General features: G+C 43.6%; 1 protein-coding gene across 1 annotated transcript; it reads left to right on the forward strand.

The window, feature by feature from the left end:
• Positions 1–27,564: 27,564 nt before the first annotated feature.
• Positions 27,565–102,306, forward strand: SYT6 (synaptotagmin 6). The gene is made up of 7 exons (XM_049765845.1): positions 27,565–27,763; positions 38,634–38,982; positions 41,305–41,863; positions 90,266–90,386; positions 94,794–94,965; positions 96,502–96,652; positions 102,015–102,306. Exons 1-7 carry the CDS (start codon positions 27,601–27,603, stop codon positions 102,084–102,086), a joined length of 1,587 nt encoding a protein of 528 aa, XP_049621802.1. The 5' UTR covers positions 27,565–27,600; the 3' UTR covers positions 102,087–102,306.
• Positions 102,307–144,179: the final 41,873 nt, after the last annotated feature.

Below are 144,179 nucleotides of genomic sequence, written 5' to 3' on the forward strand. Positions count from 1 at the left end.
TCCTACTAAAAGATAGCTCTCAGTTTCACACAAGTGAATTTTGATGCCCTCCACTAGAGGAAGCTGTTCAGAGAAGCCTATTTCTATTGAGCTTGTTTAGAAAAAATATTGTCTGGGCATTGAAATGCATTTGGATATGATGATTTCTAATAGAGAAATTAAAATTTTTGGAACAGGTGATAAAACCAAACCATGAAGAAATGAATGACTAGGTCTTTCAGCAAGCCCTATTCAGTGCTAGATGTGGGGGGGGCACTCTTAGCATTATAGCAAAGAACAGACTAAAGAAACCTTTACACATCTTTCCCTTCCTGTCTGCAGTATGCACATAATCAACAGAATTGCTCATAATTCATTGAAGAGTGGATTAAATCAAACAAGAATAGCATGCCAAGAAAACACGAACAAATTTTCTTCCACTTAGATCGTGAGTCTGAAAAGAATCTAGAATTCCAGGGACTCCCATGTCCTTAGGTTATAATTACCTCCAATTTGGGCAAAGAACACCAAGTGATATAGTAATAAGCACCAAGGGAGTAATTGTTTCTCGGTGGTTCCAGGGAAAGGTGTCTTGCATGAAGCAAATTTCATTCAAATTCCACATGGGATTACTGAATGGGAAACACAAGGCAGTGTTTCATTAGCAGCCTACTGTTCAACCACAGTGGGCTTCCAGCTCCAGACCCTATTTTCATTAGAGTATCATCAACTCTTCATTATCAACTGGAGTTGGATCCCAGTTTTGCCCACCCAAGGCTAGGGATGTTTGTAGGCTCAGCAGTTCTGGGGAGTCTCCATTGTGTAGCAGTGTCTTCAAAATGGGCAGGAAGAAGTGGTTCTTGGAGAATTGATTAAGACCATGGGATGGCAACCTTAGTTGTGAGGAGTTGTGTTGTGCTGTGCTTGGCCACTTAAGTTAGTACCCAAATTAAAAATTGGATTAAAAGTTAAATGTTATACATCTTGGGGCTGGAGCAATGGCGCAGCGGTAGGGCATTTGCCTTGCATGTGGCTGACCCAGGACAGACAGCGGTTGGATCCTCCGGCATCACATATGGTTCCCCCAAGCCAGGAGCAATTTCTGACCACAAAGCCAGGAGTTAACCCTGAACGTCACTGGGTGTGGGCTCCCCAAAAAAAGAGTTATACATCTTTTTTAGTATCTTACATGTAAAAGGAAGGGAGAGAGAGAGGGGGGAGAGAGATAGAGAAAAAGAGAGAGAGAGAGAGAAGAACACTATCTACCAAAGAGGCAAGTGGGAGTGGACAGATCATCAGGAGGTAAACTGAGGACATTGGGGCCAGACATGTGTATTGGTGAAGAGATGGGTGTTGGACATTGTATGACTGAAACTTAAACACAAACAACTTTGCACTTTGTTATGGTGATTCACTTAAAAATTATTAATTAAAAAAGAAACAAAGCTCTGGAGTGATAGAGGGTAGGGCATTTGTCTTGCCTGCAACTGACCTGGGTTCTATTTCTATCATCTCATTATTGGGTCCCCCCAAGCCTTTCAGCTGTAATTTCTGAGTAGAGAGCAAAGAGTAATCCCCACTGCCGGTGTGGTTCAGAACCAAAAAAAGAAATAAATATAAGAATACAAAAGAAGCAAGAAGTAAAATAAAATGCCATGTACATACTACAAAAAAAAAAATAAGGTAAAAGTTTTAACTTTTAACAGAGAATCTTAACAAAGTTAAAAGTTGGATTTAATATTCCTTGCTCATGGATAGGGAGGATTAATGCCATGAAAATGGAAATACTTGCCAAAGCATTATACAGATTTAATACAATCCTTATAAGAATACCCATGACATTTTTCAAATAAATAGTTCAAACTTCTGAAATTTATATGGAACAAAAAACCTTCATGAATAGCTAAAGCAGTCCTTGGGAAAAAATGTAGATGGAGGCATCACTTTTTCCAACTTTCAAACTGGTGTCATGAAAATAGCATGGTATTGGAACAAAGATAAACCTTCAAATCAATGGAAGAACCTAGAATAGTCTGAAATTATAAGGTACATACATAGAGGAAATATTAGGCAGAACTCTCCATTATAACTAAGAGCATCTTCAAGTATGAAACAACACTGGCCAAGCTTCTGCACCTAAAAGGAAATGGTAACTAGGATTCGAAGACTGCCCACAAAATGGGAGAAACTATTTACTCACTACCCATATGATAAGGGAATAATAACATATATATATATATATATATATATATATATATATATATATATATATATATATATATATGGCACTGGTAGAGCTTAGCAAGAAAGAAGCATCTAACACTATTCAAAAATGGGAAGAGGGGGCCAGCTCGGTGGAGTTAGAGGTATGGTACCTGCCTTGCCAGCTCTAGCCTAGGATGGACCGCGGTTCAATCCCCTGGCATCCCATATGGTCCCCCAAGCCAGGAGCGACTTCTGAGTGCATAGCCAGGAGTAACCCCTGAGCGTTACCGGGTGTGGTTCAAAAACTAAAAAAAAAAAAAATGGGAAGAATAAATAAACAGAAACGTTCTCACTGATAGTCAAAAGGCATATAAAAATGTTCCATATCATTAATGGAGATGCAAACCAATACAACAATGAGATATAATCTCATACCACAGAGACTGACACATATCAAAAAGAACAAGAACAACCAGTGCTGGTGAGGTTGCAGTGGGGAAAGGGACTCTCATTCACTGTTGGTGGGAATGTCGACTGGTTCAGCCTATTTGGAAATCAATATTAACTTTCCTCAAAAAACTGGAAAGTGAGCTTCTATATGATCCAGCAATACTACTCCTAGGAATATAACCTAGGAGGCCAAAAACAAAAACTCAAAACCTAGGAGCAAAAAACTCTGTGCATTCCTAGGTGTTTATAGTACCATTCACAATAGCCAGAATCTGAAAACAAACCAATTGGCAGAGAACTGATGAATGGATTTAAAAAAAAAACTGTGATACATCTACATAATAAAATACTCTGCAACTATTTACATAGTTGGATATGGACAGCATTATGCTGAATAAAATGAATTAGAGGGATAGGGTTTGACATAGAATGATTACACTAACTTGTGAAATATTAAAAAAAGAGTATGACATTAGTATCCAAAGACAATATTTTTTTAATTTTTTTTATTTTTAATTATGAGAACAAGGATGCAAAGAAAGAGGACAAGGTAAAGTTACAGTGGAAGGACAATCATCCATAACATAATTCTCAGAAGTCCCCTTGCTGATATCTTAACTTTGAAATTTCAGCCAAAGAACATTAAGATAAATAAGACAGAATCCATGTACAATTACTTTGTCCCTCAAGTCCCCAGATTGTAACACATTATAATATTTCTTAACAGTACACAAGGCAATCGAAAGCCATAAAACTTACGTAACTCCTTAAACATTACAGGCATGGTATTTTTTTACATTTCCATATACATGCTATTTAAGAGGACTAGTCCATGGTAGAAAGCTTGTCACATATAGGAGGTGTACATTTAGGGCAAATAAGGAGCCACTATGACAATGAGAGTTGAAAATAATCACTCGGGACAGAAACTGGGTGTTAAGGGCATAAAAGTGATTTGCATGATAACCCTTCAGTAATAATATTGCGAGCCACAGTGTCAAAAAGAAAAGAAAAGGAAGAAAGAAAGAGAAAGAGAGAGGAGAAACATGTCTGCCACAGATGCATGCAGGAAAGTGGGCAGGGGGTAGAGCAAGAGGGATACCGGGGACATTGGTGGCAGGAAATATGCACTGGTAAAGAGTTTTGTACATTGTCTGACTGTAACTCAATCATGACTAAGTTTGTAACGATATCTCATGGTGATTCAATTTAAGAACTTATTTATAAAAATAAAACATCAGGGCCCGGAGAGATAGCACAGCGGCATTTGCCTTGCAAGCAGCCAATCCAGGACCTAAGGTGGTTGGTTCGAATCCCGGTGTCCCATATGGTCCCCCGTGCCTGCCAGGAGTTATTTCTGAGCAGACAGCCAGGAGTAAACCCTGAGCACCGCCGGGTGTGACCCAAAAAAAAATAAATAAATAAAACATCAAAGGGAAAAAGTTAGATTTAAAAACATGTTTAGTCTGACTATGAAAGTTTTCCGGAATTTTTCAATCTCTTGAAAAACTTTTGTTGTTTTATTTGTTGTTGAGTTTTTTTTTTTTTTTTTTGAGGAGCCATACACAGCAATGCTTAGGGGTTACTCCTGGCTCTGCACTGAGGAGTCACTCCTGGTGGTACTCAGGAGACTACATGGATGCTAGAAATTGAATCTAGGTCAACCTTGTCCAAGGCAGGTATCCTACCTGTTATACTGTCTGGCCCTTCTTGAACATTATTATTATTGTAGTTTTGTTTTGTTTTTTGGTCCACACCCAGTGACACTCAGGGATTACTCCTGGCTCTGAGCTCAGAAATCTCCCCTGGCTTTGGGGGACCATATGGGACATCAGGATCGAACCGAGGTCCATCATAAGTCAGCCACATGCAAGGCAAACACCCTACTACTGCACTACCACTCTGACTCTCCTTGAAAATTCTTACTGCAAAGCCTTAGACTGGGGTGCAATGCATCGTTCTATGTAAGTCAGGCTCTTATTTCTATTTTGGTGCTCCCTTATCCAGATATTATTACTCAGTGGGTCATTAACACTCACTTTCTGCCCACTGGACCCACCCTCCTAACCTCCCAAAACAAACCCTTCCTTTTGTTGTGGGACACAGAATACATACATGCGATGTTTGATGGAAGTGATGGGGAAAAAGCAGTGACTTATGCCTCTAACTAAAAACTCTTGATGTGCCATGAAGCACTTAGTACTGGCCTATATGGGCTTTATTTCTAGTCAAAATCTTTGAGGTTTCATACATCCCATGGAAGGGAGTAGTATATGCATGGGATCCACTAGGGTGTGACTATTTAACAAAACAGAATACAGTATATGGTGTGCTTATTCTTCTTACTTTTCCCATGGAGAATGAGTGCCCGTGGTTTTATTTTTTTTCCAAAGAGAATGAGTGTTCATGACTTTATTGTTTTTATTTGAGTAACTTTTTAATCCCCAATAAAAGCTTTAGAAATTCATGTGTTTGAAGAAACTGAGGCAGACAGACAGAGCAACAGCAAGGTTGTCTTTGTTACACAGAAGAGCCATTTTAATACCCAGGTCAGTGTGCCCTGAGAAGACCTCATTTCTTCCAGTTAGTGAGCTACATTGCAATACATAAAAACACCAACAGACTGCAACAGTCAAGATAGGAAAGGACTTAAACACCAAATCCAAAGCCAACTACAACAGAATCGATTCCCAATATACAACAAGCTAGACATAGAAGGGACCACTTATACTAGCAGCTCAGAAGGTAAAAGTGGGGATATGGGATGCATGCTGGGAACAGGGGTGGAAGGAGGGCAACATTGATGGTGGGAATGCCCCTGATTCAATGCCACTATGTGCCTAAAGTATTACTGTGAAAGATTTGTTATCCACTTTGGTCAAAATAAAAATTATTATTTAAAAAGAAAAGATAGGAAAAGAACACAGAATCCCACCTTGCTTAGTGTTGGGGATGCTCAAGAAACTCAATGAAACTATGGAAGGGACAGTCAAAAAAAATTGTACTTGAGTCATGTTTGACCTTGGTGGTGAAAAGAAGAGAGGACAGTTAGGCCCACATGGACACATGCTGGAGAGAGAGCAGGAAGCAATCTTTCCCATGGTTTCAGCCTCTGCACATCATGTGCCCCTCTGCCCAGTGTTTCAATGACCGTGATGGAATAAACGTGCTTAGATTTGATTTGCAAGCTTGTAATATTGGTAAATTGGAATTTTTATGGCTGTAGACAGCAGAAGAAGCGTTGAAAAGTGGCAATACCCCCAAAGAAGCCATGGAATACTGGAATGAAGGTTGTGTGTAATATGAAAAACTGTTGTGAGCAAAGGAATCTGGAAGGAATGATATCAATAGGTTAAGTGTTACAAAGGGTTTCTTGCTTGCTTGCCTTACATACTGTTGACCAGGATTCGATATTACGTATAGTTCTCTGATCATCCCTGATCACTCAACAGGAGTGATCCCATAGCATAGAACACAGCTGGGTGTGGTCCAAACAACCCCTAAGAAAAGAAAAGAACAAAGAGCAAAGGGTACTTTTCTGCTTTAACAGAGAAAGAACCTTCTAGTTAAAATTGCTTTGTTGTGCAATATTGGCCTATTTTCATGCTTATCGATTTGTGTCACTGAAGAAACCTAAGAAAAAGACTGTAAGGTGGTGAGGATTTTTCTATGGTTCTGAATTTTCTTTTTAGTTTCTCCTTAAGACATCCTGGCCTGTTGGAAAATCACCTCTCTGTTCTTAATTTGCTTCCTGTTTCTTTCAACAGACGTCACCCTCAATTTCTAGGCTTTTGTCTTCAAATTGAAGTCAAGGTCCTCTACAGGTTAGCTGACTCGAAATAAATTGATATGATTTCGAGGAAAATCTCTTGGCTAATTTACTGAAATCATTTTCTTTAAAATATGAAATACATCCGCAAAAATGCTTTTATTCCAATGTGCTTTGTTTTCTTGAACATATGAGAAGTCACTGCTCTCGAAGATTGAACTCTCAGAGCCAAAGGCTCTGAAATTAATGGAATGCAATTTTCTCCTATTTGTGATAAATTTCTGGCCTTTTATACTTATCAACGTCTTAGTGATGAGCAGAAACAGTTACTGACCAGAAGGTTATTTCTACAAGTTTCTTCCAGTCATTTTTTTATTATCTTTTCCTGATCTCAGCTTTTTGTTTTGTACTGAATAACTATAAAATAAAAGATGAGGACAAAAGAGAGAGGAAAAAATGGTATAGTATTCAGCCAACAATGCAAACAATAAAAATACTCTGCAATTTTTAACAAAAGGGAGAAAATATTGGTTATGGGACAAATAAAAAGCATAAAAATTGTATATATATTTTAAAGTGAGTATTGGAAATACTGTGATTTTTTTCTGGCATACACAGAGATTCTTCCAGAATGCTACTTTCACTTTTAATACTTCCTTAGGTATTAGATATTGGGTATGAAGTATAGAGAAAAAATTTCAGTGCAGATACTTGTTTCTTGAGTGGTTTGTTTAACCAAGTTTTGCTTTCAGCCTGGAGCTTGGAGAAACCATGGTCTTTCCTGAGCTGGTCTCAAATTTTCCATGTTTTTTTTTTTTTAATATGTCTATGCATGTCTTTTTTTTTTTTTTTTTTTGGAGGGGGGCACACCCATTTGATGCTCAGGGCTTACTCCTGGCTAAGCGCTCAGAAATTGCCTCTGGCTTGGGGGAACCATATGGGGCACAGGGGGATTGAACCACGGTCCTTCCTTGGCTAGCGCTCGCAAGGCAGACACCTTACCTCTAGCGCCACCTCAATGGCCTCAATCTATGCATGTCTTTCTCTCCATGCCTGGGATCTCCAATATGCTTACCCCACTCATTGATAGCCCTTGAGCTAACTCATCCCTAGCTAACATCAGGCACTGTCTAGATTAGAAAGTCATTTTTTCACTGACCCACTAACACAGGTTGTTCTCAATATCAATCCTGTGTGTTTATTTATTTGCTTGAGGTGATCTGTCCTTCTCAATATAAATATTCTCAATAAAACCAGTGTTTTATTGGCTCTCAAATTTCTTCTCAGCCCTAGGACTTCCTACCACATCCTCCTGGACCCATAATCCATGCTCTAGCTCCCAGCCATTTCCAATGATTTTCTCTTTCTCCTTAGAGTTCTTGGCAGCTTTGAGGCAAGGCTCTCAGATGGGTACCATCTGATCTTCCCTCTTTTTTTTTTATCTCCCCTCTTTTTGTACTCATTGACTGTCCTCCCCAGAGCCATTGTCCATCATTGACCCCTGCTTCCCCTGACTCCCCGTTTCTCTCTCTACCCACAATGATTCTCAGCACAGAAACACCGCCTTGGCTTGTTTATTAATTTCCTCCTTTTTCTTAGCTGCTGCATTTCATTTCTCTTCCCCCTCAAATGGCATTTGGACCCTCACTTGTTTGTGCCTTCCCTCTTATCCAATTTAGATGCTACTATCTACCCATCCTCTTCTGTTTTTTGCTCCCATTTTATGCCTGAAGAAATTTCAATCCTGACAGAAAGCCAGCTCTCTGTTGGCTTCTCACCTGAAATTGGGGCTGGAAAAATATGAACCTGTATTGATTGGTCTAATTTATTTTAAAATTTATGACCATAAACCTCAAGTGGGCTCTCAGCATTGCCAATCCTTCAAGATACTCTGTCATACTTTTTTTTAATCACACTCCCCCATCCCAGGATCTCTTATTCACTCTAGTGATTGACCTAGTCAGATTATTTCACTGAGAAAACAGAAATTTCCCCTGCCAGATTCATCCATCTACCTGCACACAGAATGCACAGAGCCCATCATCTCCTGCTACAAAGTCATCAGGCCACCTCCATCTTGTGCTACTCTTTCCCTAAGCACTTCTCCCCTTCCGCCCCCCTCCACCACTCACCCCTTAACTCCCAGTTCTTGCAACTCATTACCTTTTCTTTCCTCATGGATTGTCCTTATAAATGAGCAAACATACCAAGAATACATACCCTCTCAAAAATAAAGACATTCTTAGACACCACAATCTTCCACCAGCAATAGCTTCATTTCTCTGTGCTCCTTTAGATAAAATCTCCCTGAAAAACAGCCATATCCAATGGATCCACAACCTGACCTATTACTTTTTCATGCCTGCTCCCCACCCATGATTTTCTTCTAGCACCCTTTATTGATTTTTAAGGTCCCCAGTTAATCTTTGTCGCCTCAGACTAGTGGCATGAAATAGCCTATGAGTGGTACATGATCATCATGTATTGCCCGTCATTCTCAAGGGCTACAGGTCCAAATCCTCTCTAGTGAGACCTCTCCTCCTAGATACCTTATTGTGTATCCTCACAGGAAGAAGCACTTGAGTTGCTTCTCTCTTCTTTTTGGGGGGATGGGGACCTCCAAACAGTGCTCAAGGGGTCATTGGGCCATTCATAGAGACAATGCCAAGGACTACTAAGCCTGTGGTGTTTTGGGGAAGGCATGTGGTGAGAGTTGTTTAGGGGTTAAGAACTTCATAAGAAACATGTCTGGAAAACACACATATTCATCCCACACCATCCATAATTTCCATTTTGCTAATTCATGTCTGGAAGTTGCATTTGGTACTACTGAATCTTCCAGCAACCATTCTCACTTGGTTTCCAGGGCTCTCCTCTCTTCTGTGCATTCATACCAGCAACTGCTCCTTCCCAAGTATATTTTTGTGGATTCTCCTCTTGCTGTCTAAAACACTTAGGTTCCAGGACCTTTAAAACACAGTTATTTGACTTTTTTTTTTTTATCTCCATGGCTTTTGCTCTTCTATCTGGGATTTATTTCCACTGGTGTCAAATGTCTTACTACTTTACAATTCTAGCAAATCTCATGTCAGAAAAGTTTTCTGAGTTCCCTACCAATAATGTGTCCTCCCTCTTATCCTACCCCCATTGCTTTCCATCTTCTTTACCACCTGCTTAACTTTTTTTCTTGGTGCTTTTTGCTTCATGACACAACATGCTTCTTTGTTTCCTCAGCATTTATTGCCCCCACTGGGTTATAAGGTTCCTGGTGTGGGAAGTTGGTTTTGCTTACTGCTGTATTTCTATGCTTGCTTGGGAGTTTGAGCAGTAGTTGAGCAAATAAATCCATGAAATGGAATTGTTTTATTTTGTTTTGTTTTGTTTTTTTGGGCCACACCCAGTGATGCTCAGGATTACTCCTGGTTATACGCTCAGAAATTGCTCGGGGGACCATGTGAGATGCCTGGGATAGAACCAAGGTCCGTCCTGGGTCAGCAGCATGCAAGACAAATGCCCTACCCCTTCACTATCACTCAGGCCCCGTTGAAATGGAATCTTGTTGAAAGGAAGCACCTCTGTGGGGTACACCTATTGTGGGGATACAAATGGACAGTAGAGTCCAGGAGATGGCCCAGCTGTGGAAGCTGCCTTTATGTCCTGGGCAAGGGCCTGTATAAAATGTTCTGACTGTGTTGTGGTCCTGGTAAGTAGTTGTGAATGGCAGGTTAGTGACCATGATTGTGAAAAACAAGAAGTGATGGAGTGAGGATTGTCCAAAGCAGAGCCTGTGAGGGTCACTGCTGGGCTGAAACAATGCCATTGTGAGGAAGATATTCGGTTATAGATGGCACAATCTTCTACTCTTCTACTGAGTAAAGCCATGCAATGGCCAAAGCAGCCTCAAAAAACATTTCCAGCAGTGGATCTATTCTAATGTTCCTGCTCACAGGAACATCTTAAATGCTGCCTTCTGTAGTCTGCATCCTCTCTGTTTCCCCATTAAACTTAATTTAAAATAATTTAGAGAGGGGTTGGAGTGATAGCATAGGGAAGGGCTTTTGCCTTGCACATAGCCAATCCAGGTTCAATCCCTGGCATCCCACATAGCCCCTGGAGCTTGACAGTGTGATTCTTGAATTCAGAGCCAGGAGTAACCCCTGAGCACCACCAGATGTGGCCTCAAAACAACAACAACAACAACAACAACAACAACAAAACCCTTAGAGAATGCTTGTACAGTGGGTAGGGTGCTTGCCTAGCACACGGCCAAAGCAATCTCAATCCTGAGCATTCTATATAGTCCTCCAAGCCTGCCAGGAGTGATTTTTGAGAGAAGAGTCAGGAATAACTTTCTGAGCACTACATGGTATGGCCCCAAGCCCCAAAATAATTATTAAAAAAATAAAATAAAATCACTCAGGATGAAGAGCTGAGTGCCCCTTGAGGATTTGTCCTAAGTTGTTTCTTCCAATTCAATTACACCTTTAACAGAGCACATATTTGATTTCTCTTTGATGTCTGTGTTCGTTTCAGGTTTAAAAGCTAGAAATTTGACTCTTTAGCCCCCACAAATGCCCCTACAGCACTATCAAATCCCTTCCAGAGCCCTACCTGATGCCCCACAAACTTCCTTGACTACTATAGCTCTTAGCACCATAAAAATCATCCATGTTAAAATAATTTAGAGATTTTATATAATAATTTCTATAATATTTATATAATAATCTCATCCATGTTGAGATGGAAGTTGAAACAAAGGGAAGTAGTGAGATCTTGCAGGCCCTGTCAGTGTCTGTTCCCCTAATTCTCAGTTCAAAGGGGCACCCCACAACCATGATGTCTATGGGTGACAGAGATGGCCACAAATTCTAAGACATTGACCTCAATCCCAGATTTTTAGTGATTTTATGTGACTTCTTTCACTAGTATGTGATGACAGAAGGACAACTGTTCCCACAGAACCCAGAGATATTCTCAAAAGCCCAGATTTAAAAAAAAAAATTATAGGCCAAGAATGTAGTTCAGTAGTAAAGCACACACTTCTCATGTGTGAGGTCCTAGGTTCAATTCTAAGCACACACACAAATATATAAGATGGAGCGCATGGGCAGCATACGATAGGCTCTGAGTTTGATCTACAAGACTGTGAGGTCCTTCCAATACCACCTGCCATGGCCCTGGTGGTATCTGGCACCACTCAACAGGGCAGAACCAACTGCCACTCAGGCCAAACACTAAGAGTTAAGAGTTAAGAGTTAACAGTTAAGAGTCCACCTCTGTTCTCCAAACACCACTGGGTCCCACATTCAGAGAAAATAACCCAAAGGTTAGATTTACCTTTGGAAAAGAAGGTTTCCCTTTAGGTCTACAAGCATACCCTATACTAATGTGTGGCCACCAGATCTGACTGCTGATAAATCGCCCATTGATTTACTCTGTTTGGGATTAAGAAAGTCAGAATCTGATATTCAAAACCAACTGCTTCGAATCCTATTTGAGATAAGCCAATGATATTTTTCAGCTGCTGAGTAATTTGAATATATATCAGGTAATTTTGGAGAATTGTTATTCTGCTATATATATATATATATTTTGGTTTGTTTGTTGTTCATGCTGCTAACTCAGAAGGTCACAGGCGTCAGGGGTTACCCTTCATGCAGAGTCCTAGGTGCCTTTCAAGAATCAACAGATCTATTTGGATGTCACAGTCATGAATAACTCTCTAGTTTTTTTTTTTAATGAACTAAAGGTGATCTCAAGCTGAAAAGAAGGATAAGGTAATTTTGCAAAGGTTAAAGGGATTAGAAGAGCCCAAAGGGGGGCAGCCCTTGGTCTAGGGCACAACCTTCATCACAGCAAGTGAAAATCTCCTGCCACAGAAATAGCTGTGCATGCTAGGGTGGATGAAAGCAGACGTGCCAGGCCCCCAGGCTCGGCTGACTGCAAGCAGAAGTTGCCCCCTGGAGCCTCGTGCCAGAGTCCAGACCCCCCAGGAATGGGAGTAATTAAACTAGGAAAGGTCGTGGATTCATAATTGATGTCTCAGGCCACAGGCCTTCTCTGCACATGCCCACCTCAGAGCTGTGGTAAGGAGCCCACTTTAATTCACAGATCATCAGTGATATTTGCCTTCTCCTGAGTCCCCCCAAAGCAAAGGACAGTTTGCACTATGGGTTTGTGATTGCTTTTAAGCATGTAAGGTGTGTCATGGGAGCACTGAAATGGAGACCATGTCCTTTTATTTATTCTCCCAGAATACATAATTTATGGCAACTGCATACATTTCCTAGACACCAAGTCTTTTTTGGGTAATCTTTCCAACAACTCTACCATAGGATCAAAACATTCTATGTTTACCAATGAAGTTGTGGAGGTTGGGGGCTATGCACAGTAAATTCATCAAACCCCAGGACTATTTCTGATCTACCTCCAATGCTTAGATAATCCATTTTCATGGGATGTCGCCTGCTGACAACACCCCATGCTTTGGGTTAAAAATAAAGGTCATCTTGCTCTCTAGGTGACAGTCTACCATGGTCCTATTTCATGTCATTATCAGAGCTGAAGCCAAGCATCTGAGGACTGGCAGCCTTTAGAAGTGGGCTTTCTGTTCGACTGAAGATTCTTTCATCTCTCTCAGGCCACCTGGATACACAGTACATGGCCATGCCATGAAGGTAAATTATGAAGAGTCTAGAGCATTAGTGCATTTGCTCTGAGATCTGGCCTGCTTGCCCAGCTCCCCTCACCCCAATTGGCTTTGTTCATTGGGGTCTGCAGTGGGGTTTCATCTCCTACCTCTCGCCTTGGCGTTCTATAGTTTTAGTCTCTACTGATACATATATGACTTATATGGTATTTATATGTATTATTATTATTATTATTATTTATATGCTGTTCAGTACTGCTTGCAAAGCTCATGAAGAGCATATTTCTTTTTGTAAAAAAATAATATCTTTATTTAAGCAACATGATTACAAACATGTTTTTAGTTGGGTTTCAGTCATAAAAAGTACACCCCCCTTCCTCTCAGTTGGTGGCCCTTAAGAAGCCAGCTCACCCTATTTGTTCACCCATACGGACCAGGTCCCAGATGCTATACCCATCACCCACTTATTTCTTAAGGTTCTTTTTGTTTTTGTTTTTGGGCCATACCCAGTGATGCTCTGGGGTTACTCCTGGCTAATGGCTCAGAAATCGCTCCTGGCTTGATATAGGATGCTGGGGATCAAACAGAGGTCCATCCTGGGTCAGCCACATGCAAGGCAAATGCCCTACCACTGCACTATAGCTCCACCCTCCCAGGTTCTTTTTTCTTTCTTTTCTCTATTTTTTATTTTTATTTATTTATTTATTTATTTTATTTAACCAACTTTATTACATACATGATTGTGTTTGGGTTTCAGTCGTGTAGAGAGCACCACCCATCACCAGTGCAACATTCCCATCACCAATGTCCCAAATCTCCCTCCTCCCCACCCGAACCCCGCCTGTACTCTAGACAGGCTTTCTATTTCCCTCGTACATTCTCATTATTAGGATAGTTCGAAACGTAGTTATTTCTCTAACTAAACTCATCCCTGTTTGTGGTGAGCTTCATGAGGTGAGCTGTAACTTTCAACTCTTCTCTTGTGTCTGAAAATTATTATTGCAAGAATGTCTTTCACTTTTCTTAAAACCCATAGATGAGTGAGACCATTCTGCATCTGTCTCTCTCTCTCTGACTTGTTTCACTCAGCATAATAGATTCCATGTACATCCATGTATAGGAAAATTTCATGACTTCATCTCTCCTGACAGCTGCAGAAACTGTGGTACATATACACAATGGAATATTATGCAGCTTTTCCCTATTTTTTCTTGTTTGTGAGTCATATTAGCTGTGTTCTGGGTTTACTCTTTGCTCTGTGTTCAGGAATCACTCCTGGGGATGCTCAGGGGACCATATATGGTGCCAAAGATCAAACCCAGTTCAGTTAATCCAAGACAAACACCTTAACCTTTGTCCTCTCTCTCTGATTGGATATTCATTTTCCACTTGTCAACTCATCATTGCAAGCTGAGGTAAACCTGGGAAGAAAACCACTCTCTGGAATGGAAACAGTAAGTATTGGAAAAGTTTTCTGTCAAGAACCTGGAGTGAGCAGCAGGAATCAGGAATAGCATCCAGGCAAGACAGGGAAAGAAATGAGATTTGTGGCTTAAGGAAGACAGGGTGTAAAGCTGATGTGGCAGCATCAGCCCTGTGGAAGATAGGAGAAGACCTATTTCCTCTAAAACCTCCCTGAGAGTTGTTCCAGAATCTTAGGTCACTTGTCAATTGTTCCACTGAGCTCTCTGGAAAGATATTAAAATTGTCACCAACACATCTTCATAGCCCTTGCTCTCTCACTGTGTGTCTCAGTGTTTAGAAATTCTAGATTACAGGCAGACTCATTCCAAATTTTCTGGTCTGCCAGACCCCTCTCCTACTTCAAGGCCTTTAGACATTTTAATTATTCATCTTCTCTATGACAAGTAATTAAAAATAACGCCCTAGGACTTAAAAACATTCATCCATGGACCAGAGCAAAAGCACAATGCATAGGGTATTTGTCTGACATGCAGCTTCCTGGGTTCCATTTTGGCATCCCATATGCACCACCCTCCAAGCCTACCAGGAGTAATTTTTGAGCACAGAGCTAGGAGTAAACCCTGAGCACCACCCGGTGTGGCCAAAAATCCATTCATAAAACATTCATTTAAAAGGATGTATGCACACCATTATTCATTGCTACACTTAGTACATAAGCCAAATTATGGAATCAACCTAGGTGTCCAATAACAGATGAATGGATTATGAAGATGTGGTATATATACATAGTGGAATACTAAGTAGCTCCAAGAAATGATGAAATCATGCAGTTTGCTACAACTTTATTGGAACCGGAAGATACCATTATTTTATTCAGTGAAGTAAGCCAGAAGAAGAAAAACAAACACAGAATGATCTCACTTATATGTGGTATATAGAATGGTTGGGTGAGGAACTATAATATAGTAAAGGGGGATGCCTTGGTCACCCTTAACCCCACAGTTTAGGGAGGAGAAGGCCTGAGAAAGAAAGAAATCAAAGCAAGAAGGAAGATGAGAAAGGAAAGTAATGAGTGGAAAAGGGTTGGGTCTAAGGTTGCACTGGTGATATGAGAGAGTGGTATAAACATACATATGTATGTACACACACACACACACACACACTAAGCAAACTGAAAGCATAAGATCTAAGCTGCAGCCATCAAATTTTGTAAAGTACCTCTCAGGGGGGCAGGCATGGGATGGTTGAGGGGATTGATGGGAGTATGGGAGTACTGGTGATGAAAGTTGACATTGGTGGTAACTTTTATACATTTAAAAAACAATTATCAATAATTTTGCAAATAATAGATCTTTAATAAAATTTAAATTCTTAAAAAAATACACTGGGATTAGAGAGACAGTACAGGAGATAGAGTGCTTGCCTTGCAGTCTGTCAATCTTGCCTCAAATCTCTGGCACCTAGTATGCTTCCCCAATGCATTATTCTTGAGCACATAGGCAGGAATAGGTCCTATTATGAGCACCCATGGATGTGGCTCTCCTTCTCTCCCAAATTATTTAATTGAAAAACTTACTGCCTCCTCAATTTTGTTGGTGGTAGTTGGTTTGGAACAGAGGACTTAACCCATACAATTGATCATGGACCATATCCCAGTAGGTAACCCCTTCCCCTCATTACTAAACATTGGGTGTCATTGTGCTTCACTTATACCCTGAAGGGCATGTTGCCCCCTGTAGGTTCCCAGATGCTCCTCCCTCTTGAATTCAGCAATTTTGACTTCAACTTTGACCTCTCCCTCCCTTCCTTCAGCCTCACCCCTTGTGACTGCCCCATCTCCATGTGCACTTAACCAATTTAGGAAGCCTAAGGGTCAAAATCTAGCCCTCCACAGCTCTATTCCCACCCCCACGGCCCCCAGATAGCTCAGAGGTTGGGAGGGCAAAACAGAGAAAAAAGTAGGATGTGCATAGGAGTGAGGAGGAGTAAGAGAGGTTAGAAAAGGGAGGGAAGGAGCGGGAAGGCTGTACTGCACTCCCCATTAGCGATGCTAATTGCACAATAATGACTTGGTCTTATTATCAGAAATTTATCCTGCAAAACAGTCAGCTGCCCCAGAAGACACATGCTTGCTTTCCAGCGAAGGCTTGACAATCGAGAAAAAAAAATGAACAAGTTCTTCCCATAAAGAAACTCTTTATGACCTAAAATGTGCTGTATTCACAGGGGAGATGGGAGCTGTTACAGCGGTGTCATAATCCGGCAGCCTTTGGATTGCCTGGATCAACCTGCACTCACTATAAAAATCCAGTTAGGGGGGCAGAAATAATACAAGGTCAACATTCAGGCCTTGTATATGAGTTTGATCTCTGACACCCCATGGAGTGGTGAGCAATGTCAGGGATAGTCCTGAAGACTCCTCAAGTACTGGTGGGTATGGCTGATGATCTCAAACACTACAGAGCCTAACTAACTTTACAATTACAGGAGTGACACCCACCCACCCACTGGCACCATGAGCAAGTATTGGCAACCCTCCCTTCCCACTCCAAAACAAACCAACTGAATGAGAGTGCATGTTGGAATAAAAAAATATATGGGGTCACCTGAGCACTGAAATCTTTTCTCATTTTGTACCTCTCCTCATCCCTCATTGCACGGTCTTTATTTTCAATCTTTCAGTTGAAAGGTTTTTATCACAGATTATTCCACTCCCTGCAATAAACCTATTCTTTCATTCTCTCCAGTTCAAGTCTCAGATGACTAAAAGAAAATAAAAATTAGAACCCCCCCAAAAGAAAAACCCTACTGTCCCAGGAAGTCCTCCCTGACTTGATTCATTTGTCTCTATTCAGATTTGGCTACTGCTTGCACTCACTTTAGACCTCATTACATTCACATTTCTACCTCAGAACAAGGAGCTCACAGGATAGTAAGAGGCAGTAGTGTGCTCTTGCTAAGCTCCCAGGCGAAGCTCAACCTTGGGTAGAATAGGCTGCCAAGAAAGAAACATCTGGGGGCCAGAGAGATTGCACAGCAGTAGGGCATTTGTCTCGCATGTGGCCAACCCAGGAGGGACCCAGTTCAATTCCCGGGCATCTCATATGGTCCCCCAGCCTGCCAGGGACAATTTCTGAGTGCAGAGCCAGGCGTGGCCCCTGAGCACCACTCTGTGTAGCCCCCAAACCAACGAATCAATAAATAAATAAAGTTTTAAAAAAAAGAAAGAAAACATCTGAATTAGACTGAGAAATCAGGAGAGGATTCAGGGCCTTGTGAGTATTTTAAATACATTTCAATATCTTGGTAAGTGAATGTGACAGGTGCTGCTATTGTCATCTCCATTTTATGGACAAGAACACTGAGGCTCAGTGGTTTAATTATCTGCTCAGGGTTGCATATCTGCTACATGGAGGCATGAAGCCAGGTAGCTGGGCTCTCTTAATCTCTACACCTCATTTCATCCTGTTGGAACCCAACTGGCTGGTAAGGAAAAGAAGAAATGTGTTCAGGGCAGAAATAAGCCATTGAAAAGTTCCAGACTCTAGAGAGGAAGAAGAGAAACAGCAGGAACACCATAGAAGCATGACAGGCTGGGTTGGGTATGGACAATTGAGGTGGTAATTACTGAGAAGGAAGCCAGGGCTGTTTAACAAGGAGAGCAAAAGTCTTTGGAGAGGAGCTGGATGGGAGGAAGGGAGCTTGATCTGGCTCCCACTGCAGATCCCCAAATTTTACAAAGGATTCTTAGCAGGAGGGTGACATAGTGATGTTATCATACAAGACAGGACTCTCCTGACCCAGGAGAGGAATGGTTCCTGAGCTAATAATGCACAGATGGTGTGGCGAGGGTAGGAATTCCTACATTTTAGAAATGAAATCAAGAATTCTTGGTGGCCGACTCATGTGAAAGAGGCAGGAAATCTAGGAGGTTGCTGAAATTTTGGGTTTCAATTTAGTCACATCCTTCTGGAAGTAAGCAGTCTCAGTAAGTAGAATTAGAATTCTGTCTTGGACATATTGGATTCAGGAGGTCTGGGGCAAGCATGTTCAGAACAGGAATGTAGAAGTAAGTAAGGCACAGAGGAGAAGCAGAACAAAACAGTGGAGTCAGACTGGCTTCTGTAAAGAGACTTTGACTCATATTCTGGCAGCATCACTTCATATCTGTGAATACTCATAACCTGCAAATAACAGAACTGCTGTGAGATTGAAATACTAGCTTTTATATTAGGTATGGCAAATACACTTTAAGCAAACACCATAGAGCCTAGAACCCAGTAAGTACTCAGTTTACCAGAATGACAGCTAACATTTATGTTACACTTGAACGACCCTTGAACAATGTGGAGATAGGAATGTCTAGAAATTTGCATTTAATGTTGATTCTCCCAAAGTTCACTTTTTCCCTGGAGGGGGTCTTCCAAGTAGTATGTAAGATACCTAGGACCCCCTTCCAGCTATTCTTGGTCAGCTGTTCTAACAGTTCAAAGCAAGGGCACAAGTGACACCTCAAAATTTTATAATAGTCTTAGTCTAGTAGTATCAAAGGAAGTCTAATGGGAAAGTTAGGTAGAAATCTACCAATCACAGTGAGTCTAAATAGTAACACAGAAAGTTCAGCTAGCACCAACCATCAGCCCAGCAAGTGTATAAACACTGACTTTAGTAACACCATGGAGAGATATAACAGTTATCTCAAGTTGACCCTTGTTGATTTGAGTTTTGATCATTCCATTTGCCTTTATGTTGTAACAAACAATATGAAATAAATTTGTTTGTGCCTGCAAGGGGGAAGACTGGGGTGGTGGGTGGGAGACATTGGTGGGATTGGTGTTTGAATTTAGTGCCTGAAGCAATTATATTATTAACAACTTGGTAAATCATGGTGTTACAAAATTGTTTTAAAGCAAGGGGGCACAAGAGTATAGTGCTTCTTAGGTCCTATTGTATTGGGCATTTCCCTGGCTATCTTGTCAGTGTTCAGGGGTTTCCAGGGCCACCCCCAAATAATGGCTTCATGCACATTAATCTCTGTGTTATCTCCTTTGCCTCACAAATATAATTATTAATAGCTTTTGACCTTAAGCCTTACCAATAACAGATGGCTGATTAATGAATAATTTTGTATGTCATGTATATGATATATTGCTGAGTAAGCTGGCAAATAAATGTTCTGAAAATCATTAAGAATGAAAAAATATATAGTTACAGTGCAGTTCTGTATTTGTCATAGGTTTATATCATGTTTGCAAAAACAATAACACAAACAAAAGCATCTATCTGTGAACCTTCCTAAACCCTGATTGTTCAAAGTTCAAATGTATGTCGTATTTGGGGTTTAGGGGTTTAGAGGATGAGACCCCTTTGTAGAGCTATGAAAAAGAAAAGATGGAAGTTGAATCCTGGAGAAAATGGCAGGGTCAGGAAGAGGCAGAGGAGTGAGTGAGAGTCAGGAAGAGAGGCAACTCAGAGAAAATTGTGTCTCAGAAGTGGATTGCACAGTTGATGTGGATATACACCTTTGGTGCCAACAGGGCAAAGAACTCATTTGAAACCAATATCATGTGTGGCCTCTCTCCACGACCAATTATGCACTCTCTCCTGGGACAACGTGTGTGCTGGGGGCTCAGCACACTGTGTGAGGCAGAAGGGATGAAATACAGCACTGTGTCTCCTCCGCCTGGTCCATACCAGGTCTTACTTAGCAGGACCGTAAATACATGTTCAGCAAATGAATGAACACGCCATGCATAAAGACAGACTCAAGTTCTGTTTCTGACATTTGCAAGCTTGGAATTCCAAGTCAGTTATTTTTAGTCTCCCTTAGACCTCACTAGTGAAAGCAAGGATAATAATATCTACTTCTCCAGGTTATTATGAGCATGAAATCAAGCCACATATGTGAGAGTATTGTGTAAACTCTACCACGCTTCACAAATGTAAGGGAGTATTCATAGAAGTGGAGGGCTGACTCACTCAAACCATTTACTGTAACTCTGAAAAATAGCAGAAATGCAGGAAGACTTGGGGGCTGGAATAGAGAAGATTTTTATTTTATTGAATGGCAGAAGCATAAATTCTTAATTTTTTTTTCTCTCCAAGGCCTCCGGTTCTTCCTTTCCACAGGGGTCTAAAGGCTATACCACAAAAGCTAAGGAACTTCCTGTTTGGGTTTCATTCAAAATAAGAACTAAGATATCTTAGTTTTGACAGGACCTTTCACATTTGTCATTTTAATGAGGTTGGGCATTTTATCTGGTTTCTTTTCATTAGTGGAGCAGTTCAAGTTGAGTTTGTACACTCCTTGGGTTCCTTGGGGAGAACTTTCATCTCAGAGGTCTTGGACTTAGAAAAATCTTGTCTTGGCCTTTTCCTGGAAGCTGGCTTCTGACCACAGAACACAAGCCAGATGCAGCTCATTCCTCAGACTGCCCACGAAGGGGCTCCTAGGCTAGGAAGATGAAGCAATCAAGCCTGCCCAGAGTCTTAGATCTGCCTGTCCTAGGGCTGGGTTTTATCAAAGACCCAATCTTTCTTCTAGAGTAGCCAATAGCCATTGGAATAGCTAAGTCAGTGAAGTCAAGAGGTTTGCAGAGACACAGAAGTAAGTCTTTCCCTACCCTCTAATTTGTTTCCAAATATATTAATATTTGTTTTAAGGTCAATTTAAAAATATATAATAAGCTTGTTCTTTGCGGGGGACCACACCCAATAGTGCTCAGGGCTTACTGTTGGTTCTGTGCTCAAGAATTATTCCTGGTGGACTTGTGGGGGGGGGGCAGAAGGGGTAAAGATCAAATCTAAATCAGCTGATTGCAAGGCAAGAACCATCATGGCTGTACTGTGGCTCTAGCCCTCCCCTCTTTTAAGAAAAGTTATTCCTAGCCTCCCCATTCCATGTTAGCAGTAAGGAGCACAAACCAGGATCCAACGCTAGGTTTCAGATCTCTGCTTCGGTGGGACTGAGGACAAGTCACTTAACTTCTCTGTTTACCAAGTAGATGACTAGCATCTATGTATTCTGCCTTCTGGGACAGTTACAGGGTTAGATGACATAAATTTACTCTTAACAGTCTTCTGGGTCTTTTTTGGAAGACTATAGATTACTTTGGGCCCTATGCTTGTTAAGAACTCTCTATAATCTGAGAAAAGGAAAAAAAATGGAATTGTCGTTTGTTCAATCTGCCTATGAATCATTCAGTCGATTAGGAATTTAATCTAAACTATCTCATCCATTTTTGGGGGGGCACACTCGTGACATTCAGGGATTACTCCTGTCTCTGTGCTCAGACATTGCTCCTGGCTTGGGGGACCATATGGGATGCTGGGGGATCATCCAAGGTCAGTGCGTGCAAGGCAAGTGCCCTACTACTGTGCCATCGCACCGACCCTCATCTTTTGACACTATTAGGAATTTAACCTAAAGTGTCTCATCCTTTGACACTAAAATATTAGTAGATCTATCTGTCCCTATTTTACAGGTAGGAAAGCTGAGGTTTAAAGCACTTTATAAAGTCTAATTCACAAAGCCGTGTTCTTGCTTCTACTTTTATATAAAGTCAGTGTAATTAAAAAAAGAAAAAAACAAGTACACTGGTTTCCTCTTAGCCTGTTTCCTCCCATAGCATTTTCACTTCTTAAATAAGGCAGAACCCTGGCCACTCCTTTCCTTTCCCGCCCCTGTAGGCCTGGTTCTAAAACTGTTTCAGGAGTTGGTGCATCCTTATGACTTTAAACCTGTCCCCAAACACTCAGGCTGCTTGAGCCCGCAAAGCCAGGTTGCAAGTCTCAAACCCTGTCTAGCTTTCTCCCGAGTCTCTAGCTGGAACATTTTGTACTTGAACAAATTGCACAGAACTGATAGGAGACCTTTGAGATGCTGAAGGAGTTAGAGAGCTGTAGACATACCCCTGGCTCTGGAAGCTGGAATTGCCACAGATCTTTCATCGTATAAAAACTAGTTTGGAATCTTTCCAGTGGGTGCCTGTGTCTGTCTAGTCTCAACACTTGGTCCTATCTTTTGCATCTTTTCAGGCAAAAATCTTACCATGACATAAAATATCCTGGCATGCGGAAGCATCTAGAATTAGAGAGTTCCTAGAGTGGGATGGGAAGTACAGAAGGTTATTTGCCTTCAAATATTGATAAACCAGTACTGGCTAATAGCCCAATTTCTATAGCAGTTTGTTTCAAATTATACAAAGTTATGTCCACTTCCCAATATAGGACATCAACTTAATTCCTTTGTTGGTTTGTTTTTGGGCCACACCTGATGATGCTCAGAAGTTACTCCTGGCTATGTGCTCAGAAATCGCTCCTGGCTTGGGGGACCACATGGGATGCTAGGGGATCAAACTGCAGTCCATCCTGGGTCAGCTGCATGCAAGGCAAATGCCCTACTGCTGCGCCATCGCTCCGGCCCCAATTCTTTATGAGCAGTAAAAGAGCTTCTAGGGATGTCTGTTTTCTTAAACAAAATTTAAATCTTAGCCGAAATCGGCCCTGCTCCATAGCAGAAGATTGGGAGAATGGGGAGAGAGTAGAGATCCGTCAGTAGTGGGAGAAGTGGAGAGAGAATAAGGGTCAGTTAGGTTGTGGGAAGCCTTTCTGACTTCTGTGCATTGGCAAAATCCTGGTCCTATTTGTCACTATTCTGCTGTGTCAAAAAATCCAGCTACCCACTTCAAACTGCTCTGTTTCCATCTCTGCAGGGGGGATGGCAATAAAAGGGGGAGGGCCCCATTTAGAAATGGCAATGAGATGAAAAGGCAACATGACACATCGCCTCATGTCAAAGGAGCTCATTTCTCCCGCCTCCAGCATTAGCAGTTCCCCACAGAGGCTTAATTTTCTATTAGAAGCTATTGCTTTGTTTTCATTTATTTGTAGAGTAATGCAGCAGGATGGGATGTGTTGGTACTCGGAGCAGTGTGGGAAGCTGACTGAGGGCAGGCAGGTCACTGCCGAGGAGGAATTGGCTTGGGGAACCAGGCTTCTTTCCAAGAGGAGAAGGGCAAAGGCGTGGGAGGTCTTTGGTTTCTGCCATGCATCTCCTTTCATGCTGCCTCCCACCTGCCTTCAATTCCCATCTCTGCTGCTGTACAACATGGCTGAAGTATGTGCTGAGGGGTTCCAGACCCAGGAGTCTCCAGCCAAGACTGAGAAGGAAAACAGAAGAGTAGAGAAGGAGAGGTTTAAAGTTTGGTCTGTTAGAGGCTGCCCTCCTGTTTTTTAGAACCAAGGCAAGATCCCTACTAGCCTCCCTCCTTCCATTCACTCACCCCCACCCCAATGCACTATCCTTCTTGCCCCCAGGAAAAGAAACTTCTAGAATGAAGTTGCCGGAAGAAGCCTCAGAGAGCTCTTCATCTTGATCTTTATCTTCATCTTGAGTTGATCCTGATGATGGCCTCCCACATGGGACCACACTGCCCCCTGAGGTTTTCTTTCCCAACCTTGGAGGACCTCCTAGACCAGCCAGACTGCCCAATACATACATGTTGTCATATGTTCTCTGCTCCTCATTTGAATAGTCTTCTGAGAAAGCATGGAAGAGGGGTTCATTCCTCTACTTTCTCTCCACCTTCGAGGGGCCTGGCTGGATCCTCTGCAATGCAAACTTGGTCTCCTCCTATGGGAAGATTTTTGGAGATTGGGGTTTTGAGGGGAAGGAATTCTAGAGAAGCAAAGTTCTTACCTTTCGGGAGGCTTTAAAAAAAATTCTGCTTTCTGGCTGGTTCAGTGACCACAGGTATCAGTAATTGATTGGAGATAGAGGTGGGTGGGCAAAGAATGACAGTAGAATGGAGTAGTTGATGGTTTTTTGTTTTTTTTTTACTTTTTAAAAAAACTTTATTGATTGATTGATTGGTTGGTTTTTGGGTCACACCCAGCAGTGCTCAAGGTTTACTCCTAGCTCTGCACTCAGAAATCGCCCCTGGCAGGCTGGAGGATCATATGGGATGCTGGGAATCAAACCAGGTCCCTCCTGGGTGGCCCACATGCAAGGCAAATGCCCTACCACTGTGCAATCTTTCCAGCCCCAGTAGTTGATATTTTTCAGTAGGAAAAATACATATGTTTCTTTTTCATTTAGCTTTCTAAACAAGTGTCCCTTGTGATATTCCTTTGGATAGATGTCAGCCCTTTGCCTCTGTGTCTGAGCGTCTCGCTGGATCCGATCTGTGTCTTGGTGGATCCGTGCCACACTCTGCTTCTCGGTCTGTCTCTCTCCTCCAACCCAGTTTCTTGATCTCTCCCTCTCAGCTCTCTCTTTCACGCACTCCCTCACACTCCAAATTCCATATTTATTGACTGACTGAGCTCCTTCCTGCACTCCAGTCTGAACAGAAGCTCCTTCTCCTTCTCCCGATTCAGTTGAAAAATGCCAGGTCTGGAGTTGCTGCCTGGGCACCGAGACACCGAGACACTGCAGAGCCGCCGAATTGTGGAGGCAGAATCTGGGAACAATGAGAAATGATTTGTTAATTCCTGGTTCTTGCCACCTGCTCTGTTGCAAACAAGCTCCTTTGCTTCGTCTAGATGCAAATTCTCCCACTCGTTTGTAAGCAAAATATTGATTTCTATGCATCACAGGTCTGGGCCCTTGGAATGGTCCTTTTTTTTTTTTTTCATTCTCTGCAAAGAAAAAAAAAACAAAAACAAAAAACAAAACCAACAAGGCGTTTTGTTCTGTGCATTTTCCTGGGTGCTTGAGAGGGCGAGGGAGAAATAGCCACTGAGTGCCAGGGTTGCCATAAACATGAACAGAAGGCATGTCCATCTCGATTTTATACAAACACATGCCCCCCCCCAAATAAAAACTGCCCCTGAGCTAAAAGCAAGAAGCCTCCAAGCTCAGTTTCTCCCAGGTGCTGAGCCAGCATTAGATGCTGATGGGGTTGATAAGATTAAGTGATATGACAAGTGACGGACCTCTGGGTTCCTCAGCGGTGTCTAGACAAGCTAGAAAGTATTTGGGACTGCTAATCCCCAGCTGTTCTTTGGAACAGGAAAGGAACACCTCCTGCAAGAAGTCAACCCGGATTGTTTCTAGTCTCTGGATGCCCCCTGCTGGGTCCGGAGCCCTCATTTATGGCAGGCTCCAGGGTGCTGGATTAACCATTTCCATCCTGTTCAGGTATTTCTTCTTTGCTGGTGTGTGTTACCATTGAATGCAAGCACTTTTGGATTGCAACACTTTTTGTTGTTGTTGTTGTTGTTGTTTTTGTTGTTTTGGGACCACACCCGGCAATGCTCAGGGCTTACTCCTGGCTCTGCTCTCAGAAATTGCTCCTGGCAGGCTCTGGGGACCATATAGGATGCCAGGGATCGAACCCGGGTCTATTCTGGGTGGGCAGTATGCAAGGCAAACACCTACCGCTGTTCTATCGCTCAGCCTCCAAGCAGCACATTTTGCTTTGGTGCCTTAGACCATCTGTTCTCCTCCCCTGGGTATGGACTTTGGGTTCTCAATAAAGCACACACACACACACACACACACACACACACACACACACACACACACACACACACATCAGGTGCTTCAATCCAAAGGTGCTTTCATCCAATGAGTAACACGCATTAGCAAAGAAGAAACATCCTAAATAGGATGGAAATCGGTTACTCCAATACCAGGGTACAGGTAGAAAGATGCGACCCATCCACAATTGCCACCCATTACCTTTCACTAATTTTTCGCCCACGTCTTGGTGGCAGCGCCAGGTCTTCAGCACAGTGGACAGAGGCAGGAAGCTAGACCCTCGGAGGAGTTCATCCAAGATTTTTTTTTCAGGTCTGGTATGGGTCCTCTGTGCCCAGGGCCCCTTCTCAAGATCTGGGTTATGCCCACAAAGCGTGTATAGCAGGAGCATGCTACGGAGACCACCAGGAGTTGGAGCTCCAAATCTCCAAAGTGACTGAGTAGCTTCTGATTAGAGTGTTAATTGGGGGGGGGGGGAGACCCTCCTCCCCTCTAGCCCCAAAGCTTTTCCAAGCTCCAGCTAAAGTTTCCTTCTAGCTCAAGGGAGGCAAAGCAAGGAACGCAAACTCCCAGTCTTGCAAGGCCAACCCCGCTTAAGAAGAGTCACAGCACCCTAAAAGGGCTTCCAGCAGGGCCTGTCCAGCGCCTCTGGACTGTTCAGAGATGCTCAGGGCTGCAGAAGGCCCTGGAAACCTCTCAGGACCCCCTCTTTCTGCGCCTTGCACCCACAGTCACTGCAGGAGGTTGCTTAACAGCAAATTGCATTCTTTCTGCTAGTGTTGCACTCACCTAAGGGTGGGGGGGCTCTCTGGATGTGCCCCCCCCCCATTCCTATATACCCATCAGAAACTTTCCCCTCCCGTTGCCATGGAGAGAGACAGCCGCTGCCTCCCGTCGCCATGGTAACGCATGGTGCTAGGACCAGGTCCGCAGGACTGCGGGGCTCACTAAGTCCTTTTCTGCAGTTGGCCTCGCTCCCCTGTCTTGAAGGTCTGTGTCCCCTCGGCAGGTGGCACTCCGGGGCACGAGCGACAAACTTCTCCCTTTGGGGGAAATCTTTGCTGGGTCGCCCTAGAGCCCCTTATCCCGGTAAGACCCAACCTCCTTTCTTGCAAAAGGTGGTTCTTGTATTCCGTCTCCACTTGTCTGGCATGTAGCAAGTCGCTATGTGTTGTGAGAATCATCCTCTTCATGCCCCAGGGACACCCCCAGACTATTGCATTTCTTTAATATAGGTGGGGAAAAAAGGGGGGACCACAGAGCCCAAGGTCACAGCAGTCTAGGAGCGCCTAGTCGCAGGCCCCTTATCGTCCAGCATCCTCCAGCTTTGCATCCTCTCTGGTCCAGCTTGGGGGACCCCTCCCAGCCCCTCTCCTGTAACCTCCAAGCACCCGGGCGCAGGAGGGTGAGGAGGGGGCGGACAAGAGGTGCCAGCTGCCTGGATGCCGCGGGGTGCCACGTGAGGGGCGGGCACCCCACGGGAGGGCGTGGAAGTGGTTAAAAGCCCCATTGGGGAATCTTGGGGGGCTGCTGCGAGAGGGTAGGGACTGCTGGGGGCCTCATAGCCCCGCTCCAGCTTGGTGTCTGCGCGCGCGTCCCGGCTGCTCTGCGGGTGGGCATGAGTGGGGTGTCCCGGGCATGAGTGGGGACCTGGGATCCGGGGGGCCTCGGTGCCAGGCGGCGCTCGCGGTCCTGGCATCGCTCTGCCAAGCCAGGCCACCCCCTCTTGGGCTGGACTTGGAGACTTGTCGGAGCTTTGAGCGGCGGATCCCGGAGAGGAGTCCCAGCGCAGCTGGCACAGGTACCGGGGACCCCCTTAATTTTCCTTTTTGGGGCGCCCCTGGAGTCCCAACTCCGGGGAGGGAGCTCACTCCGGAGCTGAGCTTCAAAACCAGCCTGGGGGAGCAAAAAACGGTGCAGAGGGACCAAGGCTTGGCGCCCCAGGGTGAGTCCCAGTTTCCCCCCCTCTTAGCCCTGCGCGCCTTGGTGCAGGATCCAGGGGTTGGTTTGGGGTGGAGTTGGGTGTGTAGTGCAAACCCCCCGGTTGGAGAAGTAACTTGTGGGGGAAAGGATAGTCCTGTCTGGAGGGTCCTGGGTCCGACTGTCTGTCTGTGCGTCCTTGTGTCCGTCTGCTCACCCCCTGCGCCGCGCGTCCTGGGGAGAAACTTGGGGATGCGCCTGGGGCGCGCGCGCTCTGGGGCTTTGTGTCCAAGCCGGGAAGCGTCTGGTGCGTCTCTGCTGGGCGGGTTTGCGGGTGCGGGGAAAGGGGGTGTCGTGTGGCGTCGCGTCCTCCGCCCCCCACTCCGCCCCGGCCCTATAAGTCGCTTCCTCTGGCCTCCCCATGACTCACTCTGGACTCGGCGGTCAGTGCGCAACGGAGCCGGAGGCCACTTGGGCACGCGGGTGGCTGGCTGGCTGGGGAGCCCGGGAGGAAAACAGAACCGGGGCCAAGCCGAACCGAGTCCAGTCGAGCCAGAGCCGGTGAGTCCGGGGTCCCCCACGCCCCCTCACACCCGGGGGAGTCTTGAGAGCTGCGTCCCAATCCCTTGGGTCTGTCCTTGCTGCACCCCAGATCCAGGGCTCGCTCTCTCCAGCCGGATCTTGGGTTCTGGTGGAGCTGTCCTGAAGAATCCGACACTGTGTGTGTGTGTGGGGGGGGGGGGGTGTCCCAGGAATCAAGGGGTGAGGGTAGCAAGAGGCCCCAAGGGAATGCGGATAGGTGTGGGGACACCCCTCTGCAGACTCTTCTCCCCTCTTCTTTCCCGGTTCTGACCCTCCTGGCGTTGAGCCTGGGAGAGGGGTAGGTAGAAGGGGGTTTGTCTTGGAAAGGGCACCAGAGTCTGTCTCCCCAAGCTCCTACCCGAACTCGAAAAGCCTAAGCTGAGTGCCTAAGCTGCTCCCTGAAGCAGGTACAGGTGGTGGGTTTCAGGGTTCAGGGTCCCCCTTTGCACTTGAAGTTAAAGTTAATTGATGGATTGATTGATTGATTGGTTTTGGGGCCACACCCTGCTGTGCTCATAGGTTAGTGCTCCTGGCTCTGCACTCAGAAATAGCCTCTGGCAGGCTAGGGGACCATATGGGATGCGGGGAATCGAACCTGGGTCCGTCCTGCTTGCGTTGGAGCCCTACCACTGTGCTATCTCTCTGGCCCTTCACTTGAAGTTAAAGGTTGAAGGTTTAGCTAAGTCCTGGGGAGGGGGGTGAGGATCAGGGTCTTTTAGGGGTGGCAAAGCAGGCGAGCTAAAGGGGGCTGATGTGTGAAGGGCTGCCCCCCACCCTGGGGTGGTTGCAGCTTCCTTCATCTCTGGTTGTCTGAGAGCTCTGCTCTCTGTTCATCATCTCTCTGTCTTTCTCTCTCGGGGCCTCTCTTCGTCTCTGCCTGTGTCTGTCTATCTCTATGTCTGTTTCTCTGTCCCTGTTTCTCTCAAACTCTGTCTCCGTGTCTCTCTGTCTCTGTTTCCCTGTGTCTGTCTCTTGTCTCTCTGAGAATGTTGGTGAAACATCGAGTTCGTTTCTGCCGCCAAAAAAAAAAAACTGACATGAGACACAAAAAAAGTACTCTTTGAGGGTGCTGGGGAACAAGTAGGAATTTGGATAGACCTCTTTTGTCTTGTGGAAGAATGTTGTCCTCTGGACTGCTGAACTCCAGCAAGCTCTAGGTTCTGGCTCCCCGGTGCCTTCACCCAGTACCCCATCCATGCCCCACTCATACAGATGCACAATTTTCAACAAGTCAGGAGTCATCCTGCCTGGCCCCTCTCCTGGGGGATCCCTTCCACCCTCTTCTTTAGTTACCTACTCTACACTGGTCCTGACTCTGCAGACCATAAACTCTCTCTCAAAGTGAGAATATACCTGTCAGATCTACCTGGGACAAAGGCTGGCCTTTCCAGGGGCCATGCTAGAGGCACATTCTGGTATAAAGAAAGAGATCCCAAGTTCTGCCTTTCACAGTCATGTCACTCCTGCATGGGAGACTGAGGAAAGCCAGCAGTCAGTGAGTGAGTCAGTGTTACTATCCTTGCAGGTAGCTTCAAAAAAGCCAGTTTGAGTTGTCAGCCCTGGGGAAATTTCTCTTTGACTGCTGAGTCACTGGCCTCAGGAAGCCCTAGGGACCTAGCTGGACCAAGATGGGAAAACGATGAGAGAGGTGAAGGGACTCTGAATTGAAAAGAGACTGAAAGGGGCCTGAGCAGTGGCGCAGTGGTAGGGAATATGCCTTGTACACAGCTGACCCAGGACAGACTGCAGTTCGATCCCCCAGCATCCCATATGGTCCCCCAAGCCAGGAGCGATTTCTGAGCACATAGCCAGGAGTAACCCCTGAGCATCACTGGGTGTGGCCCCCCCAAAAAAATAAAATAAAAATAAAAAGAGGCTGAAAGAAAAGAGGCTAACAGTGACTTTGGGGGGGGGGTCTCAGAATTCAGTGAGTAGGAGAATATAGGGCAGAGGCAGTAGAGTTTAAATTTAACCCACACACTACCCATGAAAACCTACTTGCTGACATCTCCCTGTAGACTAGAGCCATTTCCTAGGACCTACGTCTATGCCACGAGAATGCTAAATGTTCCTTCTATTTCATGGCAAATGCATGTGGCGAGAGCATGTCTAGTTCCCTTTACTGTTTTATACTTTCCCAGGTCTTTCTCTTACTCTGTGTCTCCAGATCATGTAATTTCTAGTAATACCCTGAGATTCAACCATTGGGATTCAGAGTCCACTTGCATTTTCTAAGACCTTCCCAGTGTACCAAGCAGTAGGAATTGCACCAAAATTCCTACACGGCTCCTACCATGTATGCGCTTCTCCACAGCAAGCAATCGCCCCCTTTTCTTTCAAAATTCTAAAGCAAAACCTCTGCTCTCTCCTCAGTGTGCACTTGCCTTCAAATGGACACCACCAAGAAAGGCAGTTCTCTACTTGTCTTTGCATCCTTGGCCTTGTGGTGGTGAAGAGATTTTAGCTTAAGTCAAGTTGCATTGTGCTGTGGTGAGGAGCTTGGATTATTAGAATTTGGGGTTATGAGTATAACTAGAGGCCTGCATAAAACTGCCCAGTTCTTCCTCTTCATCTGACAGTCTCTCCAGCTCACTGTGGCTCTGAGGTGGGTGTGAACGCTCATTTCTCTAATGGGCTGGAGACTGTAATTCTGTTGCCTAGCTTGGAAGTTGGCCTTTTGCAACATGCATTGCGTTCCTGCTTGGCAGTGGTGAATTAATGGCACATTATTTCACCACAACACTCACACACCTAGCTCTTCCCCTTGCTGGGGTGGCTTTAGAACCCATGACCACATTCTGACTATGATGTATTTGGAGCTTTCAAGAAGCAGCTCCCAGGAGGTATTGATTCCTTGCATTGACTGTCCTTGAGTTCACTTTTTGTCTGATTGTGGAAATGTGGTGGTGGGTGGGATTGTTGGTAAATCTAGAACATTCCATCCTACCAACCCTGTGCAAAAGGTGTGTGTGTTTCAGACAGTTCTCTGTCCTCCATGTCTACATGTTGGGAGGAAGACATATGGCTGCAAATAACTGGTACAGAGATTGAGACTTCTGAGCTAGAGCAGATTTCTTCAGGGACTGTGCAGAGATGTCTGGAGCAAAGGAAAGAGTGGGTGAAAGATAATCCCAAATGCTGCCCAGCACACCTACTGGGCCTGCTCAAGAAAAGTGGCCTCAAAAGTCTGCTGGCCCAGGTCAGTCCTCCCTTCTTCATTTTGGCGGTGCTGAACTTATTTTTCTTACTTCCTGAGCATACAACAGAGGGCTGGGAACAGGAGGGCAGGGAACAGAAAGAAAGGAGTCTTTATGGGACTCTGTTGATATGCCCCACTCACCCTCTAACCTTGATGCCCCACTCAAGGGGGCCATATATCCTGAGCAGTCAGGCAGAAGGAAAAGTACAGGGGGGACAGTTAGCACCCACAAAAACCATACTGATAAGAGTTGTATTAATAATTACTTAGTTTTATCAGCTCCCCAATGCTCTGCAGAAATCTCCTATTTATCTCCGAAGCCCTTAAATGATGGTGAAATTGGGGCCCAGTCAGAAATCTCAGTGTGGCCATAATTAGCCTTACATCCTTTCTCCTCGTGGCTTTTTTTTTTTTCCTGTCAGGAGCATTAATTCACTCTCTATTTGGACTCTGCTAATTATTTCCATCAGTGATGTGGCCTGAATTGCTGAAAGAAAGAAGGAAAAGGAAAGTGTTCTGCTTTTCTTCCCCCCCGACACCGAATTTAAAATGATACCAGATTATCCTAATAAATTCACCATACTGGGGTTAGAGTTTCTTATTAATGGGCATGCCCTGGAACTGAATAATACTCTCCCTGCCCCAATCAAAACATATGCACACTCAGGTATTTCTCAGGAAACTCTCCCAGCAGTATTTGCCCCAGTGGTTGGGGGGTAAACTGGCTGTGTCTGCCCTTTGGGGAGAAAGAGGTGAAATGAGTAGTTGGCTAACTTAGATTTGTAGGTCTTAACACCCTGGGAAGTCCTGTCTCTTCCCATTCTAGCTAGACAATGCCTTCCATCTTCCATACCTACCTTCATAGCACTCAGCTCAGTCACCCATTTTCGTAGAGGTACCAGAGCCTAGACCTGGCATTAGAAAGGCCCAGATTCAAATCCCAGCTCTTCTAGCTAGTGAAATATGTTCTTGAACAAGTTTACTAGTTAACTGTGTCACTGTGTCTTTGAGAGATGGCTATACATCTTAGGGAGGCTATAAAGAGGAAATGAGACCATGTCAAGGGTTTGCAGAGCTTACCATGCAGCAATAAAGTACAAATCATGTCCCTTACATCCCTGTTAATGGTTCTGCTCATATTCTTTCTGTACCTTATTTGGCCTTGGACCTTCCAGATTTTATGGCAGAATTTGTGTGTCTGTGTGTCTTGGTGGGCATCAAAAGGAGAGCACCTCTCTGTACATCCAGGCTCTTACCGTCTACAGTATCCAGAACTCTGGGCTTTGAATTCAGCATGTTTAAGAAGCAGGAAACTGATCATTTCTCAACACTGCTTCTCCTCAGTTTATGGTTTCAATGGCCCTTTATTAAGGAGCCTGTCTGTGTCTGTCAGGATGGATTTTCTTCACCTAGAAATCCATTAGGAAAATGAGAACATGAGCAGGAGAATGTACGCAAATCCTAAAGCAGTAGTAAGAGATGCAGGGCTCTGTCTCTGGGTGTCTGTTGAGGGATAAGAAAGCCTTGGCCATTAATAACCCAGTGCTTCTAGGCATCAAGGAAATCTATGGTCTGGTGGCTCTTCCCGAAAAAGAATAAGGGTCTGAAATTTCCCAGATTGTTCTCTAGTCTTTTATTTTTCCTTCCCTGCCCCTTGGGGTCACTTTCCAACTTGGGGTCTATCCCATAAGTTTTTGTTCTTTGTTTCCCACAAGTCTGAACATCCCTCTGGCCACCCTGGCCCTTGCCACAGGTGGTTTTCTGTGTTCAGCTCCTTAGCTCTCTGCTCTGCCACAGTCTGGGGGGTAATTGGCCAAGGGGTGGTGGGTCTCCCAGATTTCTAAGGAATGCTGAATGACACTCAGAACTAAAGGCCGGTGCCCTGTACCCAATTTCAGTGATGGTTTTCTTTCCCCCTGTTTTCAAGAAAACTTGGCAAAAGCACATCTTCATCTCAGCTTTAAGTTTTTCCTTCCCAGGTTTTCCTTTTACTCCTCTGATGCTCACTCAGCTGGCAGGGGATGATAATAGCAAAAACAACTGGATAAATAATGAGTAGGAAAAGGTTAAGATGTAAAATCTTTAATAAAGTGTGAGAAATCAAGTTATATGTGAAATACCAATACTATTTCTGGTTTATTCTTATTATAAAATTAAGCTATGTTTACCTCTTAGCATTTTTGACTTGCATGGATTTTGTATGACAAATGTCAGGTGTAGATGGGGCTAGAGAGATAGTACAGGAGGCAATACTGTCTTGTCTTGCATGAGACCAACCTTAGTTCTACACCACTGCATAATGTCACCTGAGAATCATCAGAACCATTCTTGAGCATAGAGCCAGGAATAGCCACTGAATGACACTTGGTATAGTCCACAGCCCTAGCTCCTAGAAGAAAAGAACTCAAAAAGGTTCAAAATTAGAGTGTTGAGCAAAGTAATTTCAATAAAGATAGTTACTATTTACTACTGTGCTTACTATTCTTGGTGGATTTTTGTTGTTTGTTTGTTTTTAGGGGGCACATCCGGCAGCACTCAGGGGTTACTCCTGGCTCTGCACTCAGAACTTACTCCTGGCAGGCATGGGGGACCATATGGGACGCCAGGATTCAAACCACCGTCAGTACTGAATGGGCTGTGTACAAGGCAAACTCCCTACCAATGTTCTATCTTTCCAGCCCCTGTTGTTGGTGTATATTTTTTTATCTTCTTGAAACTGCACAATTCTTTAGGAGAAAGATACAATGATTGTACACTTTTTCTTGGTGCTAAAACTGAAGTAGCTTTTCAAAGTTGCCCAGTTTAAAGCCAGTGGAGATTGAGAAAAGCCAGGACTAGAGAGATAATACGGAAGTTAAGGGGCTTGTCTTACCTGTGGCTGATCCTAGCTTGATCCCCAGTACCGTTGAGAACAACAACCAAGCACAGAGCTAGGAGTAGTTCCCAAACCCTATGAAGTATAAACTAATCTTCCCTCTTCCAAGGAATAATAATGCCAAGAATAATGGGCAAGGAATAGCTCAGCGTGACTCTAAGGCAATGCTGTTTTTGCACCAGGCTGAAGGACGAAGAATACAAATTCTTAGAAAGTACTTTTGCTTTCTCAGTGCTCTGCTAAGGACAGTTACCTCTTTTTTTTTCTAAAGCTAACATAGAGTATCAGCAAGAGTGAATACAAACACAAAAGATGGCTGGGTTGTTCCTGGAAATGTTATGTGCCTCTAAAGATGGGGTTCAAATGGTGTAAGTGGGGGTGAGATTTTGAAGGTTTCTGGTGGCCTGAGATCCCCTAGGTGACATGTCTGAAGGGCTGGCCCCTGTAGACTCAAATTAGGAAGATATTTATCATAAGTGATCTGGGCCCCTGCACGGTTCTTTGGATCAAATGGGGCCTCAATGTGCCTTTATTCAGGCTGTGGGTTGGCTGAGTTCAAGGCCATGGAGAGGAATTTTAAAGGTGCTAGTTCTCACAGCCCCAGTCTAATTCTGCTCTACTCAGCTTTGTTACTGAAAGAAAGAGTGAACCTCTCAACCTTCAGAACTCAACATTTGCTTTGCCTGCCTATGTGATGGTACTATGAAAAAATATTCTCCAGGTACGAGTGCTTCTGGTCTTACATAACCAGTATTGAGTGCTAGGTGCCTATTCCCAATAATGCATACTCGGCCTTTGCTAATCACTGCTCTGGGGGAACAACAGAGGGATCAAGTGGAAAAGCATTCAAAATAGTAAGCAACCACACAGAGGAAAAATGTTATTCCCCTGACCCCCCTTCCCCCTCCACACACATACACACACACACCCTGCCTTTCATCTATGAATTCAGTTTTTGTCAGGCTGAACATTTAAATGCACTGTATGCTTGCTGGATTCCCCCTTTAATTCTTTCCCTTTCTCATTAAAATTCTAATTATTACCAGAAGAAGTAAGATGTATGATCAAAGGCAAGCACAGCTCTAGAAATACCTTTTGTTTTAAGGTGACTCATATTTGCAGAAAATATAACCAGAACAACTATAATAGGGAATACGGGTGAAAGTCTGTAGATGGTCAGAAACCTGGAAGGAGGCAGGGGGGGGGGGGGAGGTGATAAGTTTTCTGATGAGCCCAAGAGGGATCAGGGCCCTACATTAGTCTCTAAACCATTTAGATCATAAGCTGATAGCAGAAAGATGATTTTGATTTAGTGCCTGCAATACCTGTTTACTTACTCCTCTGTTACATATGTGTCTGGAGGTGGAAGGCACAGAGTTGAGTTGACTGGCTTGTCTCTCTTACCCATCAACTCTATGACCCTGAATAGTCTACATAACCCACCTTGCCTCAGTTTTCTCAACTGCAAAATGCAGAGAATAATCATATCCATTTTTCTAAGGAGAATTTAATCAGCAAGTACATAAAAAAAAACACTCTACTTTAGGGCTGGAACAATAGCACAGTGGTAGGGCATTTGCCTTGCACAAGTTTGATCCAGGACTGACCTTGGTTCAGCATCCCAAGTGGTCCCCCAAGCCAGGAGCAATTTCTGAGCTCATAACCAGGGGTAAACTCTGAGAGTCACCGGGTGGCCCAATTCCCCCAAACCACTCTACTTTAGACATAATGTTTGATCTGCCAGTAAATGAATAATACAGTGCTCTCATTTATTTTGCTATCTATTTGTATATTCAAGTTTTGTTTTCTTTTTTTTTTAAGAGAATACACCTCAAATAACCAGGAAGTGGCAGGACAGGGCTGGGTATATTCACAACCCAGTTGAGATCTTTTGTTCATTGCAAATCCACTTTCCAGGTTCCTGGCCATCTCTGGGCAAAAGACTCACCTGATTTTAGGCTACAGGTTCTTTGTGGGGGGTCATGGGGTTGGGCTTGGTGGCTAAAGTCTGAAGAATTAGAACCAGGTAGCTGGTGTCCTTACTCGTGGAGATGAGGACTGCATAAGACCAATGCCTAATAGTAATGGGGTCGGGAAGCAGCTAGAGCTCCCAAGAGAGGCGACTCTCACCACTTTTTACCTCCTCAGGTGCTTTTCTTTGACATCTTCTCTGAGAGTACATTGAAGTCCCTTAGAAAGAACCTAGGTATCTCTGCATGCCCAGTCTAGCTCAGAATTAGGCAAGTGACGATGCTGAGTAAATGGTGCTGTGATTACACCCCTTTATAAGCCCCTTTTTCATTCACTCATTCTATGCCTGTTTCTGTAAGAGGCCTGAAAAACAGAAAAATAATGGTGACAGTAGCCCATGTTTATCATGCTTTGATCTAGTGGTACTGGAGAAGAGACCTCACGCCTTACACACACCAGGTATATGCTTTCCACTGAACCCCATCCCAGACCTAAGTAGAATTCAAGACAGACATATGGAGAGGTAGATAGATCCTCTCACTGGAGGGTAAATAACTGCACTCTGGTCCAGGCATTCCCTCTGACCTGCTCCTAACTTTGTGCAAGCTCCTTTTTTCTTTCTTATTTTTGGGGGGTATTTTTGGATTTGGGGCCACACCTGGTGACACTCAGGGGTGACTCCTGGCTAAGAACTCAGAAATCGCTCCTGACTCAGGAACCATATGGGATACCGGGGATCAAACTGAGGTATGTTCTGGATCAGCTGCATGCAAGGCAAATGCCGTACCACTGCCTTATTACTCTGACTCAAGTTCCTTCTTGATCACTGTTCCTGTGACTCAACACACAGCCTGAACTCAGTACTTGGAGAGTCATTTCTCATTATCCATCTGGAGATTTTTGGTTAGTTTTAGGCAACAGCCAGTGTGCTCTAAGGTTCTTTCCTGCAATGTTTGGAGGACCAATAGGAGCCAGCTTCTAATTTGGGACCTACTGCATGCAAAGCATTCACTCTAGCCCTATAAACTACCTCCCTGGCCTCTAATTCTCAAGACACCAGGATTGGCTCTGACAGAGGCTGTAAGGCCCTGGAATGGGAAAGGGAGAAGGGCTCTAATGTCTGACCCATACAGGAAGAGCTGCCAGTCCCTCCAGGCAGAAGCACAAGATCCAGGCTTGACCACAAAAAGTCAGAGAAAAGTGGCGTGAGGGAAATGAGGAGGCTGGAATTTCTCAACTCTTCAATCTACATGCAGTGCCAGTGCCACCATATGTGCTGGTGGGTCAGAGGATGAGATTATGAACATGAAGGGCCATATATAAAGAGTTGGCATCTATTTAATCATTGCTCCCAAAGAAAGGCACCCCTCAATCTTTCCTGGGATCCTTGGTATCTTACCACAGAGCATCAGGAAGGTTGGAAGTGAGGTCCCCTCCCACCACCACATTCCAAGCTGCCAGCATGCAGGAATCATCTTCTTTGAATGAGCAGTGGGGTTCAGCTAACCACCTCAAGCAAGTTCTTCCTGAGCATGGGCAGAGTTTGGGGGACACATACAAGCTTGTGGTACTGTTTGCTGCCTATGCTTAGTGCTGTAATAGTCCATTGAACTCTGGTTTAGGGGCTGGGAAGGAGTGAGTCCAGCTCCTCTCTGCCCCCATGGTCCAGCAACCATTTGAGAGGGGGGCCACATCTCTATGTCTCCCATTTAGCCTGGCATTCTCAATAGAGTTGGCCACCATGCAGATGGCATTGAGATAGGAAGGTTTCACAAATTCGCTCATTTCTGAAGCTACCACTTACAGAACTGGCTCTTGCCTGGGCACAGGCCAGTAGGCAGCTGGGCTGACTACCCCCAATGCTTCCAGGGCTGGCATGGCTAGAGAAGGAGAGTCTCTGGGGATGCTGCATGAGGCCAACATGAGATTGTAGATATTCCCCTGCAGTGGACTCTTGCGTACTACCCCTAAATTGGCATCTCCTATGACTGGGAACCCTTCTCATGACCCTTCTTTTCTCTTCTTCTGTCTCTGTCCCTTCTGTGTGCGCTCCTCCCACCTCTCTGGCCCCCTTCTCTGCCTCTATCTCTCTCTGTCCCTCTGTGCCTGGCTTTTGCGGGGCAGGTGCCTCCGGCAGCCTCCTTGCTGTGGTGGTGATTGTATGTGGCGTGGCCCTGGTGGCAGTTTTTCTCTTTCTCTTTTGGAAGCTGTGCTGGCTGCCCTGGAGGAGCAAGGAGAACCCCAGTCAGTCCTGTGCAAACCTCTCCCCTGAGGCCTTCCCAAGCCCCATCTCCCAAGGCAACATGGCTGACAAGATGAAGGACCCCAGTGCCCTGGGCTTCCTGGAGACGGCGGTAAAGATCAGCCACACGTCTCCTGACATACCAGCTGAAGTACAGATGTCAGTCAAGGAGCACATCATGCGTCACACGCGACTGCAGCGCCAGACCACAGAACCAGCCTCGTCCACCAGGTGAGGGTCTTTCACCTTGACCTTCTTGCCTCCTATCTTCCATGCAGGCATGAAATGCCAGGTTGGAGGTTCTGAGTGAGTGAGACAATGTCTTACAGCTACTTTGGGGTAAAGCAGTGCTCCTTTGCTTCAGTGTAGAAATGCATTTGGAGACATACATGGGATGATAGTTTTGGGGTGCAAAACTCAGAGAATGTGCTTAGTAGCCACATAACCCCAAAGCATTCCAATAGCCCCTTGGGAGTACAGATCTGAGTGTTCCATCACTGACCTCGGCATTTTTTGGAGGTATGTGGCTGAGATGGCATGTTCTGTGGTGGGCTACCAAGCACGAGATGGACACCGGGGAAAACTTCAAGAGGGTCTTTGAGGTAGAAGGCTGTGCCTGTGGTGAGTAGGGAAATGTGGGGTGCAAGAAGCAGGGTGTGGTGTTGTTATTTGAAGGGAAGAAAAGACTTCAGAAGAAGGAAGAGGTCAAGCACAGTCCAGGAGTATAGGTGTGTGCTCATGAGAGGCCAGGACTATGGCAAGAAAAATTACCTGAGACCAGAGAGACATAGGGCAATATAGATGTTAATGTGTTTGCTTTGCATGTGACTTAACTGGGTTCAATCACCAGCATCCTGCATGATCCCCTGAATCCTAACAGGAATGATCCCTGAGAACAGAGCTAAGAATAAACCTTGAGCCCTGTTTGATGTGATTCAAGAATCAAAACAAAAGAATGAAATAAAAATTATTGAGTCTGCAGTGCAGAGGAGAAATAGGCCCAATTTGATACTTCACATTTGGAGGATGAGAATTCACTCAACTCCCCACACACCCGGCATATACAAGCATTCTTTATCAGAACAGAAAACCCCCAGAAACAATCACAATGATGAAAACCTACTCTAAATTCAGGAATACTTTTAAAACATGGCGTGAAGAGCAGAGGAGTTGAGTAACAGGCTAAGTCTATGTTTTACATTCAGAAGGTTCGGGTTCTATCTCTAGCCCTGTGGTTCCCCCATAACACTGCCAGGGACAACTCACTCAACACCAAGGTAGTAGTAGCCTCTACTCATTTCTGGTGGGACCCCCAAATAGTATAAAACAAAAATAAAAAAGAAGAGGTGCATGCAGGCATTGGGCATTATACTAACTTAAAACTCAGGACTCTGGCACAACCCTGGGTCCCTACAATGTTCAGATTGGATGCCAGAAATAAAATTCTGGGTCCTATTCCCAGGCTTCAGAAAATGACTTTGCAGAAATCGCTCATCTTTCCTGAGCCTCTCCTTTTCCAACTCGTAAGCTGGTCTAAGTCTCTAATAGGGTTATTCAGAGGAACCAGAGAAAAAATCCTAGGTATTTTCACTGTCACTCAGGCTCCTGAAAGCATGATGAGCTTCTCCTCTGTATGAATTCCTCCCTTCCTCCCAGTACTCCAATGCAGCTGCAACTTCTAGTCATCTCATTTGATAGGTTGTAGCAGTTAGAAAGCTTACTCAGGTCACAGCTCGAAAATGGCAGAGCCTCTGCTGTTGAACTCTAAATGGTGGGTCAAAGTTGATTCTGGGATGGTGTGTGTAGTGGGAGTGAAGTGGGAGTTCAGTAGAGAGTAGGAAAGGATGCACCTTCTCCTATGAGATCTTGTGATTTAATGAGGTTTAGGGTTAAACATATTAGGAAGGAAACTTTGGAAGGAGGAAGGCAGGGGGAAAGAAGATAATGGCTGCTATGCAATGACTCACCATCCACCCACACTTTATTCTTCACTAACATGGATCTGAACACACTATTTTCTCTCCAGATTTTCTCTTTTATCCCCCGGCACCCATAATTTCAAACAAAACCCGGGATGTTTGAGTGCAGGGCTGTGAGACCTTGAAAAGCCTGGAAAGGAAGGCTCCCGATTCTAATAGATGTGGGGGGACTCTCTTGAGTGATGCTCTTGAGACCCAACGATTCCATTGGTGATTCTGAGCCAACTGGGCCATTGGTTCTGCATTAGAGCCTGAGGATATGCTACTTATCTATCCCTGTGATGCTGAGGAAACTGGGGACACCCCAGTGGTGCTGGGGTCCTCTGGGTGTACTCAGGGGACCAGGTTGTGCTGAGGATATAATCCAAATTCAGGTAGTTTTAGGCATGCGTTCTAACTGGGACCCTGTACCAGATGTCTTGACTGAGTGTGAGGACAATGATGTCCCTAACCCCTGCTAGCAGTTCTACATTCATGAAGGCATGCAATATGTCCAGTCACAGGTGCATGAAGTGTTGGTAGAGGGAAACAAGGATGAGCTCTGACACCCCTCTCTTCTTTCCTGGCCCCCCAGGCACACATCCTTCAAGCGCCACCTGCCTCGACAGATGCACGTCTCCAGTGTAGACTATGGCAATGAGTTGCCACTGGCTGCAGAACAACCCACCAGCATTGGCCGCATCAAACCTGAACTCTACAAGCAGAAGTCTGTAGATGGAGAAGATGCAAAATCCGAGGCAGCCAAGAACTGTGGGAAGATCAACTTCAGCCTCCGTTATGACTATGAGAGTGAGACCTTGATCGTCCGCATCCTAAAGGCCTTCGACCTCCCTGCCAAGGATTTCTGTGGCAGCTCTGACCCTTACGTCAAGATCTACCTCCTGCCCGATCGCAAGTGCAAGCTTCAGACCCGGGTGCATCGGAAGACCCTGAACCCCACCTTTGATGAGGACTTCCACTTCCCGGTCCCCTACGAAGAGCTGGCAGACCGCAAGTTGCATCTGAGTGTTTTTGATTTTGATCGTTTCTCCCGCCATGACATGATTGGGGAGGTCATCTTGGACAATCTCTTTGAGGCCTCTGACCTGTCTCGGGAAACTTCCATCTGGAAGGACATCCAGTATGCCACCAGTGTGAGTACATCCTTGACCCTTGACTCTCCTGTTATCTGTGTTCCTGGCTTGATGGAATATGTTCCCAGCTATCTTTTCTCCCTAGACACTGGTCCTGGCTCCTTCAACATGTAAGGAGACTTTGGAGACTGGTCATCTGTCCAGTACACCCTGGGAAGTCTTTGCCCTCTGACCCGGTTGAAATGACAGAGTCCCCCCAGTGGGTGGGAGGGGAAGGAAATTTGTGTCTGATGTTTCTGATGGCATGCTCTGGGGGTGTACCTCTGTAGGCTGGGCCTCTGGTTTACCATAACTGATAAAATAGTATTCTACATCTCTCAAGGGTAAAGCTTGGATCAGGCTCAGAGACTGAAACAGTAGCATTTGTCATGAGTTTCGATGAGAAACTTGGAAGAGGCCATAACAATAGGCTATGTTAGCAAGAATGAACCAGGTCCAGCTGCCCTAGAATTTGATTGGTTATTTTTGCGGGGAATCAGAGAAGATTTAGGCCACACTGGGCAGTGCATAGAGCTGCCTCCTAGCTCTCTTGTCAGGTCAGGGTTTAGGGGGTCATATGAGTGCTGGGATTAAAAATAGGTTGGCAGTGTTCAAGGTAAAGGCACACTGTACTATCTCTCTGTTCCCTTGGTTGTTTAGTTTGTGTTTTGGGGCCACACCTGGTGACACTCAGGGGTTATTCCTGGCTATGAGCTCAGAAATCACTCCTGGCTTGGGAGTCCATATGAGATGCTGGGGATCGAACCGAGGTCCTGGATCATGAAACCCAATGGCCATGTGCAAGGCAAATGGCCTACCATTGTGTTATTGCCCCCCCCTTGGTCATTTAAAGCTCTCATTTATATTACATGTTACTTTGTCACCTACTAGAGGTTCCACTCTATCTTGTCACCCAGGTATCCAGGCTGAGAGAGCCACCATCTTCCCAAGGGCTCTGAGTTAGCACATCCAGAGAGACAATATGGCAAAACAAGCATTATTTCATCCAGCTTTCAAGTAAAAGTGTTACTTCTGCTTATAAATTTTATTAACCAAAGCATGACCCTTGGCATCTCTTGATATGAAGAGGACAGCCATGTGCTTGGAAGAACTAGGATACCGATTGCATGGCAGAAGGCCAGTCATAGGAACAGTCTGGGGATGGGGGAGATGTGAAGCAGTTATGGTAAAGCCTCATCTGGCATGTGTACAGTGCCCACTGGAATTTATCACGGAAAGTTTGAGGGGCTCAGGCCACTTAAGAGGAGAAAAGGGAAGTTTTGACACAGAAGTTGGAGGATTGGAGAGGGTATATCCTGAGGTCCAGTATATGTGTTCTGCAGAGTTTGCTTGGCTGTTGTACATGAAGAGGGATCTCAGCTTCCATAGGTGCAAATAGTGTGGCCTGCCTATGATTCCTTAAGTAACAGAGACCCCATAAGGACCTTTCTACCAAACCCTAGTGGCCAATCTCCAGCATGCTGAGGACAAGCTGGGTGAATGTCTCTCTGGGTATTTTTGGCACCACTTTTCTGGGTCAGGGGTCTCCCCACTCTTTTAGTGCAGCCTTCCTCTGCATGATATCACCTCAATATCTCTGCTGAGTGTGAACAGAGTAGCTGGGAAAATCAGTCCTGCTTGGTTAGGAAGGATGATACCTGATATCTGATGATACATGATATGTTCAGACAAGGCAACCTCATAGCAGGGACTGATTTTGACTAGTTCAGTTTGATGCCTCTCTGCTTTCCTCTACAAGATAGAACAAGCAGTGGGTCAGCAGCCTGGGTGGTTGGAGCACCAGCTGTGTGCCAGCCCTGAACATAGGAGCTCAGCTCCATAAATCACTTAGAAGTTTACATCTGTGGCAGCTTTTCCTGTGATCTCAAAAGGTGGTGTTATTTTTGTTTGTTTGTTTTCCCCCCTTTGATATGTATTTATTTATTTATTTTAATTAATATCTTTATTTACACAACTTGATTACAAATATGATTGTTTTTGGGTTTCAGTCATGTAAAGAACACCCCCCTTCACCGGTACAACATTCCCACCACCAATGTCCCAAATCTCCCTCCTCCCCACTCACCCTCACCTGTACTCTAGACAGGCTTTCTACTTCCCTCGTTCATTCTCGTTGTTAGGATAGTTCTCAATGTAGTCATTTCTCTAACTACACTTATCAGTCTTTGTGGTAAGCTTCATGAAGTAAACTGGAACTTCCAGTCCTCCTCTCTTTTGTCTCTGAAAAGTATTGCAATTTTTTAAATTTTATTTCTTAAAACCCATATATGAGTGAGACTATTCTGCATCTTTTTCTCTCCCACTGACTTATTTCACTCAGCACAATAGATTCCATGTACATCCATGTATAGGAAAATGTCATGACGTCATCTCTCCTGACGGCTGCATAATATTCCATTGTGTATATGTACCACAGTTTCTTTAGGCATTCATCTGTTGAATGGCACCAGTATGGTGGTTATACAGGTAAAACACAGCATCTCAGCAGCTTAGCTTCCTTCTCCACCTAGGCTAAGGTCTAAGGCTTGGGAATCCAGGAGCTCAGAATGGAAGATATGAAGTCTGGGGAGGTAGGGTCCTCCCTACTCTTTACCCATTCTCTCCTCCCTCTTCTGTGATGTTTGTTCAAAGTAGAGTAGAAGCCCAGCCCTGGAGCAGGCAGTCATTCTAGAACACTCCAGACATACCTCTTTAATATGCTAACACCCTAACCTTAGAACACATTTCTAGGGCTTAGAGATAGCACAGAAGTCAAGGTTCTTACCTTGCATGCATCTGACCTGGTTTCTATCCCTGCCACCACTTATGCTTCTATAAGTGCTGCAGGAGTGATTCTGAGCAGAGCCTGGAGTAAGGCCCTCAAGCTCTGTCCTCATCCTCAAATCTCCTCCCAACTCTACATCTGTTCCTGCTCTTATCCCTTTCCTCTCTACTAATAATAGCTCATAGATGAGAGCATAATCTTTGAATGCAGGAACCCTGGGTTCAGTCTGAGGCACTGCATGTTATTTGAGCACCATGTCAGGAAGAGCCCCAAACACTGATAGGTGTGACCCTGGACCACCACCCCCAAAACACACCGCTAGCTCAATTTTATTTTTCTTTATTTTTTTGGTTTTTTGTTTTGTTTTGTTTTTGGACCACACCCATGCTCAGGGATTACTCCTGGCTATGTGCTCAGAAATCGCTCCTGACTTGAGGGGACCATATGGGACACTGGGGGATTGAACCACGGTCCTTTCTAGGCTAGCGTTTGCAAGGCAGATGTCTTACCTCTACCACCACCGCTCCAGCCCCCCTAGCTCAATTTTAGGGAAAAAATCTAGATTGTTTTTCTAATAATGAATAACTCATCATTATCTTCCTTATCCTTAATCAGTACTGTCTAGTCTGCTTGTATCTCCTCCTCAGAGGAATGTGGTTGTAACCACAGGGATTGTGTTGGATAGGAGAAGAGGGGAAATATGCTAGAAGACAATCTCCTCAGCCCACAGAAATTTATGATCTAATCACAGAAACCAAAAGGAAATGTCCATGCAGGTCTAAAGAGTGCCAAGTAGCCAATACAATATATGGTGTGAGGATGTAAGATCCAGGGTTGGGTCCGCCAGTGCAGATCTAATGGATGAGGGAGAAGAAAGGGTAGGGTTGAGCAGAAGCAGAGGGAATCCAGGCCCACCAACTTCTGAGGTTGAGGAGTAGTAAACGCATTTCCACGCTGCTGACTCATATCTGTCCCCAACCTACTGATTCTACCCTGGGCTCTGCCAACGCAGCCTCTAGGACAGACAGACAGCCATGCTTTCAGGAATAGATGAGGATGACCTAGACATGGGTGGGAATGGCTGTTATTGATCTTTGGTGAAGTTTCTAAAATGCAGTTGTTTGGGGGGCAGAGGGACCCAAGTTATGGTCACTGGAAATGACTGCCCTCATGCATTCAAAATTCTGCAGTGAGCTGTCCTCTCCATTGTCTACATCTGGTGAAAAGCTGTATTTTAACTCCTGAACTTGGAACTCCAGAAATAATTCTGCCAACCAGCCTGTCATTCTTGCTTTTTGCTTCACTTCTCTGGCTTTCTTTACAGCAGATAAAGTGCCCCCCCCCCCAACTTCTACACTTCCCCAGCCTGGCAGAGGTGAAGCCTTTTCTGAGCTCCGAAGTCCTGCTCTCATAACTGCTGTTTCTCTGGATTTATTCTCAGGATTTCCCTAATACAGCCCTAATCATATTCTGTCTTGTAAAGTCTTTCCTGTTGCTCTGAAACAGCCTGTGTTCTGCATTTGACTTGGTCTTGTATGTTCCCTCTGGAGTAAGCCTGCCATTTTGGGCAAATGTCAGACGTCAGTACATTCTTGTTGAATGGCGGGCGGCTTAGTTAATTCAGTTGAAATATATTTGGTGTGCAAGGAAAGGACTATAATAGAAGTGATGGGAATTCAGTCACTAGTAACTCAGGAAGGCTTCCTAGAGGAAGAAAATCAGCCGTCTTTGGAAAATTAGAAAGGCCTAGACCATGCATTCCTGTAAAGATATGGTTCATGGAGATATGGTTCATGGAGATGGTCAAAAGAGGAATCAGTTGAAATGGGGAAGTTTAGAATATAGTAACCCCCCCCCCCAGCTAAATAAAAGAACAGAGGTTCAAGAGGCTGTGCTGAAGTCTCACAGCCCCTGAGAGCTGCCCTCGTGTTGTCTTTTTGTTTGTTTGGTGTTTGTTTTTTGGGGGCCACACCTAGTGATGCTCAGGAGTTACTCCTGGCTATGCAATCAGAAATTGCTCCTGGCTTGGGGGACCATATGGGATGCCAGGAGGTCAAACTACGGTCCGTCCTAGGCTATCGTGCTCAAGGCAGTCTCCTGATGCTCTGCACCACCATTCCGGCCCCGCTCATGTTGCCTTTGAACATCCACTAGAGAATCAAATCAACCCTAGTCAGTGAAATTAGGCAATCTTTGTGTGTTTATGCACACCTCGATGCTTTGCTAGTTTGAAGCAGCAGGGCCTGGAGCACTTCATCTTCTTTCTTGCAGCCCTTGAACTTGAAGACTCAAGGCCTCTAAAGGAAAGTTGCACTTTCTGTCAGGGTGTCTAAGGCTGTTTTCTCTAATTGCAAAGCCCCCTTACCTATCCAAAGCTGTTGTGTTGGGAAACAGAGGCAGCAGGACCTGACATCTGGTTAGATGGGGGAGAAGCAGGCAGACATTAAGAGGGAGAGCAGTTGGAGGCCTCTGCAGATTGGATAAAATCCAGAAGCTCAGGCCTGAAAAGAAAATAAGTGATTCGCCAAAAATACTGCAACCCAGAGCAAGGCTGACCTCAAACTTCTGTGGTCACACACACATACACACACACACACACACACACACACACACACACACACACACACACACACCCCTGAAATCATATCTGGCATCTCCCTTTGATTTCCTGGGCATCCCTACAGGTTTCTCGTTTTCCCTTCACCCCGAAAGAACTTGGCTTAGCTAAAACCACCCTGCTCTTCCCTTCCCCTGCCTTCTGCCCCCCAGTCTCATTATTTCTATATAAAGCTGTAGATTTATCATTATAATAGAGCTGCTGTCACTTGGGTTTGCTAACATCTCTGTAATCGTGTAGTTATTGGTACAGAGGCCTCAGACCCCAGCACACACTGTACCTCTTGCTATACCCGCTCTTTAGTGCAGTCGCAGAGAAGGCTATAATTGGGCCCATAAATATGTGTTGTGTGTGGTGGCAGTAACGGACTTGCCTTTTTCCTGCCTGGCCAGGCAGCTGCCGGGTCTGAGTGAGCATGAGCCTATGTGTGTACGAATGAGTACACATATGCATATATATGCATCCTCTTTGGAAGATGATGCAGTGCTCTGGGGGCTTCCTGAGAGCCAGGACCTCAAGAGTCTGCAGGGCAGAGGGAGGTTGTAACAGCTAGAGTTGTCTCCAGCTCAGGAAAGAATTGAGTAGTGCAAAGGGTTCAAACTCTGTGTTCTGGCCTTTGAATTTTCTTTTGCTTGTTTGTTTTTTTGCGTCACACCCGGAGGTGTTCAGGAGTTACTTCTGGCTCTGCACTTGGAAATCACTCCTGACAGGCTCAGGGAACCATATGGAATGCTGGGGATTGAACCCGGGTCTGTCCGGGTCTGCTTCATGCAAGGCAAACGCTCTACTGCTATGCTATTGCTCAAGCCCCACATTGCATTTTCTAATTCTGACTTTGGTTACATTATCTGAATTGAGTCTCAGTTTTCATATCAGCAAAATGGGGGTAAAAGTGATACTAGAGTGAATAAAAGAAGACACATGTGGTGCCTAGGGTAGCCCCAGAACAGCCTCCTGAGCCCCAATCCTCTTGGTGTGGTGCCTTTCCTCAGCTCAAGAGCTAGGGTCTGACCAGATTACTTTGGCCCAGACCACATGTACTGATTGGTTGGTGCTTATTTTTATTTTGATCTTATTTCTCTCTCTCTCTCTCTCTCTCTCTCTCTCTCTCTCTCTCTTTCTCTCTCTCCCCTTCTCTGTCTCTCTCTGTCTCTCTCTCCTCTCTGTCTTTCTCTGTCTCTCCTCTCTCTCTCTCTCTCTCTCTCTCTCTCTCTCTCTCTCTCAATTTTATTTTTGGAGTCATACCCTTCAACACTCAGGAGTTACTCCTGGCTCTGTACTCAGAAGTCACTTCTGGCAGGCTTGGGGGACCATATGGGATGCCGGGATTTGAACCGGGTCTATTCTGTATCGGCTGCCTGCAAGACAAATGCCTTACCACTGTGCTATCACTCCGGTCCCCCCCCCGCCTTTTTTTATTTTGTTTTTTGGGTCACTCCTGGTGATGCTCAGGGGTTCCTCCTGGCTATGTTCTCAGAAATCACTCCTGGCTTGGGGAACCATATAGGACTCTGGGGGATTGAACCTTGGTCTGTCCCAGGTTAGCCCGTGCAAGGCAAATGCCCTACCACCTGCGCCACAGCTCCAGCCCCAATCTTATTTCTTGTCCTAGTGATGCATGTGTTTTCTGTATGCCCTTGGGGGAAGTGACTTGCCTTCTCTAGGCTATGATTTCCTCAGTTTAAAACTGCTTCAAAATCCTGATTCTAGGGCGGGAGAGATAACACAGTGGTAGGGCGTTTGCCTTGCACACAGCCGATCCAGGACAAACTGTGGCTCGAAATCCCAGCATCCCATGTGGTCCACTGAGCCTGCCAGGAGCAATTTCTGAGCACAGAGCCAGGAGTAACCCCTGAGCACCACAGGGTGTGACTCAAAACTAAAACAAATCTTGATTCTAAGATTTCCAGTTTCCCTTATAGTAAGAGCTAAATTCTCAGATTTTCTCAGAGAAAATACCTAGCCTTGAAAGTGTGGTTTCCATAGTAGATACACGACACCCTGCATAAGTCCTGGGGCAGAATTTCCAGATTTTCATTAAGAATCACCCTGCTTCAGTCCCTGGAATATGTCCCACGGCAGCTTCTTGTCAGGTGAGAGGGCACATCAATAAGAATCTCCAGTAGACAGAGTGCTGTGATGAGTCTTATTTCCTCCCTAACTTTCTCCTTTCAGTTCCAGGTTATCATGTTTCAGATGTAAATTATTGCCTGAGCTCTAACCAAGTGCCCTGAGCATCATCACCCACTTCATCATATTTTAATCTCATTGTAAACCTTATCATAGACTCTTTTTTTTTTTTTTTTGGATTTTGGGCCACACCCGGCGGTGCTCAGGGGTTACTCCTGGCTGTCTGCTCAGAAATAGCTCCTAGCAGGCACGGGGGACCATATGGGACACCGGGATTCGAACCAACCACCTTTGGTCCTGGATCTGCTGCTTGCAAGGCAAACGCCGCTGTGCTATCTCTCTGGGCCCATCATGGACTCTTAAGTGTAAATAAAGAAGCAAAGAGTCTGCATAAGTAGGCCCCCAGCCGTCCTTGTCTTTTTCCCCTGACTCCAGGCCTTCCCTGGGTGCCAGCTCAGATGGCCAGAAGTGGGTTCAGGTGGACTCTTAGTGGTCCTCAGGTTCCCCCCTCCCTCCGTACTTCAGGAGGGAGGTGCATAGGGAGGAGGGCGGGCAGACATCTGGCTTCTGATTTCGTCCTTGATTCTGGAGACAAGAACTTGCCAGGTATAGAGTTTTTCTCCCCTGGACTTCAGTCTTTCCCTGGGCACTGGTCTAGGTGGACTCTATAGGGGTCAACAGGCTTTCCCCCTATCTCTCCCTACACTAATGGGAATGTGCTCTGGGAGGAGGGCTGGCTGTTCTAGCACTGGTTTATATTGGGACAGTCTGTGGAAATTTTTTCTCTTTGTTTTCATATTGATAGTATTGTGTGCATATATTCTATCTATCCATAATATCCATCTTGTATTGGGACCTTGATACTGCCCTACAAAGCTCATTTCTAATATTTTACTGCCTCAGTCCCAACCCTTACTTCCCCCCATTCTCCCATGTAGGTGCAGCTAATGACATGAAGCTCACCACATAGAATGATAAGTGCAGTTAGAGAAATAACTATACTGAAAACTATCATAACAATGTGAATGAATGAGTGAGGGAAAAAGAAAGCCTGTCTCGAGTACAGGTGTGAGTGGGGTGGGGAGTAGGTAGATCTGGGAAATTGGTGGTGGGAATCCTGCACTGGTGAAGGGGGGTGTTCTTTACATGGCTGTAATCATACAACTACAATTATATTTGTAATCATGGTGTTTAAACAAAGATAATTAAAAAAAAGAGTCTGCGTAAGTGACTTGCTAAGGGTGAAAGAAGTAGAGAACAAAGATTAAAACATAGGACTTCAACAGGTCTCAGATCATTTAGTTGAGGTCTCTCTTTCCTCTAAAATCTGATCATTCCAAACTTTTGAATTGGTCCTTGGATTCCTTCACCATTTTCTCAGTATCTCTGTAGGCCTGAAGTTTCACATATCCTCCTTGTTCATTCTACATTTTCTTGAGTGTCTATTCTGTTTTGACAATTTGTATTACTGACTGAGCACTGATTGATTCCAGAACTGGGCTATAGAAAGGAAAACAAAGAGATGGTTTTCCACCATGGAGCATTCAAACTGAAGAGATCCATGTTTATCCCCTTTCATACAGAAGGTAAAGACACAATGGGACAGAACAGCTTAGGATGCTCAGAGCCAGTTTATGCCAATTGCTCAATTCACAGCAGATACAAAAGTGTTGAGGGGGTCTAGAAAAAGTAAATCACAGCCAGAGGAGATAGTTCTGGGAGAAGCTTTTAAAAGGACAACTTAATGTCAGATTTTGATTGTTGTAAACATAGAAAATGCTAAAGGACAATGATCAGAAATAGGGGCATATGTTTGTGCGATTTCTTCTTTGGATTGGAAAAAGAAATCTAGAAATGATTCTTTTTGCATAAGATTGGGATTGTTTTCTCTCTTTCCTTTTTATTTATTACATGTTTAACTGAATCATTGTGAGATAATTACAAAGTTGTTCAATGATTGAATTTCAGTCATACAAAGTCCAACACCCATTCCTTTACCAGTGCACATTTCATATCCCCAGTTTGCTTTCTGTCCTCCCCACTACCTGCATCTATGGAAGTTATTTGTTTTTTATTGAAAACATTGTGATTTGCAAATTTCTTCATAGTTGGGTTTAATACATACAATGTTTCAGGACCATTTCCCACCACCAATGTTCCCTGAGTCCATTCCATGCCACTAACCCCTATCCCCCAGCTTCCCATCATCATAGGCCCATTTTAAGTTTTGATTGTTAAAATTTGGGCCCCATGATCTCATTTTTATTGACTCTGACTTGTATATTTAGCTCTGTCCTTCTTAGCACCACCAATACACCTGAGACCTCTTGGCCGCTGTCCCCCATTTGTGTTTCTCCTCCTCCACTCAATTTCTTTTCTTCTCACTATACTCTTAGACTATTCTGGACAACTCCCATTTAAACCATGTATTTCTTCATGCCGTTATTCTAACTACCACATATAAGTGATATTCTGTATTTATCCTTCTTCTGGCTTCTTTCATTTAGCATATCTTCCAGTTCCATCCATGTTGCAGCAAATTGCATAACTGCATCATTCCTTACAACTATGTAGTATTCCATTGTGTATATGTACCACATCTTCATGATCCCCTCATCTGTTGTTGGACATATAGGTGATTTTAAATTTCTAACTCTTAGCGGTTGTACTAAGTGCTGCAATAAATAGCTATGTGCATACGTTCTTTTAGATCAGTGTTCTTCCATCCTTTTGGGATGGGTACCCAAAAATGGGATTTCTGGGTCATATATAGAAGATCGATTCTTAATTTACTAAGAAATTCTGGAAGTCATTTTTCTTCTCTCTCTTCTCTCTCACTCTTTCCCACCCTTCCTCCAACTCCCTCTTCCTTTTTTTCCCTTTTAAATGCTGTGGTTTACAATATGGTTACTAAAGGCATATCATGCCTATCACTTTACCTCCTTTAAGCACCCAGTTCTTATCCAGAATGATCATTTCCAACTACCATATAGTAGTTATAGTGACCCCTTCTCTGGCCTAACTGTATTCCCCTGCTATTTGTGGCAAGCTTCTTACCATGGACCAGTCCCCTTGGCTCTCATTTCTATTGTCTTTGGGTATTATTACCATACTATCTTTTTTTATATTCTACACACGAGTATGATCATTCCATGCCAGTTCCTATCCCTCTGACTCATTTCACTCAGCATAATACTCTCCATATCTATTCATGTGTAAGCAAATTTCATGACTTCCTTTTTCTTAACTGCTGCATACTATTTCATTTTGTAAATGCACCACTGTTTCTTTATTCACTCTTCTGTTCTTGGGCTCTTGGGTTGTTTCCAGTATCTGGAAATTATGAACAGTGCTGCAATAAACCTAGAAATACAAATGCCTATTGTGTATTGTGTTTTGGAGCCCCTAAGGTATATTCCTAGGAGTGGTATTACTAGGAAATAAGAACCTAGGGATTTGAGAAATATTCATATTGTTTTCCACAAAGACTGGATCAGTCAACATTGCCATTAGCAGTGAATGAGAGTTCTTTTCTCCCTGCATTTATACCTGCACTGGGTGTTTTTCCCAATGTGTGCCAGTATGAGGTGGCATCACATTGTAATTTCGATTTGCATCTCCCTGATGATTAATGATGTGGAGCATTTTTTTTCACATACCTTTTGACCATCTGCATTTCTTCTTTGAGGAAATTTCTGTTCTTCTCTTCTTCCCATGTTGGATGGGGTTCAATTTTTTCCTTCAATTTTTTCCTCTACCAGTACTTTATATATCTTAGATATTAGCCTCTTATTAGATGAGCATTGGATGAATAGTTTCTCCCCTTCTATGAACGATCTTTGTATCCTGGTCCTTGTTTTCTTTGAGTTGCAGAAACCTCTTAAATTAATGTAGCCTCATTTATTTATTTTTGCTCTACTTGCTTGGTCAGTTGTGTTTCATCCTTGAAGACATCTTTATCTTCATTGTCATAGAGAGTTCGTTCTGCCTATTTTTTTTCCTCTCTATACCAAATGATTTCAGGTCTGATATCTGTTTTGATTTTACCTTTTGCATGAAATCAGGAAGAGGCCTGAGTTCAGTTTCTTTCATGTAGCTGACCAGATTTACCAGCCCTTGTTGAAGAGAATTTCCTTGTTCCACTTCACATTTTTTTGCTCCTTTATCAAAAATTGACTTATCATATATATATACCTGAGGATCTGTCTCAGTACATTCAATTCTGTTACACTGATAAAAGAGTTTTTCTTTATTTCAATATCATTCCATTTTAATTACACTCACTTCATAGTACAGTTTGAAATTGGGAAAGGTGAACTCCCATCTTCTTTTCCCCAAGGATTGCATTAGCTATTAGTGAAGTTGTATTATTCCATATGGGTTTCAGAAGTGTTTGATCTATTTCTTTGAAAAATGTCATGGGGATATCCGTATAGGAATTGCATTGAATCTGTACAATGCTTTAGTAAATATTACTATTTTAATTATGTTAATCCTCCCAATCCATGCGCAGAAGATGTGTTTCCATTTTTTTATGTCCTCTCTTATTTCTAGATGTAGTGTTTTGTAGGTTTTTGTATAGGTCTTTCTTGACTTTAGTTAAGTTAATTCCAAGGTACTTGATTTTCTGAGGCACAATTGTGAATGGTATTGTTTTAGTAATATCTAATTTTTTCTATTAGTTGCCTATCAAAAAGCCAAGAATTTTGCATATTAATTTTGTAGCCTGCCACTTTACTAAACAAATCTATTGTTTCTAGAAACATTTTAGATATTCATTAGGGTTTTTCTAAGTATAGTTTCATATCATCTGCAAATAGTGAGAGCTTGAGTTCTACCCTTTTGATCTGGATTCCCTTGATATCTTTTTCTTGCTATGGTAAGTTTTATATTAAATAGACTTGGTGAGAATGGCCAACCTTCCTTTGTACCAAATTTTAGGTGAAAGATCTTTAGCTTTTCCCCATTGAGTATAATACTTGCTGTGAACTTGTGGTAAAAGACTTTGACTGTATCGAGAAAAATTACTTCAATTCCCATCTTCTTGATTTCTTTCATCATGGACAGGTGCTGGATCCTGTCATATATTTTTGCTGCATCAATTCTATGATTACATAATTTTTATTTAATTGATGTGGTGTAGTATATTGATTGGCTTGCATAAAAATCATTCTTGCATCTCTCAGGTGACTCCTACTTGGTCATAGTGTATGAACTTTTGGATGAATTGTTGGTAATACTTTGTTTAGAATCTTTGCATCTGTATTCATCAAAGATAACCCATAATTCTATTAATTAATTAATTTTTGTGGTGTCTACAGTTGGTATGAAGTGATGTTAGCTTCATAGAAACCGTTTGGGAGTGTTTCTGTTTCTTCAATTTCTTGGAAGAGCCTGGGAGGGATTGGCAATAGGTCTCCTTTAAAGGTCTAAAAGTATGACTAGTGAATTCATCTTGGCCTGGGCTTTCTTTTGGGGAAATGTTTTATGATTACCATTTCAATTACCTTAACAGTAGTAACTGATCTGTTCAGGTATTCCAAACCATCTTTGCTCAACGTTGGGAGGTTATAAGAGTCAAAAATTTATCCATTTCTTCTAAGCTCTCCGGTTTTGTGGCATGAAGATTCTCAAAGTAATCTCTGATTACTCTTTGAAATTTTGTTAATATCTGTTATGACTTACCCCCTTTCATTTCTGATTTTATTTGTTAGGGTTCTCTCTCTATGTGAGTATAGTTAATAGTTTATTGATCTTTTTTTTTTTTAAAGAAAAAATGTTTGCTTTTATTGATCTTTGGGTTTCTTTTTTAGGTTCTGAAAACTAATTTATGCTCTAAGTTTTATTATTCCCTTCCTCTTGCCTGCTTCCAGGCCATATTTTTGGCCATTTTCCAATTTCTTAGCTGTGCCATTAAGTTATTTTTGTATGTCCTTTCTTCATTCCTGAAGACTGATTGCAAAGCTATAAATTTTTCTCTTAATGCTGCTTTTGCTGTGTCCCACAAATTTAGATAATTTGTGTCCTCATTCTCATTTGTTTCCAGGAATCTTTTGATTTTTCTCTCTGAAAATTGTACAGTGGTGAGCTATTTAATTTCCAGGTTTTAAAGTTATTTCTTCATTTGTTTGTAATTCACTTCTATTTTCAGTGCATCATGGTCTGAGAAGAAAATTGATGCCTTTTTTTTCCACACCCAGCAGTTCCTTTTTTCCCCCCACACCCAGCAGTTCTTAGGGGTTACTCTGCACTCAGGGATCACTCTTGGCAGGTTTGAGGGACAACATGCAAGGCAAACACCTTAGCTACTATACTATTGCTTTGTCCACAAGTTGATACCATTTTTATCCCATTGATTTTATGGGAATATTTTATGGCTCAGCCTGTGGTCTGCCTTGGAGAATATTCCATACATACTGGAGAAGATTGTGTATTCTGCTATTTGAAAATAAAAAGCTCTTGATATATCTACTAACCCCCTATCTTTCATTTTATCCTTCAAAGCCAGGATATCATTCTTGAATTTTAGCCTTGTCGATTGATCAAGAAATGACAGAGAGGTATTGAAGTCTCTAACTACTATACTGTTTGTATTGATGTCTTTCTTCAAATCTATTAGTTGTTTTAAGTATTTCACTGGCCCCTCAATGGGTAAATATGTTTAGGAGTATGATTTCTTCCTGATATACATTCCTTGATTATTAAAAAATGACCCTCTCTGTCTTTTAGAACCTTTTGAGCCTGAAATTTAAGTCTTTTCAGTTTAGTTGGGCACTCCAGCATTTTTTTTAGGGGAGGGAGCATATGGAGCAGTACTCAGGATTTACTCCTGGCTTTATGCTCAGAAGTTACTCCTGGCAGACTCAGGGGACCATATAAAATTCCAGGGATCGAATCTGGATTGGCCTGCTTGTAAGACAAACACCCTACCCACTGTACTATTGTTCTGGCTCCTACTCCAGCCTTATTAAAGAGTTTGCTTGAAGGATTGTCTTTCAACCTTTAACTTTTTTTTTCTTTTTTTTGTGGTTCTTTCGGCCACACCCATTTGATGCTCAGGGGTTATTCCTGGCTAAGCACTCAGAAATTGCCCCTGGCTTGTGGGACCATATGGGACGCCGGGGGATCGAACCGTGGTCCTGATCCTTGGCTAGCGCTTGCATGGCAGACACCTTACCTCTAGCGCCACCTCACCGGCCCCTCAACCTTTAACTTTTAGTCTGTGTTTGCTCTGACTTCTCAAAGGTGTTCCTTGCAGGAAGCAGAACATTTGATTTAATGACCTGATCCATTTTGCCATTCTGTGTCTCTTAGTGTATTTAACCTATTGACATTGAGAAAGATTGTTGTCATGGAATTTTGTGCCATTATTTTGTAGAAGTTTGGTGTGTGTGTGTGTGTGTGTGTGTGTGTGTGTGTGTGTGTGTGTGTGTGTGTGTGTGTAGGAGGGGTCTGTCTTACCTTAAAGTAGACCCTTCAGTTCCTCTTTTTGTTGAGTTTTTTTTTTTTTTCACGATATCCTACCACTACCTTTGGCTTAAAGGATTGATTGTGATAAATCTGTTATAACTCTTAAGGATGCTCCTCTGTATGTAATTTCCCTTTTTGAACTTGCTGCTTTCAGTATTTTTCTCTATCAGTGGTTTTCATTCTTGTGACTAAGATGTACCTTGGGGTATTTGTTTTGGGTCTCTTTTAGCTGGGATTCTTCTGGCATCCATCCAGGCTGTGGGTTCATGAACTCTTCTACTCTGGGAACTTCTCAGCAATGATGTCATTGGCTGTTGCTTCTTCATAGGAGTTTTCTTTCTGACTCTCTGCGACCCCCATGATTCTTATGTTGTTTCTTTTGAGTTTATCTCAAAGGTCTTTTGTCACCTTCTGTTGTTGTCTGGAGGTTTTCTGCACTTTATCTTCGAGTTCATTGATTCAGTCCTCAGCAGCTGTTACTCGGCTGGTTAGGCCTTCCAATTAATTTTTTATTTCACTTGCCAAGTTGTTCAGTTCTGACATTTCTGTTTGTATTTTTTTCATTTCTGCTCATGTATCCTCCTGGGTTTTACAGACAGTCCATTCCATTGTTTCTTTGAACTTGTTGAACATCCGAAGCATTTCCTCTCTGACCTCCATTTCTGAGAGGTTATATAGGGGATTAGTATTGACTGGGTCTGCAGAATTGCATGGTGGGGTTTGTATTGGTTTACCATGGTTCCTTTTGCAGCCTCAAGGTGTATTTTTCCTAAATCACGATCACTTTTTCCCACTGCCCAGGCGATCTCAGAGGAGTGTATGTTGGTGAGAGATTATTTTGTGGCCAGATAAATTTTTGCCTGCTTGAGAGGCTACTACCTGGTGAGCAGTCCAAAGCTCATTCTTTTGTGTCTTTCTGGAGACTTCACTGATGCCACTGCTGTACTGCTGCTGCCACCACCATGAAGTGGCATCCTTCCTTCCATCCTTCCTTCCTTCTTTCCTTCCTTCCTCCATCCTTTTTCCTTCCTTTCTTCCTTCCTTCCATCCTTCCTTCTTTTTTTCCATCCTTCCTTCCTCCATTCTTCTCCCTTCCTTACCTCCTTCCTTCCCTCATTTCTTCCTTCCTTCCTTTCCTCCTTCTTTCCTTTCCTTATTTCTTCCTTTCTTCCTTCCCTCCCTCCTTCCTTCCCTCATTTCTTCCTTCCTTCCTTTCCTCCTTCTTTCCTTTCCTTCTTTCTTCCTTTCTTCCTTCCCTCCCTCCTTTCTTCCCTCTCCCTTCCTTCCTTTCTTCCTTCCATTCCTCCTTCCTTCCTTCCTTCTTTCCCTCCTTCACTCCTAACTTCCTTCCCTACTTCCTTCCTTTTTCCTTTTTTCTTCCTCCCTACCTCCCTCTCTTCCTTCCTTTATTTTCTTCCTTACTTCCCCCTTCTTTCCTCTTTATATCTTTTTAAATTTTATTACTTTATTTAATCATCATGGTTTACAAAGTTATTGACAATACAATTATTTTCTGACCTTCAACGTTCCAACATCAGTCCCATCACCAGCATATCATTCCCTTCACCATTATTCTGAGTTTCCCACTACACCCCAAGTCTGCTCCCTTGACAGCACAAAATAATTTACTTTATATTGCTTGTTACAACTAAATGATAATGGAATTACTTAAAAAAAACTTCAGCAAAGAAATCTATGAAAATTATATCTCATTAGGTCAGTGTCTGAATGTTTACTATGCTCTTTGGTGCTAGATAAATACTATATGTTGGTGCTCTTGTTTGTTGAGTTTAGTTGGCTTCTATGCTACTTTCACATCTGATTTGGTGTGTTCCTACTGGGGTGTAATTGAAGAATTACAAAATTCCTCATAATTTGTATTTGAGGAATTACAAAATTGAGGAATTACAAATTACAATTACAAATTGAGGAATTTGATGGTATCACACAGCTGCATATGTGGTCACATGCTCCAGGAATTTCAGAATCTCTGGAACTGGGTCAATGAGTTGGCATGATGGTGGCTGTGGGATATAGTGTGGTTGTTGGCACTTCTGGAAGAACAGAGGTGTGATGATAGGCTAATGCCCCCTCTGCAACAAGACCCCATTGTTTTCAACCTCAAAACTGGCATACCTACCTACAGTTGCTGTTGGCTTGGTGTTACTTGGAGATTAAGAAATTATTCAATTGGGCCATTGTCATAATGGCAACTGTGAGATGTTATGCAGCTGCCAGGGCTTTGGCAGAATGGGTGGTCAATGTGGCCCCTCACAAGGCTATCCTAGAATTTTCAGCAATGGAACAGATATACCTATAAATTTTAGTAGTGTGGCTTATATTATATTACAATATAATATATTTTCTTATATATATCCTTATAATATAATTATACATAATTATATATAATATATTGTATGTGATATGTAACATATACAATATATAATTATAAATAATCATAATGTCCTTATAATTTTCTTATATATTATATAGTATGTATTAAATAATATAATATATTCCTTATGATATATTTCCTTATATTTTAATATAATATATTTCCTTCGATAATAGAATGAGTTTACGGATCTGGTCTATGAGGTGAAATGGTGTTGTGGGACTCGACTTTCCTACTCTTCCTTCCCTTCTTACTTTCTTCTCTCCTTCCTTCCTCCTTCCCTCTTTCCCTCCCTGCTTGTTTGCTTGCCTGCTTTTAGGCCACATGCAGCAATGCTCTGGATTTACTCCTGGCTCTGTGCAGCATGCAAGACAAGTCCTTTAAGTCTGTACTCTCAGGTCCCACAGGTTTCTTTTCTTGTTATAATCTACTTGTGATCTAAGTACAATGCACCATGTTCAGGATAGCTTTGGGAATACTAATTCAACCCCAGGCATCCCTGTCCTTGAGCTTCCCAGACTAATAGGGGAGACAGGGAATAAATTCTGGTATACAAAAGGACACATAGATCTCCATGGGCCTACATGCCAAGAGGTATCTATAGTTAGATTCCAAGATTGATACCACTGTTCTTGCCAGAAAAGGGTACCTGTAGTCTCTGTATTATCTTCTCACAAATTTATTTGGAATGAGATTCAAGGGTGGACATAAAGGGCCTTTCAAGTCAAGCTGAAAACTTGTCTAAATTGGTCCACTTAGATGGAGACTTCGACATAATTGCCAACCAGTAGGTTTTGCAGTGTACTCAGAGAACATGTCCTGTTCTCTGGTCCCCCCTTTTTGTCTTAACCATATATGAACTAAAGCAAGGGAGAGAGACATAACAAATCTTTGTCTATTCAGCATGTTCTCATTGGCACCTCAAAGAACTGACTTGAGTGCTAGAACATCTGGAAGATGCAGATAGCAGAGGGAGAATTTGGGAACAAAAACTGAGCTTTGAGAAAGAACCTCTACAGTCTAAAAGAAGGAAAAAAGAGTGGTAGCAGCATATACTAAGTGGGAGAAAGGAAAGAACCAAATTTTTCAGTCAGTCAGAAAAACTCAGAAACAATCACAAGTCACTGAGCTGGGAAAAACCCAGGAGGAAGGGCCATTTGGGGGAAAAGGTCCGGCTCTCATAGGTGGGTATGATCTATCTGAGATATTATTAACATATCCAAGAGGAAAAGTTGACCTAAAGCTTAGAGAAAAAGTGCAGAACTCAGAAAGAGACTTAGCTAAAGAAAGAATGTATGTCAGCTTAGAATAATCTCACTCATTGTGGGACATAAAAAAACAAAAGAGGGCTGGAGAGGTGGCACAGGCAGTAGGGCATTTGCCTTGCACATGCTAATCTAGGATGAACCATGGTTCGATCCCCCAGCATCCCATATGGTCCCCCAAGCCAGGAACGATTTCTGAGCCCAGAACCAGGAGTAAGTAACCACTGAGCATCACTGGGTGTGGACCAAAAACCAAAAAAAAAAAATTGTGTGGTAATAATATCCAGAGAAATAGAGGTGAGGGCCGGGAGGACCAGTCCATGGTAGGAAGCTTGCTACAAATAGTGGAGTTATGCAGTTAGGGTAGAGAAATTACCACTATGTCAATGGTAGTTGGAACTAATCACTCTGGACAAGAACTGGGTGCTGAAAGGGGATAAAGTGATATGCATCTTACCCCTTCCTTAACAATAGTGCAAACCACAGTGTTTCAAGAGAAGAGAGAGAGAGAGAGAGAGAGAGAGAGAGAGAGAGAGAGAGAGAGAGAGAGAGAAATGCCTTCCCCAGAGGCAGGTGGGAGGAGTATGAAGGAAAGTAGGACATTGGTGGTGGGAAATATGCACAGGTGGTGTATATTGTAAGACTGAAAATCAACCATGAAGAACTTTGTAATTATGTTGTTTAAATAAAAGGAAAATAAAAATATTTATGCCGGGATATGAATGATGTGAAAATATATGGTTTAGACCCCAGGTTTGGAGAAAAGGCCCCAAGACTAACACTGGGCTTCTGTTATATCTAGCTAGGAAAGCAAGAACAAACTCATCACAGGAGACTGGGAGTTAGCAACCAGTAAAATGAGAGGGAGACAAAATGGAGCATCCTAGGAAAGTAAAAATAAAGTGTTCCTAGTAGGAGAGAGGGAAAGGTCTTCTATGAGGTGCTATGAAATATCTGGAAGACATATCTAACTGTTTTGTTCAATAATAATTTTGACCAAAAGCCTTATAGGTGAAGCCAGTTGGGGAAAACATTTGGGAAGATGGGAACTTGGATATATCCCTTTGAAAAAACCAGCAGGCTGGTTTCTTGGGCCATTATTTTGGGGGAAAAGGTGGGCTGAGGCTGGAAGAAATGGGGTTAATGGCCCCTGTGCACTCAGAGTTGAAAGTCAGACCAGGATCTCTCCTCCTATCTATAGTAAGGCTCCAAAATACATCCTAGAATTCTACTGTGCATGCCTGACCGCTGGAAACAGGATTCAGCCAGGCTAGAAAGAGGAGGAAGAGACTGGCAAAGAAGGCTGCAGGCAATCAGGACTCTACAGAAACCTTAGGAGGTGCAAAGGGACCAGGCTGGACCCTGTGCTTGATGCCCAAATCCACTAAGATAGTTCCCCAAGTTCTTCAGCCAGCGCCCTGAATAATGCATAAAGGTGGCCAGCCCTTTCCTCTCGAAAGCAACCCTATCAACCCTGCCTCTGGCCTCCCAGCTGCCTGATCCGACACCCAACCCAGAAGCCACCTAGGTTACCTCCATGCTCCCATCTTTGCTTGTTGCTCAGTGGGAGCTCTCTATGGCCTACTTGTCCTTGCTGATCTTCACAGATCTGCCTCCCCAGGACCTGGCCTCATTATCCTCGTTCCTTTCCAGATAGCTGAGCTCTCTTGTGCTCACTGCTTCAAGCCCAGGGAATCATCCATGAAGGCTGTGCCCCTGCCCACATATCTTTGTAGCACCCTTCCTTGGAGAGGGCAGCCAGTGGTGGGAGGTCTGAGCATGATTCTCCTTACTGGTGAAAGGCATAGTCATGGCTGCCTTCCTGTCAAGGGTCTTGGTTCCAGGGAACTTGGAAGCCAGGAGTCACCTTTTCTACACCAGGGTAATAAGAATTACAATCTGTCCCCCAACTCATAATCTATTCTACAAGGACAGAAGGAAACTGCGGGGGATGTGCACACCTGGGATCTCTCTCTACTCAAGGCCCCCCCTCCTGGTACTGGCTCACCTGATTCCACTCCGGTTGTAACCTTTCCTGGAATTGTCAAAGGGGCCACGGTTCCTCCAGAGATTGCTGAAAGGGGAAAAATGGGGGCTGGAGAGGTGGCATAAGCGGTAGGGTGTTTGTCTTGCATGCACTACTAACCTATGACGGTTTGACCCCTCAGCATCCCATATGTTCCTCCAAGCCAGGAGTAATTTCTGAGCACATAGCCAGGAGTAACCCCTGAGTGTCACCGGGTGTGCCCCCCCCCAAAAAAAAAGAAGAAAAAAAGCAACAGTGGGTTCTGAGATTTACCTTCCAGGAGGCTGTGTTAAGCACCCACTCATTTCAATCATTCATGCTTTGTTGGGTTTCCCAGCCCATAGGGTTCAAGGTTTCCTGTGTGGTGTGGAAAGCAAAGCTCAATGGTCCAGATAATGATCTGATTTGATCAGCAGAATTTGCATCATAGATGCTCTGGTTTAAGAGTTTCAGTCTCAGGGCCAGAGAGATAGCACAGCGGTAGGGCATTTGTCTTGCATGAAGCCGATCCAGGAGGGATCTAGTTCTATTTCTGGCATCCCATATGGTCTCCGAGCCTGCCAGGAGCGATTTCTGAGCACAGAACTAGGAGTAACCCCTGAGCACCGCTGGGTATGGCCCAACAACCAATAAATAAATAAATAAATAAATAAATAAATAAATAAATAAATAAATAAATAAATAAATAAAGTTAAAAAAAAGTGTTTTAGTCTCTGGGCCAGTAGGGTGTTTACCTTGCATGTAGCTGACCTGGGAACAGACCCGGATTCAAATCCCATCATCTCATATGGTCCCCAAGCCTGCCAGAAGTGATTTTCTCAGATTTTCTCAAGCCTGAAGTAACACCACCAGGTATGCCACCTCCTCAAAAAAAAAAAGTGTTTCAGTCTCTTTTGTTTTGTTTTAGGAATGCACCTTAGAGCATCACTCTTGGGTTCAGGGGACCACATGGGAAGACGGGGATCAAACCTGGGTTGGCCCTCTGCATACCACGGTACTATTACTCTAGCCCAGAGGTCTTAAGTCCCTTTATATTCCTCTTTAACAGTAGCTCTTTCTGTGTAGGAAGGAAGGAAACAGACTTAAAGGGCTGTTGGAGGCTCAGAACAATAAAGTTTCACTATTCCCCTGGAGAGTTTTCTAGCCCCAGACAGCTCTGCTGCAGCTCAGTGTCCCTTCCTGCTGAGCCCAGGCAGGACCCATGGCCACCAGTAGACAGCCCTAGCCTGCCACCCTCATCTGCAGAGCTTGCCATAGCCCTGAGCTGAAAGTAAGTGCCAGCTGACCTGCCTCTGGCCCCATGGATTCCTTATTGGTATGCAGTGTGTCTCAGCAGTATAAATATCTAATCTTCCCTTTACATGAGATTTGAATGGAAAATCATTAAGCAACAAGCTCAGGCATCAACTAGAGCTTGTTCCTCTAATGATGCTGCCTTCTATGCTTCCTTTCTTTACTGGGAGGAGCAGACCACATGCCATGAGCAATCACCTGATGCTTCTTGGTGACATCTTCTCCCTAAGAGAAAGAGGGTTCAGACCCAACACTAGTACTCATTGGGAAGGAATGGTTTTCCCAGGCTCCCCAGAAAATCAACAGCAATATGGAGAGATGAAATATAACTTGGGACTGTCTTGAGAAAATCAGGACCATCCCCAAGGGTTTTCCAATTTTCTGCAGAGCACAGTGTTCAGACCTCAGATAGTCATGAACTTGGGGAACATTATCACTGAAAGGGGATTGATCTGAACCTCCCTCCTCCTGCCCTGAGAGGAGCATTGAAGGCCAGAGAAGGCATATGGTTAGGGTGATTTAATGGGTCTATGAACATCCAGATCCTAAACTCTGATCTCAAGAAATGAAAATCCCAGGAGGCTGGAGCAATAGCACAGTGGTGGGGCATTATTTTTTGCCTTGTATGTGGCCAACCCTAGAGGGATTCCAGTTCGATTCCTGGCATCCCATATGGTTTCCTGAGCCTACCAGAAACAATTTATAAGCTCAAAGCCAAGAGTAGCCCCTGATTAATGCCGGTGTGACCCCCCCCAAAACAATAAATAAATACATTTAAAAAGAAAGAAATGAAATCCCAGGAAATTTCTACTGCTCTCCTTTTCATAGGAATTTATATGGCAGCCTCTGGTTCTAGCTTTGCTTTTACTCACTTTCTTTTGCTTCTTGTGCTGCTGCCTATGCACCCTCTTCCCTGTGTGTCACTGAGAATTTCCCTCTTGCATGCTTGAAGCAGCAAAGAGCAAAGAGCAGGGGCTACTTTCTCTCCCTTCACAATTAGCCCCCATTTACATGAGACTGGAAATAAGCAATCCAACTAGGCATTAGCAAGAAAATCAAAGAAGAAAGAGATGTCAGGGAATCAACTCCCCTAGGGCCTTAAACTGACCATCCCTCCATCTTAAACCTCTTTTTGTACATACTTATTGATATTCTAGAGGAGGAGAAAAATGACAAGGCTGGCAGCAGAGGTCTGGATGAGCCACAACCAGTTGCTGGTGAGATAATGGTGGCTCAGTGTCTGCTAACAATGAAGTGTAACTTCTCCATAGCAGTCTCTCATTCTGTATTCCCTTCCACCCTTGGCCCCACTCATTTTCCTCCTGCCTCCCTGAATCCATGTTTTCCAACTGGTCCAGAGTGAAACATGGGAGTCCACTTGGCCTCGACACGACACCATGAGTTGAGAGTGAGGCCCTGTGTAAGGAAGGCTTAGGGTAGGGTGTGTTATTTATTACTTCCTGAGCAGAGCAGGTTAGGGGTACCCCAGTCTTGATGGTCTGAAAAAAGTGAATGAGCCACACCCAGTGGTGCTCAGGGTATATTCCCAAGTCTGTGCTCAGTATCATTTCTGGAGAGGCTCAACATGCAATGCTGGGGATCAAGCTGGGTTGGCTGAGGGTAAGACAAGTGCCATAACCTTGGTATTATCTTTCTTTTTTATTGTTCTTTTGGTTTGTTTTGGGGGGGGTTATATAGGGCAGTGATCAGGGGCTGTGCCTAGTCATTGCTAGGGTTTATCCTGATGGTGTTTACACTGGGGGGGGGGGCAGGTGATGGGGTGTCCATACATACCTCTTGCACACAAAGCATATGCTTAGCCCTTCGGTCTATCTCTGGGCTGGAGGGAACCTCCAGAAACTCTGAATCTTTATTTGTGTGTTGAGTGATGTAGAAAAAGAGAGCTGAAAATCGAACCCAGATCCCAACCTCGGAGCTGAATCTCTACTGCAAGTGAATAGGGGGTGCTGGTTGGGACATCTCTGCCACTTAGGGGGCTAGGCTCTGAGTAATGCTCATGTTTCATCCTCCCCACTCTTATTCTGTGACTCACCAAGTATCTACTTGACTATCTACTGAAGGACACTATGCAGTGAGTGACAGGTCTGGGTGTCAGCCCAGACAGGTTGTCCCACAGTCTGTGCTTCCCACACTCCTCTTTGGAGCCTCTAAAGAGTTGGTACCCACTTGACTGCCTTTTACTGTTATGGTGTCTTCCCATTCTCCTTGGGCCACAATATTCTGTTTTCTTGTTGAGTTCCTCTACTTAGTACAGCTCCTTTAACCACAAACTACATTAACTACAAGATGACTGTTCCAGACTAGATCTTTCTTCTCTATCAACCCAGGGAATAGCCTCTCCTCACCCAAGACATGCTGCTGGGCCTGGCTGGGGGCTTCTACCATTAGGCTTTTTTAGAGAACCCATTATTATGACCTTAGGAGCACAGACTGGCAAAGCTGGTGCAAGTTGGCACATTAGTACCACTTGCAAATGGGACCCTTATTGAATCAACCCAATGCATACCACCTACAACTGTCGTATATCACCATCAAGTTGATGCCCTTCTATTGCACTTACCTATTCTCTGAGACCAGACCCAAGTCTTACCACAAACCCATAAACCAGTCTTTAATTTAAAGTCTAACTTTGTCCTCTAGGACCCCTTACCCAGGCCTTAGTTTCAGCTCATCTTTGGACATTTAAACTCATGACAGTTCCATTGAACAAGGGAACAGGGACTGACTGGCCTCTGTGGGACTCCCACATCCATTAGAGATAGTCAGGGTTTGAGCTGGGCTGAATTTTGGCTCACCTAAGGCCCTGGAAGTCCTGTGATCTCTGAAGGAAAAGGACCCTTCAGGCTCCCTATATATGTTGAGAGGTTATGTCCCAAGAAGAGTAATGGGGCTATCCCTGAAAGAGAAAGGGGTTGCTTTCCAGTTATATTAGTAATAGGCTAAGAATGAACAGTTCTACCCACAAATGAAGACTGATGTGGAACAGGAGGTCCCCAAAAGTGGGAAGGTTGAGGGGGGGTCTCACCAAGGAGGCAAGAAGTCACCAAGTTATCACAGATAAGTGTTGAGGAAAGAGAGGATACTGGTCCCAGAAAAGAGCAAGTCTGGAGAAAATTGTCCACTCACGGACTGGAGCCAGGACATGGGTTCTGAAAATGAAAATGGGCCTGAGTAAAGGGGAACCTTTTGCATTGCCTTATTTGTTTGTTTGTTTGCTTCATTTTGGCTTAGAGCCACACTCATCAGTGCTCGGGGTTTACTCCCTGCCTCTGCACTCAGGAATTAGTCCTGGCAGTTCTCAGCGACCTTATGGAATTTCAGGAATCAAATACAGGTTGGCTGCATGCCAGGCAAACACCCTACCCACTATACTATCTTTCTGGCCCCAGTATTGCCTGATTCTTTCCTTCTCATTGCCCTTAGTGTTTGGGGCAGGTTTATTTTTTGGACACTGCTGTTTTCAGGAACACTGTAGGAACTGGGAGAAGAGAAAAGGAGCAAAGTCTGGCTTGAGGTGAAGCTTTAAAGTGAACCCAAGGCCAGGTGGAAGAGAGGAGCAGCTGGGATCAGAGATGATCCAGATTTTGGGAAGGAGAAATTTATCATCAAGTTGATGGCTTCTGCCACTGATTCCTCCAGACCTTTGCTGCCCACTTTATTTGAATAAAGGAGCCTCTTTCCTTCCCTGTGAGGAAAGATGGGACAAGGATATTCTCTGGGTACTTGGCTAGCAGTAACCCCTTCCCCATTATCCCTACTGTCCTCAGCTTCACTTCACTTAATCATCTGTGGTGACACATTGGACTGTGTGGGAACAGTCCAACTCACTGAGAGAAAAACAGATCTGCCTGTGTCTCCCGAAAACACAAGAAGCATTCCCCCTCTGGAGAAATTGGGGACAGACTGGCTTTATGTTTTAAGCTACCTGTTTTAGAGATGCCTCCCCCACATTCCAGCTGAGTCACACACACACACCCCAAGGGCACTGCTGGAGTGACACTTGCAGTCTCCAACTTCTCTCTGTCAGCTGTGGGGGTATGGAAGGAAGCAGAAGGGACGGCTCCAAGCAAGTCCTTGAAGACAATGGGGATGGGAAGTGCCATTTTGGAGAATTTTGGAGTTGGCTACCTCTGAAGAGGCAGAGTCTGGCCAGGTTGTTTCAGGGTCTCCACTCTGAGGTGGCTTTTATGGCGGGGGGGGGGGGGGGAGGGTGGACACTAGGGAAGGGGCATTGGAGGCCAAATTTTCTTCTTGCTTCTGGATCTTTTTTGGTAGGTTTGCGGAGATATGAGACCAGAGGGAAAGGAAGACAGCGAGAACCTTTGTAATCCTGTTTCCTGCTGACAGGGCTGTGTGTGTGTATGTGTGTGAGAGAGAGAGAAAATCCTATCTAAGCTGAGCAGATAGTCAGGTCCCATTAGGGAGGGAGTGTTTGTTCCCTGAGGAAAATTACTCCCAACCCTCTTTGGAATATTTGTACCAGAGAAAGTCTGAGTAACTGTTTGTTCTTGCATGAGATAAGAAAAAATAAGCCAGCTGGAGAGATAGTTCAGAAAGTAGGGTGCTTGCTTTACATAGGCTGACCCAGCTTAGATCTCTGGACCCCCATCTGTTCCCCTAAAATCATGCTTAAAAAAAGAATTTGGGGGGCCGGGCGGTGGCGCTAGAGGTAAGGTGCCTGCCTTGCCTGCGCTAGCCTAGGATGGACCGCGGTTCGATCCCCCGGCGTCCCATATGGTCCCCCAAGCCAGGAGTGACTTCTCAGCGCATAGCCAGGAGTAACCCCTGAGCGTCACTGGGTGTGGCCCAAAATCCCAAAAAAAAAAAAAAAAAAAAAAAAAAAGAATTTGGGATCAGAGCAGTGCTAACTCAGGATGGACCACAGTTCGATACCCTGGTGTTCATATGGTCCCTCGAGCCAGCAGCAATTTCTGAGCACAGAGCCAAGAGTAACCCTTGAGCGTCACTGGGTGTGGGCCACCCCTAAAAAAAACAACAACAACAACAAAAAAGAATCTTAGCAGTGTTGCTGCCCACATCAACTGTGCTGGCCAGAGCGCTGGCAGGGCTGGCATCTGTTTACACACACACTTATGCGTATTCATACCTAGCATTATTTACATGCATTGACATGTGCACAGTCACTTGGGCACCCATGCACATACAAGCATGCATATGGATATGCATACATAGGCATACATAGAGACACATGTATACTCACACCCCATAGTACATCTACACTAGACAGAGTGAGTCATTTGTTTCCATCCCAGTTTGTGGCTTCCTGTTCCTTCCCTCCCCAAAGGTCTTGAGCCTCCTGAACTCTTTTTTGGCTCTCTGAGAATCGGAATTTTGATGGGGCTGGAGGGATAGCACAGCGGGTAGAGCATTTGCCTGGCACATGGTGGACACAGGTTCCATCCTCAGATCCCGTATGGTCCCTCAAGCCTGCCAGGAGTAACTTCTGAGCACAGAACTAGGAGTAGCCCCTGAGCACCTTCAGGTGTGGCAGAGAGAAAGGAAAGAGAGAAAGAAAGAAAGAGAGAAAGAAAGAAAGAAGGAAGGAAGGAAGGAAGGAAGGAAGGAAGGAAGGAAGGAAGGAAGGAAGGAAGGAAGGAAGGAAGGAAGGAAGGAAGGAAGGAAGGAAGGAAGGAAGGAAGGAAGGAAGGAAGGAAGAAAGGAAGAAAGAAAGAAAGAAAGGAAGAAAGAAAGAAAGAAAGAAAGAAAGAAAGAAAGAAAGAAAGAAAGAAAGAAAGAAAGAAAGAAAGAAAGAAAGAAAGAAAGAAAGAAAGAAAGAAAGAAAGAAAGAAAGAAAGAAAGAAAGAAAGAAAGAAAGAAAGAAAGAAAGAAAGAAAGAAAGAAAGAAAGAAAGAAAGAAGAAAGAAAGAAGAAAGAAAGAAAGAAAGAAAGAAAGAAAGAAAGAAAGAAAGAAAGAAAGAAAGAAAGAAAGAAAGAAAGAAAGAAAGAAAGAAAGAAAGAAAGAAAGAAAGAAAGAAAGAAAGAAAGAAAGAAAGAAAGAAAGAAAGAAAGAAAGAAAGAAAGAAAGAAAGAAAGAAAGAAAGAAAGAAAGAAAGAAAGAAAGAAAGAAAGAAAGAAAGAAAGAAAGAAAGAAAGAAAGAAAGAAAGAAAGAAAGAAAGAAAGAAAGAAAGAAAGAAAGAAAGAAAGAAAGAAAGAAAGAAAGAAAGAAAGAAAAAGAAATGGAATTTGGAAAGAATCTGAGGCCTTGTCTCAGAAACTCCTATAGTGCTGTCTGTAGTCTGTAGTCTGTAGTGCTGTGTGCTCTTGTCAACACATCATGGCTTCCATGTGTTGAAAAAGGAGGACAGAGATGGAGGCTGGAGACAGCTCTGGGCACTTGCTTTCTATGAGTGCCATCTCGAGTCTCCTCCCCCCAGCACTGCGGGGTATGGCCATAATGCCTCTAGTACCAGACCACGTCTCTATGCCTTAGCATCTCATTGGTAAGCCAGTCCCATTCAAGAGAGACCCTCAGCATGCTGAGGACAAAATTCTGTATCTCGCTCATGGGGAAATTGAGTCGTTGGTAAGGGAGTTGAAGAGTTCCACGAGGCAGTCCTCCAGAAGTCAGGACGTGGAGTGAGAGATCAGAACTTGAAGTCCTGCAGTGTGACCGCAGGCAAAACCCCTGGCCTTTCTGTTTCTTCCTGGATAAGGTGGAAAATAATTTGTTTCACAAGTTTACAGAAAGGCGCCATAATATCTCAATTAGAAGGGACCTTCTGTGGTTTTTGCTATAGTGTATTGCTTTCAAATCTAACCTCTAATACCCAGCACTTTCCAAATACATTACTCTTATTTAACCCCCTCACCACAATAAGAAATCCGAATTTTGATTTTGAAGAGGGAGCAAACTGAGGAAATTCCCCAGAGTCACACCAGGTTAAAGTGATAGAGCAGAGAACTAAAAGAAAATAATTTTCTTTAAAAGCAGCATGACTGTACTATATTTTACCTTGCTTTACCTTAAGGCAAAGTCTTCTATTCTTGTTTGTTATATGTTGGAAAATGCAGAAACTCACAATAGAAAATATAATGTACTATAAACTCATTATCCTGTGATAAGCACTAGTTGCATCTATAAAATCCAGAGTCCTTCCAGGGCTGAGAAAGTATTTTTTTTAGTAATATCTTTATTAGTTTGATAATATAGAACCATGATTACAAGCATGATATTGTAGTTGGGTTCCAGTCATAAACAGAACACCCCCCCTTCACCAGTGCAACATTCTCACCCCTATGCCCTCATCTTCTTCCTCCCCACTTCTGCCTATATTCAAGGCAGGCATTTTACTTCTCTCACTCATTAACATTGTCATAGTAGTTGTTCATGTAGTTATTTCTCTAACTGCACTCACAGCTCTTTGTGGTGAGCTGCATATCATGAGCCAGTTCTTCTGGCCCTCATCTCTATTGCCTCTGGGTATTATTACAATAATGTCTTTTCTTTTTCTTAAAACCCATAAATAAGTGAGATTACTCTGTATCTATCTCTCCCTCTGACTCATTTCACTCAGCATAATAGATTCCATGTGCATCCATATATAGAAAAATTTCATGACTTCATCTCTTCTGACTCCTGCATAATATTCCATTGTGTATATGTACCACAGTTTCTATAGCCATTCATCTGTTGAAGGGTATCTTGTATGTTTCCAGAGTCTGGCTATTGTAAACAGTGCTGAGATGAATATCGGTGTGAGGAAGAGATTTTTTGTATTGCATTTTTGTGTTCCTAGGATATATTCCTAGGAGTGGTATAGTTGGATCATATGGGAGCTCAATGTCCAGTTTTTTTAGGAGTCTCCATATTGTTTTTCATAAGGGCTGGACTAGATGACATTCCCCCAGCACTGATGAAAGTTCCTTTCTCCCTACATCCCCACCAGCACTGATTGTTTTTGTTCTTTGTGATGTGTGCCAGTCTCTGTGGTGTGAGATGGTAAAAGTTACACAAGGGTAACTTTTACTCAAGGATCTGCAATAGAGAGTAAGGACAGATCCATTGGCAAGGTTAAGCCTGGAGGTTTCTGGAATGCAGTAACTCTGGAAAAAAGCTAAAAAATGGGGAAAAATGAAATGTGGTGAATAAGAGAAAAGATTAGAGGAAGAACTGTGAAGTCCCAGTTCCTAAAGACTCCACTTTCCACCCTCCACCCATAGCAGCCTCCAGTGGCCTCTGGGACATCACTGTCCCTCTTCAGCCTATCTCTTCAGGGAACAGACAAAGAATCAGGGGAATCTTAGAGTGAGGTCTACCTGAGATAAGGGAGGTTGGCTAAGCTCTGCAAATCCTGACCCTCAGAAACCCATCACCCCTGGGCCACATGGGTTTTTGGTTTGTTTGATTTTGCCCACATTCAACAATGCTCAGGCTTACTCCAGATTGTGCTTAGGGGCCATATGGAATGCCAGGGATCAAACCCATATCAGCCATGTACAATGCAAGTGTCTTACTGACTACTATCACTCCACACCTACCTGTGAGTATTTTTTTAGTTAGCACAGGGTCCTAGCCATCTCCCACATCCTGTGTCTCCAGACCCCAATGATGCTGGACCCCAGGACTCCTGGTTGTCTTCTTCCTAACACTATTCTTAACAAATCTGCTATCGTTGAGTGCAATAGATGCCACAGAGCATTTTTGCACCCACTGCCTCATTTAGTCCTCCTCCAGTCTCATTCCCAAGAGACTAAGTGACTCAACTAAGATTATACAGAAAATGTTAAAAAAAATATTTTAAAATAGGGGCCGAAGTGGTGGCGCAAGTGGTAAGGCAACTGCCTTGTCCACACTAGCCTAGGATGAACTGTGGTTCGATCCCCCAGCTACCCATATGATCCCCCAAGCCAGGAGTGATTTCTGAGGACATAGCCAGGAGTAACCCCTGAGCATTACTGGATGTGGTCCAAAAACAAAAAAATTAAATTAAATTAAATTAAAAATATTTTTAAATATTTTTTGCATTGCCAGGGATAGAACTCTTAACCATGCATATCTAAGGTTTACCAGCTACATCCCTTGGAGAGATAAAGCTCAATGGTCTAGTACTCATACTTTGTACATAGGATACCTCAGTTGAAGTTGCAGGGTCCCTCAAGACAACCAGCAATGGCCCTTGAACACAGAACCAAGCCCCTGAGTACTGCTAGGTGTGGCCCCCAAATTAAACAGCAATGACAAAAACTCTTCCATTTATTTTTGACTGTCATTTTGAACTGTTTCTAAAAAGATGTAGCTACGTCACAAGACCTATTAGATGGCTAAAAATAAGCCCAACGCATCATAAAATGTCACAAGAAGGATGAATGAGAGAACGTAAGTGGAGGTTCAAAGCAGGCAAACAGGACTTGGGAGGCATACACTCCCTCACTACCCCCTTCCTGTCACCCCCATACTTGACTTTAACATTCCCACATACAAAGGAGAAGTAGTGGTAAAAGACCATGAGCAAGAAATGAAGATCAACCAATGCTTAGGGAAGAGCAACGCTTTTCTGCCATTAGGGAAAGGAATTTTCTCCATGGACTGCACAGAAAAGAATCACCAAACACATAGCATTATGAACTAAGTCTTTTACTTTAAAATCATTTGACCTCCCCAGGCCTCAGTCTTTTCATATGTATAGTGGGAGCAATCCCAAGACCCAGTTCACAATCTTTGATCACAAATGAATGAGAGTCTTTTCTAAAACAATTTTTAAAAAACAGTAACTGATATTATATATGTAACACACTCTTTACTACCTAATCTGGACCCCAGAAACCTGAAGCAGAAGTATAATCGATGCAAAATGAGTCCAATTGTCTATGACAACTGTTCAGAAAACCAAGTTAATTTGGCATAATGGGGATGAAGGTGGGTATGGGGGATGCTGTGTTAGTTCAAACTCCATCCTTTGCCCAAATGGGCTGATTCCTATCTCTGTGTTTGATTTTAACTCTGTGATGTATGGGTAAGAATAAGTTATTCAAGTACTCCCTGAGCTGGCTCCGAACAGTACATGAAGGAAATGTCTTCCTTGGGGTCAGTTTTGATTGTGTCAGAAGCAGATGACTCCAATTTACCAACCACCAGCCATGCTTCTTTGTATGTTTTTTGGAGGCCTACGCCCTGGCCTTGATCTAGTAGATCCTCAAGGAATACTCAGAGGTGACATTCAAAAGCAATAGAAAGACTCCATGATGGTGGTAGTCTAGCTTTGGGAAACCCTGGGTCTACAAACTGGGAAACCAGTTGGTCTACAGAGATTCTTACAGCTGTTATTTCTGACTGGTGAGATAAAAAGTGATCAAACTATTCATTTTGAGTGATTCATTTAGCTCTGAAATGAGGGGCTGAAGAAGGCTCTAGGTTTGGGAGTTTTTAGGGATTCTCACCTAGTCCCTAGCAAGGGGACGAGTGAGGTCAGAGTTGCTGAGAGCTTGACTGAGTTATAGGGTGTGTGGATGGAAGTGGTCACAGACTTGCAGGGTTCCTGAATTCCAGGAATCTGCTCTTCTGAAGCCCATGAAAAAAAGAGGCTCTTTCTACTTCTGTTTGGGGTCTCCCTTCCATCTCCCCATAAGAACTGTGACTTCAGTTGATATAGAGAAGAGGTGAGAGAGGAGGCAATGGAGGAAGTGAGGGAGGAAGAGATGAGATGAAGTGGAGGCTATGAGTGGAAGAGCAGGAAGCAGAAATGGGGAAGACCAGCTCCTGCTTGTTCCCCAGAAGACCTGAATGTGTCCAGCCTAAAGTGCTGAGGTGGGGCTGAGAGAAATTTGGCATTGGGGTTCCCTCCTTGCCATGATGCCAGACTGAACTCTTCCAAAACCTGGGATGGGGGCTCTTTCAGGCTCCTTCAGTGCCCAGAGAGACAGTCCATTGAGAGAGGAAAGAAAAGATCTGAAAGAATTTGTGTGAGGGCTTTCAAGCCCCCACTTTTATATTCTGGTAATGGGGTACGAACCTTCCCAGCTCCCTGCCCTGGTTCTCTCCTCACGCTCTGTTTCTGCCACTCAGCACTTGGTGCCTGGAAGGGAGGAAATAACCATTAGTGTCACCTGCTCACCAGTGGGAGCCATTAGCTGGCTCTGGCAGAACACACTGCCTATAATTTTTGGAGGAGTTACAATAATGGGGCTAATTTGGTGGTTCATCATCATGATGCTCCAGGCGAGCGGAGGGGGAGGGAGGCCCAAGGCCTGGCTCAGAAGCACATCCCAGCATTGAGCCCTGCAGTTCTACATGCATTGGGGCTCCTAGATCCTAGATCCCCTATCTCCCTACCTGCTGCTCCTTCCTAGGAGGCACTGCTTGAATGCCACTTGCAGATGGCCAAGGTGCCCCAGGACAAGGCCAAAGAGGCCTGGAAGTCCCAGAAACTATATGAACCATCTTACCACTCATCAAAGTGCCTCCATCCACTCAGCATTTCAGTGAACTCCAACTTTTGATGACTAGATGTGTTAATCATGTACGATGCTTTTGCACTGGAAATGCAAAATTACAGTGGAAATGCACCATGCAGGGAGGGTAAGAATTGCTCTGGATCAGTCCAGTGGTCAGCAGCAGGGCTGGACATTCAATCTAGGGCTCCCAGCTTTCTCTCAGTTTAGTTCTATTGAATGAAGTTGAATTTAGTTCTGTTGAATAGCCTACACTCTGAATAGACTTCTCACCTTAGTTATTTCAGGCCAGACACACAGCACAAAGGCAAAGGAGTTTGTTTAGCATGTTTCTGTGACCGAAGCACTCATTCAAATCCTAGTGCCACATATGGTCCTCAAACACTGCCAGGCCTGACCCTGAGCCCAGTCCTAGGTGTGGATTCAGAGTACCACCATGCATAGGCCCAAAATAAAGACAAATTTTTTTTTTTTGGTTTTTGGGCCACACCCGTTTAACGCTCAGGGGTTACTCCTGGCTATGTGCTCAGAAATCGCCCCTGGCTTGGGGGGACCATATGGGACGCCGGGGGATCGAACCGAGGTCCTTCCTTGGCTAGCGCTTGCAAGGCAGACACCTTACCTCCAGCGCCACCTACCCGGCCCCAAGACAAAATTTTTTTAAAAGTACTGATTGAGATCTGGTGAACTGGTTCAAAGATTAAGGCATTTTTCTGATATGTGGCCAACCTCAGTTCTATCACCTACATCCTAAGCACTTTTAGGCATGATCCCTGAGCACAGAGCCATAAGTAAGCCCTAGCACCTCCAGGTGTGACCCAACCCTCTGACAAAAAGGTGCTAATAAATGGTTAAAGCCCAGGGCTGGAGGGAAGGAGAAGGCAAGACTGCAAAACATCAGTATAGCTTCCTATCCAGCTTCAGAGCCAGGCTATATGTCCTTATTCGCATCCAACTGAGTGTCCCCTTACCATTGACTCTGACTTCATGAGCACACCTGGCCCTCAGGCTCTGCCTGCTCTTTGACACTGCTGCCACCCAGATGGACAGAAGGCAACACTTACAAATAGATCGTACACTGCAGTTAGGGCTCGAGATATTCCTGCCAGCAGCTGGCAATCTTCATGTGCTTTCTTCACATGCTTCCAAGCCAGGGTTGCAAAGCAACTTCACAGGAGGGAACTGCCTGTGTGGGCATGAGGAACATTGTTCAGTGACGGGGAGAGTCCGAGTGGTGCAGTAACATTAGCAAACCATGCCTCTGAAAAGGCCCTGCACCATCACTTCCTACTGAAGACATTTGTATTGATTCCCCAAAGTGGACTCATTACTACTCCTCCCTCAGTTGGAATGGAGAGCTAGAACCCTACTTCCCTCAGATTCCCAACCAAGAGTTTTCTTCCCAGGGCTGGAGCAGTGGTGCAAGCAGTAGGGCATTTGCCTTGCACGTGCTAACCTAGGACGAACCGCAGTTCGATCCCCCGGCATCCCATATGGTTCCCCAAGCCAGGAGCGATTTCTGAGTGCATAGCCAGGAATAACCCCTGAGCGTCACTTGGTGTGGCTCAAAAACTAAACAAAAACAAAAACAAACAAGAGTTTTCTGTCCATGCGTTGTGGATATTTGTATACCATGAAAATGCTGGAAAGAAATTAGAGTTGAGGATACTTTGCTTCTTTTATTATTTCAAGTTATTACCTTATTTAAACACCCTGGTTTACATAGTTACTCATATATTTATTTTTGCTATTCCATAGTCCAACACTAATCCCACCACCAGTATAACATTCCCTCTACTACTGTCCTCAGATTTCCACCGACTCCCAAACCTGACCCTTTGGAAGATAACTTACTTTATATTGCCTTTATTCAACTAAATGGTAATGGATCATTGAAAAAAATACCTACAACAAAAGAAAATTTGTGAAAATTATTATATCTTGTAATGAGGCCATTAAATGCATTGTTTGTTGATTTTGTGTATTAATCTGAGGCAGTCTCTATGCTACTTTGACATCTAATTTGGTGTGTTCCTACTGTGGTATTAGTATTCAAAACTTTGGAGGTGTCCAGATATTCCAAGCTCTGTGACTAACATGCTGTCTGTGAGATGCAGCTATGGCTTCCAGGTCTTCTGGAAGTACCAAAAGGCATGGGGAGGCTTGCCAGCATTCACTCCAACAAAGCCCTGGGGATTTCTGATCCCAAATCAGCATTATTGAAGTTTAGGTTGGTTAGGCTGCTCTGCAGAGATTGGTGATAGAGGGGTGAATTTGGGACATTGGCCTAGCAGCAATTGTGGGCTATGGTGCAGCTGCTGAAGCATTAGCTGCTTGGGAATTTGGCTTGCCCCTTCTTGGGAGCACCCCAGTTTCCAGCTGTAAAGCCAGTGTACCCATTATATTTTGCAACTTGGTTTACATCTCTCTCAATAATAAAATGAGTCTATGAGCTGACATGTTGGCATCTATCAAACTTTGTATTTTAAAATTGTTTAAAAATTAATATACTTGTTTTCTCCCAACCTCTTTCTTTTCTGTTGTAGTGATGTCAAGGGACCACACACTTGTATGGGCTACATAGGAGAGAGATAGTTTTACTAAGGATCCAAGGGGTCTTAAAGAGAAGTGCCCCTAGAGTTGCACTCAATATTTGAGACAATGCTAGGAATCTACCTTGAGGCTTCATGCTTACAAGAAGGTACTCTTTCATTAAGCCATTTCCAAGCCCTTTCTCCTCTGCCTCCTCACCACAGAAAACTTGATTCTTGGCTTTGGAGGAAGAGAAATGGAGGGTAAATTATTACAGTCTTTGGTCTGTGCTGGCATAATGTCTAGGATGTGATGCAATAGTTGGTGGACAGTAGTAGAAAGGGCCTTGGGTCCCCGAGAGACACTGAATAGAGTTTCCCAAGCTATACTGTATGACATTGAGCCAAGAGTTCCCCACCACAGAAATGAACCTCTGGGGCCGGGCGGTGGCGCTAAAGGTAAGGTGCCTGCCTTGCCTGCGCTAGCCTTGGACGGACCGCGGTTCGATCCCCCGGTGTCCCATATGGTCCCCCAAGCCAGGAGCAACTTCTGAGCGCATAGCCAGGAGTAACCCCTGAGCGTTACCGGGTGTGGCCCAAAAACCAAAAAAAAAAGAAATGAACCTCTGAGATACTGGTCTAACTCTCTTTAGAGATCTAGGAGGGCTCACCTTATCCATACAGAAACAAACAAAAAATAAGTCTGCAAGGATTCCAATTCTGCAGGAGATAGTGGGAAATGTTTTACCTGCCCAAACCTCCTCCCAAAATGGCTTCCTCATCCAGTCCAAGAGTTGCACAACAGAGCAATTGAGTTGGTAACTGCAGGGGAAGAGGACCCGAGTCCTTCCACTGCACTTCTGGTCCAGAACCTCTATGCCCAGTTTCCTCTAATCCAACTTTCTAGCTTAGCAGGGTTTATCTTAATACTTTATGCAATAACAACAGCTGTACTTCCAGCAAGAACTATTAGAATGAATTTCAGAACTATATGAGTTCAGGCCAGGAGATGCCTCTACTTGAACCTGTACTTGTAGATCCTTGGTTTTCCCTTTAGCAGAGCATAAGGTTAGGCAAAGTCTCAGAGATATGCTCTCCACTGCTTCTCACTTCTAGACACCAAGCAGTTAGTTCACTTTTCAAACCCAACTGATTTCTTTTTTAAAAAACTTGATTAATTGATTGATTGATTAATTGATTGGTTGTTGGACCACACCCAGTGATGCTCAGGGGCTACTCCTGGCTCTGTTCTCATTAATCACCCCTGGCAGGCTGGGGGACCATATGGGATGCCAGGAATCAAACCGGGTCCCTTCCAGGTTGGCCATATGCAAATGCCCTACTGCTGCTGTATCTCTCTGTCCCACTCTCAACTAAAATCTGACTATCCCTAATCCTCCATACACAAAGCTGATATTGGGGTGAAGATGGTCCATTACCAGAGGAAACTTCTAGTATGGTTGAGAAGAGTAAAGTTGAATTTGATTCCAGACTCCAGTGACCATACAGAGATCATAGACAAGTCACTCAACCTCTATAAACATCTGTATAGGAAGTGTGTGGCTTCTTGGAAAGCTGCATGAATAAAATGAAATGAAATGAATAGCTCTCAAGTACCCTGAAAGATCACTTCAAACCAGCAGACACGCCATCTCACAGTACCCTTCTCTCTTGACTGTGCCTCTGATCGCCAAATAAGTAGGCTACACAAAATGGAAGAGACTTCAAAATCTGGGCCAGAGTGGATATGCTCAATTGGTTCTTTTAATTCAATTAGGTAATGATTCTCAGTTCCTGAGCCTCCCCTAGAGAGCTTGTTAAAACATGGATGGTTGGACCTCACAGTCTGGAGGCGACAGGGCAAGAATCTATGTTTCTGGCAGGTTTCCAGTGTCCCTGCTGCTGATGGTGGTTGGAAGAGCACACATGGAAGAACCATTACAAAAAGTATTTACTAGATGGTGCCAGCAGAACTTTGAGCAGGGCACTATCTGGATAACTTTAGTAAGTCCCTTATATGAGTCTTTAATCACACTCCAAGGGGCCCCAATAAGACTCTATCCCTAGTCCATCACATTGGGCCTTATGTCAGACTAGAGGCTGAAAGTGAGCTTATTGCCATACCTGATCTTTTTTGCCATCTTTAGGTGACCTCCACAAAGTTGAGTTGTTTTTAACCCTGCTAAGATGTATTGAGTGACCGGATTCAAGTGGTGAGTGAAACAGAGAACAGGACTAAGGTACAACCAGCCAAGCACTGGGAGACAATGTTTTTGTGTAAGTGGGGGATAGGTTCAGGGGTGGGCTCCACCTCCACCCTGCAGTGCTGGGGGCTATTCTGGTTTTTAGTTCTTAAAGTTGTTACCCACAATATTCATCAGGAATCAAACCGAGGTCTCCCTCTAGAATATCATTTCTATCTCTTTGAGCTCTCTCCAGTCCCCTCGCAGATGTGTATTTGAAGCTCAGCATGAGTCCAGGACCCTTCACTCTTGCACACCATTCATTTTGTTTGTTGAACTGGGATCCATTACCGAAATAAATGAAAAGAACCAATTGAGCACATCCACTCTGGTCTGGATTTTGAAGTCTCTTCCATTCCATATAGCCTACTTATTTGGTGATCAGAGCTCATAATCATGTCCTGGGTAATACAAGTCCTCTAAACTTTGGGAACACAGATTAGAGGAAGGCATACATTTTGGGGAGATTTCCTGAGGTTGAGTGGGCATCTGGAATGTGAAGAGTTGGACTGAGAATGGGGGAGCTATATGTAGTAACCAGGGAAGGTCAAGGAGAATGAGAGATCTGTAGGGAGCTGGAGCAAGCCCATGGGGCTGTATATATCCAGTAGGGCTGTGCGGGGAAAACTGGGGAGCTAGTAGGGAGCCCTAGAAGCTTGTGTACAGTTTTAGGTTTTATTCCTAGTCCAACTGCAAACCTCAGGACTCAACTCTTTGCTTTTATATTTGCTTGTTTTCCTGTTATTTATTTGTAGTAATGTTCATGTTGTCATTCTCGTTTCTTTGGAGGGTTTTAAAGTGTGTCAGACATCAAAAGAGACTGGCTGAAAAGGGGAAGCAAAGAGGCCAGAGCAAGCTGAGTGGATTTTCAGGAGACAGTTGCATAGGGTGGGTGAGAGTAATATTTCCCCTTTGTGCACCACAGATGACAGAGAAATGGGGCTGAGGGTAGACTTGAGATGAAGGGATTGGTGATGAACTAGAGGACCAGAAAGAAGAGAGGTGTGCTTGATGATATTTCAATTTCGACTAGAGCAACTGGGTGGAGAAAGAGTGAGAAAATAAAGTATCAAATCGAAATCTCTAGTTCACCCAGGTACACCCATGGGTCTTGGAGAACTGATTCCTGCCTATTTGGGATCAGATCCTATTTGGAATCCCAGAACACCTATCTGTGGAGCCCTTCCAGGAGCCACTCTGCAGAAATGAGCATCCTCCCTCCTGCCCAGAATTCCTCTTGCCATAGTCTTGTGTGGGCCACGATCTGCCCTATTCACCCTGCTTAGCCTGTGTCCACTGGCTCAGGAGACTGACAACTCTTTGACAGCCACGTGGTACATCTGGAGGCAGATTCTCATGAAGACAGATTTTCACCCCTAACTGCACTGCTGCAACATTTATTTCCACACTGACACTGACAACATAGTCTAGTCAGTGGACAGAGCAGAGTGAGAACAGATGTGGTATCTCCCTGACTTCTTGCCTACACCAGGTTTCGCCTCCACCTCTTCTAGAACATATACAAATTCTGCCTCCCTCCAGCATCTTCCACCCCCTCCTAACCCTCCTGCCTTTCCTCTGACCTTGTGAAAAGTCACTGTGAAGAGGTCAGCACAGCCTAGTGTGATTCTGACTGATGGGCATTTGCCCCAAAGTCATGGTGCACAGGAAACTCTTTTCAAGGGCAGATTGAAGAAGGAAAATTTGGGGATTATGATTCCAGTCAAACCATCTGCTCCCCGAAGAGGCTCAGAGACAGAAACAATAGCTTCCTGCCCATGAGTCTCTTATAGACCAATCCAGCCACAAGACTCAACCCCACTTTCTTGTACCCCACTTTCCCCTACTCCCATTCCCTAGGCACTAGGAATTCTCCCAGTGTCCACACTGAAAGCTACAACTGACTGTTTTGGAGGTACTTTGATGCTGCGGGATTGTTGATTCCTAATACTGGAGAGAGAAAGCTGGTATGATATCTTCCTGTTTAGGACCCAGAGAATTCCCAGAAACACCCAGCAGGAAACCCCAAGAGACACCACACACACATACACCCTACAATCGTCCCTCAGAAGGAAGGAAATCGCTCCACATCAACCAAAAGGAACACACTCACAGCAGGATCCTTCTCAGCACCCCAGGAAGGAGTGCCCATTGTTTGGACTTCCTAGAGCAGAGAACTAAACCAACTCTGGGGAGGAGGGTAGGTAGAATGTCAGTCTCCTGCATCTCAATACAGCTGCCTCACCAGAGGGTCCACTAGTTCCTACTACTCCTCTGCTTCAGGACAGAGGAGACTATGTAGTGAGAGCAGGACCCCAAATCAGAGAGGAGTGGAGGAAGGTGACCTCATTCTAGGAAGAAACAGGATGGCTGACCTGGAAAGATGGGTGTCTGTTAGAGGTAGGGAGAAGCTATTTCAGAGTAAAAATAGGGAGAGTGAAGACAGAAGGAGCAGGAGACCCTGGAGGTTGGTTGTAATGTGCTGTTGTTTGTATGTGGGAGCAAGGGGGGGCACTCCTGGCTGCCTGGGTTCACGCCTCAGCTCTGCTATTGGTTGCTGTGAGTCCCTGGTTCAAGTGTGGAATCTCTGTCCTCTCAGCTCCTTGTGTAGAAAATAGGGAACAACAACTAGATTAGGCAGGGACACCACAAGATCCAGTGAGGCCCCAGAGCAGAGCCATGAACATCCATTCACTTCACCATGGCCTGGGACCCTGGAGCTTCAGAGCAAAGTCAGGAAGATATTTTAGTCTTCCAGAAATGAGAATGACCTCCATGGGTGTCTTTATCTTTGTGGAAGAAAGAATTGAAGGAGAAGCCCAGAGAGACAGTATAGCAAATAGGGCCCTTGTTTTACATGCAGTCAACCCAGGTTCAATCCCCTACATCCTATATGATCTCCTGAGTTCCATCAGGAGTGGCCCCTAAGTGCAGAGCCAGGTATAAACTCTGAGCACTGCTGGGTGTGTCCCCCACCAACAATAATAATCAAAGGAGACAGTGAACAGGGAAAGAGAAAGGTTCATTCAGAGAAAATGACACACATAGCTATGGGTGTGAGTGATCCTGAGGATGAGATGTGCCAATAAGGATTTTAGATCATGTTAACTTAAACATAAAATAGTCATGAACTTGTCTGGGGCTGTGGGCTCTGCAGGTGCGTTGGAGTTAGTGGCTTGTTCGTGCAACATATATACCATTAGCATCATTATACAGTGGTGGGGACAGAGGAGGGAAATGCACATTTCCCTGGTGACAGGAACTGGCTCATCAGACTTCCCTTAATTCTAAGCATTCTCATATGTTTTATTTATTTACTGGGACTCACTCTGGGCAATGCTCAGAGGACCATGCAGTATTGGAGATTGAGCTTGGGTCTTCTGCATTAACAATTTGTACACAGCCATTTGAACTCTCTCTCTCTCTCTCTCTCTCTCTCTCTCTCTCTCTCTCTCTCTCTCTCTCTCTCTCCCCTATTTCCATCCTCTTCCAGAGCAGTTTTCCCTTTCAACAATGCTCTGCATGCCTCTCTCTCTTCAGTGTACTCTACTCTAGATGACACTTAAAACAAGAGAGTGCTGGAGAACTCTCATGAGTGATGTCAGCTTTGCTAGAACACAGCCTAGCTGTCTAGAAAGGCTGGCCCAATCCTGAAGAAGCCTGCTCTCTACTTGATTCTGCAGATAATTGTCTTTTCAGCTGGCTCTTGAAAGCTCCAGATAGGCAGAGAGAGTGAAAGTAAGAATAGTAGGTCCCTGGCTTTGAATCCTTTTTTTTTTTTTTTTTTTTTTTTTTTTTTTTTGCTCTTATATATATTTGGACATCTGGAAATTCTTTCACCTAAAGAGATTTTCCAAGTACTCATCAAGGGTGGAACAGAAAACAATAGAAGAATTTTGAGCAGCCCTTGATTTCAGCCTGAGGAGTTAGTACAGGTCATATTTCTAAGACATGCAAGAAACCAGAGAGGGGGTACCGAGATCTCAGAATGTGGGAGACTATGTAACTGTCTATGGCAATGAGGGCTTCCAGCAGGCCAGGATGGAGAATAAAGCTGACTCACCTCCTCAACCCTGCCTATGCTTCTTAAACTTGCAGGGTTGCCCTTGGACACCTTTAAAGAGCTCTGATTTAGCTCCCCAAATATTCAAGACTGTTCCTCATGGCTGGCTGGATTCCCTCTCTTTCAGATTTGAAGGCTTCTCCTACCATTCACTCTTTCCTCCTCATCCTGTGTCTCCATCCTCCATGTTCTACTCATTTACCTTTGCCTTCCACCAACTCTGGGGAAACAAACTTTACCATTTCCCCCCTCATATCCCATGTCTTTGAGTGCTAAGTAAGTACTTCGTGTAAGAATGGACCACAGGGATTGGGAATCTGCTTCAGGAAGAAGGTAATGAGGCAGAAAATAGAAAAAGATCCTTGCCAATTTGCTGCAGAATAATGGGTGGACAAGATAGGTTATAAGGCCATCCTGATCCAGTTGTCCACACCCCACATTCAACTCACCTGGCTGCTTTGCCACCCCCCCCCCCATCTTCCCCTGTCCTTCTATTCCTCCATCTTTGCAGGAAATAACCCTACCCATATGCCTCTGCTTGGAATGTCTTTATCTTTCTCCTTTAACCCACTTGACCAAATCAAATCAGACACCCCTTTCTGGGAAGCTTCCCCTGATATCCCTGACAGATTTATTATCTCTGCCTCTACCCCCCCATATCTTCCCCACACCAATTTCAGAGTACTGGCATGAGAACTTCTGTGCCCATTTTTCTATGGCTTTGCTCCAGGCCTATGAACTCTAGAATGTCCCTAACCACATCCACAGTGGTTTTCCTGCAGCTGGGACTGGGACCATCATCTGGGCCAACACTAGTCCTCATATCTTATCTTTATCTCATCTTGGTAGCCACCGAGTCTCTACTGTTCTTAGTTCCATGTTCCAGATCAGAATAGTCAAACTATGAATGGTTCCTTAATTCCCATAAATGTCAAGTCCATCTTCTCAACTGCTCATTCAACTGCCACTATTTCCTGAGTCTTTATGACCCATTATTACTGGGCTGGACACAAGCAATGCCATGATGAATGAGCCACAACCTGTCCTCAGACAGACTTCATGTTATGCCCTTTGTCATTTTCAGAGCTAGGGTCAGAGTATGGGCTAAGGGGGCAGATCTTGGATGAGTCACTAGTCTCTTGAGTCCAGCCTCCCCATCTGACTTGCTCAACCCCAAGTTCCCCATTGGGCCTACATTATGGCCACTTAGATGCTGCTTTGAATGCTTGGATACTGCCTTGTCAATGGATCCACTGCCTCCTGCCTCTTGTCCAGGTTCTCTACCCTATCAGTTGACATAATTTTCTTCAGATATCCTTACGTTTCTTGTGGCCTTCCTGGAAGTGTAGTGAATTTATCTTTCTGCTAATGCTGAGAGATTCAGCTGAGCCACGATGAAGAGAATTTTTGGTATTCTCTGAGAGGCCAAGACTTGGTGCCTGCTGCATGGCCTGAATCTCTGAGATGGACCAAGACATGGCTGTCATTCACCATCTGCTTGGGAGGAATATGGCAAATCCTAGAGCAACAGAGAACTTTGAAGTGGGGATGGCCAATGGGGACTGATGGATTGAGAGTTTTGGGATTTTGGAGCAGACCAGCTGGATTTCTAGACACAGCCAACAAACATTTGTTATACTCTCTGAGGCCATCTTGCATGGTCAAGAGTGATGACACACCCTCTGATTGGAATCCAAAGGACTTTTTATATGTTGTTTTTTTAATAGGTGCTGTTGGCCACCCAGTAGTCGTAGTGGGCATCTAGGGTTCCAAAGACCCAAGGTGCAAGTGCCATGAGCCTTGCTCATGCTACACACATGCTCCACCACTTGAACCACCTCTCCAAACATGAACCCTTGGGTTCATGTTTATTTTCATTTTTGTGCATTTTTTGTTGGCCTTTTCTTCTGGAACAAATGGGGCAATGACCAAGGGTCACTCTTAACTTGATGCGTAGGATCAGAGAAATGTTGGTGATAGAGCCTGGACCTCTCATGTGCAGGCAGATGCTTCAGCCCCTAAACTGCCTTCCCAACCCAGAATTCTCTGGATTTTCTGTTTGTTTTTGTTGAGGGATAGTTTGGTGGGGGCAGGCATTAGAGTGTCATTCTTAGTGATACCTTTGGTGATACTCCACCATACTCTGTGTACATAGACCACTCCTGGTAGTACTTTTGGGATCATATTTGATATTGGGAATCAAACTTAGATCAACCATGTACCAGGAAGGTACCTTAGTCCCTCTTGGGCCCCAGACCCTTGGTTTTCATGACAGGCACCTTAAGTTCAGACCAGGTACCAAAAGCCAGTGATGGAAAACACTGTAGTGAGAACTTGCAACTCCTTGGTGACAAAAATACAGAAGTTGGAGGTCTCCTGACTTGTGGTTCACTCTCTTTCTGGGGATCCTCTAAGAGAAATCTCTGCCCTGAATCTAGGTTTCTGCTGTATCTCATGAAATGCACTCAAGGGGCAGTGAGAGCCGCACCCCCAGCAGCTGTTCCGGAATCATCTGCAGCTGAGAGAGTTCCACGGGTAGCTATCAGGGTGCACATAAGGACAGAATTTCCAGGAGCTCTTATCCTGACTCTGCCTTCCCAGACACTATGCTTACCCCTAGTCTAAGAAACACCCATAATATTTACCAAGCTGCTGGCTGGACATTTCTGTGGTAGCCCTGGGTCAGGAGCCAAGAGGGGTAGGTTGATTCCTGTCACCTTCCATGAAGAAGTGACCCATTGGTCCCCCCAGGAACTCATTACCACCCAGGCCCCCACGGCAGTCTTCTCTGACAGCCAGTGCAGATGAAAGCAATAATGGGCTGGAACTTCAGCAGCTCTTGCTCACCTCAGGGTTTATTAAAGCCAAAGTCTCAAGCATACTTAATGAGGAGAAAGGGTGGAAGGCAACGCAGCATGGGGGCTGAACCCTCCTGAGAAAGGGGGCAAGGCAGGCAGAGAGCTAGCAGGGCTGCTAAAATGTGGTCCTTTCCAGAAGGGTTGCAAGCTGCAGGAGAGGCTGGATGTTTGCTTAGCTCCCTTCTCTCTATTTACTCAAAATTAACCTATTTGTTTTTCTTTATCAAATAAACCAGTTCTCTGCTGCTTTGTGCATGCTGCAAAATGATATTCCCCCAGAAATAGTGAGCCTGGAGTGGCCAACTTGCCCACAGTCCATTGTAGGCCTCACCCCAGCAATTGGTCCCAGCTAGGACTTGGCTTTTGGGCCTCCAGCTCTCTCTACTTGCAGTTAACAGAAGGGTTTTTGAGCCCAGTTCCTTTGCCTGCCCATTGATGGGAATGGGTACAGTACTGAAATGGGGACAGGTGTTCCAACAAGCATTGCCATTCAGCATCCCTTATACCCCCATCTGCCATAATGCTTCTAGAAAAGGGCACCCCTGCAGAAGGGGGCACTGCTGGATTTGCAGTCTCACCATAGAATCTCTTATTGAGAGAAGTTCATAGAGCCCCAAAAGCATTCCTATTTACCTAGAAATATATGCCCACTCTAGGCCCATCTTTCCAGTCTCAGATGAGACTGCCTCCTAGAGCTTTCCCGCTGTATTGTGGGCCTTTCATTCCCTCCATCTCAGAAGAACTATGGAACTTTGCAGATTCCTCCCTAGTATCTATTGTGCCCAGAGCTTAGAGAGTGAGAAGCGCTCTGTATGGGTTTCTTCTGTTTATCCTTTCAATGGGAACATGTGGGTTCCTCTTCCATTCTGTTGGCACCTCAGATGCACTAAGGTGTAAGTCAAAGCCCTGGTCCTCAGGGCCTCTTATCACCCACCAGTAGAATTTGGATAGAAGTAAAAGCTCAGCTAGGACTCGATGTTGGCCATGAGTGGCTCAGGAGCTGGAGCTCGGGCCAGAATCTGAGTTGAATGTGGCCGCCGCTAGGCCCTACAGGATGTCTAGGATTAGCCAGGCCAAATCGGGAAGCCATTTTGGGAACCAAAACATTTTAGTCCTGTGGAGCAAAGAGTGAGATAGCCAGTGGGGTGGCATGTCAGGACCTGACTGATGAGGATCCTGAGTGAAAGCTAAGAAGGACCTTGTTGCCAGAAGCCAAACAAGAGGATCCAAAGGAAGTGTTTGGGCAGCAGCCATGTAAACTGTGAAAGTCCAGCCCCTCACTACTTAGTTACCCTTGGTGAGTTCTCAGGAGACATACTAAGACCACTTAGCTCAGGCTATAGCCCAAGTATGAGTCCTTATCTTTAGGAACTGAGTCTGAGAGGATTTCTGTAGCTTTGGACAGAATGCATCCCGAAGAGCTACTAAGGGAAGAAAAGAAACTTGGCAAACCTGTCAGAGGTGGAATGTGTCACATACTACCAGGCATATGCAGCCATCCCTGACACGAGGCAACCTACAAGCACCCATGAAAGTGTCCCAGAGCTATTTCCCCTCTCCATTCTTGTTCTTGGGTCTTAGAAGACAGGAGACACAGCGGAGAGAAGTAGAGATTCTGAAACCCTTCTTTTGACTGGTTGGTCACCTCAGGGGATGGTTGATGGGGAGTGTGTGTCCCTCGGTGAAGCCTGGTGCCTCTAGCTGCTTCTGTTGAGACAAACAGATGAAGAAGAGGATGGAGCTGTGCTCTCAGCTGAGAGCTGCCAGGGTAACCCATATTTGCTCTCAGGGAGAGCTGAAAGGGTAATTAATGTGTTTGAGAAGAGTCCACTCCAGCCATGTCTCTAGCCCAACTGTATATGCCTAGACAAGGTTTTACATTCTATGTCAAAACACAGATGAGTCTTCATCTGTAAGGTGGAGGGAATAAAGAAGGGAGTTTCTCTTCACAGCCCTATAAGCTCCCAGGTGTAAATAGAGCTCTGGGGTAGCCTCAGGTTCTGTGGGCTGTGTGTGAGGTGGTGTCAAGGGACTGTTCTTGGTTGTCAACTGGATGTCTAGGTCTGCCCCAGCCATCAGACTTCTCCTGAGTCTCTAAGGAGATTCACTTTGTGCTACTCTGGAATGGGTTGAAGCTGGGATGGGAAGAGGTGGACACAGTTAAAAAGGAACAACCCCAGAAGGGAAAGGTGTGTGTTCATGCCACCTAAATGAGAGTATTGGAACTGCATGCCCTGGAAGGACAGAAAAGGTAGAGTGATTCTCCATTGGAACATGGTGAAGAAAAGAGACCAAAATCTCGGTGTTCTCAAAAACCTCCTGACTTTCTTAGGTGCCACCTTCTCTGACTGGTCTGTTTAAAACCTCGGTAATGACAGCCTCCTGTCTCCTGGTCTTGCTTTACCTTTTTTCTCTAATTTTTTCTATCTAACTAGCTTTATTTATTTTCCTTTTTTATTGTGTTTTTGCCCTGCTAATGCATACCTTCCATGAGAAAAGAGCTTTTGTCTATTTTATTCTAGGCCATATCTCTAGCACCCAGAGTAATGCCTCGTGACAACTTGGTTGATCACTATTTGTTGAATGAATGAATGAACAAATTGAAACAGGAATGAATAGACAGGATATGGTCACCTCTGAAATTAGAGGCTCCCCTAGCCCCTGACTTCCTCCTTCCTCACTCTGGATCAGGGACCCCTAAGAATGAAACATCTCCGTGTTTTAGAATCCTAATATAGCCTTTGAGTCTGGGAGATTGGGTGAGAGTATTCTAGACAGTCTTTGCCTTCCCCTGGTAGAAAGCAGGAGGGAAAAACAATCTGGGAAGATGCTTGTCATCTTGAGCATTATCTTGCTCTCTGTTGCTCAGAAACTTGCCAGAATTGGCTTCCATGGCCCTATTGGTTCTGAGTACAGGAGAGATGAACAAACAACAGGAAGCCAATCACTGGATCAGGGGTCCTCTGGTGGCCAGAATGAGTCTTGTTAAAGGACTCTGGGGTACCAGTAACCAAGCAGGATGGGAGGCCAAGGGACAGTAAGCCCAATGGACCGCAGGGAGTTGGTAGAATGGAGGCTGTCTTTACTACTACAATGAGTAGTAAAGACTTAGCAGGTGGTTGTGAAAACACAGACAGTATCAACCAACAAATAACATTGCCATCTTTGCCTTTAATACTCAACAGGCCTGGCCTCTTGAGTTTTAGAGATGTGGCATTGCCTCAAAGTTCCTATAGTCCCTTACTCCTTCAGTGGACCCACATGGCTGTAAAGGAGTATGTGCTCTTTATCTACTCTGTCCTCTGCTTCTTTACAGGAAAGTGTGGATTTGGGAGAGATCATGTTTTCTCTCTGCTATTTGCCCACGGCCGGTAGGCTCACACTGACAGTGATCAAATGTCGGAACCTCAAGGCGATGGATATCACAGGCTATTCAGGTAACTGTCCTTCCTAAGGGCTCTCTTTGTCCAGGGCCTCCCATCAGCTCAGGCATCAAGATTGTGGAACATGTCCAGAAATAAGGGGAAAGGTATTATAGACTTAGAACAGAAACCCCAATGCTAGAACCCCATGATTTGGCTTTGAATTCGAGTTGGGCGACCTCCTTGTGATGCTCTAGCTTCCTAATCTGAAGAAGAATAACTTTCATTGGTGATTTTCAGTATAAATGAGTCTCTTCATGCAAATGCTTAGAACTGTGCCAGAGACATAATAAGCACTCAGTCCCCATTAGCTCTTGCAATATTTCTTTCTCTTCAAAAGAGGAAGAGTTTAAGAAGTCAATATAGAGGAGGAAATAATTATGAGCATTTTTTTCTGGGTTACCAGAGGCCCTAGGACCTGCAGTGTGTGTATGTTTGTAGCCCACGTGCCCCCCTGAAAACCTTGCAAATGAATTCAGAGGAAAAGAACCACTGACATGCCAAGTGCATTTGTTCGTGAGCCTTCCTTCGAGTTCAGTGCCAGGAGAGGTACAACAGAAGAAACAATTCCTATTCTAGTAACCAAGGAACTGCTCTCCGGGGCGGGCCTTGTGTCAGAAGCCTGATCCCTTCCCACAAGTCTGCATATCTTTGTCTGAGAAGGTAGAGGAGTCTGGAAATAACCGAGGAGGAGCTCAGGTCCCAAGAGTCTCCTCTCTCCCTCCCTTTGGCTCAAATTAGCCTGAGAAGTAAAATGGGGTGAATCTTCTCCCGGAGTAGAACCAGAGCTGCTTTCAGAATCTGTTTTTCCCTGGACCTGAGGTGCCTCATTCCTGAGGTGCTTCTGAGCATGAATAGAAGTTGTTGGGAGATTTAGTCTTTGATGCATTCTTTATTGATGTCTTGCAAAGTCCCTCAATAAAAAGACGTACAGAGGTACATATCAGTTGTCATCGAAAAAATTAAAAAGTGGCAATACTTGGAAAAGGAAGGTTTAAGGGAAAAGTGATTGGGAAAACTGAAATAATGTGTGTTTTGTTGCAGTACCCCCAGAACCCCCAGTCCTGCTCCCAGCTAGCTTCACCCCTAAAGTCTCCACTTTCACAGAAGTCACCATATTCGTTGGGACATGATGAACTAAAAGGGCTTCAATAACCTGGCAAAACTCTTGAGCTGCAGCAAGTCAGCTTCTTCCCAAAATACAGCCACTGTGGATTTAATTTTAATATAAAAATAAGTGTGTGCTAGGGGTGCAAATTCACCGAGGACTCTCAAGGATGCTGAGGGAAATAGGATTTTGCTGCCTGAGTCCTTGCACTATCTTCTCCAGCAAAATTAAACAGATGTGCTGGAGAGAGCTTACGGTGAAGGCTCTGGGGTAAGCCTCAAGGCAGTTGCACAGGGAAGGTTTAAGGGGGGAGATTTTTTTTTTCTCATATTCATTTCCAACCACAATTGATCCTCCTTCGTACCTAAGCTGGAATCCAGTGTTAATCTTATCTTGATTTGGTAATTCTAGGGCCCTCTTCTCAAGTGTTTCTGTGTATTAAAAAAAAAAAAATTAACCAACACAAGCAAGAATCTGCAACAACACATGGAACAAAGGAAATATTGTTTAAGAAATACATTTTGAGGGCCCGGAGAGATAGCACAGCGGCATTTGCCTTGCAAGCAGCCGATCCAGGACCAAAGGTGGTTGGTTCGAATCCCGGTGTCCCATATGGTCCTCCGTGCCTGCCAGGAGCTATTTCTGAGCAGACAGCCAGGAGTAACCCCTGAGCACCGCCGGGTATGGCCCAAAAACAAAAAACCAAAAAAAAAAAAAAAAAAAAAAAAAAAAAGGAAATACATTTTGAGTGAATGGATAGATAAATGAATAATAAGTAAACATGTATAGCATGATGCATAAAGGCCTACATATCAAAGGCCTCTTAAACTAGTTCTAAGTTTTATTGCTTTGGGTTTGGAAGGGGGATGGACCACACCCAGTTGGGCTCAGAGCTGACTTCTGGCTCTGTCCAGAGATCACTTCTTGCAGTACACAGGGAACCATTTGCAGACAGAGCTGGGGATGGAACCAGAGCTGGCTGTGTGCAAGGCAAGCACCTAAGCCTCTAAATTATCATAGCCAGGGGTTATTCCTGGCTATGCACTCAGAAATCATTCCTGGTTAGGGGGACCATATGGGACACCAAGGGATTAAACCTCAGTCCATCCTAGGTCAGCCGCATGCAAGGCAAATGCCCTACTGCTGGACCACTACTCCAGCCACTCATATTGCTTTGATGTGAAACTAAACTAAGGAGTTTGCAACTTCTCAATTCTTGATTTATATGACATGAATCTCTAAAACCATCTTCTATTCTTTTAATCCAAAGAAGTCAGGAACCAATCTATTTTTTTTTACATATATCTACTAGGACCATGATAGGAAGAAAAGTTGCAAAGGTATGGAGATGAGTCAAATACACCTATCTCTGCCGCACCTGCTGTTGTGAGTCAACCTGGCTTTGGGAGGTAGATAGACCTGAGCTCAAATCATAAGCAAGTTTTTCCCATTTCACTAAACCTCCATTTCCCCAATCTCTAAAGCAAGGAGTGGGAGACATGATAGAGGGTTGATGTGAAATTTAAATGACATGGTGCATGCAAATCCCTTCCCATAGGCCTGACACACACTAAATGCTGAATTATGCAAGCGCTTGGGGCCTATGAGGTGAGACTACTGCTGCTTATTGGCCCTGTCCTGAGCAACAGCTTAGGCTGTCATAGGCTGTGAGGGGGGAAAGGGACTCCAGGGCTTTCTGGAGCAGCTTTCTGTTGCAAGCCACAAACAAACCTTTGCTCCAGAAGCCCTTCAGGATCTGTTTGCTTACCCTGTTGGACAGTGATAAGCTGGCTGGTTCATGTTGGGGAAACATGTCCATTGAATCTTAGGAACTAGGTGTGCCTTGTAGAAGTGAATCAACTTGGGGGAAGAAAGTTGAGAATCTTTTTTTTTTTTTTAACTTTATTGATTGATTGGTTTTGAGGGCACATCCAGCAGTGCTCAGGGCTTACTCCTGGTTCTGCACTCAAAACTCACCCCTGGCAGGCTGGGGGACCAAATGGGATGCTGGGAATCAAACCAGGTCCCTGCCTCGTTGGCCACATGCAAAGCTAACGCCCTACCGCTGTGCCATCTCTCTGGCCCGGAAGTTGAGAATCTTTGAGGCATTTACTCCGTGGGCCACTGGAAAATCAGATGCTGCAGTAGCATAGTTAAATATGCGATGGCTTGCCCTGCCTGGACCCCCACAATCCAAGTCTCCCTTTTGTTAAGACCCACGGTGTTATATTGGTTCATCAGTGACTTTGTACCAAACACCTTTCGGATTTGGGGATCTGGCCAGTTCATTGTAGCCTCTCCATGGCTAGTAGATGCCCCTTATGCCTGCAAAGCTTTGCCCACTCCTCCTGGCAGCCCTTCCTGACAGCCTGGCCTCTTTTAGTGGGGGACAGGGGCATGTTTCTCTGCATCACCAACACTGCTATTACCTGTAAACCACAAGTCAGGCAGCCTAAATAGCAATTACAGTGGCATCCAAGACACCTGTGCTGAGAGAGACAATAGTGGTCAGTTCCCTCAGATGAGGAGAAAATTTCAGGGTGGCAAGATGATTCTGAGTTGCCCATTCAGAAGATGACAAAAGAAACCTGGTGGGAGACAAGAGGAAGTTGATTTAAAAAGCATGGGGGCATGAACAGAGTCTAAGATCCTACTGAGGCATGAAATACTAGTGACTGCCCTGATCTTGGGGCCATGCCTGTCCCCTCCCTGACTCTAGCTCCCACCTCGACAGCCTAGAAATAGCTAGGAACAGCTCCCAAGGAAGCAGGGAGCAGGACAAGATGGGAATAGAGCATGAAACAATGGACCCTACCAGTCTATTGTCAAGGAGGACACTGAAGGGCCAGTGATTGTTGCTGTTCATTCGACTCTGACACATTGTGATGCCTTGGGCATTATGGAGTTCTATTTTTACTCTCCTTATCCTCCGGCTAATCATGCTGACAAAAGCCCAAGAGAAAAGAACTCCACATAAGTGAAATAAAGTGCCTTGGTTCAGCCTCAACAGCCTTTGGAGCCATCATGGTTTGCTGGAGAGATTTGGGGCTACAAACAGCAAACCCATGGGCAGGTGTCCTAGGGGATGGAGGCCATTAGCAAAGGCCCATTAAGTGCTCTCCCAAGAACATGGAGGTTGCTAAAGAGTTCCTGTTTATTAAGCAGCACGTCCTCAGAGACAGGTGTGCTACATAAATACAAGGTGGTTTAATGACTTCAACAACCCACTGACGCCATCTTATGAGCAGTCTGTGATGGGCACAGACCTTGTTTTCACGCGCTTCTTTCCTTCCCTACCTCCCATGTTGGCTTAGATCCATATGTCAAAGTGTCACTGCTCTGTGACGGGCGGAGACTGAAGAAGAAGAAAACCACCATAAAGAAGAACACCCTCAATCCAGTCTACAATGAGGCCATCATCTTTGACATTCCTCCAGAGAACATGGATCAAGTTAGCCTGCTCATCTCAGTGATGGATTATGATCGGTAGGTATGGGTACCTCTGTCTTTCACCCTCCTCCAAGACAACACCTTGACTTTGGACCTTGTGGGTCAGAACTTGGGTAGCCAAGAGCCTCAAGTCTGTCTCCATCCAAGGATAGAGGGTTTGAGGCTAAGCTCGAATTGTTCTAAGTAAATGTACTGACTTCTTTGCAGCTGGTGCATTTCCACCAAATACCAGCCTTTCTCCTCCCTCCCTTCCCCACTTCCTGGAGTGCCATCTGGCATCAAGTGCTGTCATTTGTCCTTTAAAATGCCCCTCTCTAGGAAATAACTCAGTGGTAGAGATTTTATGTATGAGACCCTGGGTTTGATCCCTGACTCTGCAAAAAATTCTCTTCATTTTAGCTGCCACTACTGCTCTGATATGGCATGACTGAATGTTCTGATCACTACTAACTCTCACCTTCACCACCTCCTGCCTGGATCCAGTCAATATACAGAATATATCAATTCTGTTGGATGTGCAAATAGGTCAAAAGCACCTCTCTCCCAAGAGACAAAGAATAGTCTCACTCATCTATGGGTTTTAAGAAAAATAAATGACATTCTTGCAATAATGCTCAGAGACAATAGAGATGAGGGTTGAAGAATAGGCTCACTTGAAGCTCACCATAAGGAGTGGTGAGTGCAGTTAGAGAAATAACTACACTAACAACTACCATGACAATGCTAATGAGTGAGAGAAGTAGAATGCCTGCCTGGAATACAGGCAGTAGATGTGGGAGGAGGGATATGAGGCATTGGTAGTGGGAAGGTTACACTGGTTCTTTTTATGACTGAAACCCAACTACAATTATGTTTGTAATCATGGTGCTTAAATAAATATATTATTAAAAAAATAAAGCACCTCTTTCCCAAAGACTGGGACCAACTCTCAAGAACTACTCATAGTGCTAGCTCTTCTTCTGCCTCCCAGACATCTAGAGAATAGATTCAGCATCCCATCCAACTCTGCTTCCTTATCCTTGGACACATTTCTTCTTTTCTAATTGTCCAAATTCATCTCCCCCAGACTGACTCAAAAGTCCATCCACCATGACTTCTTCTCTCCTATTGTCCATTAGAGGAAGGAAGAAGCAGTCGAACGAAAAAGCAATGATGCAGGATTGTTAGTTTTCAAGCTTAGCATGTGTGGATACTTGTTTCTGAGTGACAATTAATGTTCTTGCTTAGTGAATAAATCAATACTCAGTCACTGGGAATATAAAGAAATTCTGCTCTGAGAAGGGTGATTTATTGCCAAATGTTGATGTCTCCAGCCAAGGTCTCATGGTCAGGGAACAAACTGGAATCTTCCCCCTCCTCAGAGCCAGGCCTTCTACTTCCAAGCAACTTTCCAACCTTTGGGTCATCTGCTTGGTTCCACCATTAGATGAACGAGATTGGCAAGGCCTCCCTGTCCCTAATACCTGGGGGGGCTGCCACCTATTTTCTAAACTCAGTGTGCTGACCCCTGGGACTGCATGTTTGGTGGAATGTGTGGTCACCAGCGCCATGCCTTGTCTCTCTCTCCCACAGAGTGGGTCATAATGAGATCATAGGAGTCTGCCGAGTGGGGATCAACGCTGAGGGTCTGGGAAGGGACCACTGGAATGAGATGTTGGCATACCCTCGGAAGCCCATCGCGCATTGGCACTCCTTGGTGGAGGTAAAGAAATCCTTCAAAGAGGTGGGTGAGGTCATGTTTGACCCCTGGCATGCTTGCTGCATGACAGTGTGGGCTAGAGAATGGCAGGCGGCTGCTTTGAGACCCCCAGCTTTCATGGGTCCTTGGGGGCAAGGGAGGATGCACCTAGTGCAGAAGAGGCAGGAGGTGAAAGGAGGAGAGGGTATTTGACCAAAATAGGTATTTGACCAAAAGCCTTTGAGGTTGAGCATATTGACAGCAATGCTGAGTTCTAAGAGAGAAGCACAAATATGGAGGAAGCCTTCCCAGCAGTGCCACCTTGCCAAGTCCGGAAAGCTTTCACAAAGCTCCCCCAAGGATAAGTCAGCCGTTCTGGAGAAAGCCCCAAAGGGGTGAGGTCAGAACTGGCAAGAAATTCGACCCCTGTGGAAGCAGGAAGTTCCCTGAGGTTGAAGCCAGACAGTCTAGCAGTTTTTACTCCATGTCTGGAGAGAGCAGGCCTCTCCTTTGCTGCAGAAAAGTAGGGTCTCGGGTGTTCCGTTTTCTGACTGGATCCTCACAGATGTGATAGACATGACAACTGCCTGGAAATCTCAAGACTAGCTTTCTAATATGGACCCTATCTGACCTCTCTCCCTCATTTTTGTTTTGGGCCCCACCCAACAGTGCTCAAGGTTTACTTCTGGTTCTGTGATCAGGGATCACTCCTGGCAGACTCTGGGGACCAGATGAGATATCAGGGATTGAACCCAGGTTGTCCACATGCAAGACAAGCATCCTCCCATGGTATTTCCGTCCTACTAATCATTCTCCTAGATGTGAAGAAAATGTTCCTCCAGGGAAGTTCATCCACTTTCACCAAACCCTTTCAGCTTAAGAGCCTGCCATTGGTCCTCAAAGAGGTTCCCCAGGCCTGCCCTTTCTCAAAAGATTAGAGATATGAGGGTGGCCCAGTGATTTCAAGGCTCATTTCCAGGTCCTCATTCTCTAGTTCCTAAGCTAGAAATAGGGGTGATCTTTCACTCTCTTCACAAGGTTAAGGAAAATCTAATCTGGAAAAGAAAGCTCTGTGCCTTCTATCACATCCCTCTACTTAAAATCTGAGTCACCTCAAAAGAGGCCTCCCTTCCTCATGCTCTGTGACACAAAAAGTGTGGGTAGCAAGTCCAGGGACTCTTCCAGCTCCCTCTTCTCCTCAGGGCAGACACACTCAGTTCTGACTCCTGCCAGCAGGATGGGTCTGAGTATGGAGTTGAGGGATCTGTTAAGAATGGAGAATGGGGGGTGGGGGTGGGGGAGGCTGGTGAGGTGGCGCTAGAGGTAAGGTGCCTGCCTTGCAAGTGCTAGCCAAGGAAGGACCGTGGTTCGATCCCCCGGTGTCCCATATGGTTCCCCCAAGCCAGGGGCAATTTCTGAGCGCTTAGCCAAGAGTAACCCCTGAGCATCAAACGGGTGAGGCCCAAAAAGCCAAAAAAAAAAAAAAAAAAGAATGGAGAATGGGATCCTGTGAGACAGAGGCCACCAGGGAATCAGACTAATTGATTTCCCACCCCAGGAAGACATGTGCTTTGCACAGCCCCTTTTGCCTGTGCCTTTGAGGTCAACATGAAGGAGGAAGATATTGATGGTAGATTCTTGTCAGCTGGACACTTCACATCTTTGTCTTGTGTTCGCTTTGATTTTACTTCAGCTGTTTAATAAGTGAGGCTAGTTCCTGGTCTCTCTGACACTCCTCCTCAAGAGGAGCCCCCTAATTCCAAACAGCCCTCTCTGAAAGCATGTGGGTAAGATCCCACAAGTGACTTCCACCCACCCAAGAGTTAGCTATTGGCAAATCTGAAGAGGTCTTGGAGCCATCTGGCTGAATTTATTCCACCCAGCATTTCTTCCTTCCTGTTTTAAATCCTATTAAGATATTTAAAGGCAGAAAAACCATATTAATGCTTTACGATGGTTGAAAAGAAGAGCCATGGAATGGGATTAAGAGGCCTCTAATAGACCACACTGCCCAGTCAGGTCTTCAGTTTTCTGATTGGTAAGATGAGGGACAGTCTCCTCTCATTACCACTTTTCCAGAAAATTCTGAGCCTTGGGGATGACTCACCAGATAAGCTATCCTAATCTTGGACTATCTTTCTACCATCACCTATTTCTGCTACTGAATGGGCCCATCCATGCAAACTGGGAGGGAATGACTAGTTTGGGTGGTGGTAGGGCATGCTTCTGAGAGCACAGACGTTTTGGGATTGGATCCTAGAGTCACTCTCCACGATGAATACAACCTAATTAGGCCAAAGAATTGATTCCAAGTTTGGTTTCTTTGAGAACTCAACTCAACTCAACTCCACCACCCAGATTGCAAAAGAAAGAAAGATAAAGAAGAATCAGTCCATGAAAATGAATATTTGATGAGACAATAAAGGGAAAGTAACAAACAGTATATGGAAAGCAAAGGTGAATAAATTGATTCAGATCTTCGATCTCACACACCCACACCATGTTCGGAGGCTCCCCATCTCCACACTGTCCTCCCCTATGCACCTCCTTTCTCCGCCTGAAGAAGCTTGAGGAAGCTTGAGAGGACTTTGGTCTTGGCACCTCAGGCTTTCATCAATACAAATCTGTAGACAATTTGTTCCTACCCTTTTAGCACCCACACTTTAAGTGTCTTTATTAAAAATGCATCCAGAAATGCATGAGGCTGATAGTAAGTAAAACCCTCTTTGTGCTCCCATGATGCATTGTAGCTGAATGTTTATCATCTCCAGCATACTCACAGCTCCCATCTTGCCTTCTTTGCAGTCCTATTCTAGACATGGAGCTAACGGCTTACTCCTGGAACTTCATTTTGCCCCCTTTGTGTAATGCATAAAGAAATCTTCCTTTCTAGCTCCTGGAAAGATAAATGGCATCAGCTCACAAAATATGCTGTGCGTGTTGCACCTTTCTTAGAGGACTTTCAAGTGCTGTGATTATTTCTTTTTTTTTTTTATTAATGAGAACAGAGGACACCATTGTTGCTTGTTTGGGCTTTTGAAAGAAGGTTGAGGGGAACAAATGAAATAGAAACAGCATTTTATCATGCTGGGATTTTTTTTTCATGAAGGAAATTTGATTAAGTAGATACCAATATCTTTGCCTATCAATGATAGCAGAACCCCCACCCAACCCCAGTTGCCTGGTACTGTGGATGGGGATATCCACACACACAACCCTGGTAGACAAAGGACCTTCTCCTAAGTGTTTTATTATGAAGAGCTAAGTTCAGATCATGTGCCAGAGATTTCAGATCTCTGTTGGAATAATTTCAAAACAATAAAAGATCACACTGGCACGCAGCCATCCTATAACAATCCTCTTTCTTTGTTGAGGGGGCCATCTCTCTACTATTTTAAAGCCACTGGGATAAGCCTCATTCATCTCATTGTGCATGAGCCCCATCTCTTCCCTTTGTTTATCTTCATAGGAAAAAAGGAGGGCTATCTGGGGAGCCAGTGTACTTCCTTCATTTTTCCTGGATAAGCAATTATGGCCACGTGACTCCTCTTTGGGTTATTACATAAAGAGGAAAAATGGTACTCTGCGGCCACTGCATTCTTGGTTCTCCAAACTGGTGTATCAATCAGGTTGTTGAAGCATTCTGCTTACCCAAGGGAAAAGCCAGTAATTGCCATGTAATTTTCACCATTCTGACAGGTTATAACAAAAAAAAAATAGAGCTTCCCAAATAAAAGACTGGTCAGTGAAAGCTCTCGTAATTGTTTTATGTCACCTCCCTCTGGTTAAGAAGCCACAAGTCAGAAGTCACCATGGGCTCAACAACCAGGCATTTATTTTTCTAAACTATTTCACCAGGGAAACCCTCGCTTGTGATTTCATTCTCGTGGATGCTGCAAGCAGAGAGACTGGCACCTGGAGTTAGGAGTAAGTACCTGGTGTGGACCCAAAGAGGTTGGGTTTTTCCTCACATGTTGTGTTTCCTCCTTCTCCGAGTGTGGACAGAGCACTGAGTTGGAATTGGGAAACTGGGTCTGGATCCTGCCCTAACTAGCTGTGGTTGACTTCTCTGTGGCTTTGTTTCCTTATTTGCAAAAGCAAGAGCATTAAAGAAAATGAGCCCACGGGCCTGCCTTGGGTTCCAGCATCCTAAGATTGCTTAAGTCTGGGTCCCCAACATCATCACAACTCAACTGGGCAGCACCCAGTATAGTTATCACCCAGTTAGCCTGTACAGGAGATAATAATGGGTCATGGGAAATGGAACCCAAGCATGAATAGTAATAAGGGCAACCTGGAACTAAGAGCTCAGCATCTACTTCAAAGGAGATACTGGTTGGCAAACAATCTGTTTCTTTCTTGGGTAGTTCAATTCTCTCTGGAATGTTTGATGAAAGAACTGAGCCCTTCCCCATCCTACTCCACACATTTACAGTACAACTTCTACTCTACTCAGCTCTCCTTTCTGCACAAGCACCCTGATATATCCAGGAGAAAGGAAAGGAACTGTACACCTCAGAAACAGAAAGGCCATCTCGCCCTGTTTTCAAAAAGCCTTGTCTTTAAGGCACCTGAGAGAGTATGGATCTCCTCAGCTCAAAAAACAAGGGAGTAAGCACTAAATACTGACTCACTGAAGCCTCACAGCTCCAAAATAGGTCAAAAATATTCACAGGGCCAGCTCAGGGCTCAGTTCTATTACCTCAGTTCAAAGAAGGGTTGAATGACTCTAGTGTAGGTCCATCCTCCTCAGGCTTTTCCTTCCTTCCATTATGCCTCATCACATCAGACACTTTCATGCCAAAGTTCAAGCTAGACTAAAGGCAGGCTGCCTATGAGATGAGAAAGCTGAGAAGGAGAAAGGCAAAAAAGGCCGCCATCTTTCTGACTTGCAATCTTTGACTAGTCTATGTGAAAGAAGTAGGAAGTGTTAGAACAGAGAAGAGCTAAAGCAACATCAGGGTTTTAGCCGCGCTAACAGCTCCAGACAAATTGCTAATAATTCATGATCTTGGGTTCTTGGCAATAAAAGCACATTCTGTGCTGGCTGCTTTTTTTCAGGGCTCACAGTATCTGATATTCAGGGTTGAAAAATGGCTGAAGCTCTCCCAAACAGCACAGTCAGAGCACCCCATTCAAACACAGACATCAAGAGAAGATGGTGTTAATTAGTGCTGCAGTCAGAAGCAGGTCTATTCCATCCTAGGAGCGCTACAGCTGTTTTTCTTACATTTATTTTATTTTTGCATGGCTGTCAGCACAGTTCACAAAAGCTTAGCCTGGAAAGGGCAATTCAGTGCATGGACAGAGAAGTTGTGTGGTGCCAGCTCAGTTCTTCAGACAAGTTGCTCACTGGTTCTCTCTCTCATTCTCTCTCACTCTCTCCTTCCCCTCCTCTTCTCCCCAGTGGCATGGCCGAGCTGCCAGCTTCGACAGCGAGAGCTCATGTCCGTCACCGAAACCACCTCCGACACCATGAGTTGTCCAACTGAGCGACTCAGACCTGAGTCAGCAAACATTCATTTTGCACTTGTTCAAACCGTCCAAATCCAGTGTGGCACAAGTGGCAGCAGTGGCCCTGGCACGTCTTTCTCTCTCCAGAAACTTCGCTGGGCCCTATGTCAGTGAAGGCCCGCTGAGACACTTACTATGTGGTCAGATCTGTCTTAGTCTTGTCTTCCTCCCCAGGTGATGTTTTATGTGGTTTTTACTTCTGAATCTGTAGTTCAAAAAAGGGGGCCTGTTTTTTCAAAGGGGGACAAATATCAGGAGTTCGGAGCTCAGAAGTTTGTGCCACTGAAGATGGTGTTATGAAACTGAGCCTCCTTCAAACTCCTTCCTAATGCTGGTAAAGAAGCAAGAGACACAACATGAGTTGCATTTTCCGGACTCCACAGGAATAAGGTGGATCAATACAAGAGCCTTCCCAGGGGTGTTCCGATTCTTTGAAGCTCTTGATGGCTTGGACACAGGAACCAACTTCTGGTCAAGGGGCTACAGCACTTCCTTCTCATTCCAGCTCCTCCTGAGTTGAAAATGGCTCATTTCCTCCTGGGAACTTGGTCCCTTTCTTTAGGAGCGACTCTGCCAAAAAGGAACCCTGCTCTATGTCTCCCAGTGTGCCATAGTCAATGACCACATTTGTTTGAAAACAGGAACTTTGCCTCTCCGAAAATAACCTGCACTGTAAAGAATAGACGGCACCTAGGCCCCAGAGTGATTTCTGCATTATACATAGCTGTAGAATTCCATGAAGTACCAAGTTGCTGTTTCAAATGCTTAAATGGATCAAAAATCAACTGGAGATAAAATGTTCTTTTTTCGAAGTTAAGGATTGAAGAGGGCAGGGAGGGGGAGATGAAATCCAAATCACAATTGAATCCATCTCTATGGATTGTCTTCTGGAGAGACATGGTTAGATTAAGCCTATTTCAGTCCAACTAACTCTGGGACAATGTTCATCTTAAACTTTAGTTCTAGAAATTACTAAGTATTTCAGTGTTGATCGTTTCTGTGGTAGTGAGAGATTGTTCGGTTTTGTTTTCTTTAGATCTCTACCTTAGTCCAAATTCAGTTTAGGAAGAATTAAATTATTATGCTTTGAAATCCTATATTTCTATTGAGTTCCTAGTGGCCTTCTCACCAACTCTGTATCATTAGATTGATAAGCTCAGTCTGCATAGCCCCGGTCTTTGTGCAATCTCCAACCTTTACCTACTCAATACCAATTTCCAGAGTTGTAAATGCGATCCCGTTGAAGAACATTGGAAGACCAAGACTCTAAAAATTACTCACACACCTTGTGTCTTATTCTTTCTATATGTCACCTGCTTTGGGGGAGAACAACCCCAAAATGTCAGCCTCCCTTTAAGCTCAGTTATCAGATTTCTCTGCTGATAGAACTTGGGAGGTTCTTTTAAAAAAAAATGAGCACCACTTTGGACAGGATGAATCTAGATAGAGTGGTAAAAGAAGTGTCTAGCTTAAAATAAAGTAAATGTAGATAAACTCACACTCCCTCCTGTACCGAATTTTGTGCTAGCACAGGCCTAATGTATCATTGGTAGAAAGTAGTTCCTCCAAAATGGCGGATGAGTGATGGAACTATCCACTCAGGGAGTGCTGCAGCCAAATGTTCTCTTCAAGTTAGAAAACCCCACGCTTGATCAGGATCTTAGCAATCTCTAATTCCAATCCAATATTTGCCTTTAGTTGGACATCCTTAAGATGTCCTGCTCAATCACCAATCACAATTGTCCGACAATTGTGAAGAGAACAGTTGAACGCCTGGGTTAGAAGGACACCAGAAATGAGTATGAGGAATGAATTTTTTCTAGAAGTGAGCTCCAAATGCATGCCCAGGGCAAGGGATGTGGCCCAATGGTAGAGCACACACCTGGCATAGACGAGACCCTTGGTTTGATCCCTAGCACTGAAAATATTTAAAAATTTAAAAATAGGATGGCTGTGGCCGGTGAGGTGGCACTAGAGGTCAGGTGTCTGCCTTGCAAGTGCTAGCCAAGGAAAGATCTTGGTTCAATTCCCTGGCATCCCATATGGTCCCCCCCCAAGCCAGGGGCAATTTCTGAGTACTTAGCCAGAAGTAACCTCTGAGCATCAAATGGTTGTGGCCCAAAATAAAAAAAATAAAAAATAAAAAGAGGATGGCTATTCTTCCCTTTTCAAAAAAGGAGTATTCCTAGCATGGCTCTTGTGAGGATCAGTACTCCCAGACATTTCTCTTGTGCTGAGGCAGCTGTCCTACACACATTAAACCCCCCATTAGAAAATTATTTTCCACGCAATTGTGGAGCCCCTCATTTCCCCACCAACCTCAGCCTAGTCAATAGCAAACACTTCTGCTTAGCCACAGTTGAATATTTCTACAGACTCCAGACCCCATCTTAGATCCTGGGCCCCCCAGTTAGTATTCTCAGGAGAAACTGGTCCTCCTAAAGCAAGAAAGAGCCCAAAGGTCTGCCAGCTTTATAGCTCTCCCTCACAGATAAGAAGATACTGTATTACACATTTCAGAATAAATGGAATCCAGAGTTGATTTCTTCATTAGCATCCTCAGCCTTGAGAAATCTCCTGGGTGGCTGTGAAGTTGTGCTAACCAGGACCGTTGGCACATAAGTCTTTTTTTTCCTTCTTAATGCCAAGTTCCTTTCTCCTCAATTTAGCAGTGTTCCCGGGCTGAAAGCTGTCTCTTCCCCCCTCCCACCTTGCATACCCGAGTTGTTAATTAATTGCCTCATCATTAAAAAAATTATGTTGTTAATTACTGCTTTGTGTCTTCCCGCCCCTTGTCACAGCCTCGAGTTTTTATTCAATTAAATCTGTCTCTTGCCCATTTCTTTTGTCTTTGTGCATTTCTGAGCTTTCACAGTCACCACACACCCCTGAGACACTGCGAAGCTTCTGTTGTTTCTAAGTTTTGGATTCCAGAGTTAGCCCTTACCTTCGATGGGTGACTTGCTGGGGTTATGCACTAGCCAAGGAATGCCTGCACACTCTAGTATCTAGTGGGTACATGGGCTGGACTATGTCCTCAACTGTTCAGACAATCAACTCTTCCAGCAATCTCTCCGCAAAAGTGGATCATTTGCTTCCACCTAGCAAGCAAAAATGCATAGGATGCTCCTTACCCACCAAATGGAGGAATAATTCACATGCTCAAAAAAAAAAAATCAGCTTGGCTGAGAGATGAGAATATCTAAGTGGACTTAAAATTTAAATCCAAGCACTCTCACTCCATAGCCTAACCTCTCTGCTCACTCCTAGCTTTTATAATTCGTTTAGAAGGCAGCCCAGGGAGAGGAGAGTGGAAGAGACCATCCGTTCCTGCACATCTGCATCTAAATTACTGGCACTAGGCTGGTGGGAGGTCTGCCAGAGAGCAGAGCTGCTGAGAGAAGCACTCTGTTTCTCCTGGCTTCTGTTTTCTAGCAGGCAGGATCGGAGATGTACTGGGCTGATCTAGAGCTCATCAACTTCAAGGTTCAGATGACTGGCTCAGGTGTAGGCCAAAGAGGTAATACAGGGGTTCAGGCACTTGTCTTGTATGCAATACATGTAAGATATGGCTTGATTTTTTTTGGGGGGGGGCTTTTTTTGGCTACACCCTGTGACACTCAGGGATTACTCCTGGCTATGCACTCAGAAATTGCTCCTGGCTCAGAGAACCATATGGGGTGCCGGGGGATCAAACCAAGGTCCGTTCTGTGTTGGCTTTGTGCAAGGCAAATGCCCTACTGCTGTGCCATCGCTCCAGCCCCGAGTCTGATTCTTAAGCACTGCATCTGGTCCCCCAAGCACCACCAAGACTGAACCCTAAGCATAGAACCATGAGTAAGCTGAGTTGCCCCCATGCACTACTGGTAGCAATCTCTCCACAGAGCCACACATAGTCCCAGAGCACTGATGGATGAAGGATGAGGCTCAAACTTCCATACCTTCCTCACTTAGCCATAAAGAAAAAGGAAAGGGAAAAAAATAAATTATTGATTCCAGTGGCTAAAGACAACATTCATTCCTCCTTCATGTTAGGTGTCCATCGCAGGACTCAGTTTGGGGGCTCAGTTCATGGATGTCTGTAGGGAGGACTTCGGATGACTGAGCAATCCGCATCTGCAGTCATGCTGGTGGGCACCTAGGATGTTCTCCTACCAACCTAAATGTGCTAGTCTGAAAAGAAACTTGATGTTTTCCTTCATAGTTCATTTCCCACATCTGGGTAGGGGTGTGGATTCAAGCACCTAGGGGAAGAATAACTGGAAATATTTGATCCATATGGTCCTTAGAAATCCTAGGGTTCTTAGTAGATCTATGGAGGGTGACAGTTTCTAAACTGCTGATTCAGAAAAACAAAGTAAGGGGAACTTTTCCGTAACTGTGGCATGAAATCAAGGACACTCTCAACTGTGCTGTGCACAAGGCAAATCTCTCCTGTGCCTCTTGCCCACAAAACTATTTCAGTCTCATGAATTGGCAATGCAAATGACAGTAGTTCAAGACAGAATGTGGGAGATGAACTAAAAGAAGTGAAATAATGACTATAGAAATTTTAAAAAGGATATCAGAACTAGCTGAGAAAGAGCTCAGTGGGCCGGGCACATGCCTTGCATTCAAGAAATCCAGGTTTGGGGCTGGAATGGTAGAACAGCGGTAGGGCGTTTGCTTTGCACGAAGCCAACACAGGACGGATGGTGACTTGAATCCCGGCATCCCATGCTGTTCCCTGAGCCTGCCAGGAGCGATTTCTGAGTACAGAGCCAGGAGTAATCCCTGAGCGCTGCTGGGTGTGGACCCCGCCCCAGAATAAAAGAAGTCCAGGTTTGATCCCTGGACCATATGGTCCCTCAAACATCACTGGGAGTGAGCCCTAAATTAAAAGCAGCACAACCAGATGTGCCCAGAGCACTACCAGATGTGGTCCCAAAACCAGGGAGAGAGAGCAGAATACATGACAACCTTAAGAAAGGAAGAACATCATATATCAATATTTTAAGCAAGGGAAATAGTGATGTGCAAGTGAGAAGGAGAGGGAATATTTCAAATCCAAGACTCCCAAAGTGAGGACTCAGAGGAATTCACAGACCTGCCAAGTACCCTGAATTCAGGAACAACAACCACCACCTTGATTACACTGGTCAGGCCAGGCCAGAATCTGGACTTCTGCCCAAGTAGCCCTTCTTCCCTGTGCTATTGTCCCACACTCCAAATTATAGGCCTGGACCCACCTTGGTGGTTTTGATTTTGGTTTGGGGGTCATACCCAGCAATGCTCAGAGCTTAGTCCTGGCTCTACACTCAGGGATCATTCTTGTTGGTGTCGGGGAACCCTATGAGTTGTCTGGATCAAACCTGGATTGGCCACATTAAAAAAAAAAAAAAAAAAAAAAAAAAAACACACTATCTGCTATACTAGCATCCAGGCCCCATCCTTGCCTGATTCTTTCTTTGTTTATTTTTGTTTTGTTTTGTTTATGTTTTTGTTTTTAGACACTCAGGAGTTACTCTTGGCTTTGCACCCAGAAATCACTCCTGGCTTGGGAGACCATATGGGACGCCAGGATTTGAACTACCGTCCATTCTGGATTGGCTGCATGCAAGGCAAATGCGCTACCTCTGCGTTATGACTCCAGCCCCAGCCTTGCCTGGTTCTTACCAATAATCTCCAGTGATAAAAAGCTCAGCTGCCTTTCCATTCCCCCATCACTCACTTTATCTCTGTTCCAACAGACTCATCATCCAGTGCTTATTCTGTTTTGTTTTGGTTTGGTTTGGTTTTTTGGGGCCACACCCGGCGGTGCTCAGGGGTTACTCCTAGTTGTCTGCTCAGAAATAGCTCCTGGCAGGCACGGGGGACCATATGGGATACCGGGATTTGAACCAACCACCTTTGGTCCTGAATAGGCTGCTGGCAAGGCAGCCGCCGCTGTGCTATCTCTCCGGGCCCCCAGTGCTTATTCTGATACTCTGTCTAACCAACTACAAATCATCCACTTTACCCAGTCTCATTTCCTGGAACTTGTTTTGCAGCCACTTAGGTCTTTATGAGTGTGTAATGGCTCTCTCCTCTTTGGGTGAGCATTCTCTGGATGTCTGGGTGTCTGTGATGGAGCAGAATTGGCTTTGGGCTGGCTCACAACCATATTCACAACCATGCAGGGGAAGTTGGAGGCAAGGGGACCAGCAGGGAGTGTTCTTCAAAGAGGGACAGAAGCCAAGCACAAAGCAATAAAGGCACTAAGAATGCAGAGGAAAATGGGACAGGGATGACAGCTAGGTCTAAGATATGGAAGGCAGAAAGAGCTATTCAAAATTGTGCATTTCTTCAGTTACTGCACCAGAGATAGGATGGTTTGCATCCCATCTGTAGAAAGCAAAAACTCAGGGGCTAAAGTGATAGTACAGCAGGCAATAGTCCTGGTTCAATCCCTGGCAAGCCCCAAGCACTGCCAGGAGTGATTTCTAAGTACAGAACCAGAAATAATTCCTGATCACAATTAGGTGTGGTCCCCAAATTAAAAGTAAATGAATAAAAGCAGAAACTCAGTGGAACAAGGGAAAACAATGCATCTTTCTGGACCCAACAGAGTTTGAACTGACACCTAGAAGTTGGGTTTAGTTCTACAAGTATTTTGGCAGAAAGGACAGGCATTTATAGAACCAAAATGAACTGTCCCACAGTCATGCAGGAGTGGGCAGAAAAGGAGAGACTCCAAGGGAGGTTCTTTAGAAATCCATCAACTCTGAGAGGTCGGGGAGAAAGGAAAGCATTGTGAATAATAATGGAGTCAAGCTGATCAAACCAAGCTAATCGATGAAAATGCTGATAAACAAAAGCAAATCAATCAAGACTTCATAAAATCATTCACCATGACAGGCTGATCCAAAGTGCTTAAAAGTAACTTGATTCACATGAGGTGGGGTGGTATTAGTTTTTGTTTCATTTGTTAAAATTACATAGTTTTCATAATAGGATTTCAGATATATAATGCTTTCCAACACAGATCTCTTTCACCAGTGACCACTTACCATTTCCTACTCCTTGTTTGCCCCCATCCACCAGTCTGCTTCTACAAGAGGCATTTTTTAATTCTTCTTAAAATTTTTAGTTTCTGTACTGTGGTTTATAGTACTGTTGCTGATAGGGTTTTATACATAACACTTAACCACATTTCAGCATCTCTCCCCATTCCCGGTTGAATGCTTCCTTCCACCACAGTTATATCCCACCCCCAGTGGGATAGGAAATATAGTAGTTATAGTTTTGGTTTGCCCAAGTGACATATTTCCTACAGAATACCAGTGCTCATAGTTTTTGTTTTCATTGTCTTTGGGCATTCGGTGTTGCATCATTATGTTTCTTCATATCCCACATATGAGATAGATCATTCTGTGTCAATCCAGCACAAAACTCTCCTGGTCCCTCCATGTAGCAGCAAATTCATAATTTTATTGTTTCTTGGGGCCAAGTAATAGTCCATGTAACATAGTTTCTTTGTTCACTCATATATTCTTGAACACTTAGGTTATTTCCAGATTTTGGCTATTGTGGATAGCTCTGCAAAGAACATAGGGGTACAAAAGTCTTTTCTCCATTTTGTTTTTTTAGGTACTTAAGATATTTCAAGAAGTAGAGGTTTTGGGCTAAATAGAAGCTTATTTCTAGCTTTCTTTTTTTAAGAAATGTCCATATTGTTTTCCAAAAAGACTGTATTAGTTGACATTCCTGATTCACACATTTATTTGCTCCCACATATGCAGGAGCTTATATCTTACCCATCCCTACTCCTTCTTCAGCTTTCTCTCAGCTTTTTAAAAAATGTAATTAGTGGGGCCAGAGTGATAGCATAGCTGTAGGGCATTTGCCTTTCATGCAGCTGATCCAGGATGGACCTTGTTCAATTCCCAGTGTCCCATATGATCCCCCAAGCCAGGAGTAATTTCTGAGTTCATAGCCAGGAGTAACCCCTGAGCATCACCAAATGTGGCCCCCACAAAAAAGTGTAATTAGTAAAATATACATATAAGGTTTCATGTTGGAACTTTTTTTTTTTTTTTGGTTTTTGGGTCACACCTGGCTGTGCTCAGGGGTTACTCCTGGCTATCTGCTCAGAAATAGCTCCTGGCAGGCATGGGAAACCATATGGGATGCCGAGATTTGAACAAACCACCTTAGGTCCTGGTCGGCTGCTTGCAAGGCAAACGCCACTGTGCTATCTCTCCGGCCCCATGTTGGAACTATTTTAAGTGTCTAAATCAGTGACATTCATGTTGGCCATGAATGGTGGTGGCCAATATTTATTTGTAGAACATATTGTCCCACACCACCCCACACCTCACACCAAGTCCCCCACCCATTAAACAGCAATTCCCCTTCCTATCTCTAGAAGTCTGTCTACTCTTAGAAATGCATCTGATGGGCTCATCCTTGTGCCCTTTTGCTTAATTTATTGAATTATTTTATAGAACTTTTTTTTGGCTTTTGGGCCACACCCAGCGATGCTCAGGGGTTACTCCTGGCTGTCTGCTCAGAAATAGCTCCTGGCAGGCATGGGGGACCATATGGGACACTGGGATTCGAACCAACCACCTTTGGTCCTGGATAGGCTGCTTGCAAGGCAAACGCCGCTGAGCTATCTCTCCGGGCCCTATTTTATTGCCTAAATTATTTTATTGGACTCATTCAGCTCAGATTTCTTTTATAAGGCTGAGTAATATTCCATTATCTTTGTACTCTACATTTGTCTTCTCATAATCCATCAATGGTTTGCTTCCTCATTTGGACTAATGGAATGCTTCTATGAATGTAGGTTTATCAATATCAGATGATAGTGCTTTCAAGTCTTTTGAATAAAAAAAAAGACCAAAGGAGGAATGGCCATTCTACTTCTAATATTTTGAGGAACCCCATTACTGCCTTATCTAGGGCTACACCATTTTACATATCTGTAAATATTCCCTGTGTATGTGTAAATCTTCCAATTCCTCTACACCCTCACCAATGCGTATGTCTTAATGGCAGGAAGCTTAGTGGGTGGAGAGTGGTAGTTTGAGTTTGGTTTGCATTTTGCCAGTCATCAGTGACGTTGAATATCTTTTCATGTCCTCATTGGCTATTGGTTTATCTCGGGAAAAACACTTATCTCAAGTTTGTTGCTCTTTTTAAATTGGGTTGTGAGTGTATTTTAGAATTTGTTCCATATATCTTAGATAATAGTTCCTTATTAGATAATGATTTCACACACATACCTTTCAGTGAGATGTCTTTTTAATTTTTTTGATTATGTCCTTTGGTAGTAGTGGTGGGATGGTTTCGGTCACATCAACAGTGCTCAGGGCTTACTACAGATTCTGTGCTCAGGGGTCATTCCTGGTGGTGCTTAGGAGATCAAATGTGTGCTGGTACCAGGAATTAAACCTGACAAGGCAAAAATGCCTTACCCTCTGTAATATCTCTCTAGCCCCTTGATCAGATCCACTGATGCACAAATATTTTACATTTTGATGAAGTTTCATTTGTCTATTTTTTCCTTTTGTTTTCTATGCTTTTGCATTTATTTCTTTTTTGGGGGGGTCACACCTGGCAGTACTCAGGGGTTACTCCTGGCTCTACGCTCAGAAATATCTCCTGGCAGGCTCAGGGAATCATATGGGGATGCCAGGATTCAAACCACCATCTTTCTGCATGCAAGGCAAACGCCCTACCTGCATGCTATCTCTCCAGCCCGATTTTGCGTTTATTTAGAAGAAATTATGGCCAAATTCCAAGCCATAAATATTTTGCTCAACCTTTATTTCTAAAAAGTTATTATTTTTTAAAGGTTTTTATTCTACCTTGCTTTTTCCCTATTGTTGCAACTGGTTTGTTAAAATTGTAATAACCAATAAATGGGGCCATACACTTGGCTACAGCACTCCCTGAGGGGTGCACCTAGATTATCCTGCAGATGCTTCTGGTTGCAGTACTTTCTGGAAATCAAACTTAGCTGAGACTGTATTGAATCTGGGATTGCTGGAAACAGTAATACCAGGGACCCAGATCTTTTTTTTTGGGGGGGGGGGGCACACCCAGTGACACTCAGGGTCACCTGAGCTATGCACTTAGAAATTGCTCCTGGCTTGGGGGACCATATGGGATGCTGGGGGATCGATCAAATCACAGTCCATCCTGGGTCAGCCACTTACAAGGCAAATGCCTATCGCTGCGCCATCACTCCAACCCTAGGGACCCAAATCTTGAGAATTCTACAATCACCATGGCTGGCATTCTGTTTACAAACCTCTGCTGTCCCTTCTGATGATTATGTTGTGATCCTTGGCCCAGAACCCAGTACAGCCATGGGGATCCAACCAATAAACATTAAAATCAACTTTCCTTAGTTTCCTGCAGAATTTGTTTCCCAGAATCACAAATTTCTTGGTCCAGCTCCCAATCTCATAAATCACAGAAGTTGAACCTAAATGTTCGACTCCCAGAGCTCTTGTGACTAAGTATAATGTGAAATTGCTGTTTAATAAAACACAGCTCTTCAATGCCACAATTCAGTGAAGAAAGGCATAAGGTAATAAGTGCTATGGTAGTTATAGGCCAGAGATTTAATGTATTCTAGAACAAGATCGCCTTGCTCGGTCATCTACGTACAGAACTCTCATAATGAATCCATAAATGTATATCTGAAGCCTCCAAATCCTTTCCTAGAGTAACCTCTGGAATGGTTACTAGAAGAATCACTGTTAATTCTTGCTATTATGATCTATGTCCATTATTTCTCCAGTAACAATTGAAGGACAATGTAGTTCACCCATCACCCCCAATCCCTGTCAGTCACCCACATGATTGAAGTCTTGGTGCAACTCATCAGCTCCATTGAAAAGCAGTGCTAGTGTTTAGTCCAAAAGGTACAGGGGTTAAGGGAGTGCTGTTCATCCCCCTCCAGCAAGGAACCCCAGACAAAGCCATCAAACTCTGTAAACTGGACCATCAATGATGAGCCACCACAGAAACGGACAGGCAGAAAACCCCAGAGTCTAATCAACTCTCTCCTTGAATCCCTTCTTTCAGAGACAGTGGTAAAGTTTATAGCTAGGCAGGACTGTAGCTGAGGGCACCTCACACTCTGGAAGTCAATTCTAGGGGAATGAGAAAAGTGGGGACGTGTGTGATTCTATCCCCTGAAGTGAATCCTTTTTTTGCACAGTCTGGGGGTGTTTGGTGACACATCACAGATTACTCAGAGAGACAGAAGCATCAGCATGGGCAAGTGCCTCTGGCTTTCCTGAGAAGCATTGTGTTACTTCTTCCTGCAGTATTTCTTCTCTGTGACTTCTCTGTTCTGTCTGGGTCAGGATCAGACTGGTGGGGACACTCATGGTTTCTTTGTTTGTTTACTTGGGGGCCAAATATGGCTCTACACTCAGAAATAATTTGTAGCAGTGCTATGAAGACCATCTAAATTGTTGGGGATTAAATCCAGATTGGCTGTGCACAAGGCCAATGCCCTCCTTGTTGCCCTATTTCTCTGGCCCCTCTTTTCAATTTTGAAAACCAGTTCACCCTTCACAGCCAGAACACCCAAAACTAGAGGGAGTTGCACCTGCCTGAAGAGGTTGGAGGGAACAGCAGGAAAGACATAAAAAATAAATCAAATGTTTGTAATTAATTTTGAATAACTTAAACAACGGATGTTGAAGAGAAACAAAAGTGGTGACATTTAATGAATGTGTCTGTTGATATCTCACTCATTCCAGCTGGTTTTTTTTTTTTTAATGTCAAACAGCAGGCCTGGAGAGATAGTATACAGTGAATGTGGTGCTTACCTTGCACATATCTGACACGGGTTTTATCCCCAGCATCTCATATGATCTTTTTAGCCTTATTAAACATAGTTCATCAGTGCAGAGCCAGGTGAAACCTCTAAGAGGGCCCCAAAACCAAAATTAAATTTTTAAAAAAATGCCAAACAGCTGGCAATACATTTTCCTCATAATTGGAAGAAATCTCAGTCAGCAGCATTTCAGAATCAGGAGGTCTCCAGGTCCAGGAGGAACTCAGGACAAAACCCATCACTGCAGAGAGCTGGCACTGCAGCTGCTCCCTCATGCTCCTCGCCAATCCACTCTGCCCTCTATTATTTTCTTGCTACCAACTCTAAAATGCACAGTGTCCAAAATCAAGGACATTTGGTGTATTTTTGTGTCAGTCCTTTTGCCCCCCCCCTCATTTTGCCTCTTTAAACTTCATGGAGTTTCAAAGTTCTCCAACAACATCTTGACTAAGTTTCAAGGAGCTCCAGAGAGCCCAGAACCACTTGTTCCAAAGGTCAGGAGACTCGAGAATATTCTATTAAACCTAACTACTTCAGGTATGTTGTGGCAGATGAGAAGTGGGGAGGTGGGGACTGAGTGGGAGATTGGTACAAAGGTGTTTTTTTTTTTTTTTGGTTATGGATAGAAAAACTAAGAAATTACCTCTTCCCAGCCATAAAGTAGCCCAACTGTATGATAACCCCAACTCCCTAAGCAGAGGCACTTTCTGGCTAAGGGCTAGAGCAAGTAAGGGAAAGGGAAAGGGAAAGGCAAAGGGCTAGAATCAGCTCAGGGAAATGGCAGATGATTCAGTCTTGGTCAAGTCCAATTGTTCAAGGAAATCACAGAACTATGTCAAGGCTAAAGTCGCCTGTATTGTTCAATTCTGGGGGCATATGTGCCAGCCTCTAGGTGTACCCCCCTTTGAAAGCTATTGCCAGTAACACTGCCCTTCTTTCTGTCCATCTGCAAAGCCCATTGCTTATTTAAGCATGCCCTTCTTCTAAGGGCTCCTATAGCTCCTCAATCTCAATTGAGTTTCTCCTTGAGGTTCCTTCTTTACCTCTGTGAAATCAAGTTTGGGCAGAGGCAAAAACCATCCTTTGGATTCTAGATCCTTCACTCTCCAAAAGTCCAGCCCTTGGCTAAGATGATTCTAGTAAGACTATTAACTGAGACTGCATTTTTCTAAAAGCATGTCTTCTCCATAAAGAAAGTTTACTTCTTGCATCGTGTTTTTGCCTCCCTAAAAAAAAGCTGCCTGCCTCAGATCTCAGATGCCAAAGACATTTTCTATAGTTAGGATGCTGGAAATTGCCTTGAGGCACTCAAAAGAGAAATATCTGTTTCCTCTTTTCTTAACTTTTACTTCCTATGTAAAATTCTTCACTGTTGAGAATGCCCCACTTGTCAAAATGGCAGGAAAGCAAAGTAGGTGCAGACACTGGTAGAGAAATCACTCTAAGCAGAACTCAAGTTTAAGCTATGCAAAAAAAATCAGTTCTCCTTTAACCTCTGCAGAAATGTTGCTGAGTTTTAATTAACATTCAATTCTGAGAGCCTTCATGGGGTTATTTTTTGCCTTTATGAGGTCCCACCCTATGCATAGTTCTTTAGAAGTGAAAGCCACCCCTTCCAAACATTGTCCTTGGGTTTTACTCCCCCTCACCCTTTTCCCTGAACAGTTCTACTTCTCCACCCTAGCCCTCACTCAGTTGATACTGGTCTATATGCAACTCTCTTCCAATTACTAGTTCTATACTTTTCTTGCCATAAACAAGGTCCTTGATATCCTATTGTGGCTGAAACTCATACTCTTTAGTAAATTCTATGACCTGACCCTATTCCTCACCATGAACTTCAGAACATCATTACATTGACTTAGCTCCTGACTCTCTTCCCTCCAACCATAAGCTATACAAAGTCCCATTGATCTATTTTTTTGTGTGTGTTCTTGCCTCCATCTTATGTCACTCTCTCCCAGATGCCTCCTCGCCTCTCCTTTATATGGCATTTCTGCTTCTATCCACTCCTATGTCTCTCCAAGGGCTGAAAATCCTAACACTACAGGGTTATGATGGAAAAGCAAGTACCAGGGATAGGACCTAACACAGCATGATGGTAGCCAAGGTCACTCTCTGGCTTCACTGTGCATTTGATGTCAGTGCTGCAACTTATAGTGTTTCAATCACAGTCAAGTGTTAGCCTCTAGTCATATAAGTATGACTTAAAATACCTTAAATATTAAAATATTTAATAAAATATTAAAATACCTGCTTAAAAACCTGCTGATATGGGGATGATTTTTTGTTGTTGTTGCTGCTGCTGTGGTTTTGGTTATAGCCTGTTTTTGTTTTGTTTTGTTTCGTTTCTTTTTGTTTTTGTTTTTTCCTTTTCTTTTTTTTCTTTCTTATTCTGAACTGATATTTATAGCTTCTAGACAAATCACCCCAGCTTTTTCTTTGTTTTTCTCTTTTTTCTTTCTTTCTTTTCTTTTTCCAACAGAGCCATAGAACTTGAATAATCTTGTTCTCTCTCATAACTTGAGGGGAAAAATATAAGGTACTAGGAACAACCAGTTGTATGAACATTGAGTGAAAATAAAAATACTTTTTTTGTTTTGTTTTGTTTTGTTTTAGTTGTTTGGGTCACAACCCCCAATGTTCAAGGCTTACACTTGAACTTTGCACTCAAGGATCACCCTGACTTTGCCTCCTGCGGCCCGCAGGTAAATTGAGTTTGAGACCCCTGTATGACAGATTTTAATGCCCTGCACCTGAGTTGCAGCGTTGGGATCTGTATTCAATGAGCTGGTGATTGGTTCTGCGCCATTCAAGTCCAGTTCTTCTGAATCTCCCGAGCCAACGGTCACCTACAATTATCCAAGGACAGTTTGTGGTGGGATTGCTCTCTATGCCACCCCTATTAATTGTCTAGTAACCCCAATTTCCACAGATGCACACACAGTAGGCTTAAACAGTGAGAAGAAATAAGCAGCAGAGGTCTGGTCCCTTTCTATGTAGTATAATTCCTCCTCCCTAGGACAGGACAACCCATAGCCTCCCTCTCCCATCTCACCAAAGCAAAAGCAGAGCCCAGCCCCTGAGGACAGTGAAGGACACATCTCAGAGTAGTGGGAGGTTGGAAAAATGATGTCATCCAAAAGGAAAGGTCAGTGAGTGGACAGAAAGGATGACATCATCCCCAGGAAGTTAATAGGCTTGGACATGGGAGAAAACCCTATTTAGCTCATTGAATAAAGATACCAAGGCTCCATTACACTGGACAATAAAGAAACTTTCTGGTCTGGAGAGATAGCACAGAAGTAGGGCGTTTGCCTTTCATACAGCTGACCCAGAAGGGTTCGATTCCCAGCACCAATATGTTTCCCCAGCCTGCCAGGAGTGATTTCTGAGTGCAGAGCCAGGAAAAACCCCTGAACACCGCTGAATGTGGCCCAAAAAATCAATCAATCAATCAGTAAATAAAGTTTTAAAAAATAATAATTTTTATAATTATTTCAAAATTGCATGATTTTGCAGATGAATATTTGAAATGGGGGGATAAAGGCAGAAGCCTGGTGAAGGGAGTCTTTTACCTGTCTATCTAACCACCTCAGTCATCCAGGAAGTGCCAGGAAAATCCAGGACAGTTTAGAGTCTGTAATGAGCTCCTGCACAGACAGACCTCACATCTCACTAGGTAATCATTAAAACCATACCTGAGATCCACTTGTTTTTCCCAACATGGGAAATGTTACCCATCATCCAATTTCTCCAGGAGCTATGGAACCCAGTTTGGGGCAATAAATTGCTTTTCGCATGAAGGTAAAGTCAACCCTAAAACATAACTCAGACTTTTCAGGGCCATTACCTTCCTTCACAAAAAAAAAAAAAAAAAAAGATTCAGGAAGAAACAAATAATTGTATAACGGTTTTATTTAGAGATTATGAGGGAGGAATAAGAGAAAATAATGTTTAAGAAAGAACACGGGCTTCTCCAGAGGGGAAAGCTGAGTGTTTACATTTCAGGTGGAGATTGGGGTTACCCCTCCAGAATGAGAGAGAGCATCACATGCCTTTGCAGAGCTGGTTTTAATAGGTTTTCTCCAAAACTGTCCCCATATGAGGCTTTCCATATAGATAAGCTTATTGCTATGTCACTGTCAAAGGGAAAAACTTGGAGCCCAACTTCACAACTGATCTTGGAGGGACATCACAGTTGATTTATGCTAGGTAAGCCTACAGCTACTCAGCCAAGATTTTTAAACCTTCGTGGGATAGGACAGACTGAGCTCCCACCCTGACCAAGGCCCAGTGCTCCACCCACCAACATCCAGCTCCCCCAGAGAAACAGCCTAGCTATATGACTGATCTTGGAGAGATGCCAGCAGTTGATTACCCAAGCTCCAAAGCTCCTGAAACACACAGCCATGTACCTGATCATGTGAGATCTCCAAATTTCACAAAGTTGACAGCTCAGTAGAGACACTGAAAATTAGTTGGGAAAGCTATATAGCCCACCAAGCTCAGTGAGTAAAACCAGTAACAAAGAAGGCTCAACTGGCACTGCAAATACTTAGATGATGACTTTAGTAACATTATTATAATATGTTCTAGCAAGCAATATAAAGCAGATTATTACATGCCAGCTACGGGAGCAACTTGGGGGGATGAGTGAAAAACTGGAAAATTGACAGAGGGAAGGTCACTTTGGTGGTGGGACTGGTATCAAAACATTAAATACCTATAATCACTGTATTGTGGACAATTTTGTAAATTATGATATTTAAATAAAGATTTTTAGTATAATATAAATTTATTTAATTTTTTAATTTAAACACCATGATTACCAGATTATTAATGATACAGTTTTTCCCCCACAGATAAAGTTTTTGATCGAGTTACAGTCCTACAATGTACAACAACCTTCACTAGTGGACATTTCCTGCCACCAATGTCCCCAGTTTCTCTCTCTCACCCTTCCTGATACCTCTTCTCTCTCTGTCTCTCTCTCATATAAAGTTTCTTACCCCAAAAAAAGGGACGAGCCAAAAACTGGAAATCGAGCTCCCATACGATCCAGCTATACCACTCCTAGGAATATACCCTAGGAACACAAAAATACAATACAAAAACCCCTTCCTTACACCTATATTCATTGCAGCACTATTTACCATAGCAAGACTCTGGAAACAACCAAGATGCCCTTCAACAGATGAATGGCTAAAGAAACTGTGGTACATATACACAATGAAATATTATGCAGCTGTCAGGAGAGATGAAGTCATGAAATTTTCCTATACATGGACGTACATGGAATTTATTATGCTGAGTGAAATAAGTCAGAGAGAGAGAGAAAAACGCAGAATGGTCTCACTCATCTATGGGTTTTAAGAAAAATGAAAGACATTCTTGCAATAATAATTTTCAGACACAAAAGAGAAAAGAGCTGGAAGTTCCAGCTCACCTCAGAAAGCTCACCACAGGGGCCGGGCGGTGGCGCTAAAGGTAAGGTGCCTGCCTTGCCTGCGCTAGCCTTGGACAGACCTCGGTTCGATCCCCCGGTGTCCCATATGGTCCCCCAAGCCAGGAACAACTTCTGAGCACATAGACAGGAGTAACCCCTGAGCATTACCGGTGTGGCCCAAAAACCAAAAAAAAAAAAAAAAAAAGAAAGCTCACCACAAAGAGTGATGAGTTTAGTTAGAGAAATAACTACATTTTGAACTGTCCTAATAATGAGAATGTATGAGGGAAATGGAAAGCCTGTTTAGAGTACAGGCGGGGATCGGGTGGGGAGGAGGGAGATTTGGGACATTGGTGATGGGAATGTTGCACTGGTGATGGGTGGTGTTCTTTACATGACTGAAACCCAAACACAATCATGTATGTAATCAAGGTGTTTAAATAAAATATTAAAAAAATAAAATAAAATAAAGGAAGAAGAGAAGCTTATGGTGTCCTCCTACATGTCCTTATACTAATTAGTCATTCCTGATGGAGCTTCTCTTGGGAGGGGGGAGCTTCCATCTTCTCTGAGTCTGTACTTTTACCAGTTCTAGTCTTATTAAATCTTAATTCCTGGATCCACATAATGGGTTTATTCTAACAATAATGCTTTTCACTACTTTAGGGCTAGCTACAGAGTAACTTCTTTAAATACCATCCCGAGAATTCATTGCCACACTACTTGTGAAGTAGACCACTTGTCTACTTCAATAAGCTTGAAGAATTCTATATGCCCACTTTACAAACAAAATTCAAAGACCAACTTCAGCAGCTAGCTAGTTTCACAATGGCAATGCCATTACTATTTTCTTTCCCAGACCCAGGGTCTCTGGTCTATCTTTTTCTCTACCTTCCTCTCCTCTGTCTCATCATGCATCAGCCTCTGTCCATTTTATCCATAGAATGTCATCAGCCATCCCTACCACAATGACAACAATATGACATTCACCACAATGAAGACTCTTTTTCCTCCTGATTCAGACAAACATGATTGAGTAGAGAGGATGTAAAGGGGTTGTCAGAGCTTGGATATCTTTACCAACTTATTTCCTGACCTGGCTCTTCTGCTTATCTAGGAAGCATCAATATTTAGAAGATTGTCTCTTCTAGGGACTCCACTTTCCCTGCCATGACCTCATTGACTATTAATAAAGGTGATTTGTTACATGATCAAAAGCCAATTCTGAAATTTATGGAGGTAAATTAATATAAGGGGGTTCCTGGGAGGGAAGCATTGGAACTCACTCTGAATCATTCACCAAATGGATCAAGTATCTCTCTGAATCTCCTTGACTCCTGCCCCTGTGAGGTCAAGTCCAGCCACCATTTATCCATACCTGTTCACTTCCTCCCACTACAAAGGGTTCAGTTCCCCAACTCCTATCCAGGTCCACTTCCCCATGACTTTGCTAATGCTATTCCCTCCCCCATAAAAATGCTGTTTCCATATGCTAGAGAGCTCTTCCCCCAATTCTTTGCTCCAGAAACCTTTCTGTTCCTTCATATCTCTGCTCAAACATCCCTCCGCCATCATTCCTAAAGTCTGTACCACCCAGCTAAAAACAATTAGCTTCTTCTCCATCCATGAAAATCTCCTTTCTAGATCCTCCTAATTCAGGGGACAGTTTACATCTGCCCCATCAATCTAGCAACTGCTAGCAGGCTGATGCTTTCCCTGTCTGTTGCTTGAAACATAGTAGGTGCTAGATAAAAGGCTAATGAATGAATTGGAAAGTGAATGAATGCCAACATTTCTCTCAAAGGCTAAAATCAACATTATCACAATGACCCAGAACACAGGAGCATTTGTGGGGGAAAGAGACTAAATGAATATAACTTTAGAAAAGTCTCAAAGGTTCCCATCACCCTTGAAGTCCAGAGTGACCACTAAAGAGCATGTACCCACTGACTTCTAGTGATATAAATCACAGAGGTTTTATCTGTGGAAGGAGAAAGATGCTCTAGCCATGGTGCCAAGATCTTCTCGTGCATTCCCTGCCTTGAGTTCTGACACCAATCCTATTGGATTTGGACTATTGTAAGATCTAAATGAAGGCACCGTCATAGAAGTAGAGTCACTTGCCCAAATCCAAGAAGAGAAGTCAAGATTCATATCCAGAGGAATCTCACCCTAATTATTCTATTCTACTTCCTGGAGTATCACCACAGTCTGCTTCCCCCAGATGCCCTCCATGAGCCATCAATCTAACAACATATTCAGGTTTTTTGGCCAGGAAAATTTGGAGCATCCTAGTGAGATTAAACTCAGGTCTCAATGACAGACCCTTGGCTTTCTTCCCATCCTTTTCCAAAGTAGAGACGCTACCACATATACCTTCAGCTCCCAGAAACCTGGGTCATGTTACTAAAGGTCGCCATGTTGAAAGTGCAGCCTCTACTGCAAATCAGCTTTCTCTTGTCCACAAGGCCATACTGGAATGGGTGTCTCTATTCAAGAATGCTTTCAATATTCTGGCCAGTGGCCACAAAGAATGTTTGGGCAGAAACTGGGCCATCAAGAAAGGTAATTAAGCAGTATTTCCTGATGAGGTGGGAAAATCAGCGGGAGTGAGATCAGGAGTGAGAGTCCCTGTGTACATTTCATTATCACGGCTCTGTTCACACCTTGGATGAACAGGCTTGAACAGAATTCCAACCCAATCTCCTCCTTCCTAAATCCAGGTACAAGAAGAGGAAGGAGGTCAGTGTGGGAAAGGGGGTGGGGGGAAACAAAAACAGTCAATGAAATGAAACCCCAAAAGAAAGCAGCTGGGATCGCAAGCCTTCTCCATGCTTAGCCCTTGATGGTGAAAAAAATAACCTCAAGGAAAGGGAACAGAGGCTAGGAAGGGGAAGGAAGGCTTGCGAATTGAATATGAGCAGTTGTTCTTCCCATTTACATTCTAACAAGGCCAGGACTCCGAGATAACAAAGGCCACTGTGTTTAATTAAGGGTATAAATGGTAGAAATATGAGACAGGCGCTCTTACGAGCTGTTAATGAGGTGGATGGGAAACCTCTAAAAATAAACCATTGCAAGTTGAAAGGGTAATTAGTGGTGTAAAAATAAACAGAGGTTGTCGATTTGAAAGAAGTTTGCAGCCAAGGCTCCTCCAATATGTACAGGTGGGCAAGGTAGGGAAAGAAAGTACAAGGTGCAGGGCCAACAGCTGTGAGAGTCCAATGACCTCCTGACCTGCCTTTTGTCATCCTTCTCTTTCCATGAACAATCATGAGATCTGAATCTCAACCCTCTAGAGCCCCTCTAGTAGATGCTGCATCATTTAACACAAAGTCTCCAAAGAGGCCTGAGCAAATATTAGATGAGTGCCCTTCCAAGCTAAGTGCTAAAATCAATGCAGTTCCTGCCTTTGAGCTGATTGCCTAGAATTGTGCATTTGAACATGGATGCAGAGACTCACACACACACACACACACACACACACACACACACACACACACACTCATGCAAACTCACACAACAAACCCTATTCTAGTCAAGACCCAGGCTGTCTCTAAGGCAGGTCTGAGATGCCCCGTCTCCCGCCTCCACAATCCTCACCCATTCTTCGCTATCCACCATCTAATGCTTCCATTAGGATTGTGGTGAAATAAGTCTGGAAGATTCTTTCCCTAATCTGCCCTTCAGAGAGATGCACATTAATATCATTTTATGCTCCAAGAACTATAGCAGAGAACCCCCTTGGCTTTTTATTTAACTAATCACTTCCCAGCCCATCTAACCATGTCACCCTTTATTCTGCACAAAGCTCTTTGGAGGGGCGAGGATTGGGCCATTCCTGGTGATGCTCAGGGGGTTACTTCTGGCTCTTGGTTATGTGCTCAGAAATCGCTCCTGGCTCAGGGGACCATATGGGACCCTGGGAATCAAACTGAGGTCCATCCTGGGTCAGCCACATGCAAGTCAAACGCCCTGCTGCTGCGCTATTGCTCCACCCCCTACACAAAACTCTTTATTGTGCCCCTTACTATAACAAATAGGTGATATTAAACACAACCCTGTGTCTTTGCATTGACTTGGTGGGGTTAACTGGGAACACAAGCCTAGGCCCTTCCCTGTTCTGAGGAGGGGATAAGTCTGTTCTCCTCAATTGTAGTCGGAATGTCATGAGGGGCTCTGGGGATAAACAAGTCTCCTTTTATATACATTCTTGTCAAAAAAAATTTTTTTTTGGTATTTGGGCCACATCCGGTGACACTCAGGGGTTACCATATGGGACATCAGGGGATGGAACCATGGTCCATCCACGGTTAGTGTGTGCAAGGCAAATTCCCTACCACTTGCGCCATGGCGCCAGTCCCATATTCTTGCCAATTTCTTTGCAAAAAGCAGGCAGTGCCGATTCTAAGAATTACAAAGTGATGCCCACCCTAGGGAAAACCAATCCCCTGATTCTGATACACAGCAGATAGCTCTGCCCCAGGACATCCCACTGTGCCTAGTAAGAGTGCCTAGAAGGCAAGATTCTGAAGACAGTGTTCAGCAAGGACACTTGAGATCCAGGAAAAATCACTACCTTTCCTTATTTACAAAATTATAATTATTACCCCTCCCCCCATGCCATTTGCTAATCTCATCTGGATGGTCAGACCACCCACATGTGGGAAGGGCTGAGGTTTGGAATAGAAGAATAAAAGAGGCTGGCTGGGGGAGGTGGAGAGAGAGAGAGAAAGAGAGAGAGAGACAGAGACAGAGACAGAGAGACAGAGACAGAGACAGAGAGACAGAGACAGAGAGACAGAGAGAGAGAGACAGAGACAGAGACAGAAACAGAGAGAGACAGAGAGACAGAGAGACAGAAAGAGAGAGAACAGACACAGGAAGGGTGCTTGGAGGGCAGCAAAAAGAGACTGGAAGAAAATCTTAGCTGAAAAGCCATATGGAGAAATGCACATGGTGGTTAGGGCCTTGAAATAAAGTTGGATATTTCTTGAAACTTCATCTGACTTCCTGTGAAATTATTTCCCCATCATTACCTGCAACCTTCAGACCCACTGGACAAGGGGATACAGGCACCAGGCCAAGCTGAGAAAGGCCTCACCCACTCATCCCAACACCAGGACTTGATTATATTTTATATTTAATCAGCATATGATCATGATAGCAATCTCACAGAATTGTTTATAAAGTAAATTTAAAAATGCACAGAAGCACGTGGGAACTTCTGACACATTCCATGCAAAATATAATATTTCTTCAGAGCAAGAGATAATGTTCTGGTCCCCTCTATAGCACTGTTAGGTAGTTTTTGTCCGCTTTCAGTATGAAAATGAGGGTATACTCAAAGTCGGCCCTCCCTCATGAGTGCAATACTTCTGCTATTTTTTGTGATTTATTATTTAAAAAAAATATCAGACATCCAAGGACTCTCATGAACAGCAAACAACTAAAATCGACCAGATCTGAGGGGACCTAAAATTAAAATCAGGCGAGACTCACCTGAACAGAAACTCCTACCCAAGAATTGCCAGCCTCTCTGGCACTGGCATTATTCTCCCTTCAGACCCTACCAGCTTCTTCTGTCTGCTTCTCAACCCTGTAAGTCCCCACTCCCAAGCCTGCTCAAAACAGGAATGTGCTCCCTGACTCCAGTTGAAGGTGTAGAGAGTCAAGTTGGATAAAGGTGTCCCTTCATTGATAACAGAAGCCAGCAGATTAGCAATTCTATGTCAGGGGCATTGCTGGTCCCAGATCTGTGACTCTCTCTGCAGAGAGGCGAACATGTGGGGTGTAGAGTTGTCTCTTCCTCTATCACTGGACAAGACAAACCATAAAATTCCATCCCTTTCATTCTATTTGGCCTCCCAACTGTATATAACTTTGACTCTATTCAGAAATTATCCAAAAACCTATCCTCTGACTTGATCACATTCACAACTAACTACAAATCACACATCTTCTCTGCACTGGAAACACTGTGACATCATATTCAGAGCCGGTGAGGTCCCTAGGACTTCTCAGAGTTGGCTTGTTCACCTCAAATTGGCCATATTTAGATTCTATCTTTTCCTCTTCTTGGCTCTGTGACCCCATAGCAAAATTCAGTTGCTAACTTTCTTATGATCTATGAATTAAACAGTCCATTCATGTCTGCCATGCTCAATAATGCTCCAACCATGGAGCAAAACAAGTGTTAGTGGGGGAAAAAAATAGAGGAAAGAAAGAGTCTATAGGGTGAGATGTAAAGTGACTTCCAGTCCAAGGAAATATCCTGCAGCAATAAGGGACCCTTGGCAGGCACACAAACTAATGATGGCCTTGAGAGGTTGCTTATAGTTAACAACCCAAATTATTTTGGGTAGTGGCTATGGTAAGAGGGGTTTGGCCCACCAACCTGTGGTTGTTTAGAAGCCAGAATTAGCTTCTCCAACTTTTCTCTTTCTCTCTATGGCAGATACCACAGGGTATAGAAATGATGTCACTGAAAGTGTTCAGTGTTTCACTCTCATCCATACCCTAGTCCTATATTTAAGTAAAAAATTCTTTCAGTAGAAAATTCTCATTTTATGGGGAAGGCAGAATGAGAAATAGCTAAGAGGGGCATGTGGGGGTGACTCCCCCATCTCCTTGTCCTAAATAACTGTTTTCTAAGAGCCACCTTTGTCAAGCAGAGCTTTAGCTTTGACACTAATAATTCAATGAAACAGAACATTGTGGTCAGACTAGAGTTTGGCAGGCTGTGCTGGTCTCTGGGCTGGCTCTAACTCATCTGTGAGCTTCAGTTACAAGCAAGATGAGCTCCTTTCCCTTGAGTTACATAAACATTCTGATTTTCTTATTAGCTTTCTGAACAGAAACCTGTGTCTGTGCTGCAGGCTTTCATCCAAGTCTATATGAAGAAAAAAATCTGTTTTTTAAATTATCGGTATTATGTTGGGGTTTTTTTTGGTGGGGGTCTGCACCTGGTGGTTCTCAGGAGTTCCTCCTGACTCTGCCCTCGGGAATCACTCCTGGGAACCATATGGAATGCCTGGGATCAAACCAGGGTCAGCGATATGCAAGACAACACAACACCCTACCTGCTGTACTATCTCTTCAGGCCCCCAAAATCTGTTCTTTTTAAAATCCTAACAATTTGCCCTCAAGCCTTCCGGAGCCCACCTTTGGTGTGCATGTGGTCTGCCTCAAGGGATAGATAATTAGGTTAACGACTTAATTCGTTGTTTTGCACCAAAAATGACAGACTACACTGTTAACATTCCATGGTAGTACATTATTTTAATATGTCTCATATTTCTGGTACCCTAGCTAGTCTCCTTTGTTTCCTTGATTTTTATTTTTTTAGTTTGTGGATTATATCCAGAGGTGCTCAGGGCTCGCTCCTGATCTATAGCAAGTACCCTACCCACTGTAACATCTCTTTGATCCCTGTTCTCCTATTTTAAGACTCTAGCCTTGAAATTCCACTTCTGTTACCAATTTCTATTTTATTATGGTTTTTAAGGTTATATACTTAAAGAAGTAAAGAAAGAGTATAAATTGAGTATATTCATATATTTAACACTCAAGTATATATAGCATAAATGTCAGTGTTATAGTAACATAAATGTTCAATAGTATGCTTATATGTTGAAGTGCTATAATTACACAACATGTATGTATTGCTATATGGATATCTATAGTAATTAATAGTTATATTTAAATATTCATTTAATATATTTTAAAATATATATTAAAACTATTAAAGTATTAAATATTATATTAAAATATGATATTGAAATATATTAAAGTATTTTAATATCTTTAAGTATATAGATGGGTTTATGTTTGAATATAGATTTATCTTATATAGAACAGTTGTATAATATATATTTTTACATATGTATATAAATCCAGAGAGAGTCATAAAAAAATAAAAGAACAAAGATATTCAGGCCCAACATCATTAAAACTGGAAATATCTAGGCCAAGAGATAATATACTAGGTAGGACACTTGCCTTGTATGCAATTGATCTAAGTTTGATCTCAACATCCCAAGATCTGCTGAGCCCACCAGTAGTGATCCCTGAGTGCAGAGCCAAGAGTTAAGCCCTAAGTACTCCCAGATGTGTTCCAAAAAACAAAAACTAACAAAAAAAAAGGAAGGAAAGAGTGAGAAAGAGAAAGAGAGAAAAAGAAAATGGAAGAAAGGAACGAATAAACGAACAAATGAATGAATGAATGAGCAAATGAAGCAAACAAGCTCTTCCTCAGTCTGTGTCTGATGCATCATCTTTTCAGGCCTTTCAGAGAGACAAGAGAACACAATCTTCTGCCCTCACTCCCCACAGCTCTTTTCCAGTCCCACTGCAGCTGCCTCAGCTTCTGACTGAGACCTCCAGGCACTGGGGTGGGATAGTGACAGGCTGCCAGTGTCTGGTGGCTTGGCTGAAACTCCCCAGAGAAACTCTAACTGTCATAACCCATTTGTTTGTGCTAGACCACACTTACTCAGCCTCGACAGTCTATGCCATATCTAGTCAGCCTCAACAGCCAGGTGAGAACCAGTGGGCTGTAATCCTGCCTCTTCCTGGAATTACAGGCAACATAAGTGGCAGAATATTGTAATGCATTTGCATATCCTCATGGGTACCACAGAGTCTAGAGATGTGCCACAATCTAACACAAATTACTACCTGTATCTACCATAGTCCTTTCCTTCATGATCCTGAGCATAATGACAGGCCCATCTCCTACCAGTTCTCCAAAGCAGACATGTTCATACATTCCACTTTATATCACACTTTATGACCATATTTTCCACTCCCACACCATATATAACCAAACATCATCTTTGATTAATTTTTGCTTTTCAAATATCTCTTGAACTTTTATTTCTCCTCAACCTCTGGCATTATCTTAGATACTGCAGTTATTCTCCTAACTTGATTATCACAGCAGTCTTCTAACTAATCATCCTTAGTATTTCTTCCTTCCAAAATATTTTACACATGACTTTCAGAAACATCCATTCTTTTGGCTTTGAGTCCCTTTGGGCTTCAAATCTTTTAAAAGTGGCCTCTATTAGATGAAGTCATGAAATTTTCCTATACATGGATGTACATGGAATCTATTATGCTGAGTGAAACAAGTCAGAGGGAGAGAGATAGATGTAGAATAAGCTCACTCATCTATGGGTTTTAAGAAAAATGAAAGACATTCTTGCAATAATTTTCAGAGACGAAACAGAGGAGGGCTGGAAAGTCCAGCTCATGACATGAAGCTCACCACAAAGAGTGATGAGTGCAGTTAGAGAAGTAACTACAATGAGAACTATCCTAACAATGAGAATGAATGAGGGAAGTAGAAAGCCTGTCTAGAGTACAGGCGAGGGTGGGTAAGGAGGAGGGAGATTTGGGACATTGGTGATGGGAATGTTGCACTGGTGAAGGGGGGTGTTCTTTGCATGACTGAAACCCAACCACTATCATGTTTACAATCAAGGTGTTTAAATAAAGATATTAATTTTTTTTAAAAAAGTGGCCTCTATTCTAAACTCTCTACAACCTGCCTCACCAGCCTTGCCACTGGCTCTCTCTCTGAAAGCCCACTGAAGTAAGTACTGTCCTCAACTCTCTCTTGTCTTGGCTGACAGCTGACCCCTCAGCTCTTCCAGGAGCTTCTCCTGATGCTTCTAGCCTAGGTAAAATGGTTTTTTACTTGCACTCTCACACAAGCTGAACATCACCAGAGTTCTTATCATGTCCCTTATAAGTGACTTAATTCCTTATCTAAATTGTTCCACAACACTTTAAATTCCTTAAAGGCAGGGATTACCTCCCACTGCTCATTGTGTTTGGCATGTTGTACAGCTTAGTGGAATAAACAAGGATGGTCTTTCTATAACATTCAGAATGTTCATACACTTTTCAACTCCCATAGACTCTTCTGTTGTTTTGACCTCTAGCTTCTGTGCAGTCTGGATATTTTGTCAAGGCTGTTCACAAGTTGTATTTCATTGGCTCAATCCCAGCAAACATCCTACATTCTTCCCAACCCTGGAACAGTGGCAAGAAGGGAAGAAAGGATGTTATTCTTATTTACCTAAGAAGAAGAGGATTTGAAGGTAGTGAGGTGCCTAGTGACAGTAGTGAAGGTTGCTTTCTCTTGAGGAATTCTATTGGATTGTATCACATGCTTGGAGAATTAAAGCACATGAAAGGACATGTCCTAAGGAAAAGATTTGAGACCCTAACCCAGAAAACACTATAGTCATCAGAAAGATCTATTCCAAGAGCTCACAAGTGCCACCTAGACACAAAAGATTATTCCATCCATTAGAGTGAATATTATGGTCCTGAAACCATAATTGATGGTGTCTTCTCATTGAAGCACACAAGAGCAGGAGAGAGAAGCTCAGATACAACATAACAAGCTCAGCATGTAGTGGGAAAACAGTGGTCAGAAAATGTCAGGGACAGATGGCCTGATTTTCCACCTAACAAGTTAGGCAAGTGGAGGTAGGAAATTAAGGACCAGTGCAGACAATGACTAGTTTAGTCAACTGATCTCGCCAGGTTCCATCCTTGCTGTGTTTTCTACTCCCTAATTTGAAGTCTCCTTGCTTGATGACCAATAAGAACACTTTTTTGTGTGTGTATTAAATTTTTTATTTTTTAATTATATTTTAATAAATTTGTTTTCTGAGGAGCCATATCTGGCAGTGCTTACTTCTGGCAGTCAGGGTTTACTCCTGACTGTGCTCAGGGATTTCTCTAGAGGAGTTCAGGGGACTATATGGGATGCCAGAGATCAAACCTGTGCCATCCACCTGCAAAATAAACACCCTACCCAAAGTAATATAACTCTGGTTCTATTGTTTAATTTTTAAGGGCCATACCTGGCTGTGTTCATAATTTACTCCTGGCTCTATGCTTCAAAGACCATATGCAATTCCAGGGATTGAACCCAGGTCAGCCATGTGCAAGGCAATTGCCCTACCTGCTATACTATCTCTCAGGTTCAGAGTGTATGTAATTTGGAGCTAACATTCTTTTTTTTAGGGTTGAGTTAGAGCTAGGTAAGGATTAGTGTTATGGTTAGAGTTAGGTATACGGTTCGGGTTTGGTTTGATTTAGGGTTAGAGATAGCATTGGGTTAGGCTTTTGAAATTTTTTTAATTTAATTACCCAGTTTAAGGTCAAGCTTAGAGTTAGGGTTAAGTTTAGCTTTTAGTTTTAGCTTAAGAGTTAGGGTTAGGGTTAGGATAGTTTCAGGATGTATTAGGATAGGGTTAGTGTTGGGTTTAGGTTATGGTTAGGGTTGGGTTTGTTTAGGGGTTAGATTAGAGTTATGATTAGGGTTACAGTTAGGGTTAGGATTGGGTTAGGGTTATGGATATGGTTAGGGTTGGGCTAGTGTTAATGTTATGGTTAAGTTTAGGGATAGAATTATGGATATGTTTAGGGTTAAGGTATGGGTTATGGTTTAGAGTTAGGGATAGGCTTAACTTTAGGTTTAGGGTTAGAGGTAGAAATATGGGTAGGTGTTGAATTATGGTTAGTTGTATTGGTAAGGTTAGAGTTATGGTTTGGTTTACGTCAGGGTTAGAGTTAGGTTTAGGGTAGGGGTAGGCATAGAGATAGGAGTAGGCATTGGTTTAGGGTTAGTGTTGTGGCAAGGGTAAGTTAAGGTTAAGTTTAGGGTTTGAATAAGATTGGATAGAAGTCAGGGTTGGGATAAGTATATGGTTAGGGTTACTGGTTTTTTTTTTATTTAATCACCCTGTTTACAAAAAAATTTATATTGGGGTTTCAGTCATAGAATGTACACCACCTTTTACCAGTACAATCTTCCCACCACCAATGTCCTTCCGTTTTCTTCCCCACACCAAAATCCTGCCTATATCTCAGATAAACATTCTGTCTCTCTCCCTCACTATCATTGTTATGGCAGTTGTCATTGTGGTTAGTGCTCTCACTGCACTTACCACTTTTTGTGGCACTCACCACTCTTTCATGTAATGAGATGGTCCTCCCAGTGTATAGCTCTAATGTCTCTGGATATTATTGCCATACTGTCATTTGCTTTTCTTATATTCCTCAGATGAGTGAGAGTATGCTATGACTATCCCTCTCTTCTGGTTCATTTCACACAGCATAATAATCTCCATGTCCATCCATGTAGAGACAAATTTTATAACTTCATTTTTTTCTAATAGCTTCATACTATTCCATTGTGTAAATGTACCACAGTTTCTTTAGCCACTCATCTGTTGTTGGACACCTGGGTTGTTTCCAGATTCTGGCTATTGTAAATATTACTGTGATAAACATAGGGGTGCAGAGGCATTTTTGTACTGTGTTTTTGTGTATTTGAATTTTTGTGGTACTATTATGAACGGAACTTCTTTTAAATGTCTTTAATCCATTTGGATTTGTCCTTTGTGCATGGTGTTAGATGGAGGTCCGAGTTTATTTTTTTGCATGTTGCTGACCACTTGTCCCAACACCACTTGTTAGAGAGGCTTTCCTTGCTCCATTTTGCATTTTTTACCCCTTTAATAAAGATCAATTGATTGTATGTTGGAAGCATTTTCTGAATATTCAAGTCTATTCCATTGATCTGAGGGTTTGACTTTATTTTAATACCTAGCTGTTTTAAGGACAATTGCTTTGTCAGTTTGGAGTTTTCTTATTTCTACTTTTATGTCCTCTTGATTCTTATTTGTGGTTTATTCAATTGTTTCATGGATTCTTTTATTTCCTTGAACACCCTGCAAATTTCATCTCTAAAATCTAAGATATACAAGGTATGACAAAACTTAACAAGAAAAAAACAACTAACCCCATCAAAAAATGAGAAGATGAAATGAACAGACATTTCTTCAAAGAAGATAAAAAAAATAGCCAAAAGCCACATGAAAAATGCTTTATGTCACTAATCATTAGGGAGATGCAAATCAAAGCAACAATGAGGTTTCATTTCATGCCACAGAGACTGGCATACATCACAAATAACAAGAGTAACCATTGCTGATGGGTTTGTGGGGAGAAAGGAACTCTCATTCACTGCTTGTAGGAATGCCATCTATTCCAGCCTTTATATTTTCTTCTATAAACCTTATAGTTTTAGGTCTGATATCAAGTTTTGTTGGGTTTTTTTTTGGGGGGGCCACACCTGGTGACACTCAGGGGTTACTCCTTGCTATGCACTCAAAAATCGCTCCTGGCTTGGGAGACCATATGGAATTTGGGGAAATTAAACTGCTGTCAGTGATGTGCAAGGCAAACACCCTACTGCTTGTGCCACTGCTCCAGCCCCTCCTATCTTCCCCCAAAAACAACAAAACATCTAACTATCCTAAGTTCTCTAGTTCTCCAGTTCCTCTTGCTTCTTTACTTACTCACACACTTGCATAGTTAACATGGGTTGCACTTCAGTTTGATGGGATACATAGACAGCTGCAGAAGGTTCATTTCCCCCATTCTTTTCCAGTCTAGTGGGGAAGCATTTGAGAACACTAGTCCTGGATGGGAGAGTGAGCTCTCTCATTGTCTCCTAAATATTTTCTTTTAATACAGCCAGCTGACAAGTGCCAGGCTTCTCACTGCCTTAGCCAGCTCTGCTGACTCTGTGGTATAATATCTCTGGAGAGATGGTCCCAGGACAGCACATGCCTGTGTATACATAACCCTTGACTTGCCTCAGATCATACAGTGGGCTTCATGAAAGAGCTGGAATCAGGGTCCTGCCAGGCCATGCTTTCTCTGACACTACTTCTGAGCTGCCACCTGTGCAGGCCAACACCTCTGCTAAATCCCCAAGTCATCCAGCTGCAATGTCATTGTCTCCATATCTTGGGCCTTCTGCCCCTTCTTCCCAGATTGCCCACTCCCACTGCCCATGTACAATGACCCAAAATTTCTGCTCAGGTCACACATAATCCTCAGTTCCAAGAAGAATGGCAAGGCAAGCGAGCTTTAATGACTGAGTTTGCTGCCTCACTCCTTACTCGCCCAGTCACCCTACCTTTGTGGATGAGGACCCCTAGATTGAAAGGGCCTGGATTCATCCTGTGGGCTATGGCATTTGAAGAAGGCATCTCTGTCTCTCCTGCCATACTATGATGCCAAGGGTCAAATCCTCTATGCTGTGCAGTCAGTCACTCAGCAGCCCTGACTTTCAACTTTGGTCAATCGATGAACCTTTGACCTGAGAGACAAGTACACTGACATTTTTCTCCTCCCCAGTTCTCCTGACAGTAGATCTGAGATGCTTGTCATGTGTCTTCACAGACAATGCCACACCAGCAGGCCAGCCAAGGACAAGCCCATTGGAAAATGCCTTTGAATTAATACACTACCACTGTCCCCTTCCCTTTCCCACTTTTTCTCTCCACTCTCTGCTCCTCTCCCTACTTCAATAAAAAAAAAATCCTTGCATCCAAGTCTTTGTTTCAAACCCTTCTTTCTGGGAACCGAGTGTCTCCCTGGGATAGGCCTGCAGTGCAAGGATGAACACAGAGCAATGAAGTTCTTGGAAAATTCTCCATTCTCTAATTGTTTGAGTCAGGAACATCCTTTATTCAGACTCCAATAGGGACTCTCTCCCAGGGCCAGTTTCTATTATCCAAACTCCCAGGAAATCCCTCTATTTAACCACCATATGAAAGAGAGTAGGCAGGTGTAAGGATTCAGCCCCGTTGCCCTCTACCATAAGTCTCTCTTTCTGATAGACTGCAGTTAACAGACTTTCCCTAAACTGTGAACTGGACCAAGGGAGTTGGACCAAGGTTATATAAGGGCGGGGAGCAGTTTTCTAAAGAGAGCCTTCCTGCTGGTCTGAGAAGGCCTGCTGAGCTGGAGAGCCCAGCCAGCCCGCTTTCTGGCCTGCCTGCTGCCTGGATTACCTACCTATCTGCCAGCCTGATGCTACAGCAAATCAAGTCCAGAGAAAGCCTACCTCTCTGCTTGCCTGACTGCCTGCTATGCTCCTGCTGCTGCTGCTACTGTGCTGGATTGCATTTTTGTCTAGCTTGGTGTGTGTGTGTGTGTGTGTGTGTGTGTGTGTGTGTGTGTGTGTGTGTGTGTGTGTGTGTGAAGGCCTATGGATTCATTTACTATTGGATAACCCTGCCTCTGACTCTTTCACTCAGAGATTGCTTAGTCTCTCGTTCTCTCTTCTCTTTCTCTCTCTGTCTCTGTCTCTCTCTCTCTCTCTCCTCCTCCCTTCTCATTCACTCATCCTTTTACCCAAGAATTTCTTAGGCCCAACATTTGTTGGGAGAGGATTAGCTCCCAGCAGGCAGGAGCTGGAGCAATAGTACAGTGGGTAGGGTGCTTGCCTTGCACACAGTTTACCAGAGTTCTTATCCCCAGGAACCCCCATAATTTCCAAAGCTGGATTAGCATGCAGAGCCAACCGAGAACCACTGGGTATGAGGAAAGAAAGAAAGAAAGAAAGAAAGAAAGAAAGAAAGAAAGAAAGAAAGAAAGAAAGAAAGAAAGAAAGAAGAGAAAGAAAGAAAGAAAGAAAGAGAAGAAAGAGAAAGAAAGAAGAGGAAAGAAAGAAAGAAAGAAAGAAGAAGAAAAGAAGAAAAGAAAGAAAAAAAGAAAGAAGAAGAAAAGAAGAAAGAAAAGAAAGAAAGAGAAGAAAGAAAGAAAGAGAAGAAAGAAAGAAAGAAAGAAAGGAAAAAAGAAAGAAAGAAAGGAAAGAAAAAAGAAAGAAAGAAAGAAAGAAAGAAAGAGAAAAGAAAGAAAGAAAGAAAGAAAGAAAGAAAGAAAGAAAGAAAGAAAGAAGAGGAAAGAAAAGAAAGAAAGAAAGAAAGAAAGAAAGGAAAGAAAGAAAGAAAGAAAGAAAGTAAGAAAGAAAGAAAGAAAGGAAAGAAAGAAAGAAAGAAAGAGAAAGAAAGAGAAAGAAAGAAAGAAAGAAAGAAAGAAATGAAAGGAAAGAAAGAAAGAAAGAAAGAAAGAAAGAAAGAAAGAAAGAAGAGAGAGATGTAGTAGCTATGCCCCTGGACATGGATCTCAGCCAAGATGGCCCACTTAGCCAACAGAAATGGCCTTACTGATGCCATCTTACCAACTTGGCATAAAGCACCTCTTTTTGAATAGTCTGGCGTCATCACCTGATTTTAGCATCTATGCCATTGCTGTCTTTTCCGTTAGTATTATTCTTATTATTAGTGTTGTAAAGCAGCGATATTTTGAAAGTTATTCATGTGCATTTCTCTCTTGCTTTTTAGAAAATATGGCCCTCCCCTTGGATGACCCCAAACATCCATCTGCCTGGGGAGAGATTAAATTGTTACACAAGAAGCCAAAAGTGATAAAGAATTACTATTCAGCTATTGACATTTAAAAGGAGATTTTCCTGCAAGACACTAATCTTTAAAGATCAAGTCGATTGTCTTGAGAGAGGTAGAATTGCCAGTTGTCTAGAGTGACAGACTCAGAGGCACAACGTCTGGGCTCAAATCCAGGCTTCACCATTTACCAGTTGTATGACCTTGATTGACTGGATTTCTCTAAATCTTAGTTTCCTTATCTAGCAAATGGGAGCAATCAGATTACCTCCCTCAGAGGATTGTTATGAGAATTTAATCAGCTCAAACCCACAAAGCACACATCCAACAAATTGGGTTCCTTTAGATGCCAAGCACTATAATACTTTGCAGTCATTAGAAAGTGATTGGAAGGAACATAGTTGGTGCTCAGTAAAAAACAAGGGATCACTTTCAACCCCTTCATCTTACTATTGAGTGCACCAAGAACCTCAGAATTCCAGTGAAGCCATGAAACTTCTTTTGAGGTGGATGAGGACATGAGAAAGCCTTTCCTGACTGGTTCAAGGTATTATAGGTAACAAGTGAGAAAGAGAAAGAAGAACCCCTTCTTTCCCACTACACACTACACACACACAACACACATGCATATTTCTTACATGCTCACAAATATACATCACTATTAGAATTAATTGTAAGAGCTCAGAAAGCAGATAGCATCTAAGTTAGGACATAGAGACTTTGTTTGGCAAAGAGAAGATAATCAGGACCAAGTAGCCATTTGAGGAAGAATGAGAAATCACAAAGAGACAATGAACATTTAAATGATCTAGGTTGTAGGTTGAGGAAGTCCAGAAAAATGATGAAATCTCTCCTCAGCAGAAATTCTTTTTTTTTTTAATTAATATCTTTATTTAAACACCTTGACTACAAACATGATTATAGTTGGGTTTCAGTCATGTAAAGAACACCTTCCTTCACCAGTGCAACATTCCCATCACTAATGTCCCAAATCTCCCTCCTCCCCATCCCACCCCTGCCTGTACTCGAGACAGGCTTTCTACTTCCCTCATTCATTCACTTTGTTATGATAGTTCTCAATGTAGTTATTTCTCTAACTGTACTCATCACTCTTTGTGGTGAGCTTTATGTCGTGAGCCGGACCTTCCAGCCCTCCTCTCTTTTGTCTCTCCTCAGCAGAAACTCTAAAGAAAGGCCAAGATAACCTGGGATCTCATGGGGTTCTAACCAGACTGAGATTATATCATCATTCCTCTAGCTGCTGGCTTTGACAATGAGGATAGAGATCAGAGATAGAATTCTAAGAACCTGGGAGACTACCAGAGGGGGGGATTCAGGATAGGGTGAGTAGACACCTCAGAGACTGGGAGACCAAGCCTATGAGCAGAGAGAGAGGCTGAACATTTCCTAGATGTTTTGTTTATTTGGTTGTCTTGAATTTCACTGAATATTGATTTTTTTTCTTCCAGCTATCAAGAGGCCAGAGGCAAAAACAAAAACTCCAGTTTCTTCTGCATGTCCAAGTTACTTAATAAGCCTTAAGGCCGGAATTTAGATCTTATTTTTCCAAGGGATGCTATCAGCTCTGGGGACATCATTTGTGGGAATTTCCTTCTCTCCACCTGGCAGTCCTGACACAGCACAACTTTCTGTAAGGAAGAGATCCTCCTCTCTGTCATTTTACCCTTATTCATGAATGATTATTCTGTGTGCTCCTCAAATTGAGCCAATTAGACTCTTTTCTGGGAATTGGGAGGTTTGGGGGAAGAAAGCTCTTTTGTTTGTTTTAGGGTTTTTTGTTGTTGTTGTTGTTGTTGTTGTTGAGGTCACAGCTGGTGATAGTTCTCAGGAAATACTCCTAGTTCTGTGTTCAGGATCATTCCTGGTACTCTAGGAATCAAGGCCCAGAGGCCTTCTGCATGCAAAAAATATGCTCCATGCTGTGCTATCTCTCCAGTCCCCGCCCTCAGAGATCTTGATCTAAAAAAAATAATAAACTGGTAGTCACTGGAAATCATGGCAGATTCCCTCAAATATTCTCAAAGTACGGTCATGTGATCTTTGATGAGTCACAACACAATGATGGGAAGGGATAAAGGAAAAAGGAAAAAAAGTTTTTTTCTATTCTTATTTGCAAATGAGTTTCTTCTGCAATGCCCACAATGTTTAAATATAAAGAGGGTCGATTTCCTAATAAACTACTGAATGGGTCATTATGGTGATCAGTGCTTTATCAGAGGTGTTTTGAATTGTGGAAAACTAGAAGTTTTGATGTTTTAATTACTTTGATCATTAATTATGAATCACATTAATTATAAATGATGATAAATATGGCTTCTTGATGATTTCACCTTGTGCTGGTCTACTTAGTTTCCTTATGGTGCTCGTACGCCATGATCTTTTGTACCTGCAGTTGTTCAATCATTAGTCTGTTGTTTTGGTTTGGTTTGGTTGGTTTGGTTTTGGGGCAACAACAGCAGCACTCAGGGGTTATTCTTAGTTCTGCATTCAGAAATCACTCCTTTATTTTGCTCTCCTTCAGGGTGTTACAGTAAAAGATCTGAGACCTCTCTCTCTTCTAAGGAGGAAGGACCCACAAATATCCAACCTGCAGCCCCCTAGAGCTGTCCCTAATCTCCCCCCCTTTGAGTTCTGCACCAATCTACACCATTTTTATAACTCCATGAACTTTTATAATAGGATTTCCTTTGGGTTTCAACTAGCTTGAGTTGGCTTAGGTTACTTAGCTTAACAATTTTATATAGGTATTAAATAGTAAATGTTTTCACATTTCTCCCTCTGCATTGCAGAGAAAATCTGCAGTCTCCCCTCCCTTCTGGTTTGTGCAATAGCTAAGCATTGTACCTGCGTCCAGCTATGGTGTGAGTACACTTGGCTTTAGTGCTGGCCAAAGGTACATCCCAGGCTGCTGTGGATCCCAGCACAGCTCACAGAAGCTTTACTCCTTCTCTGAGTGTTCCCCTCACACACATCCTGGGTGCGGTGCTTGTTCGTGTACCCACCAGGTGGCACTTTCTAGTTCTAGTTCTTGTATTTCTTTCGGTTGTGGGTGCTTGCCAAGGCCACACCACCTAATCTGCAGTGTACACAACATAGGGCCATAGTGTAGGTGGTAATCATTTACAGTGCAGAAGATCATAGGATCTCACTCAACAAATGAAGAATTTGGGATTGAAACTTAACTACGAAATTACTGAGCTCTCTAATCTCTCTCTTTCTTTCTCTTTCTCTCTCACTCTCTCTCTCTCTGTCAAAGCTCATCAGAGTTATGTGACAAGCAGGTAGGCAGGAGAGAGCAGAAAGGTAAAAATAAAAGAGAGATGTAAAGGAGTAAAATGGGTGGGAAGTTTCTGGAAAGTGCAAGAAAGCATGGCAAAAACAAGATGGCCCAAATTTCCATAGTTTTCCTGCTCCAGTTCTATGCTGTGAACTGAATTGTGTTTCTGCAAATTCCCCACTGAAGTCCTGGCTGCAGGTGCCAAGGAGTGAGGTTAGATTAGCTTAACCAGGTTCTTCTGGAAATGGATGCTATGATTCATGTTATTCAATCACCACTCACTCATTGACAGTAAAAGTTCAACCTGGGACAGAACATCAGGGTCTGAGTGGGGGAGTGTCAGAAGTTGTGTGGGCAGGTAATGCAGAGACCAAAGACTTACTAAATGAGAATCAAGGTCCATGTCAGGCAGGGTCAGCATGTAAGAAGAGGGGACATTGTGCACCAACCATAGAGTTCCAACCTCAGGAGATGGCAAGGGGACATTTGCACAGGATGAGGGAAGCTGAGGCAGGAATTAGAATGTGTGAGGAGAGAAAGGAATTCACGTGGGGTAGGGATAGCCAATCAGGAACACTGGAGTTAGAAAGAAACTGGGGAACTTTGGTACAAAGATGGAGCTAGTGCCAAGAGCTACTGCATCGACTCAGCCCAGGGAATCAGAGCCTAAAAGTGTTGATGAAAGAATCTTGGTCTGGAGGAGGCAGCCATGGGGACCGGTGACATAAATGAGAACTGATTAAATGAATAAATAAATATGATGCATAATGGAGTTGGGCTGTTCCTATTCAGATATGAGCAATATGAATGTGGAAAAGGAGAAAACTAGATTAACTCTGTGATTTGGGACTTTACTTGGAGGTAATCGTGCTGGCTCCTGATTTTTCCATACAAATAGAGGAATAAATCCAAATGTACATGCATTCACATATGAATCTGTGAAGGAAAACATACCCCCAGCTTCATCCCGCAGGCAGTAGCACCTTAGGGGCAGGACACATAGGCAGTAGCATATGGAGGCTGTTTGGACCAGTCTCGAGAGAAAGGAACTAACGCAAGAAAGAACTGAAAAGGCTGCTAGGAGATGTGGCTATATATTTCATGAGATCTCAGACAAACTAGTCTGTCAGAAAAAAAAAAATACCTCTCCACCCCCTGGACCTCCACAATGGCCATTTCTCACACTGTGAGGCTGCAAAGTCTAAAATTCAGGGTCAGGCTGGTTCAGCTCTTGGAAGAATTTCTTCTTGTTTGCAGAAGATTCCTTTTCACTGTGTCCTCACATGGCAGAAAAAGAGAGAGATGGGATACTCTGGTATTTGTTCTTTTAAGAACACTACTCAGATCAAGACTTTCCCCACTTTTATAAACTTTGCATAAATTTAATTACCTCCCTGTGGATCCAATCTCCAAATACAGTAATGTTGAGGTAGGGGAGGACAGGTTAAGTAAGAGCTTCAGTGTATGAAATTTGCAGAAACACAATTCATCCATGGCAGAAAAATGAATCAGGGAAGCTTCAAGTAGAAGTCTGACAGCCAGAGAGATGATATGGTAAGGATTTTGCCTTGTATGCAGTGCTGTTGACCTGGAGTCAACCACATATAGTTCTCCCAAGCTCTGGCAGGAGTATTCCCTGAGAACAGAGCCAGAAGCTAGACCTGAACAATATTGGATGTAACCCTACAACAAAACAAAACAAAACAAAAGTGAGAAAGAAGAGTTTCAGCATCTTGTTTGCCCAAAAAGTGGGGAGTAGTAAAAGAAAGATGAAGAGAGATGTAAAATAAGACATAAAGAACTGGAGAGATAGTGCAGAAAATTTGGTGTCTGCTTCAATTGGGTCAATCTCCAGCACTAAATCACTCCATGGGTACCAATAAGAGTCTCTCTTGAGTACAAAATCGAGCAATAGCACTGGGTGTGGCCAATATCCTACCCATAAAAAGAGTAAAAATTAAATTAAAGAAGATTAAAATAATCAAACCTGGAAGGAAAAAGTATATGTCAGGAGTCCAGATATGGCTCAGTAAAAGAGTGCATTTCTTGCATGATTGAAACACTGGTTTAATCCCAACACTGCTCCCCACCCATATATACAGACATTGCTGAGTACAATCACTGGTACCAACTCCACCGCAACAGTTAAAAAGAAGAAAATTAGGGGCTGGAGCAATAGCATAGTGGTAGGGCATTGCCTTGCATGCGGCTGAACCAGAATGGACCTGGGTTCAATTCCCAGCATCTCATATGTTCCCCTTTGCCTGACAGGAGCAATTTCTAAGCGCAGAGCCGGGAGTAATTCCTGAGTGTCACCAGGTATGACCCAAAAAATGGGGGGGGGGGGGAAGGAGAAGAAGAAAATTAAAAATAATTATAACATATTACAGTTTTTAGAATAAAAAAGAAAATGAGTCACCATTGATAAAAATAAAAAGAATTGAAAGTTTGATAAGGAAGAGAATTGTTTTATAGTTTCTAAGAACCCTCTTATAAAATACTTTTTGATTATAAAAGGAAAAAATAACATTATAGAGGAAAGGTTGGTATATCTCCTATTTTCCTTTTTTGATTTTTTGGGCTTTATACCCAGAGGTGCTCAGGGGTAATCAAAATCTGGTTCTTGGGGGCCAAACCATGCAGTTCCCAAAATCCAACTCGGCCTCCTGCATGCAAAGCATGTGCTCCAATGCTTTGAGCTATCTTGCTTGTCCAGACCTCACTTTAATTAAGTAATGGAAGCTAAGGTAAAAGAGACATTCCTTGCTTCACTTTGTGTTTCTTGCCCCTTTATCAAAGATTAATTGATTTTATGGCTAGGGGTCATTCTTTGAATGCTCAAGTCTATTCCATTGATCTGAGGATCTGTCTTTCTTCTGTTTTAATGACTATTGCTTTGTAGTTCAATTCAAAGTTGGGAAAAATGATGCCTCCCATCTTCTTTTTCCTAAGAATTGCTTTAGCTATTAGTGGACATTTATAGTTCCAAATAAATTTCTTTTTTAATTCTTTTAAAAATATTTTTATTCATTTTTTAATATCTTTACTTAAGCACTATGGTTCTTCTTAAGTACCATGGCTTATCCACTGTTTTGAAAAAAGTCATGGATATCCTTAGTGATTGTATCAAATCTGTACAATACTTTGGGGAGTATCACCATTTTAATTATATTAATCCTCCCAGTCTATGGACAGGGTATATGTCTTCATTTCTTTGTGTCCTCTTTTATTTTTTGAAGCAGGGTTTTGTAGTTTTCTTTGTATAGGTCCTTCTCCTCTTTAGGCAAGTTGACTCCAAGATACTTAAATTTCCGTGGCACTATTGTAAATGAGATTTCTTTATGTCTATTTCTTCTCTATCATTATTTGTATATAAGACGACCATGGATTTTTGCCTGTTGATTTTGTGGCATACCATTTAGTATATAAATCTATTGTTTCTACAAACTTTTTGGTAGAGTCTTTAGGAGTTTTCTAAATATAGTATCATGTTATCTATTAACAGTGAGAGCTTGACTTCTTTCTTTCCTATTTGGATGCCCTTGGTATCTTTTTTCTTGGCTGATAGCTTTGGCAAATAATTTCAGTACTAAGTTGAATAGAAGTGGTGAGAGAGTAGGCTTGTGCCAGATTTTAGAGGAACCATTCAGTTTTTTCCTATTGTGTATAATATTTGCATGGACTGTGGTAAATGACTTTGACTATATTGAGAAAAGTTTCTTCCATTTTTTCTATTTGATAGTTTTATCATGAATGGGTGTTGAACCTTATCAAATGCTTTCTCTGCATCTATTGATATGATCATATGTTTTTTTCCTCTTGTTAATATGGTGTATTACATTGATTGACTTGTGTATGTTAAACCATATTTGCATTTCTGGAATGCATCCTACTTGGTCATGATCTCAATTAATCTTTGATAAAGGGGCAAAAAATGCAATGTGGAGCAAAGAAAGCCTCTTTCAAGTGGTCTTGAGACAATTAGTCAGCCACATAAAAAAAGAGAGAGAATTTAGACCTCTCTTTAACACCATGCACAAAGGTCAAATCAAAAGAATTAAAGACCTTGATATTAGACCTGAAAATATAATGTACAGAGGAGAAAACTCCATGGCATTGAGACTAAAGGCTACCTCAAGGAGGAAATACCACTGTCCAAGCAAGTGGAAGCAAAAATAAACAAATGCAACTACATTAAACTCAGAAGCTTCTGCACTTTAAAAGATAACTTAAAAGGGCTAGGGTTGGGGCTGGAGAGATAGCACGGAGGTAAGGTGTTTGCCTTGCATGCAGAAGGACAGTGGTTCGAATTCCGGCATCCCATATGGTCCCGTTAGCCTGCCAGGAGCGATTTCTGAGCGTAAAGCCAGGAGTAACTCCTGAGCGCTGCCAAAAAAAAAAAAAAAAGAGAGAGGGGGCTAGGGTTAGAATACAAAGACTACCTACAGAATGGGAGAAACTATTCATCCAATATTCAATAAGTACTATCTAAGTAATATCTAAGATATACAAGGTATTGCCAGAACTCAACAAGAAAGAAACACCTAACCCTATAAAAGAAATGAGGAGTTGAAATGAACAGACACTTCCTCAAATAAGAAATACAGGGGGCTGGAGAGATAGCATGGAGGTAAGGCATTTGTCTTTCATGCAGAAGGTCATTTGTTCAAATCCCAGCATCCCATATGGTCCCCTGAACCTGCCAGGAGTAATTTCTGAGCTTGGAGCCAGGAGTAACCCCTGAGTACTGCCGGGTGTGACCCAAAACCAAAAAAAAAAAAAAATGCACATGGCCAAAAGGCACATGAAAAAATGCTTTACATCACTAATCATCAGGGAGATACAAATCAAAACAACAATGAGGTATTCATCTCATACCACAGAGACTGGCACACAACACAAGAACAAGAACAACCAATACTGGGTGGGATGTAGATAGAAAAGAACTCTCATTCACTGTTGGTGGGAATACCATCTAGTCCAGCCCTTATGGAAAACAATATGGAGATTCCTCAAAAAACTGGAAATTGAGCTCCCATATGATCCAGCCATTCCACTCCTAGGGATATACCCTAGAAACACAAAAAACACAATACCCTCTGCATGCCTATGTTCATTGCAGCACTATTTACAATAGCCAGGATCTGGAAACAACCCAGGTGCCTGACAACAAATGAGTGGCTAAGGAAATTGTGGTA

The sequence above is a fragment of the Suncus etruscus genome, chromosome 19 (assembly GCF_024139225.1).
Source record: "Suncus etruscus isolate mSunEtr1 chromosome 19, mSunEtr1.pri.cur, whole genome shotgun sequence".
NCBI classification, from domain to species: domain Eukaryota; kingdom Metazoa; phylum Chordata; class Mammalia; order Eulipotyphla; family Soricidae; genus Suncus; species Suncus etruscus.

Coding starts and splice junctions, on each gene's coding strand:
- SYT6 (XM_049765845.1), top strand. CDS start 27,601: ATGAGTGGGGACCTGGGATCCGGGGGGCCTCGGTGCCAGGCGGCGCTC. Junction 90,387..94,793: donor GGATATCACAGGCTATTCAG/GTAACTGTCCTT, acceptor ATGTTGGCTTAG/ATCCATATGTCAAAGTGTCA. Junction 94,966..96,501: donor TCAGTGATGGATTATGATCG/GTAGGTATGGGT, acceptor TCTCTCCCACAG/AGTGGGTCATAATGAGATCA.